The 121,896-nt window shown below is 49.4% G+C and overlaps 1 protein-coding gene across 1 annotated transcript; it reads right to left on the reverse strand.

Annotated features, from left to right (window-relative positions):
• Window positions 1-3,500: 3,500 nt before the first annotated feature.
• Window positions 3,501-121,479, reverse strand: CHST8 (carbohydrate sulfotransferase 8). Its single transcript, XM_081274680.1, has 4 exons — window positions 121,146-121,479; window positions 67,880-68,095; window positions 5,500-5,537; window positions 3,501-4,956 (listed from the first exon to the last, which is right to left on the reverse strand). Exons 2-4 carry the CDS (start codon window positions 68,007-68,009, stop codon window positions 3,850-3,852), a joined length of 1,275 nt encoding a protein of 424 aa, XP_081130806.1. The 5' UTR covers window positions 68,010-68,095; window positions 121,146-121,479; the 3' UTR covers window positions 3,501-3,849.
• Between the last annotated feature and the right edge of the window lie 417 nt (window positions 121,480-121,896).

Below are 121,896 nucleotides of genomic sequence, written 5' to 3' on the forward strand. Positions count from 1 at the left end.
AGAGCACAGCGACCCCATGGTAGGGAGGCTGGAAGTGCTAGGTCCTTCAGGCCTGGGGGATGCTCCATCCTCAGGAGCTGTGCACAATTGGAGTACTGCTGCCACCTCGTGGCCAAGCCAGGGATAGCAAGGTAGCTGCTCAGCCGCACAGTCTTAGCCCCACCTGGTGGTCAAGGATGGTCACTGTGCCTGTGGGGACCACGCAGATGTTACAGGGGTGGGGGTGGGGGAGGGCTCAGCCAGACTGCTGGGGAAGTCCCAGCTCCAATTCCTGAGGCTGCAGTGCAGCTCTGGCCAAGCCTCTGTTGCCTCAGCTTCACATCTGTAAAGGACGGTGTCGCGTGGTTGGACAGGGCCGCTGGATAGGTGAATTAGGCAATGCATGTGAGGGCACAGCATAATACCCACTTGGCACAGTCGTGAGCTCCTGGTTCAGGCCAGCACACCAGACAATGTGGCAGGGCTACCTAAGCCCAAGATTGGGAATGACTCACTGCTGACCTCTGTCCCTTGACCTATCTTTAAGACTTTTCACCTGCTCTATTCCTCACTTCCTCAAGCCAGCCCAAGAGCCAGGGGGGGACAGGTCCATCTGTTCCCAAGTGACCTCAGCCCAGCCCCCTGGCTTCCCTCTGCTTCCACCTCACAGCGGAGCCCCTTGTGCAAAGGGTCCCTCTGGGCAGTGGGAGGAGCCGGGAGCAGCACTGGCCTCTCGGCAAACCAGGGCCAGAAGCAGGAGCTGGCCCCTTCCAGGACTCACAATGTCCTCGCCCCACACCTGGCGGGTGGGGCTCCCCAGGGGATCATCCAGAGCACTGCTTAATCCCCACCCAGGATGCATGGGGTCCCCAGGGATGAGGGCAGTATCTGAGCCCAGACCACACCACCCCCAGCTCCCTGGAGAGGAAAGGGTGGAGATGAGGGCAGGGACAGGAGGTGGCCTTCAGTCCTCAGGGCCGGGTTCACATCCCCAGTGAGGCAGCTCACCCCTAAGGATCAAACTGGCAAACAGCCCTGCCTGAGAGTGGGGGACAGTGCTGGAGGACTGTTCCTCTGTCCACTGCCTGCCTGACCCTGCCCTGGGCCCCTTGGACAGGACTGTAGGGACCACCAAGCCACATGGAGAGGGAAGGGAGGCCGTCTCAGAGGCCAGAGCTGCCTGACTCATACCTGTCCATAGTCTGGGCCTTGAGTCTTATCTCCCCAGGAGACTCAAGGCCCCGGGGCTCTCTGGCCCCAGGAAGGACCCTCGGCTGGGGATGTCTGTTTTCTTCACCTCTCAAAGAGCAAGGCTCACATCCGGGAGGTTTCAGCCAGCCAAGGCCAAAGGCCCAGTGGGAATTTCACTGGGGGCTGTTCCAGAGAAGCCCCAACTGGGAGTTGACAGTTATTCTCCCAAATCAATGGGCCTACTTGACCTCTGGGAGCTGCCTGTGGCCCCTTCTTGGGGACATGGTCAAATGGTGCCCTCCAGACTATAGCCAAGAAGTGGTGAGCAAACGGGTCAGGGTCAGGAAGGGTGAAGGAGACGGTCTCAGAGAGGGACACAGACTGTCCACAGTCCCATCCCCAGTCACATACAGGCTTATACATGTGCATGCAAACCTTCCTCCAGACACAAATACTGCCCGCCCCCCTGACTCCTGTGCTCACACACACCTACTCCCACAGCACAGGACCAGGCACCATGTAAGACACACACACACACACACACACACACACACACACGTCCCTGTGTTGGGGTTGAGTCCACCTTCCCTAATCCCTATGAAGCTTGGGGTGGGTTGGCTCTGGAACTGGATCCAGCACCACTTCAGTGAATTCCAGGTGGAGCCTCAGGGCTGGGCCTCTGGCCTCCAGTAAGAGGTCATGCTAGAGGCCAATAAGTGGTAATTATGGTCATTGTCTGGATCCTGTGCCTGCTGTCATTAAAGAAAGCCCCCTTGATAAATGTGTTGTGTGTCCATCCATCCAGGCTTGGGTGTCTCTGAAAGGTGACCCAATGAGGATGTCTTATCCTGCCCCCAACACACACACACACACACACACACACACACACACAGTGGGGTGAGGGTGGCCCAGGGCAATCCTGATTGTCTCTAAGCAGAAGCATGGGGTAAAGCTGCCTGCAGGCTATCCCAGCTGGGCCTCCAGGTGTCCCCTTGCTGAGCAGATGACATGTGACACTCTGCCTCAGGCTTCACCAAATGCATCCATGACCAAAGACCCTCTTCCTGCATCATGAATTCAGTCCCACTCCGAGCCCCACAGCCCAGGGGCAGCTGTCTCGGGGTCATTGTCAGACGGGGCCCTCCCTGCCTCCTCTCATATGGCCCTGACCAGGTGTGGGCCAGCCTCTGTCTTTCTGAGCCCCTTGGCATCTGCCTTCCTGCCTTCCCTGAGTCCTGAGCCCCTCAAGCCTGAACCGCAGTCTCCTCCCTGCCCCTCTGTTCCAATTGCAGCTGGAGCCAGAGAGGAGGCGCACCCCTGCTTGGGCTCCTGGGTGAACATGGACCTGAGGAGGGAGGCAGGAGGTAGCCTCAGCTCCTGGCTCTGCCCGTGCAAGGTTTCAGAGCCCGTGGGAGAGGTGGGAAGGGAGAAGCCAGGGCGCGCCTGGCTGGAATCCAGCCCCGCCCACGGGTCTGGCTGCAGCTCCACTGGCCAGTGGGAACAGACTGAGAGCCATCTCCTGGAAGAGACAGCAAAGACGCCCACAGAGCGATTCAGAAGGGCAGGCAGGGGCTCCTGGCAGACACAGGCTGACAGAGCGAGACCTCCAGAGGCAGGCAGCACTTCCCTCGGGTGACAAAATCCAAACACAGCACAGTCACACCCACACTCTAAGCCTCAACAAACACTCCCTCGGAGACCTTTCCAGCATCACCCTGGCTTCTGGTCATCTCAGAACCATTTCTGGTGTGAAATGTGTGCGTTGGAAGTAGTTTCTTTTATAGCTTCTCCCGCTTTCCCCCTAGAACTGCTTCAACCAGGCAATCCCAGCAGCCCTCAGGTGGTCTTGTCAGGTGACCAAGTGCCATGGTCAGAGTTGGGGTCTGCAGGTGAAAACCCCTAGGCCAAACCCCCGCCTAGCCCCGAGGTTCAGAAGGCTGGGGTAGCATCCCTCCCCACCTGCAGAACCACACCCAGTGCCCCATGGGCCCCAGGGGTAGGTAGCCCTAATCGGCAGCTGACAGAGGCCTGCCACTGCTCTGGCAGGCCTCAGAGGGCCCATTGCAAGATGCAGTGACAAGGACCTCTGTGGTGACAGGCCTATCTCCTCCCATCTGGGATACTCCTGCCTCAGGCTCCCCTGTACCAGGGCTGCAGCTGCTTGGCTCAGGCCGTCCTAGGGAGGCAGAGAGAACTCCAGAAGGCAAGGGGCAAGGTCCACGTGTTCCCACACCACCACGCACAGGAGACACCGCTGCTCTGAAAACCATGTGCTTTATTCCCCCACCCCCCACCCCCGTCATAGAAAAGCTGCAAACCACGTGGTTTGTACAAGGCAATGGCTAAGGGACTGCAGGAAGTCCCTTACCGCTGGGGCCCTCATCCTCTGGGCCTCAGACTTCCCTGGTCATCGGGACTCTTGACTGAGTCCATGGGGCCTCTCCCTCAGGCAAGAAGTTAGGAAGTGGGTATGGGACAAGGGCCAGGGTCCCCATCCAAGGCCTCAAGCCTCTCTTCTCCACCGGCCTGCTGCCTCCCAGAGACTCAGTCCCTCCCAATCTCGGAGCCCTGGGGCTGAGTAGGTCTCAGCTCCCAGATGAGGAACCACGGAGAGTGGGACGCACCAGGTTCTTCGAGTGGGTGGGACAGGCCCCGCCCCTGGCCAGCCGGCCCCGCCCCTCAGTACAGGTCTGCAAAGGGCTTGGAGTAGTTGAACATCAGGTAGTCCATGTAGTAGAAGTCGTAGGTGCGCTGCCGCTGCAGGGCCGACAGCTGGGCGAAGTACTGGTGCGTGATCCTGGCTGTCGTCCGCGCCTCCTGGGAGTGCCGGTCTTTGAACCGCGGAAAAGTCAGGTTGCGTGGAGCGTGGATGAGACTCAGGAAGAAGTTGGCATCGTCCTCCATGCTCTCGAACTTGCCCACAAAGTCATAGTCGATGAGGCAGGGGCTGCACAGCCGGCTGACGTGGTCCCAGTGGATGTCCATGCCCACGGGTCGGTGCACGTCTAGCAGGTACTGGACGAACTCGGGGAACTGCACACCAGAGCCAGTCCGCAGGGCCTCCCGCGAGGCGTTGGCCCGGTACCGGGCCAGGATGGCCTTGCCAAAGACCGGGTGATAGTAGCTGTTGGGGTGCTCAAACTTGTCTCGGAAAGCTGAGACCAGCCTCTCAAAGGGCTCACGGACAAAGAGCATCTTGGTGTAGGTGCTGAGGCGGTGCAGGATGCCCTGGCGGTCGAAGGTGTCCAGCCGCTTGAGGGCGCTGCCGTAGTGGACCGTGTTGTGCTGAATGTCCGCGGTGGAAGAGGCCAACCCGGCCAGCACCATGAGCACCCGCTTCCAGTTGGAGCAACCCGCCTTGGGCACCTCGCAGTAGAGCACACGGTGGCGGTCCTCCACGAAGATGCGGGACACGTGGCGAGGTGTGACGGCTCTGCGGCTGCTGCTCGCCCGGTACTTGGCACACGCCTCCTGCATCACCCGCTTGCGCTCCTGCTGGCTCCGGTGCAGGCCGACCCAATGGCTGTCCAGGGCCTGGGTCCCCAATCGAATAAAGGTCTCTGATGAGCTGTTGGCTGGGATGGCCACCGCGGCTGGCATTTTTTTGATAAGCAGACGGCGGCGGCGCTGCGGGAGTCGCAGTCGAGCTCCCATCTTGGGGTGCGGTTGAGGCTGGTCAGGCACCCTCACGTTGAGGTCCCTTGGGGTCCGGCTGGACAAGTCCCGGATGACCTTCTCTGTGGATATCTTCAAGTCACCATCCTGGGAACTGCCCGGTGGGTGTGCCTGAGACAAAAAGAGAAATAGTTACCAGGTGGACAGGAAAGTTAAGCGCAAAGGTCATGCATACCATGCCTTCCTCGCAGCAGCGGTTTCTGCCTCTTTGTGGTTAGAGGTATTCTCAGGTGAGGAAGAGGGAGACAGGCTGATACTGCAGGTGTGACCCTCCAGTCTTGAGTCCTGATCCCACACCCAGCTGCCCATAGTAGGGTAGTACGTGAGGTGCCAAGTGTCATATCCACCACTAGATGGCGCAGTCCTCCCATAAACCTTCACCTGACCACAGCGGGCCGTGGAAGTTGATGGCCTGAAGGAGGTGGCTCAGATTTACTGGGTCTATTAGCATCGTCCAAAGGAGCCATCTAACAGGACAGGGAAATTCATGAACTCAGGGCCCAGGGCTTTGTTCCCAAGGCTCCTGGAAAGAACTAGACACATTTTTTCTTTCCAAGAATGGATTTTATATTGGCTCCTAAAAATTGTTTCCCTGCTCTCCCCAACTTTCTCCAGGGTGTGTATGCTGAGATTGATCTGACTCTCAGAACTTACGTTATGGGGCTGCTGTGGTCTGATGTTGAACTTAATTCCTAAAAAGCAAGCAGAGGAGAGGGCAGTATTAGCAGCAGAAGTACCTCATGGTTCCCGGGACCGGCTTACAGTCTGTTGCCCGTGGATGCCCAGGCTGGAGGGAGCTTGGAGTGGGCTCTGGGGAAAGGCAGTTCTGGGGGCAGAGGGCAAGGGCTTGGTTCAGTGCTAGACTCCCTCCACCCTTTACCAATACAGAAAATAGGGGTGCAGCAAAGACATGGTCCCATTGGCTCCCAGCTGATGCTAACTTATCTCATCTCACCTCCTGATAGGACCTAGAAGGAGTGAATAGGGAGCTGCCCAGATGTGCCCACAAACCTGCCCAGTGGAATTCAGGGCTCTCACAGACCACCTTTCACCCCACCCCACCCCACCCTGTTATTTAGTCACAGGAAAAGGACTGTTCATAAAGTTCTGTCCATCTCTCTGCACACCTGTCAGCCATGTCCTGGTCCTAGTTGATGTGGATTCTCTGTAATTGGAATATGACATATTTGCACTCACATCTGGCCCATACCAGGCTTTGGGATGGAACACACTCTTTCTCCTTCTGCTCCAAGAAGTTCTCTGATCTTGGCATTCACTTTGTGATTTTGATCTTCTCAGCTGTGTCAGACTACCATGGGAAGACACCATATCCGGCTCATCTCCAAAGGGCTGCCTGGAGCCCAGAAGTAGAGTAACTGTCTAGCAAGCACTAACTGATGACTTGGGGAAGATGGAGAGAGGTTTTCTCATCACTGACCAAGCACCAGAATGTCCCCTCTGCTCACCAGGGAGACCCCTCACCCGGGCTGAGCCAGAACAGTCCAGGTTGACAAACTCTAATGTGGGGAACCTCTGGCCAGAGAGAGGATTCTGCTCGATGCCATGTTTGGTCTGTTTGGGGTGAAGATATTGGAAGCATAGAATTCCCTTTGGGGGATCCCATGCAGCACTCTGGGTCACCTTTCTAATCCCTGCCTAGCTACTGGGGTGTCAGGGGTTCTGTCCTGCTCCTGTGCCATGTGGGTGGACATTTGTGCCCTGAGGCTTTGCCAAAAGGCACAGTCACAATCAGAAGTTGCCATCCCTTAAGCAAGCAGAGAGGTGGAACTTCTGGAAAGCTCTGTGCCTGGCCACACCTGACCAAGTCCTGGCTGCTGCCTAGGCAAGGAGAAGGTCGTTCTGATGGTCCAGCACTTCCCCAACTGTCTCTGTATACTGGGCAGAAGTCCAATGGCGGGAGCCCAGCTGGCAAGGGGGGCATTTAGGTCTTCCCTGACCTGGAGATTTCCCCACAGGGTCCAGTATTATAACCTTGACCTCATCAGTTTGAGGCTGTGCCCACACACCTTCACGTATTAGCAAACAAGTGTCTATATGAGACAGGGGGGAGGGGGACCACAAAAGCCACTATGGGTGGAAAAAACTAAAATTCTCTGAGCTTTCTGGAACCTTCACCTAGTCCCAAGAGAGGTGGGTACAAAGGCAGAATTTGAGCATCTTCTCTGTCTTCTACTGATCCCCTTTAGGTGGAGAACAGGGGAATGCCTTTCCCAGGGCAAAGGGCAGTCAGTGTTTGCCATCTTCTTGGCCATTCCCTGTATGTATGTGTGTGTGTGTGTGTGTGTGTGTGTGTGTGCATGTGAGTGTGGAACTGGTGTGAGTGGTGGTGCCTGGCCTGAGGAGAGCCTTTTAGATTTAACGCCCCTGTGTGGCCCCGCCAGCCGCAGAGCCTATTTCCCTCCCCACCCGCCGCCCCCCTCTTCCTCATCCATTCTGCAGCTGTCCCCAGCTTGAGCGTCCGGAGCTTGTTTCTCCCCCAGTGTGTGGGGGTTCTCTCCTGCAGCCAACGATGACAGATCTCTTCACCAGGAGGGACCCGCCGCAGCCGCTCGGTTTTCCTCTACACCACCGGGTTTCCTTAATTATTTTCTTCTGGTGACGGCAGCTGGGTCTGTTAAATCACCGCTCCTCCTCGGAGTCTCAGATATGGGAATTTACTCTGCTTGTCACCGCTGTCAACTTGTCAAGGTGTGATGGCGCTTATTTATATTCCTTTTCTGGAGCAAATGAGTCATGCTAGATTTGGCCAAGAGTGGGCCTGAGGAGCCACTTCCAGAGACAGCCTGCCAGTCAGTGAAGCCGGATGGGGATGTCTTTATCAAGGTCGCAGCCCCCATGGCTGTGGGTCCTGTCTGTGTAGGCTGGTCAGAAGGGCGTCTCCTGGACTGCCGGACTCTGAGTCTAAGGTTGGCCCACTCTGAGGCTGGCTAGGGTCCTTGGCATGTGCTGGGGGGGGGGGGGGAAGTTCCTGCTAGACAGAGCCCAGGGCTAGGTGAGTCTCCTGACCCATTGGCCACATCAGCCCGCAAAGCCAGAGCCGATCTTAGGTGGCGCCTGTGAGTGTGCCCTAAGCTGTATGCCCACCTCCCGTTCTGGGCAGGCCAAACCCAGGGACCCTGGTGCCTTGAGTCTGGGGTCTGTGCCTGTTCTGCTGCATTTCAGAACCCTGGACAGCTCTGTAGAAAGCCTGGGAAGGGTGGTTGGTGCCCTGCTGCTCTGAAGCCTCCCTGAGGACTGATGCCAGAGCTATGGGAAACTTAGGTGGACAAGAGGCAGCACTTCCTCCTCCAGTCAATCACCACCAGTCCCTCCCAAGCCCCTAAATGAACACAATCTAGATTTTAATCACCCCCCTCCCAAAACAGTGAGCTTGCTGAGCACCAACACAAGCTCAGCCTCTTCTTCTGCCCAACGCCACCAGTGCTGTCTTGCACCTCTCCTGTCCCCAACCCCACCTAAGAGACAGGAGAACTCCAAGGTCCACCACGGACCTACTCCACTCTCAGGTTCTGGGTTACCTGTCCACATAAGGTTATATCTGTAAGGGAGCTCCATCTCCCTGCACACCAAGAAACAAACAACCACTTTCTCTTTCCAGACAGATGACATTTGCAGCGTGGCTGAAACACAGGCGATAGGTAAGAGTGAGCATCGGTGAGAATAAACGAAGCGTGAGTTATGGGCACTGCCAACTGTGTGCTCCATGCTGTGAACTCTTCATCGGCTGAGGGTTTTCTTCTCCAGGCCGAAGCTTCCTGGTTACCTGCTAAAGTGAGGTGGGGCTGGTGGTGACGGGAAGCCTGGGCCTGGGGCAGAGCTGGGAGGGGCTTCACCTGCACATGGGCTGTTGGAGAGAGGGGTCCCTTGCCTGCTCCTCTCCAGAGACATTGAAAGACCTGCTAGGTACCACAAAGAAGCCTCAATCCCTGATGTGGGGGGTCACTATGGGTGGCAGCAGTGTCCAGCCTTTCGGTCAGATTGCATAGACACACCACACCAACTGGGGTGACAGGGAACCACAGGCTGGAAGTGCCTCATGCACATTCAACCTCCCTCTGCGCCAGGTGGGTCCCATTTGAGAATGGGGACAGTTGCTCTGCTTGCTCAAATCCCAAACTCATGCCCTGATCGGCAGTGGTGAAAGGGTCCTGCCACTCTGAGCACCGTGGTCCGGGTGAAGCTGTCAATCTTTGAGAGGGACAGGAGAGAGAACTTCAGGGGCCAGAAAGAAATGTAGAGGTGTGGGGTGGGTGCCAGTTCCAGGTGCCCGCCTGTGCGGAGTTTGGCTCATGATTTCTGAATCTCTTGGAGTTTCCTGGTTAAGCTGTTTCCCTGGCCACTTTCCATGTCCTGAATCTGGTGGCTGAGCCTGCGTGGCAGGCTGCCCCACATCCATCTGCACTGTGCATTATACGTCCACTCATATTGACCCACAGGCCAGGGAACTTCCAGGCGTTTCTGCTGCTCTCCTTGGCTCAGGCTGGCTCCAGGCCAGGGGAGACCTTGGAGGCGAGGCCCCAACTGCAGCTTGGTTCCCTACATGTGCATGATCCTGGGTCCAAGCCTGGCCCCGACCCAGATCCCCTGTCAGTCGCAGGGCTGGGGCAGAATGCTGGTGCCTGAGCCGGGGAGGGTGTTGGCATCTGCTCTGCCGCTACTGATTCCCAATTAGAAGGCTCCTGCGACTCACACAGCAGTGAGGAGCAGTGGGGCGCCCACCCCAGGTGCAAGATGCTGGCAGCAGAAAGAAAGGCAGCAGGTGGGTGTGCTTGTCCCTGCTCCAGCTCTGGGGAGAAACCCCCGAGGGAACCACCAGGTCCCACTTACAGGAAATGGGGACGGTTTCCGAATGAGGGATGTATTGAATAGGGTTCTGCAGAAAAACAGAACCAAGGGGAGAGAATGTGGAGAGGAGAGGGAGAGGAGAGGAGACCCCTGCTGGGTACCTCACAACAGTCCCAGTCCTTGATGCCAGAGCCCACAAAGGGTGACATCTGGCCAGTAGAAGGGATCACTGGTTCCCGTGCTTGTGGATGGCAGACTGAAATGTGCAGGGCAGGCCAGCAGGCTGAGATGGAGCGAAAATCTGATGCTGGAGTTCAGAATTCCCTTGGGGGAATCCCATGCAGCACAAGGCAGTTTGGAGGCAGAATTCTTTCTTCCTCGGGGAACCTCAATCTTTTTTTTTTTCCTTCAGGACTTCAGCTGATTGGGCGAGGCCCACCCACACTATGGAGGGCTCTCTGCGGTCCTCATAGACCACTGATTTACATGCTAATCACGTTTAAAGATACTTTTACAACAATACTTAGACCTAACAGCTGTGTCTCATGGCTCAGCCACACATACAATTGTGGATCACAGAAGGTGTCTCCCTTTGCTGAGGCTAAAGTAACAAAGTATCACAAACCAGGCGACTCAAATAAAAAAGTATTCTGTCACATTCTCCTTCTGAAGGCTAGGAGTCGGGAGTGTTGGAAGGGCCATGCTCCTTCTGAAGCCTCTAGAAGAAGATCCTTCCCGGCTCCTGCAGCTTCTGCGGCCAGGGGTTCCTTGGCTCTAAGTTCCGTTTCTGCTGCTGCCCCTCCATGCCTCTTCTCATGTTTGTCTCCTCCCCTCTCCTCACCAGCACACCAGTCACCCCAATATACAGCCACACTAATGACCTCATTGTCACTTGATTCCATGGTGCAAAGAACCCGTGAGACCCGTGGTACCGGAACTGGAGGTTGAGACTTCAGCATCACTGTGGTTGTGGGGAGGGACACCATTCAACCCAGAACAGGGGACCTTAGAGAGTTCTGAGGGCAGGGCAGGGACAGCCTGGAGAAGGTGCAGAACGAGTTCCCCTGCTGGGTTGGGTCTCTGGATCAGTGATGATGGATTCTGTCAGTGCCCGTGACCTTTGGGGATGGGCCACTTATCTATGTCATTCTGATGGGGCCTGGCCCGTAGCGGGGGCTCACTAAATACCTCTGGCAAGGCCGATTCTGACCAGATTGACAGCAGCTGCTGGGGGTGGGTGGGTGTTGGGCCTCCCCCTGCAGAAGCTGAGGCTGGGATTCCAGTGGAGTCACCCACCCCTGGCAGCCTGGGAAGGGCCTGCGGGTGTGGGTGGCAGGTGCCAGCCTGGGTGGCCAGATGCAGACAAGAGCAGCCCGAGCTGAGGAATCTGTCTACCCCCACCCCTGGCTGGGTGTCTACGAAGCCCTGGCTCCCCTGGACCTTGGACACCCCCGGCTGGCTGCCTTCTGATGCCCTCTGTGGCATGCCAGGCTGGGGGCCTGCTCCTGGGGTGGGCCTTCTCTTGCAGATGCCCTTCCTTTGGCTATTTTTCCCACCCACCCAGGCCTTGCCATTTTGAGATCTCCGCTGGTCCAGAGGTGAGGGGTGAACTGACCCCATGGGCCTCTGACTGCCTCACAGTGAACAGCTACCTTCCTCTGAGCAAGTTGCTAATGTATGCAGATGAGATGCAAAACTGAAGATCAATACACTCAGCAATTAGAGGGCAGCCTGGACTCCAGGCATAGAATATGGGAGGAAGAGGCTTCACTAAAGGGCCTTCAATTCTCTCTTGTGTTCACAGGAAAATGCAGCTTATTAAATTCTCTGCTAGGTTCCCAGGGTACAGCCTAGAGACTGGCGTCTGTCACAGTCATGCCCACCCTGGCTGCCCTGGACACAGGGATCCTTGTAAATGAGGTTCCAGGAAGCAGGGCTGCTTTGGACACAGGTGTCAGCTGACCTGGATCCTGAAGGTGGCTTTGTGGCCAACGTGTGGACCTTCAGGCCACACATCTCAGGCCAGTGCAGTGGTTGCCCCTGTAACAGCCTCTACCCGGGAGCCTCAAATCTTGGCCTCTTTGGTGGACTTCTTCCAATTGCTCTGTGACAACTCTACTTAGTTATAGTGGCCTTTCTACTATTTTCTGTTGCTATAACTGAATACCGAAGACTAGGAAATTTGTAAGGAATAGAAGCTTATCTGGAGGCTGGAAAATCCAAGAATGTCACTGACATGGATGAGGGCCTCTCTGCTGTGTCAAATGGTGGATGGCATCCCATGGTGAGAGGGAAAGATCTTGAAATTCAGGTCTCTCTTTTTCTTAGAAGCTACTCATCCTGTGAAAGGACCCCAACCTCACGACCTCCTCTAACCCCAAGTATCTCTCCAAACCCCTTCCTCCAAATATCACAAACGTGTGGATTTGGGGAGTACGTTTCCAACACATGAATTTTGGAGGGACACTGTGAAACCTGAGCAGGACCATACACTGATTCCCAAGCTCTGCTTCAGATCAGGGCTGCTTCTTTTTTTACTTGGAGAATCTACACCGAGTCACAGCTTTAATGAGCAGTCAGTATATCTGAGAGACAGAGAGCCAGAGAGCCAGAGAGGGACAGAGAGAGAAAACACTCCTGTGTGACCTTGAACTCACTCTTCAACCTCACTCAGTTTGTTTCCTCATCTGTAAAATGGGCCAAAACATCCATCTTGCAAGTTCACGGAGAAGTCAATGAAATGAGGTACAGCAACGGGCATTGCTGTCCCTGGAAGGAAGCTGCCCATTTCTGGTGTTCTGATGCTCCGGTTCCCTCTGAAGCAGCTGAGTTTCTCTGAGCCCAGCTCCCCCATCCAGTGCAAAGACTCTGGTATGCATCTGCGGGGGAAGGAATCAGGAATATTCCTGTCTCAGGCTGATGGGCAGCTGATGGCTCTGACGGTTACTTGTTTTGTTTAGTGATTCCATTCCCTCGTCTCTGTGATTAGGATCTGTGATTCAACTGGGTAGTTCCCTGTCATCTCAGCCCTGGCTGTGAATTCCCTTGGAGCTGTCAAAGAGTCGAGCATTGGAGCCTCCTGTCAGTCAACCAGCCAGCCGGTTAGCCGGTCTGCGAACCCAACAGCTGTCTCACCCACCCCATACCCACCCACCTGCTCATCACTTGGTGGAGGGAGGGGAGTCCTGAGCATGTCCACGTGTAGCATGGACCCCTGTAGACAGGGAGGGGTCCACAGCTGCTGTTTCAATGTGCTTCTGTCCACGTTCAGGGTACACATAGCCCTAGCGCACACGTGCCATGTGTGTACAATTTGCACACGTGTGTTGGGAGAGTTGGATTTGTGCGTCTTAGGATCTGTTGTACCACAAATGCTGAGGGGATGCATCACCATGCACATCTGTGCTTTGGAGCACATGATTTCTGTTGCATGTGACATGGCATTCGCTAGGTGGGAGGTGTGTGTATGTTCGCATCCCCATATGGTCTCTGAGAGTCCACAGCACGTGGCTTAGAGCAGGCCACGCCTTTTCTTTCCTTCATTTATTCTTCAACATGCTCAGGCCAGGAAGGACAAGAAGGAGTTAGTAAATACTACTGCAGATGAGCAAAAGTGAACTTCGGAAGAAGCTGGCAAAGCTGAGTTGCTGTCTCGCATCTTTGTCTCCCACTCAGTGACTGGCAGCAGGATCAATCAGCTGGCCCACCACCCGAGAGCCCCCAGAGTAGAAAAGTCATGAAGTCTAGAGCCATTGGTTTACCTACTCAACACAGACCGAGCACCTAGAATGGGATGCTCATGACCCCTGGCCTCATGGGATTTACAGCCTGGCCACAAGTGGGCCACTGGCCAGCAACTCCATGCGTGCTGATGTACTGGAGGCCGTAGTGGGCAGTCAGCCAGCCCAGTCCTCAGGTGCTGTCTCTTAAGAGTTGCGACAACAATTGGCACCTAAGGGAAATGAATGAGGACATTTCCGGCAGTTTGGTGGCCTTGCACCATGACGGCAAGGCTCACAGGATGAAGGGATAGATGTAGAGATTGACAGGTATCAGAAAAAGATGGGAAGGAACATGGAGGGACATGGAGGCTGGCGGGCTCGAGAGGAAGGGGCCTTGCGGTCATGGCCAAGGCATTAGACTCATAACCTCAGGCCCGGAGGAGTCTGGAAGGACTTCAAGCTATGGAGTTATTTTGAATTTAAGGTCCATTCTGAGATGAATGGCGGAGAAGATAGGGCAGCAAGATGGGTCAGGTGACGCTGCCATTGTCCAGGCTGCGGTTGGGTTTGGGATGACTTTGATCTGCCAAGTGTAGAGATCCAGAGGACAGCTGCAGGAAGGGGAGCGAGGAGATGAGCCGTGGCTGGTGAGGGCATGGGACCAGCACTTTGAGAGGAAAAGTGGGGTCGAAAAGAGCAATACGAAGGTGTCAGGCCTGGACTCGAGTTCTGCCTTCCTCTGGGGCCCATGGAGAGCCATTGCTTGCTAGCCCTGTGCCAGGTGCATCAAGTGGGAAAGTTGTAACGACTCCTCCTGTCTTGGGGATGGGGCACCTGGTGACTGCTCTCTAGCCAGCACTGCAGGAGCCTAATTTGGTCCAAATAATGGCAATGTCTTGCACTGGGGTGACTAGAAAATAAAAATAAATGAGTCAGAGGGAGCCTGAGGTTGCAGGAGCTCCACAGATAGGCTGCCAGGAAAGTGCCAGCAACACCAAGTAGCCCAGCCCGAGTCAGGCACTCCGGGCGTAGCCACATGCAGCGCATCCTTCACTGGAATGGGGTCAGGCCAAGGAGGCGGCTGGTGGGGCAGCCTCATTACCATGGTGGCCCAACCAAAAGATAATGATCTGTCCAGCTCGAGTGGCCTCAGGATGTGTCATTCTGGCTGCAGCATCAATTACTGAGCTGGCCTGTGGCTGTCAGACCTGTCACAGCTGTTGCCTGTGATACCCTGAAGAGTCATGGAAGTAAATCCGCCTTAGCCGATGCTTCTTTGAAGTGTCCCCCGTTGCAGGCCACTCTATCCTGGGAGAGGCACTTCAGACCCCCCTGTGGAGAGTGGAGTTCCTGCAGGCAAGACTGAAACAGGCTGCCCACAGGCTCAGGGGTGGATGCTCTGATCCTTGGCAGAGCTCCCCAGATGGCCATGTCCTGTCCACTGATTGTATCCAGAGAGGTCTCTGAGTCTAGGCAGCAGCCCCTCCCTCCCAGGCCTCAAGCAAGCACTGGGGATGGGCAGCTGCAGCTCCAACCCTCCCTGTCTCCAGTGTCCTCTCCAGCACTCCAAGAGCATTGAGTGGCAGCTGCATTCCAGGGGTCATCCTCTCTGCCCTGGAACAGAACAGAGCCTCTGGCTAGTGGCAGATGGCAAGGGTAAGGCCAGGTAAGGCCAGATGGCAAGGGAGGGTAGATTTTTGTGGAACCACCAATCAGGAGGGCTTGGTGGGGCGCTTGAGGGGCATTGCAGGAGCTGAGGAGGTGTCCGTCTAGTTATTTCCTACCAAGATTCCAGATGACTACAGTCCAATTTTGAGAGGAGAGGGGACTCTTCCAGGACAAGGCCTTGAACTTGGAGTTGGATCAGTCAAGGGTTGGGGCAACAGCAGCTCAGGAAGCCTATGGTCTGAGAATTTGGCTGGCTTCTCTAGGGGGTGAGACCCTCAAGTACAGATGTTAACCATGGACTTGGCAGTGGCTGCCTATGGGAAGCCACCCTTTCTGGACACTTGGGCAAGAGCCCACTTCTTGTCCCTTCTGAATGGCCAGCCCTGGCTCTGCCCAGCCCAACCTTCCATAACTAGGAGAACTCTTCTAGTCAGCAGCAAAATCCGCCAGGCCAAATGCAGTGGCTCCAGACCTTCATGGGGAGCATCTTCCAATGAGGCTGGGCTACATGCTCCCATCATTCACTCACACCCACAGGCCCATGCACAGTAGCACCCAGCCCAGGAGAGGTGACCCGTCCTGCAGCAAAGACAGCATGCCAAAATAAGGGGGAAGAAGGGTCCTCTAAAGTTCCAAGGTCATTCTGGAAGTGCCTCAGAAACAGCTGGACATGATGGAGGCCCAAAGGAGGTAGGAAAAAGGATTAGGATTGGGACCCATCTTGATGTGAGGAGTGCTGGGGCCTGAACTTGGGAGGGGCTTGGGGAGAAAGGGAGGGTAGATTTTGTGGAACCACCAATCAGGAGGGCTTGGTGAGTCAAGGGTATGAGGGACGAAGGTGAGGGAAATATCTGGGGGACCCCTCCTCAACATGCTGCCAGTATCCTTCACAGAGAAAGGAGGTTTAGGGAGATGGAGGAGCCAATGGAAGAGAAGAGGGACCCTGGGCCATCCTGAACCTGAGACACAGACCCGAGAAACACCTGCAGGTTGAACTCTCAACTGGAAAGAGTACTGAGCCTGGGTGTAAAGTGTTAGCCAGTTCTGGGCCCACATCTCAGCTTTGGAGACTGCATGGACACAAACCGTGTGACCCAGCCTGGGGACTTTCAACATGGCGGCATAATGCTGCCCTCATTAGATCTGAGCCCAAGAACATCAAATAGAACCAAACACTGGAAATGTCATCCAGAATTTTCACACTTGTCATGTGTACTTAGAGTTTGCCAAGGTCTTTCAAGGAAATCCCTCAGCCCAGATCCCTAGTCTTCTCCCCCTCCAGGATTTTAGGGATGTAGTCTCCATCAGGGAGACACACCAATGCCAGAGTGTGCCTGGGTGGGGATAATGGGGCTGATGGGGTCCCTGGAAGACACTGTCCCAAGTCCCTGAATATTTCTTCCAATGTTTAGTGAGTCTCTTCTCAGCCTCTCTCTGCATATCTGGCAAAGCTCTGGAAATTAGACCCGGCTGGCTTTGCAAATAGAATATGCTTCCCGTGTAGTGGCTGTGTGTAAGGTGGCTGGAGTCACCGTGAAAGGAGAGTTAAAGATATTCTGAGCTGTTTTCTTGCTTTCTTTGAAATCCAACCAGTGCAAGCGGATCACAGGCACAGAGCCGGCCCCTCCCGGCTGCCTGCATTTCCAGAGGAATTAAGACCCCAGTCTAGATCACTAGGCTGTGTCTGGGGCATCTCTTCGCAGTCATGAAATGTGCTGTTCCAGGAAACAAAAGCAGTCTGGCTTGCGTCTTTGGCTCTCCATGGCTGTGTGTGGTGGAGGTGAGGAGCTGCCCCTGTAGGTGCGGGTGGGGCCATCCTCTCCAGAATTAATGAATCCAGAGCTGAGACACAGAGTTGCTCAGCCCACTGCAGCGTCTTCTGCAGGATTAAACGTCACTCCTTCTAATGACTTGATTTATGTCTGGAGGTTTACAGCTCCAAACAAAATATTGTGATGATGGCAATGAATCACATGAGGGATGCATAGAATGGCGACTTGCGTGTTTGCCGTCTGAGAGTTGATTGCAGAATGAGGCGCTGCAGGATAATGGCACCTATTGGGGGCAGGGTGAGCACAGGGCACAGGTGGCATCAGGTGGTGGGGAGCTTCAACGGGGGCATCAGAAGGCTTCCAATGCCTAAAGGCTTTGGTGAGGATCGGTGTTTGGAGATGGCAGGGATTTTGCAAAAGCCAGAAGGCCCTATCCTGGGCTCTAAGGGCAGCACCTGGTGACAGATGTCCCAAGAATATAATTTCCAGCTTTCAGCCAATGGACCCTGTTGCATCCCCCAAGTGAGAGATGCAAAGATGAGCCAGGCTAGGAAGGCTCCGTGAGACTGAGCTCCCTGGAAGAATGAGGACAGGCTGCAGACAGGCGTCTCTCATTCAGGTGATTGGCAGACAATGATCCCTGGAAATCAGAACCCTGCCCTCCAGAGGAACAGCTCAGACACAGTAAAATCATTATCAAGGTTTATCTCCATAACAGATTTGGATAGAGCCCAGTCAGCTCTGGCCGGAAGTCTATGAGAGCATGAGTCTCCTCCTTGGTGAAGCTAGTCTGGGCCCTGGCACCGAAACAGAGGGAAAGGGGATAGGAGGAGGTGGGACTGGGGTCAAATTTCAGGCCCAGATCTACTCATCTCAGCAGAACACAGCTGGTGGCAGAGAGATGTATCCTTGGAAGACAGTATGTCCTGAAGAGGTCATGGTTCCAGGTGACTCTAGATGCTAGGTACTGGTGGAAAGTGATCCATTCCCGGGTATGCACTCCCAGCGCGGGCTCAGGGCCCTTTTAACTGGGAAGTATGGTTGGGGTTGGGTTCATATGTCAAGGGATGTTTTTCATGACAGATGCAATGGTACAGCGAGGAGGAGGAGATACACAGGGGTGGCACACTGATGGCAGGTGGGATGTCGGGAGACAGTGCACAGAGGATAGTGGGTGGGATGATACCTGGGTTGTGAGTGGTGGATGCGTGGATGGCTCATGGGTAGGTGTGATAGTACATGGCTGGTGTGTGGATGGTGCACAAAGGGTGGGTGGGTGGCATGTAGATAGTGGGTGCCAGAGATGGACGGTGGGTAATATTTAAGTTTTGTGGAAAGGATTTAGGATAGAGGTCCAACAATGGCTGGGATTGGACAGGCCAGGAGCAGAAAGGGAGATGGAGACGGAGCCTAAATCAGAGATGTGGAAGCCACACAGCCACAGGCAAGCTCCTGTCTAGTCCCACTGGAAGGTGCAGCCTTTGGTTATGCCATCTCCGTGGGCCAGAGTGACAGGAAGCTTGAGCCTCCCTGACCTTTTTCGGATCCTCTGATGCTCAGGGAGGCAGCACACATGACAGTAGCAATGTCAAAGGAAGCAAGCCCCCCCCCCTTCCACAGACCCCCTGAGAGCCCTGAATATATACTCCTAGCTGCCAGGAAGGATATTGCTTCTTTTTCCACCAAATGCTAAAAGCAACCTCCAATGTCAGAAGACAAAGCTTCTACCCATCTTTGATTAAAACAGGGCAGAAAAAAAAAAAGTGTTGTTTGTTTTACAAAGTCTGGCAAATTTTGATAATGAAACCTTTAGAACATATAATTCGGAAACCTTTCTAATTCCGTGGCAGATAAGAAATAATGGTAACGTATTTCAACCTCAGAAGCAAAAATAACCTTTTATCACCTAATTTAACAAGGTTGCTGGCAAAATATGTTAGGGGAATGTAAAATGCTATTTAAATGATAAAATACGCTGTCTTGGATGGCAAGGAATTTAATTGCCACAATCAGAGTCCAAACACACTTCCACGCCAGCCCTGACAGACATCGCTAATGACGCAGTGTCCGTAATGAGCAGCGACAGAAAGGGTCAGCCTCGACTTCTGCCGTCTCCCCTGGGAACTGCCCAAACCCGACAGCTGTCTGGGTTTTGCGGCACTCATCCACACAGTTGCTTTGTGAAGTATGAATTGGCTCTGATATTAATATTAATCGGCCAACACATTAATATTAATCAGTTAATATATACTTCCCATGACAACAAGAGATAAAGGAATCTTATTATGTGGCGGATCAGGGAACACGGAATATCTAAGTAGATTTCCTCGGGATGCACAGCATAAAGAGGACTAAGCCTCTTAGGCATGTCATCTCTGCTGAGAACCAAGCTGAGGCTCCTGCGTGGGCAAAAGAATAAGCAGGGAAAGCCCCAGGGGCAGGACGGTGCTCCTCTCGTAGGTCGGTGGGACTGGGATTGGTGTGGGTGGCCCCCTTTCTCTCAGGGCTCAGGTGGCCACTGTGGAAGCCTCAACCCAAGCCCAGGGCAAGCAGGCGGCAGGGTCAGCAGTCACAGCAGAGGATATGATGATGGCGCTCTCTGCCCCGCCCCTCCTAGCCCTGGTGAAGGGGGAACACGGATTCTGTAATTATTCATTCGGGACCTGGTGCATGCCAGCCTTTGAGCTGAGGACACGGGGTGGATAAATAAAATGGTCCAGGCTCAGGTGGTTGGTCCATCAGCAGGGGAAGTTTTCTGATCCTTGATTGGCAGGGGGACACTGAATCTCAGAGAGGTGAAGCACTTCACCCTTGTGTACACTGCTGGTGTGGTGTGTGGCTCAGCCAAGGTCTAGACCAAACCTGACTCCAATGCCCTGGTTCTAATCATTACTTATCAGTGCCTGTGGACAGGGGGCTGGCTAGGCAGAGGGTAGGACAGGGGTGGGGGCAGGGGAGAGGAGGTCACAGCAGGTCTCCCACTACTATTCCACCAGTGCACACAGTCAGAATGAGCACGGGTCTTGGCCTTGGGTAGCCGACAGTGGAGTTCCTGGGGTGGGGGGCAGCCTGCTTGGTGGGGAAAGGGGGCGGGCGGAGAATCACCTCCGTATCTGCTGGCTTGCAGACTGCCTCCACAGGCAAAGGCACATCTGAGCACAATTAACATTTTAAGCACTAATTATTTGACTTGGATGTCTAAGTCTGAGGATCCTTCAATTTCAGTTTAATTGGAGAAAAATGGTCATCAGTTATTGAACAGTGGGAGGGCGGCTCCATGCTTCCCCAACACCCCGCGGAGCCATGAATCAGCGGAGCATATGGGGCCTGCCGCAGCAGCTGGGCAGCTGGGACGGGCGAGGGCGAGGTGGGGAAGCCTGGGCACCCGGCCCCAGCATCTCAGACATCTTCCTGGGGAGCCTTTCCGGCCAAGTTCCTTAGTCGCCTTTTTGTCGTTTCCATTTTGTTCCGTTTTCCGCAGTAGCATCTGTGGTTAAGGAAACCAAGTGCAAGAGGAAATGGGATTCCTTATTAAATGGAGAGCTTTTGACTTTCCCATCTCTTGTACTTGATAATAATCGGGGCTCATAATGAAATCCTCAGGCCCTCCCCGCCTGACTGATGGGCTGGCAGGGGGTGCACTTGCCTGTTGCCGGGGGACACAGGTGCTATTCTGGGGAAGAGGCTTCGTCTGAGGGGTCCTGGAGGGGTCCCAGCTGAGGGGCTCAGGCAGTGCCTCTCCTCTGCCTTGGGGAAGGGCAGCTGGTGCCTGGCATCTCCTGGGAGCACCGTAGGCTTTGGTATTCATGCTTGTGGAAAGCTAAAAGGAATGTGTTTGCCTGTTTTCCCCCTTTGGTCCCCTATGCACAACCTACTGAAGAGGATGAATCATCTGGATCCCTGATGGAAAGGTGGTCCCCAGGACCTGGCTGCTGGTGGGAGTGTGGCTCTCTTTTCTGGTGGCCTTCCAGGATGGCCTGGCCAGCAGGCTCGGGACGGACAATGCAGATGGGGGTGGCCCAGGACGCCTGGAGAGGCTGCCCTTTGTGGTTCTCCTCCAGATGGCTCTCAGGTCCAGGCCAGAGGGTCCTGGGGTAGCTTCAGAGAGCAATGAACAAGAAACACTGGTCTTGCTCTGTGCTGGCCTTTGCGGGTGACCAGAGGCCCTGAGAGGTCATGGAGTTCTGAGCCCTGGAGAAATGGAACACAGCCATGACCCTACCTGGAACAGCAACAGGCCCCTGCTCAAGATCACATCCTCCCAGCCCCACTGACCAGCTCCAGGAACGCTCCCCTAGTCACACCCCGGTGATCCCTGTGTCATCACTCCCCTGAGACCCCCCACCCCTGTTCTCTCAGGTTCAGGACCTCCTTGCCTCTCCTCCTTGAGGGGGGCCTTTACCTTCTCGAGGTCCGCCCAGGCCTGAGCCTTCTGGGCTTTCTTTGTGCATTTTGATCCCCCAAATGTGCCCGTTTCCTGGTTTGGCCCTAGCCAGGGCTCCAGGCTTAGAGGACCTCATGCCCTTTTGGACACAGTTTGAGGACAGGTGAAAGCAGGCACCATCCAGAGACCCAGAGTGCAGGCCGATGGCTATTGCATGATTCTTGTAATGATGCAGACCCTTCCATGACACAGGTATTTCATGAGCCAGGTGGCACGGCGCCAGGCAGGACCCCAAAGTGACCTGCGGAGTGCCCAGGACGTGGTGGCTCTTGCCTGCTCTTCTTAGAGCACTTGGCCTTCCCTCCACCCCATAGGGTCTCTTGATTTGGGGGTGTCCCTCTGTGACTGCTTCCTGTCAGTCTTCCACCCAGGCCCTGCTCAGCTGCTAGAGCTCCTCTGGTGCCCTCGGGAGGGCACACCATGGGCAGGGGGCTCCAGGAGGCTTCCTTAGACGCTGCTCTCTGCCTTCAGTCCTGGTGTGGGCACCTCCCTCCTCCCAGGGGCCTGCCATTGCCTGTTCCTGGGGTAGGCCCCTCCCTCCTCGATGCACTGCCTTTCAGGTTAGTGAAGATGCTCTGAGTGGCAGGATTTGAGTTGTGAGCTCTCCTAGAAAGCCCACGGCCAGCAGTGTTTCCCCTGCCTCAGTTTCACTCTCTCTACAATGGGGAACCTGGGGCTTGGTATCCAAGGCTGCAAGTGTCTTCTAGAACAAAGGATAACGTGAACAACCTGGCCCACGGCTAGGCGAAGGAGCCCCTGGCTTCCCAGGTCTGAGCCAGACCCGTTTTTTCTCCCTCCCCAGCTGGTACCCCAGCCAAAGCTTCCCTTGGGGAAGGACGGCTCTGGTGAAGGGAACTTGGGCTGTTGGAGGGGAAGGAGCTGCTTAGAGGTGGCAGGAGCTTGGGCTTCAGGACCAAGTCTCTCCACTTCTTGCTAGCTGCAGAGCCCTGGGCAGGTCTAGACTTGATCAGATCCTGCATTTCCTCACATGAAAAATGGAGAAAAATGGATGTCAGAGATTTCGGGGAGAGAATGTGAAGTGGGAAGCAGGGAGTCTGGCCTGGACATATTTAGGAGGTGTGAGTCAGGCCTGGCTTTTGACAAGCACCTCTGGGTCAGAAGAATGGGCTTTAGATAAATGGAGGTGACATTGCCCATTGGTAGTTTGGGTAGTCTGGGGTGGAGGAAGCCCGGGACTGGGCCCTTCTGTTAACAGTCCCCATTCACCTCCCTCCACCTCCTGCCTCACCAGAGGGAACTGGAAATCCCCGTCCACAGGACCTTATTTGTTCTTCCCCAGAACTCATTAGGAGTGAGAGCTCTGTATCATACCCCTGGGCAAGTGCAGGGGAGCCAGGGGACCTGCCTGTGAGCCTCCACCCAAAGCCCTGCCCCATAAGTGTCAGTGAAAACAATCCCAATTAAAAGGTTTCCTTGGAATTGTTTTTGCCGTGAAACATTTTATTCAAGCAAAAGAAAACATGTGCACTATAAGGAATACTAACAGGACTAGGGGAGGAGCTCAGAGGTAGAGCACTTGCTTAGCATATGAGAGACCCTGGATCCCATCCCCAGCTCTGTAAATAGTAATAATAACAATACAAACACCCAAGGGTTCATCACCCAGGTGAAGAAAGATAAGTCCATCAGTATCACTGTAGCTCCCATCTCGGACATCCTCCTGCTCCTGCAGGTGACCACTACCCAGAATTCTGTGGTTATTATACCTTCCCTTCTTAATTGATTTTTTTTCACATATGTTCTATATCCCTAAGCAACTCATTTATTTTTTACATGGCAGTTTAAAATTGGACATGGTGGAAATATTTACACCATAGAAATTGGCAAATGCTACAGTTAGAGGCTTTCTTTTCTTTCCCCCAAGAGAATGAGTTTAAGGGGCTGGGGATGTGGCTCAAGCGGTAGCGCGCTCGCCTGGTATGAGTACAGCCCGGGTTCGATCCTCAGCACCACGTACAAAGATGTTGTGTCCGCCAATAACTAAAAAATAAATTAAAAAAAAAAAAAAAAAAGAATGAGTTTACCCAAGTGTGGATGGAGGCAGGCCACCTGCAGGGGAAAGTGTCACCTTCAACCAATAGAGGTCACTGTCAGCCAAGGTCAAATCTCTGATTATGGAGGGCAGCTGTGAGCCACTGGCAATCCATCCAATTCCCAGGCATGGGGAATGGGCACACCCACATGCTAAATTAGATTTGCATGGGGCACCTACAGTTTCTACTATAATAAGTTACAGTGAGGTCCAGACTAGAAGTGACCCCACAAATCTCCCCCCTCATTTTTTATTCTATGGTACATAATATTTACAGGCCATTCCCTGGAGTCAAACACATGCTTACCAGAGCTCTTCCCAACCTGAAATTATTTATGACTTGGCATTCAGGGAGGAAAAGCAATTTTCTCAACATGTCTGATGTCATGATATATAGTCTGTTTGACATGCATGTGCCAAAACAGATTGCTTTGCAGGTCTGCCCCTCGATTATTATTACCCTGAATTAAAAAAAGGAGAATTAATATTGCTTGTCAGGATGCTAACTGAAGTGGTATCCAAAGAAAATGCCTAGAGCATCTTATGGAAAAATAAACGATTTGGAAGAAATAACAAAGTGTACCAGTTATTTGACCAAATCATTGTTTCCTAAGGTCTGCAGCTACGTGATTCCGAAGTGGAGTCTGCGCTCCTGGTTGATGTGCTCTTAGTTACCTTCTGGATGGGTGGCTGTGTGTACAGGTCACATCTCCTACCTGAACTTCACTAGGGATGACACTGCCTGGATCCAGGCATGCTGTGACAGTAAACGGAGAGAACACGTCCATCGACAGGTGAATGGATAAATGCATTATGTCACATCCATACAATGGGGCACTACTTGTCCATGAAAATAAACAAACTACCAATATGCATGCCAAGGCGGATGAACCTCACAACAGGATACTGAGCAAAATAAGCCAGACGTAAGAGTACGTACTGTAGGATCTTACTTATATAAAATTCTAGAACAGGCAAAACTAATTTCTGTCGACGGAATAAGATCAGTGGTTGCCTAGGGGTGGCTGGCAGGACTTGAGTGAACAGGGGCGTGAAGGCATGTTCTGGAGTGAGGGGATCTTCACTAGGATGATGGGATACATTTGCCAAAACTCACAATGAATGTGTTTTCTTATTTATAAATTAAACCTCAATTAAATTGACAGAAAATCGTGTGAACATATTTTCAAACGCTAAAGTGTCATGTTAAAAAAAAAAAAACCTATTTCAGTTTTGCAAAGATCTTGCTTGTATCTCAGAAACCAAATGGCAACAGTTGGAAAGAAAAGGCTTTTTTTTTTTTTTTTTAGAGAGAGTGAGAGAGGAGAGAGAGAGAGAGAATTTTTTTTAATATTTATTTTTTTTTAGTTTTCGGCGGACACAACATCTTTGTTGGTATGTGGTGCTGAGGATCGAACCCGGGCCGCACGCATGCGAGGCGAGCGCGCTACCGCTTGAGCCACATCCCCAGCCCGAAATAAAAGGCTTTTATAAAACTGAAAAGGGAAGTGGGTTCAATAACATCAGCTACAGTTAATGTTCAATGATCCCTCAGTATGCAAATTTGGAAAAACTGGCACCTTGTGCACAGCATCCCCCCCCCCCCCCTCATGCAAAGCCAGCTTTAGGCAGTTCTTATCCCTCGTGGGTGGTGCTGAGAGCCAGAGGCAAGGGGGCAGGGAGGCTGGGATCAGGTAAGATGTGGAAGCCCAGTCAGGCAGCTCAGAGCTGAGTCTCCCTCCAGAGACCATTCTTTGCTGGAGAAGGTCACCTCACCAAGGTCGCAGTTTTTCCCTGGGGCTGCCTGCATCCTGCAACTGGTTGAAATAATCACATTTCAAAGGCCCAGCCCCCCTTTGCATCAATCCAGCACATCCCTGAAGCCCATCCTGATTTCCTCCCTCTGCCCACTCCTTGCTTCTTCCCTTTCCCAGAACAGGTGTCAATTCAAGAGCACCCCTCACCCCAATGCACTTCCTGCAGATCCTCAGAATCTGCTGTCAGTGGTCTGAGAGGGAAAATGCTATGATGAAATGTTAGGGTTACAGCACCTGCTGATCCAGCCAGCAAAAGGATATCCCCAGAACTGGTGGCAGGTGGAGCACAGGTCGCCCCAACAAGAAGCAAGAAGTAGTAATGCCATTGTTAAAATGTTTACTGCTGGTGAATGAGGCTGGCACACGGTGGAAGGAAATACTCTGGTTTATACAAAAGTGCATCCAAATGTGGAGAAATATGGAAAATAGTAGCTTGGGGACAATGGATTATCTGGCCACTGCCTCTTTGGCAGCTTTTTTTTTTTTTTTTTTTTTTTTTTAGAACTGGGAATGGAACCCAGAGGCATTTCAACATTGAGCCACATCCCCAGCCTTTTTTACTTTTTATTTTGAAACAGGGTCTTGCTAAGTTGCTTAGGACCTTGCTGAGTTGCTAAGGCTGGCCATGAGCTAGCAATCCTTCTGCAGCTAGCAGCCTCCCGGGCTGGGATTTCGGGTATGCACCATTACACCTGGCTTGGCAGCCTATTTTTTAAAAAAAGACCAGAGGACCGACTAGTCCCAGGACTTAATGATAAGAGTAGCTCCAGGTGCGGTGGCACAAGCCTGTAATCCCAGCAGCTCATGATGCTGAGGTAGGAGGATCCTGCGTTCAAAACCAGCCTCAGCAAAAGTGAGGAGCTAAGTAACTCAGTGAGATCCTACAAAATAGGGCTAGGGATGTGGCTCAGTGGTTGAGTGCCCCTGAATTCAATCCCCAGTACCAAAAAAAAAAAAAAGTAGCTTCAGAAGATGAATTCTTGACAATATTAGTCACCTGAATGAGAAGGATGGGACCCTCAGAAATGGAATGGGGACATCTGAATGGATACATGAGTAATCTTGGATTTCCTTATTTTCTTGAATCCTGTGGGCTGCAGAAGCTCCCTGCTCCACAATATAGGCTGGTGGTCACCCTTTCATTGAGAACATTGCAGAGGTCTCTGTTGTAAAAGACAGCAATACCCCCCAGGATCTATTCCCACCTCTTCTTCACTAAACAATTAACTATAGTTAAGTTGTAATATAACCCAGCTGGGGCAGTGTCAGATTTGCTAAGGGAAGAAAGGAATAATACCCTGAGAGAGGCAAAGGACGCAGAAGACAGGTCCTAGGAGGAGCCAGGAGAGTACATGGAGAACCTGGTGCTGAGGGTGCTGGGTAAGAGAGCAGGAAATGAAGTTGGATAAGGGAGCATTCTCCTGGGATGCAGGATTCACAGTCTGGTACGGACCCCAGAAGACAAAGCAGGCATACTACTAAGATGTTTCATAGAAACATGGAGAAAACAATGGCACACACTGAATGAAACAAATAATCAAATTGCTGTGTCAGAAGAGACAAAAGTTTCAGAAAGTCTATCCTGCCATTGAAGACATACTATCCTACAAAAGGCTGGAAACCCCTCCACTGACTGTTTTGTGGGACACTTGGCATTACTCCCTTTTGTAAAGCAATATAGAAAGCCCTGGTGAGAGAGGGGCCCCTGCTCTGCAGGACAGGGCTGAATGCAGGAGATGCTATTATAGACCTAGACTCCCTGTTATTGATGGGGGGTGATAGAATCCTGAAATAATAACAACCAGATGGTGGTGCTTGGCCATCCTAACTAAAGTGTGCGCACTTATCCCAATGAGCAGCAATGTCAGTCAAGAGGGGCTGACCTGCAGAGAGCTAAGGAGATGGTTAATGGAACATGGCATCCCTAAGGGCAAGAGAGATGGGCAGCCAGCAAGGGTAATGACCAACATCTACAACAAAGGGAAATCAAGACAGGATGATCAGGAGGCTGAGGGCAGAGTTTCCAATCAAAAGGCACAACTCCTTGCCTGGTTCTCAGATTCAGAACTCAACAAAGGAGATGTCATGTCCCCAAGCGGAAGAGCTCCATGACGTCATGGTACCTGCACATGGTAATGTTTCCCCAATTCTTCCCCAAGGTGACCTGCAGTCATTAATTTGGGTAGGTATACACTAGGATAAAAGAAGCATTCATGAATTTTTTGATTTTGGTTCAAGTTGACATTTATACCCGGGAACCCATAGTGTCACTGTGGCACCTGAAGGAGAGTGAAGGTATATGGAGGCAGGTACAAAATGGCCCACATCTGGCTCCTCCTGGGTTCATAGACGCCTACCTGGTGATCATTTCTGCAGACCCTGAATAGAAGAGTGCTACAAACTCTGAATGTGAGATCAGAATGGATGTCTGTGATAACTGGCAGAACCCCTTGACCTGTGGGATAAGAAATATCACAGTAAGAAGCACCTAGTGGAAGCCTTGGAAAATGACCCTTTCTCCTGAGTCAAACATTAAACCCAACATATTACTTCTTGGGGCATGGCAGAGATTCATGCCACTTTAAAAGACTGAAAGGATGCAGGGGAAGTGATCACTATCCAACCTCCAGGTAATTCACTCACTTAGTCCCTAAAAAAGACAAATAGGTCCTAGAAGAGTACTACAAACTCTTATCAGGTGGTAGTCGCAACTGCAGCCACAGTGTCACATGTGTTTGTTATCTTTTCTAGGGAAGATTTACGTGCCTGAGGCACACGGCATGCGACCACTGGTCGGAAAAGTGGATTTTTTTTCCTATCCTTGTCAAAAAGAAGTATCTGACATGGTTCACAAGGACTTAGAATGGACAATAGACATAGATAGTTTTGCTCTACAGTTTTTAACTCTTCTGCCTTCTGTCCTAGTACAATCCCAACAAACTTCCTCCACATAGGACTTTGCCTCTACTTTTCCAGAGACCTCAACATGCAATGTATGGTGAGAATATAGCTTTGCAGTCAGAGGCCAAGGCTGGCTGGGGGCTGGCAGGACTAAGGTTATAGACAGAGTCATGATTGACAGCAAAAGACTAGATTCTGGCTGCGGCCTAAGCGGACCAAGAAGCAATAGCAAAGGACAAAACCAGATGAAGGCCTGGTACCACAGTCACCTCTGACCCTCTAGTGGCAGCTCAGCCAACTGGAAGAAGAAAGAAGGCAGCAATCAGGATTGTTTAACACCCCAGATCTAGCCCCAGGTCCTGTTCTCTGAGATAGAAAGGCTCTGGAAGTGAAGATGTGAAATCTATGAACCATGATTAACCCATCTGAGGCTCTGGCCATCGGCATGATTAACTGACTACACTGGCCTCAACACCATGGACAGCTCCTCAGGGTCTACTCATTCGGAAGTCAAGATTTGCAGATGTACCATACATACCACATGATACCAGCGGATATAAAAATAACTTATCTCTAGAGAGGTTCAATCTCTAACTGAGGAAGACAGGTAGTGGACATGTGATGGTCTTTAAGAGTCCAAGTTGTGTGTGTATGTGAGTGTGTGTGTGTGTGTGTGTGTGTGTTTGAGAGAGAGAGAGAGAGAGAAAGTGAAAGACCCCCAAATGTTAAGATCCACTATAAAGCATAAGGATCCATTCTCCTCTCTTTACTTTTGACTGAAGCTCCATGTTGAGGTCTAATCTCGGGGGTGTGCCAATCTGGGTGTTTCAGAGTGATTCTCCTATCCCTGGGAAAGTTGTTTCCACTAATACTCTGAAGTGACCCACTCCAGCAGGGTGTCTCTTTCCCATGTCATAGGACCACACAGGCCATGGGCAAATCCAATGATGTCCTTAGTCTGGCAGGAGGTGATGGGTGTGGTTTGCAAGACAGTTCTGCAAACAGATACTGACAGTCTTGAGAAAGGTTTCTAGTGGTCCTTAGAGAGGTCCCCTGACCCTTGGGTATTAGATATTTCCTCCAAGGAATCCCACAGCCCACTGTGAGGTACTATTGGAGGGTCCTGTTTGAACCAATTAGAGTTTCTCTGCTCAGGGGCCCTAAGGCTTTCTGGATGGTTCACGTACAGTTCATATTTGCATCTCATTCCAGAACAAGTTGTAGGCATCTGTTACAAATTGATTTAGAATATATTTTTAAATAAATCCTTTAAACATTTCTTTTGTGGTGCTAGGGATGGATCCTGGAGCTTTGTGCATGCTAGGCAAGTGCTCCACCCCTGAGCCACTTCCTCAGCACTAATAATTTCTTTGAAAAAGTAACATGATGCTGGGCACAGAGGCTAAGACCTGTAATCCAGCTATCGGGGAGGCTGAGGCAGGAGGATGTCAAGCTTAAGGCTAGCTTGGGCAACTTTGTCTTAAAAAAAAAAGGGGGTTGGCAGGTAGCTCAGTGGTCCAGCATTTGCCTAACATGTCAAAAGCCCAGAGTTCCATCCCCAGCACCAGAAAATAATGTCAACAAAAGTAATGCACAAAGGTTCATTAGGAGAGCAACAGCATTCAGGTCCTTACTCTTGCTTTTGAGAATGCCCTCCTCAACCCCAGCAGTCTGATGCATCTCAGTCTTTAGTAGAGTGTGGCTTGTTTGTTTCTCTATGGAACCTTTGTTAGCTGGGGTCTCTTCTGATACTTTGACCATTTTTTTTGAGAGACACCCAGAGTCTAGATATCAGGAAAGAGAGGTCTCATTTTCAGCTCTTGCCTGGCATTGCGGAGTATTAGAAGAGACCAAAGTTGCTGGGGTTTTTTTTTTTTCCTTTTTGCACAAATCAATAAGTACAGGTGAACCCTTGGGAATGTTGTTTGGGGGCTGATGGAATGAGCCTTGAATTCCATTCAGCACATAAGCAGATACGCGGGTGCACACCTGTGCATTCATAAATGTATGCACCACTCAAGTATCACTCTGTGATCTGAAGCAAAGAGTAAATGGATGACATCATGTCTAATTATTAACCAAGTCTGATCACGTGGGACAAAGCAACAGCGTGATGTGGGATCACGACTGCAAACACTGCAGGATGTGAGGATGATCAGATTCTCGGGGGAGGAAGACAAGCGGTCTCTCAGTCATGATGGAAGGGGAAGGAGGGAGGGAGGGAGGGAGGGAGGGAGGGAGGGATGGTTTCCTGCTTCCATGACTTCTGGGGGGTGGGTGAAGTCAGAAAGGGGAGGGTGGGATTAACCCTTCTCTGCTTGTTAACACCCCATTTGCAGGACTTGGAAGAGTCAACTGGGGCTGGGAGTTGGAAGGGGAAGAGGTTAGGTGGTCTGAGCTAATAGTTGAAAGCAAACTCCAAATCTCCATGAACTTACATTTTTCCTCTCTCTCTGACTCTTCCTCCCTCTCGTCCCCCAAGATAGAAAAGGAACAAAAAGTCAAGGCAAACCCCCTAACTTTCCATGGTCAATGGATTTCTGAAGGAGGGCAAGGTTTGGGTGAGGGACTTTTGTCTGATCTCCAAGGACACAGCCCAGGCCAGGGAGGCCTTCAGGAAGGCGGAGGAGACAGGGCCTTCACAGTCTTAATGAATCCTGGTAATTTCCTCACCTCCTACTCTTTCCTTCTCTAGCTGGGAAACAGTCTGTGCATTTGCTAAAGAAATTGTGCTCTATCTTTCCAGATACCAAAAGAGAGAACTAATATTTACATCAAAATAATAGCATAAGGGCTCCTTACTGGTTTTCTTCTTCATTTAGAATCAGTTACTCTTTTGCTTCTGAGGGGATCTGAAGCTTTGAAGCATTGTAGGAATGTGTCTAATTAATCCTGCTCTACCTAGGGCCACCTGGTTTGGGGCATTTTGCCAAAATCCAGGAATAGGAGTCCTGGATGACTGCAGATCCATGAGTCTTCCTGTTTCTGTTGTTGTTCCGTTTTCTCAATTAATGATGTGATGAAGAGCAGGGATCAGACATCCATATTTTCCAGGCAAATATTTTCAGGGCCTTCTAACTTGGCCAATCCATGACCCCATGCTCTCCTACAGGCTGATGGTGAACGGGAGGGTTGCAGAATCCTCAAATCAGCCCCGGGAAGTTTTGAGCAGTCAGAGATATGATATATTTATCTAGCAGAATGTTCTAGCTGCATGTCATATCCTGATCAAGAATAAGAAAAGGGTAATTGGATTTAAATGTCAAGATGTTCCCAGTGTAGGGTAGAAGGCACATATCTATTTTCTCAGCTACAGTTTTTTTTCCCCCCTTCTTGTCTTAGGATAATGAAAACTGCAACCACTTGTTGCCCAAGATGACAGAAGAAAATTCTCCAGGACTTGGGGATAAATGCTGAGTCATAATCTGGAGGCCAGGAGAGTGGCTCTCTCGAAGGCACAATCAATGCAATGAGTGGGGGTGGGGGGCAGGGGAGAGTGAAAAGCCTGGGACTTGAGGAGGAGTTGGCTGAGCAGAGCACGCGATGGTGGAGGCCCAGGGGGAGCTCAAGGCAAGTGCTGGCTAGCAGGCTCATCCCAGTAGGATGGCTGGAATTTAGAGGAGAGTGACAAGCTCTGGCAGTCCCTGGGAATAATTCTCTTCTGGAAAATCTGTCCTGTGGCTTTTTTCTGGATTTCAAAAAGCTGTCGACTGTCAGCATGAAAGGTGGACACTCTCTTCCCTTTTTTTTTTTGGTTCTGGGGATTGAACCCAGAGGTGCTTAACCACTGAGCCACATCCCCAGCCCCTTTTTGGTATTTTATTTAGAGACAGGGTTGCTTAGGGCCTCACGAAGTTGCCGAGGCTGGCTTTGAACTCACCATCCTCTTGTCTCAGCCTCCCAAGCTGCTGGGATTACAGGCATGCACCACTGCACCTGGACAGCCAAATTCCACCACTGGGGGAGAGGACTTCAAATCCTTGAGCCAGTGGCCCTGCACCTGACTGTGGAATGATAATGTCACCACACACATCCTTTCGGGTATGTTGGGGCCAGGGCCGTGGACTGCATCCAGGATGGCCACAGACCCTCAACTCTCATGGTATAGGGTAGGAGGTAGTGACCAGGACATCTGCAGGTGCTAGAGACTCTCTCCAAGATCAGGATGGGAATTTGGACAGGCTATTTCCCAGCTACCCTGAGGACCTGGGACCTCTCTCAGTACCTGAAAGCACTCAGTCACATTCATCTGCCAAGTAAGTGGTCATCATGGTCGGCCTGGCAGGCTATGCGTCCAGTCTGCATTCAAGTAGACACCCAGAGTGCCTTCTCTGTGGAAGTGAGGTCCCCATCCTACAGGTAGGACGGGGCAGGCCCAAATAAATAGCCAGTGTAAATCACAGGCAGGGAAGCAGGCTGTTACAGTGAGACCAGTACCAGCCAGAGCCTTTCTAAATGCCCACAGGAGGTGCCACCCTGCCCCACCACTCCCCTGATCCGAGGGCCTGGGGGGCCATGTGATCCTGATGTGAGTCCACAGTTCACCCTGGTTAGACCAAGCCCTTCCGCCTTCCATCGATTCTCACAGCTGCTGAGGAGAGGGGGTGCTCCCGGGAGCTGGGGTGGAGTGGAGACAGGCAGAACTCGGGTCAGCACTGGGGCCAGTGTGATCAGCCCCTGTCTAATCCCCACTGCTGATGCCCAAAACCACCCCTCGGATCTGAGGCTTCTCTAGTCTATCCCCAGCCTCCTCTCTTGCCCTTCAATGGTCCCAAGTCGCAGCTCAGAAAGCACAATCGACAGGGACAAGAATGAACACAAACCACTCAGCTTGACAGACGTGGGGTGTGGCTGGGTCCCCAGGGGTTGCCTCCACCAGGACAGTGTCCAAGGAAGGTGGGCTTCTGAGATAGCCCCAGGCTGAGAGTCCATGCCAGGGGAGTGAGGTAAGAGGCCCTTGAAAGAGAGCTGGCTTAGAATCCCAACCCACCTAAGTTCTCAGCTTCTGGGTCTCTCCACAGGGAACAGTTCTCTCAGTAAGGACTTCGCCAGGTGGTGGGAAATGCGGGTCCTTAGAGACATATAAAGGGGACTCCATTTACAGGTGGAAAGCAAGAATCCAGCATCCTGCTGGTGGAAAGCAAGAATGTGATTGTCTCTAACTGATAACCACCAGAGAGAGAGAGAGAGAGAAACACACACACACACACACACACACACACACACACACACACACACACACGACATTCTGTCTGCCAGTGGGGGCAAGAGGTCAGGAGAAGCCCTGTGCCTGGCTGGGGCAGACTTTGCTTCCACTGCAATCCACATTCTGTTGCTGCCAGGGGCTCATTTGACACCTTTCCCCATCAATCTTCGAGTTCTCTTCTGAGCTCAATTGCTCACTGTCTACGAGGTGTTTTAAGCCTTGTCTCCATGGATGTGCCCCCCACCCCCCACCGCTTTGAGGCAAGGTTGGCTCCTGGGTGGGAGGGAGGCTGGGAGCCAGCGGGGGAGGGGGCCTGGAGCAGTCCCCGCCCCTCTCTTCCATCTCTCCCCAGTCAGGCTGTTAGCAAGGATGGTTTTTGTGCCTGCCAAAGGCTGGGATTTTCTGATCCACGGCCAGGCCTGGCACCGCTGCATGCCAACAAGCACAGACTTTTAAAAGGAGGCCTCCTTCTCCCCTGGGCCAGGACTTCCCTGCCTGCCATTTGCTATGCCTCTGGGATCACCCAGGCCGAAGCAGGGAGGACCCTCAGATAGAGACCCCCCAGAGGAGACAGTTGCCAACAGGACCTCACCCTACAGGTCACACCCCCACCCCACATACCAGACCAAGAAGGTAACTTAAGAGCTTCAAATGGGGGTATTTGCTGGGCATGGGGGACAGGGAAAGTGCTGGGAATAGGAAGGTGGGTCCCCATTCCCACAGACCTAGTTGTGGGTGCCCTTTGGCCTGGGTGCTACGCAAGCCACTCTCTTGCTCTCCTGTCCTCTTAGGAGCTCCTAGAGTTGAAGCTACATGGAAGGGCATTCTCCTGGGAGCCTGGGGCATGGTCTCAGTGGCCACCACCAGGTCCCTTCATCTCCAACCTCCCTGAGGGGCTGCAGGTCTTTGTGTGGGTCCCTCAGACTATCCTCTCACCCAAAAAGGACATGTGTCTCGCAGGATCTTTAAAAGTTAGCAAATGAGGTTCATGGGCCTCTTTCTCTGCAGCAGGTTGCAGGTTCGGCATGGAGGGCCTGATGGTGCTGCAGGATGTTCGGTGTGACACACAGAGTAAGTTTCAGCTCTGCTGTTACATGTTCTTTTGGATCTGAAGCTAGACCCAAAAATAACTGATCTGCTACACTCCACCTCGTGCAGACCAGGTTTCCGGTAGCATGTATGAAATGAGAGCATTGGGAGGTGGTGGACATTTTAAGAGGTGGAGTTTAGTGGTCATTTGGGGCATTCCCTAGAAGGGGATTTTGGGACCCCGGTCTCTTCCTCTCTTTTTGCTTCCTAGCCCCCATGATATGGACAGCTTGCTCTACCACACATGCCCAAACATGATGTGCTGTCTTGCCACAGGCCCAAAAGCAATGGGGCCAAGAGAGCATGGACTGAAACCTCTGAAACAGTGAGCCAAAATAAATCTTTCCTCCTTATAATTTGGTAATCCTGGGCATTTTGTTGTCATGGAAAGCTGCCTAATGGAAATGGGTGGTGATATAATAAAGAATTTATCTGGATTTTGTCCTTTGATTCCTGACACAGAGCTGCAAAAACTCTTGGAATTCCCTGAGTGATAAGAGTGTGAGGTTCCGGAGTGTTACGTTAATGAGACGGCTGACTCATGTGGGCTCCAGGATGGGGGCTGATCACCAGAAAATTCAACCACCTGAAGAAGGGTGGGAGCTTTCAGCACTCAATCACAGATGACAGGAGGACTGTGGGGGATTAAGTTCAACTATGTGACCAATGAATAATCAATCCTGATTACTCATAACTAATGAAACCCCAACATATAATAAAACCCCAATAAAAGCTTTAGACAGCAAGGCTCAGGGGGGCCTCTGGTTGAACACACTGATACGCCGGAAGGGAGATATGGGGGAAGGACTGGAAGCTCTGTGTACAGAACCTCCCAGACCTTGTTCCATGGCTCTCCCTTTTTATACGACTGTAATATTAAGTGTTGTACTTTTCTGAAACCTGTAGAACTTTCTAACAAATCCATAAATCTAAAAGGGTCATACGAACTCCAAATTGGTAGACAGCTGGTCATCAGTGTGGGTGGCCTGGGGAATCCTACTTGCAGCTAGTGTCTGAAGTTAAGGTCAGTCTTATGGAGGCCCCTGTCCTTAACTTATGGGGTCTGATGCTAACTCCAGGTGGTCAGTGTCAGCGTTGTATTATAGTATAGCCCAGTTGGGGGTGGAACAGAATATGGGCTCATGCATTAGACATGAGCATCCCAATAGCCCACGTAGAACAAAGACTCTTGGTAGTAAACTAGATAAGAGGATCTTCCAAGTGACAGGGGAATATACTCGAACTTATCCTTAAAGTAAGGTCAGTTCTGAACTGCAGGGGGCTGTTTTTCAGACCCTCAAAAGAAAGACGATGCATCTCAATGGAGCATAATCCAGTTGTCAACTAAACTCACAGAACAAGCTGCTCATGCGGTGGCAGACCTGGCTGGTTTAAATGGAAGCTCAGCTATGGATTGGGGGGGTATGTGGATGATGGGCACCCCTCTCCCTGCACTGTAATCTAAGCCACTAACACAGGCTCTTCTGTGTCCCTGAAGGTGTGAGCAGCTTCAGGTGGAAAACGGTTCTTAGGCATCCTGCAAGGAGAACAGGGCATTTCATGTCTTTTCTCTTTGTTCAGGATCATCTCAGAGACATCCGGAGAATCTAGCCACACCCTCTGAAGAACTTGAACCTTGTCTCCAATCATTGTTTGCACTAAAGGAGCCACAACAAGACAAATCAAGTGAACTGAAGGGGCAGCCAGACCCTAAGGGAAAGCAATGGTGCATCTAAAGGAAAAAGATCACATGTCTGTGATCTGTGTTGAGCCAGGTCTCCATGTTAGCTCAGTTAATTCTCACAATGCTCTCTGAAGTAGGTTCTGTTAAAGATGGTCCTCAACTTACAGGGGTTCAACTTGTGATTTTTTTTTTAACTCTATGACAGACAGAAAGCAAGAGGCATTCAGTAGAAACCATACCTTGAATTTTGAATTTTGATATTTTCCCAAGGTAGTGATAGGTGGTACCACCTTCTCTTGTGAGACTTGAGTAGTGACAGCAAGCTGCAGCTCCTAGACAGCCACACAATCACAACAGGAAATTGCAGGGTACTGTGTGGCTAAGCCATGATGTAGGCTGGATGCAGTAAAAGCATTTTTGACTTAAGATATTCTCAACTTGCCGTGCGTTTATCAGGGCATAACCTCATTTTAAGTTGAGGAGTACCTGGATTGACCTTATACCCACCTTACAGATAGGAAAACCAGATTCAGTGAAGTAAAATTCTTCCCAAACAGACTCCCTGTATCATCCTTGCTCCACCCCAACTGTTCCCACATAGCAGCCACAGCAATCCTTTTACATAGTAAATCAGAACGTACCATCCCTAGGAAAGAACCTCAGTCACATCCCAGCTGTGGTAGGCAGCCTCCAAAATGGCGCCCAATGACTCCCACTGCCCAGTAATCTGACCTTGTCATTCCCTCCCCAGGCATGTGAGCTAGATCTAGAGACCACTTCTAACAAACAGAATACAATGGAAGTGATGGATGTCACTTCTAAAGTTAAGTTACAAAGACAACCATGATTTCTATCCTGCTTCCCTCTCTTGCTTGCTCACTCTGAAAGAAGCCAGCTCCCTGTTGGGAGCTGTCCTACAGAGAGGCCCATGTGGCAAAGAACTGAGGGAGTTCTCTGGCCAACAGCCTGAGGGGGACTAAATCCTGCCAACAGCCACTTGGCTGAGCCTGGAAACAGATCCTCCCTTAGTCGATGAACCTTGAGACGAGAGTGGAGCCTCAGTCACACCTCGATGACAGCCTAATTCTCACTGGGTTTCTACTGGAAAACTTTCCACTGAGGTCTGGAGCTTCAGAGATGCCCAAATCACGGGGAATTCTGGTGCAGACTGGTGGAGAGAGCATCTCCCATCCATTCGATCCTGCTACATGTCAGAGGAGCACTCCTCATGGGAGAGGTCTTTCTGTTTGATAGATGTTCTTGTTTATTCCCAGCCCCTCCCACAGGACTCAGATGTGATCCACAAGGTCTGGGGCCAGTAGTTGGACTATAGCAGCCAACACAATGTGGAAGGTGAGCTCACCTGCCCAAGAGAAAGCTTGCTGTATGATGCATCGCCCCTCCTCTCCCTTTTCCTCTCTCTCTCACTCTCCCTACCTCCTTCTCCCTTTCTCTTTCTCTCTCTCTCTCCAGCTCCCCTTGTCCTGGGCTCCCAGGTCTCCCCTACTTCTCTCTCTCTTTCTCTCTCTCTCTCTCTCACACACACACACACCGCTTGACTCTGAGTGTGCATGATTCCCTTCTCAGTAGGCTGGGAGTCGGTGGAGGGCAGGTGCATGTCTGGGTGCCTATGGCCAGCTCAGGGATGCTGATCAAACCAAACCCAAGTATCAGGGGAATGCAGGAGTGCTCTCCCAGACTGCACGGGGCCTGCAAGGCTTGGTTATATAGGTTCTGCTAATGGGCTTCTTGTTTCTTGCTTAGCACCAGCTGGTACTCCATCCCCCGCCCCTTCCTTTGATCAGGCGGCAACCCTGAAAGACATCCATTGTTGAAGTGTGAGATATTGTTTTAGCCCGTTCTCTTTTGCTATCACAAAAATTCTCAAAGCTGGGTGCATTTAAAGAAAAAGACGCGGGGCTGGGGATGTGGCTCAAGTGGTAGCACGCTCGCCTGGCATGCATGCGGCCCGGGTTCGATCCTCAGCACCACATACAAACAAAGATGTTGTGTCCGCCGAAAACTAAAAAATAAACATTAAAAAAAAAAAAAAGAAAAGAAAAAGACGCTTATTTAGTTTTGGAGGTTTGAGAGTATGGTGGCAACGTCTACTTGAGTCTCACAGGGACACTTTGGCTGTATCACATGGCAGATGGCATTGTGGCAGGAATGTGGGTGAGAAAGAGGTCACAAGGTGAGTTAGGAAGCCATAAGTGGGGAGGGGGTCAGGCTTACTTTTTCCTAACAACTCATTGTCTTGGGAACGAACTGGGGTCCCACAGAAACTACCTTTTGGAGAGAGGCACTCCCAATGACCTAACTACCTTCCGTGAAGACCTCCTGCTATGCCAGAACATGTGTGGCTGCCATAGGTGTGGCTGTGAACCTGCCACGGGAGCTGAGGGGCTTGCCGGGGGCCCCAAGCTCTGCTCACAAGAGCCCCAGGTTGGTGGTCCAGCTACACACAGCCTGCCCTTGGCTCTTTGGCTGGGCTGGAGGAAAGCATCATGGGGTGGGGAGATGTACCAGTGCCCCCCGTCCCTAGATGAACAGCCTGGTCGGGTTTGGGGCTCAGCAAGGTAGTGGGGTCCAGGAAAGAGGGGTGCTGGGTGGGAAGATGCACAGGTTTATGCAAACAGCACACAGACTCTGGAACACTGCCACCAGCCTGCTCCTGCAAGAGGCTTCCCCAGGGAGCAGATCCACTTGGCACCTGGTCACGGTAATTACTGCTGAACTTTAAAACCTAACGCAGCAAAACCGCAAATATTTAACATGTGCTTCTCCTCCTGGCGGGGGTGGGGGTGGGGTGGGGGTGGACAGGAGCAAACGGCCAGATTCACAACATGAACTCCCGAGTCAACTCACAAAACGGATTAATAAAGAGGCCGAGACGAAAGGCACACCCTCCCATCAAGCAGCCCCAGCGCTGCCTGGCTGCTCTGTGGCCCTCTCAGACTTCGTGGCACATATACGGGGACAGACACTCGTGCAGAAAAAGGCCCAGGACATTGGCACTTTGAACACAGACATGGGCCCACAGCCCTGCTCCTCTGGTCACGTGGGCAGTGCCAAGAGCACCACAGGAGCCTCATCCAGCCTTCCAGGTTAGCATAACTCATGGGCCTGCCCTGCCTGTCTGTCCCAAGCCCTCCAGATGGAGGATTTCTGGCAAGGGATGCCCAAGGGACCTGGCAGGAACTTAGGATCAGCATGGCGGCAGTGGTTTGAAGCAAGAGAGGTGGCAGGAGAGGATCCCAATTGTGGAATTCATCTGGGGAGCTGTCTGTGGCTCCCATGTGACTCTGAACGTGTCCTCATTACAGTGAGGGCCCAGGAGGGGGAAAAGCAGACTCAGGATCAAGCCCAGAGAAGGTGAGCTCTAAGGAGCTGGCTCTGAAAAGCAGATGTGATATTAACTCAAGAAGGGGATGGTCAAGTGGACAAACAGGTTGTGCAGGAGCTGGGAGGGACCTGTCATAGAAGTAGCATTCAGGCAGCTTAGCAGGAAGCAGCGGCTGCGTGGGAGGGGGCTGAGCAGAAGGGAGGGCCCCAAAGCCACCTGCAGGCATCCATTGCCTTCTCCTCCTCTCTGTCCCCAGCCCTGGCCTCCTGCTCCCAGCCCCTTGTTCATGGCTGTCAGAAAGAAGAGGCGAACCCAAACCTGCCCTTGCCAAGGTTGGGACCATACCGTCACCCACTGGGAGCATATCTGGTGGCTTTCTTTGCTCTGGGGAATGGACTCAGCTCCATTCTGAGTCCCAACCAGAGGGAAGCTCTGGGATCCATGGCCTTGCTCTACTTCTGGGTTGATGCCTCATATTTAAATGGGTCAGTGCCAGATCCCAGCATGGCCAGGTGCTCACGATCTGGTGTGCTGCTGGCTGGCTCTGGGGCCCACCCTGCCATGGCCACATCTTCTACTCCATCCCAGGAAAGCACAGTCGTTTCATGGGGTCAGTCCCCTCTGCTCAGTTCAAGAGGGCCTCAGGGCAGACCTGGTCAACTCAGATCTCAGCTAATCACCATCCCAGGGAGAAGAGTGGGAGAAGGCCCCCCTACCCCACTACATCAAGCAATGAGTTCATGCCCATCCTGGCGGCCTCTCTCTAGGCCAGAGGACAGAAACACCTCCAGGTAAGAGCCCCAAGTGCCCCTATTCCCCACAGTGTTCAAGCCTGGCTCAGCCCTGGGTCAGCTACCTGGGTCCTATAATCAGGCTCCAGTGCAGGCCCCTCACCTGAACCTCCCCAAAGCATCTATTACAACCCGGCAAGGGACACAGGGCGCAGGGAGTGCTGTGGCCAGGACAAGGGGCCACCTGAGGTTGAACATTCCAGCCCTGTTCTCCAGGCCACCCTCGGCCCCACCTTTCTTTGCTCCCGCCTCAGTGAGGAGACCCCCAGAGTCCCAATCTAGGGAGGACCAGGGGAGGGCCGTGTGGGGGGTGGAGGAGAAGGCAAGGAGGCAACAAGGGATCCCGAGCTCTCGGTGAAGCCCTGGGGACAAAGCCGGCGCAGCTGCCTCCAAGGCCACACATGGGCCCCGTAGGGACCCTGGGCCACTGCAGTGACCAAGAGGCTGTGGCCTTTGGGTTTCAATTTTCAACTTTCTCAAGTTTCACTACCAGGGATTTCAGGTTTAAGGGATTAAGACTTTGGGCTCAGCTCATTTAGGAGGAGCCCAAGACAGGGGCAGGTGGGGAGAGCATGGGGACAGAGTGCTCAAGGAGTGTCCCTGGGAAAGTGTGTGCGGGGGTCAGGTGGCCGTCAAAGAGAGAGAGGTGCCTTTCCTGGCTCTGTGACTCCTAGAGGCAAAGACGTGGGGAGTCGGTGGTGTTCCACCATCACACACAGCCACCCTGCCAGTGCCCAGGGCACAGCTGCTGAGAAGAGGGGCTGCCGGGAACAGCCCATCCTGGCCCTCTCCAAGCAGGCCTCTCTGCCACCCAGCTCGCTGCCGGGCTTGCCATGCCCACCAACTGCAGCAGGCCTTCCTGGCTGACCCTTTCCTGACCTGGGGGCTCCAAGGATGGGAAGAAAAGGGGAGGCTGAAAAAGAGAGGGCAGGGGTCAGGGCCTGGGAGTGGCAGGCTGGTCGAGTCCTGGCCTCCGACTGGCTCCAGGGTCATCCCTGGCAGATGGGGCCCACCCAGCAGCATTGTCTGGGCCTGCTGCTGCGCGCAGTGGGGGAGGGGCGTCCTCCGGGCTGCAGACACACATCTTAAGGTGTCTTCAATTATTCATGGAGACTTGGAAGAGCTGCCTTCCAAGAGCAGCCCCGCAGCAGCCTCGCTTTGCAGGAAGTCTGCTTTCAGCTCCTCTGGCTATCCCCCATCAGGGACAGGCCTGTCCTCATCTAGGAATAAGGGAGCCACTGGGGAGGGGGCCGCCCTCTACACTGTACCTGACCCCATGTGTGGGGGCCTGCCATTCCCTGTCTGGGGCCTCTTAGCAACTTCCCCTTTTACTGAGAACCTGCACAGGATTAGGAGACAGGGGGTACCAGTCCCCTACACCTAAGGCACAGCTGCCGCCTGGGGGCGGGGTCTGTGGGGAGGGAGGGAGGTACAGTGGGAGAGGGTGTTCACCAGCCCAGGCCATGCACACGTTCCTGCTGAGCCATGGAGTCAGGAAGGTGTCTGGGTTGCTAGGACCCACCAGGGAAGACTAGTTGAGAGGGATGTGGCAAGAGACCAGAGCAGCTGCCCTCACTTAGGGCCTGCAGAGTGGCTGGCAGCAGTGAGGAGCCAGGTCCAGTGTCCTGTAGGCTGAGCCTAGGATAAAAGCCTGCACCCCAGGGAGGAAAGTACCCATCTACCTCTTCTACACACGAACCCCTCCAGCCCCATCCACACCACCACTTGCTCTTCCTCAGGAAGAATACAGCGTTGCCTGATGCTGTCACTTGCAATAAAAACGTTCCTGTCCCACCCAGGACTCTTCTTCCTCACACTGCCCTTGGGCACTTGCTTTCTCCAGCAGGAAGAGGGACAACAGGGCTCTGGTCACCATTCCTTCCCAGGCATAAGCCAAGTAGGGAGTGACAGTGAGATGGTCTCAGGTAGGGCAGCCTGCAGGGCATCTGGTTTCTTGGAGACAGGATTCAGGGGTACCCAAAAGGGCTGCAGCCTCTGACATACAGAACAGCTTCTGAGGCTGAACCCAGGCCACAATACACCGTCATGAAGACACACGTAAACACACATGCAGACAGACCGGTGTGTGCATGCACACGCTCACATGAAGACTGCAAGATAATGCACGGTTGTGCACACAGACACCCTCTCAAGACAGCCATGCATATTCTCAAATACCTGGATGTTCAGACACTGACAGGTGGGCTCACAGGGATCCCACAGGCCAGTCATTCAGCCTCTAGGCATGAACACACAGGAATCTGCTCACACTCATATATGAGTGTTCACCAGCCCAGGCCATGCACACGTTCCTGCTGAGCCTCACACCCACCGTGGGACCACATGCCCTGGGCTGGGCAGGCGAGCAGGGCTGAGGAGCCTCTGTTGGTGCCTTCTTGTTTCTAGAAGGCCCCTCCGCAGAGCCATGCTGATCTTTGGAAGGGTGAACGCCAGGTGAAAATGATTAGCTGTCACTCAGCGTGTGATAGATGCAAACCCCTCCTCCCCTGGCTCTTGGCAAAGGGCTGACATGTTATTGATCCACTTAGCGTATTCATATCAGCAGTCACAGAGGCTGAGCCAGATTACCTGAAGAACAGAACAGTAAGGAGAGGAAAGATCTGCATCCAGGTGAGGGCTGCCAGGCTGCTCCAGGTCCCCAGAGCCCTCGTGGGACCAGTGGTTAGGCTCGGGGTGGGCAATATTTGTTTCCCCCTTGAAATCTCGTCTTGGGACACTTTCCCTTCCGGATCGTGTCACTAGTCACAAATGCCCAGATCCAGGTGAAGGAGGGAAGGAGGGCGAGAAAGAGAGAATGAAGTGGTGAGAAAGGCAGGGGGCAGAGGGGCACCTGATGACAAGACCGCAGAAGTGCTGGGTGTGAGAGCCACAGAAGACGTCAGCTCTCAAAGTGCCATTAAGCTTTCTCCCTTTGGTGGGAGAATTTAGTGCCACCACGGGTGTGGCTTCAGTCTATCAATAAACCTTTCTGGAAGTTCCTTTATATACTTTGTTCTTATAGTCTATTTACTTATCTAGTCATCCATCCATCCAGCTATCTGTTCATCCATTTGTCTGTCCATCCATCCATTCACTCATCCTTCTTCTGTCTGCCCATCTGTGCACCCATCCTTCCACTCACCCACATATCCATTCATCTATCTATCCACCTACCCATCTATTGATCCATCCATCCCAACCACCCACCGTCTCACCCATCCACTCACCTAACCACCCACCCATTCGTCTTCCCATCATCCATCCATTCATTCACCCATGCACCCTCCTGCTAACCTATCCATCCATCCATCTACCCATGCACTCTACAAGCATTATCAAGCACACTGCATCTGCTAAATCTCTGCACCAGTTGTGGTAATGGGTGCTGGGAATGTGGCCACGAATGGACAGAGGCAGGAAAAGACCTGGGTGGGCCCTGTCCCCAGGAATGCCCAATGAACAGAGGACTGAAGGGTGGACTAGACTCAGGGTGGACTAGACCACTGTGAGCTGGCTCAGGGTGCCCTCTGCTGGTGTCAAGGCAAACACATCACTGGAGCCAACACCGGCTCTAGGGACCTTAAACAGACCTTCCGGTCTCAGCCCCAGAATGGGTCCCCAGAGACAGCCAGACTCCACACTGGGCCTTCGCCTCCCTCAAAGGTTTCCTTTGTATATATGTGAACTTTGGATTTCCTGTTTCCACAGACCAAGAAAAAATGACCTTGAACCTGGGGACAATTGCAGGTGCAGGCGGTTGGTATCTGTGGTCAGACCAAGTTGCAGCCAGGCTTGGACCAGATCTGAGCACCATCCGCCCTGGTTCCAGATCAGCCAGCAGCCAGTCTGCTCTCAGAAACAATGGGCATGCCCCTCACTCTTGGCCCCAGACCCCAGCCTAGGGGCGGCATTTAGATAGGGGACCAGGGGTCAGTCCCCAGATGCCCCTGACACCATATCTTGATCTGCTTTGCTCCTTGACTCTTGTGTCCTCATGGCTTTGCAGCGGAAAAGGTCCCAAGCTCTCATCAGTGTGCCTTGCCCAAGTCACTGTGGGACTTGGCTGCCCCTCCGCAGTGAGCAGATGCCAGGCTTGGAAGAGGAGCTTTGCCTGGGCAGTACTTTGGCTAGAGAACAGAGGCCAGTGGATGGTGTGTTGTGTATGTGTGTATGGGGTGACATGGTGCGTGTCTATGGGGTATGTGTGTATGTGTGTAGTATACATGGTATACGTGTGTGGTATATGTGTTTTGTATGTGTGGAGTGTATGTGTGTGGTGTGGTGTATACACGGATGTATTATGCAGTGTGTATATGGGTGGGATGTATGTGTGTGTGCTCTGATGTGTGATGTGTGTATGTGTGTGATGCGGTTTATATGTACATGGGTGTGTGTGCATGCACACACTGTGATGCTAGGGTCCAGCCAGTCTCTCTGGGTTCCCTATCCATCCATCCATCTGGTGTTGGGATCCTCCTGTGCCTCTCTGCAGCCTCTGATAGGCAGGCAGTATCTCTAGGGTGGAAGGCCTGCTTGTGGAGTTTGGGGGGGGGGCCCCAGGGGTAATCCTGAGCCTCCTCAGGAGTGAGCCACCCACAGGGATAGCAGGATGGCCCCACATACTGTTGGGCCCCTGCCCATGAAGGAAACCAGTGGTGCCGAAGCCACCCAGCGTAGCCAATAGCACCGCTTCACCTCTTTCAAAGACACTCCTCCCTGCCTTCCCAAGGACAGTCCCTCATGAGCTCAGGCTTTCCAAACAGATGCCAGACATCCTCAGACACAAAGCCACTTCCCTAACAAGGACACAAAGACCTCCGAAGGAAAAAATTTGACAAAGACTAAAACCAAATTACCATCCATATGGTCTATCTCGCCTCGGCTGTACAGCCCCTTCCGGCCTGTCCTTCAGGCCCCCAACGACTTTCAGACACAGGGACAGAGGGACCCGTCTCAGCCCCATCCCCAGGGTCTCTCCTTCTCTCCTGGTGACAACCCAGAAGCCCAGGCTGCTCCAATCCTGCCTCCCCAGAATCAGGGTTCCCCACCCGACCCACCCCCAGCCGACAGAAGGTATTTGCCTTATATCAAGGGAAGTGTAAACGTTTTTTAAAAAACATTTTAGCAGCTTCAGCAACAGTTTTGAAAACACATTTTATTTTGGAGGTGGCAGACACCACCAGCCTGCCCGGTCTCTGGCTGTAGAGAGTCACACCTATGACATCATCACCAGTGGGAGCAGGGAGAGGAGGCTTGGTGGGTCCCAGGTCTGAGGAACTGGAGACCTGGGCAGAGGCAATCAAAGGAATGAGTAAACACACCCCATCCAGGCTCTAGACCCTGCCTTCTGCAGGGCAAGATCTGGGAGCCCCCTAGGATTCCAGAGTCAAAGGGCAGAGGCACAGGCCCCGCCCACGGCCTCTGTCTCTCTGCCTCCTAAGCCCCAGGTGCCCACTGGATCCAGCACAGCCTGGAGAGCTGGCGGCGAGCAGAGGGGGAGCTGCTGCAGCACCTTCCTCTGCAGGCTGTGGTTTCTACCTCTTCTTGGGGAGAAGCCAGGAGGCTTTCGGGTAAACACAGAGAACTGAGCAAATACATTTATCTCAGCTTCCTCCCCAAATCCCAGCATAATGACAGCAAAGAATAAAACAGGTCCATAGTCACAAACAGAACTGGAGGGAACAGCAGCTGATGATGGATTCCAACACATTTTCAGAGATTAAAAGTGGATGGAGGGCTGTGACAGATTACCTGGCGAGAAGGGGACATGTTAGCTAAGGCTTCAGGGGCATGTGTGATGATTTGCCCCATAGAATCCAGGGATCCAGGGAGGTATGGACTTGGAAGTATCAGGGCAGGCAGATGGCAGGGACAAAGGGTGGGCTTGAAAATCCAGCAGCCAGGCATCTTTCTCCCATACCACCCCTGGCAGGAGGCACAAGATTCACCTCTTATCAACCTTCAGAGAACAGGAGGAAGAGCAGGAGAGCCAGAGGATTAATTGGCAAGAGCAAGAGGATTAATTGGGAGCTTGGGTCTTTCCCAAAGCTGGAGACTGTCTCTCTGTTATGGGCTCCGTTGCGCTCCTCTCCACAAATTCCTGTATGGACATCCTAACCCCTAGTACCTTACACTATGACTATTTAGAGACAGAGTCTTTGAAGAGGTGATTAAGTTAAAATGAGGTCATTAGGCTGGCCCTAATCCAATATGACTGGTGTTCTTATAAAAAGAAGAGATTCGGACACAGACACACACAGAGAAGTCCATGTGAAAACCACAGTGGGGAGATGGCACCAACAAGGGGAAAGGCCTCAGAAGAAACTAGCCCTGCCAACACCTTGATCTTAGACTTCTAGCCTCTAAGAATATGAGAAGATAAATTTCTGCTGTTTAAGCCACCCAGCTTGTAGTCTTTTGTTATGGCAGCTATAGCAAACTAATACACTCTCCCTTGGAAATCTCTAGCAAGGTGGATGACTCCTCACACAAACACCTGAGTTAGGCCTCACCTCTTTACTTCACATCAAACAATCAGGTGTTTAGTGCCCCTCTCTCAACTATGAACGGGTCACAAAGTATCACTCAGCATCTGAGGCCAACTCCCAACACCAGAAAGATCAAAAGAAGCAAAAAGAAAAAGATGACCCCAGAGGAAATAGAAACAATGCATAGAATGGTTTAAAAATGCTGGAAACAGATTAAACATAAATCACTAAGGATCTGGTTAAGTAAACCGATGGTATATCTTTATAACGAATACCATAAAGATGCTGAAAGGGGTGATAACAATCCATGTGCATTAATGTGAAAGAGGTCTACCTGGTAGCATTAAAAAAAAGAGAACAAGGTATGTGAAGTGTGACTGTTTATACAAATGACAGGTACATAAGAAGGGTCTGACAGAAGATGGTCAACCCATTTGCAAGATGGTCAACCCATATGGGTTGAAAATATCATCTAAATGGGACCAGGCCCATGCTGCGTGAAAAATCTTTATGGACTTCCTGATTGCCAAGCCTGATTAGGTGCCTCTGGACCCATAGACGTATTCCTGGTTGACCTGGAGGGAGAGGAACTCACATATGTGTCTGAAGAAGCTAAAATGAGGCTAGGAACACAGCAGATGCTCAATGACTGCTTATTGGATAAGTGGATGGATGGTTGGGTGGATGGGAGGGAGGAGGAGGAGCAGGTGGTTGGACATGATTATATTATCATGCAGGCAGCTAGATGACAACCTGGGCCAGCTAACCCAGCAAGGAGGTAAAGATCACTCTGACCTCTAAGTCCTCTGCCCACTGAAGATCCTGCCCACCTCCATGGGTCTTATCACCTTCTGCCTGAGCAGACACCAATGCACCGGATGGATGTTATTCTGTTGAGTTGCCAAGGCAACAGAAACATGCTGGAATGCAGAGGTGACAGTCCCAAGGAAGTCCTGTCTTCTATTTGTTAAATCACTGTCCATTGCCTCTCTCCCTGAAGGCCTGATCCTATCAGTTCAGAAACTGGACTGTTTTTCTTCCCTGACCCCATCTTCCAGGGGACACTGCAGCAGCCCGGCCAAGATCCTTTATGTTGCCCACATGTGAGTCTGAACTCCAGCATGGGCTTAGATTATTTTGGAGACAGCAGGACAAGGACAGTGATGTCATACCCAGAGGGCATTGGGAGATTCCCGCCCTTCACAACCCATGGCCTTGACCAAACTCTAGCCCCAGGTGAGTGGGGAAAGGAAATATGGAAGTGGCCTATCAAGAGCAGGGCCAGAGTTCTTTATGGTTTGGAGAAGGGGACAGCTCAGAAGGCAAAGGCAAGCATCCAAGACAGGTCACCTAAAAGAGGAAGAGAAAATGGAAGAAGTGACAGTAGACTTGGCACTTGGGTCTCTCTGGAGAAAGGGGAGATCAGATCTGTCGGGGTGGACTGGAGTTGGGGGACTGTGCTTGGGGAGACTGCCCTGTGGTCAGTAGGCTGCACTGTTCTCCATGGAGCCCAGTCACTCTGGGTCTGAGCCTCGAGAATGAATGTGCCAAGCCTGGACCCAAGCTTGGAGGACGTGGGGAAATGTGGGGCAGGCCCTGAACTTTAGGAACCCACACCACAGCGGGATGGAGAAGATGGGACGGAGCAGAGCAGACAGGACAGACAGCCCCAGGACAGCGAGAAGAGAAAAGAACTTTCAGGAGCTGGAAGGATGCAAGCCCAGATTTGTCATCTGATGGTGACAAGATTCTTCTGAGACCCTTTCGCTGGCCTCATGAAAGCATAGGCCACCTCTTTTTGGCTGGGGCACTGAAGTCTCCTAAAACCAGTGTTTCTCAAACTCAGAAGTGTATTCAAAACTCCAGGATATCTTGTTAAAATGTAGACTCTACAGTCAGTAGATCTAGGGTCGGCAGTGAGAGTTCACATTTTTAGGATGTGCAGGTATTGCTGATCCTCAAGACCCACAGAACATGCTTTATGCAGAATGATTCTGCATATAAACTCTCCCTGTTAGAGATGCAGACTCCTGGGTCCCATTGCACTGCCCATCAGAACCTGCATATGAACAAGTGCTGTCCAAGTGCTTGATGGTTACATTCAAGTGTGAGAAACTCTATTTTGAAAACAATGGCTTTCAAACTTGCTCATCCAATGGAGGCACTTGGGTGCTTTGAAAATTTCTGATGCCCGATTGGTCTAGGGTGCAGCCTGGATAGTGGGGTTTCTAACATCTCCACAAATGATTCTAACAAGCCACCAAAAGCCTTGGTAGGTTGAGAACTGTGGTTTTAACCAGTGCTGGATCCTCCCGGTGCCAGTGGACAGAAGCCACAGAATTCAGGCTGCTCTTGCCCCTGCCTGCCCTCCTAAGCCAGGCTCTGTCAAGGATTCTGCAGCTCAAAAGAATGGCAGATGCAAAACACCAATCTCAGTCTCTCCAGAGATAACTCAAAAAGCTCAGGCTTTGATGGCCAGCTGCACATTCACAGGAAAGATAAAGACCCTGAAGGAGAAGAGGGAGGTAGGGAGCTGCCTGGACAACTCAATTGCCTGGCCACAGAGAGTGGTGTTACAGGGAGCACCTCCAAATCTGTTGAAGCAGGGGCCAGGCATACCTCCAGCATGCGGGGGCAGGTCCCCAGACACGGAGCCTGGCAAACATTAACCAAGCCTCATTCTCCCACTGAGAGATCACAGACTTTGTCCTCTATACAGACAGCCTCCTTATCAAGGGACCCGGCATAGGGACTCAAAGTCATGGCATCTCCTGGATCCCCAAAGAAGCAAATAGAACCTCCCTGAACTTCAAAGTTCTGGAGAGGGCAACAGGCCCCCTTGCATGGGCCAAGGATGGATGGCCTGTGCCAGCTGAAGCTGAGCTTACCTATGGCAGATAGAATGTGAGTACCGGTCACTCAATGCAGGCTTCAGAGCCTCATCACTGATGCCCAGCTGCTGTCCAGGAGGTGGACCCACCTAAGTGGATCAGTCTCCATCCCATCATTTAAGAAGCCAGGGAAGTGAAACCTGGGGCTATGGGTTTTTACAGCATGATCTTGTAAATGGGGGTGTGCAGATGGTGAAGAGAGAGAGATGTACAGACAGGCAGAATGAGAGGGAAGAAGGTGACTAAGGCGGATGCTGATCTGAGTCCGGGCGCCCTACTGATCCCCATTCAGGTTAAGGTGTTTTTACCATTAGGCTCCTATGGGACATTTTGCCACTGCAGTTTAAGGCCAAAATTAGGGCCCTTAAAGTTATGTGTTACCTTGACATCTGGTGACATCAGGGAGGAACTCAGGTAGCTTAATTCAAAGTCCCCGCCCAACCCCATTTCTAACGCAACAACTTGATTGTGTAGTGTCCTCCTTCCCCAGGCGGTGGGCATATACCGCTGATAAATTCTGTCTGTCTTATCTATTGAGTGTACAGCATTGACCCCAAAACCATCCCCCAAACCACAGGATGATAATTCCCCTCACTAAGAAAAGTCCAGTCCCAGAAGGCTTTGCTAGTAAATTCTACCAAACACTTAAAGAATAAATAACACCAATCCTTCCTAGACTCTTCCAGGAAAATACAGGAAGAGTGAGAAACACTCTCCAACTTATTTTAAGACCGTTAACCTGATATCAAAGCCAGACAGAGACATCATAAGAAAAGTAGACTACAGATACCTATCCCTAAAAAAATCTACAGGTAAAACATTTGGAGAAAGGGGAGATCGGATCTGTCAGGATGGACTGGAGTTGGGGGACTGTGCTTGGGGAGACTGCCCTGTGGTCAGTAGGCTGCACTGTTCTCCATGGAGCCCAGTCACTCTGGGCCTGAGCCTCGAGAATGAATGTGCCAAGCCTGGACCCATGCTTGGAGGACTAGTTTGATCCCCAGTATCCTCACACACAAAAACCCACAACCTAATCCTAGTAAATTGAATCTAGTAACATATAACCATGATCAAGTGGGTTTTATCCCAAGAATGCAAGGTTGATGTGTTAATATAATACCAAGTTAACAGAACAAAGAATAAAACCACATAATCATTCAAATAAATGTAGAACAAGCATTTTCTAAGTTTTTTTTAATAAACAAAAAAGGAATAGAAGAGAACTTCTTCAAACTAATAAAGATCATACATAAAAATCCTTATAGCTATTACTGGTGAGAGACTGGGAATAAGGCAGGGATTCTCACTCTCACTACTTCTATTTCATATTGTGCTAGAGTGTCTAGCCAGTTCAATGAGACAAGAGAAAGAAATAAAACATATTCATACTGGAAACAAGGAAGTAAAAGTATATTTGCAGACAACTTGACTCCATTTGTAAAAAGTCCTAGGGAATTCATGAAAAGTGCCTGAAAAGAATTAGTAAAATTAATCAACAAATTGCAAGGTAATAAATCAACATGTGAATATCAATTATATTTCTATAAACTAGTAATGGACAACTCAGAAATGAAATTAAGAAAACAATTCCACTTACTACAGCATCAAAAAGGAAAAAAAAGGCTTCAAAATAAATTTAACAAAAGAAGGGTAAGAAATGTATACTGGAAGTTACAACATACTGCTAAGAGGAATTAAGATCTAAATAAATAACTGGAGACACCCATTTTCATGGATTGGAAAACCCAGTATTATGAGGACAATTTTCCCCATGTTTACTATTGGTTTTAGTGAAAATTTTAGCAGACTTCTGTTGGCAGAGATTGACAAGCTGATCCTAAAATTTATGTGGACATGAAAAATACTCATAATAGCTAAAAAAATAGCTAAAATTTTGAAAAAGATAAACAAATCTGAAGGTCTCAGACTTCCCAATTTCACAACCTTAAATAATAAAAATATAAAAGAAAATTTTGACTTCATGTTAGGCAAAGATTGCTTAGATGTGTGACCCATAACATGAAAAAAAATGACCTGAAAATTTAAAAAATGATGAATCATATTTCTTCAAATATGAAAACTTTTGCACTTCAAAAGACACCACTAAGAAAATGAAAGGACACATCACAGTCGGGAGAAATCATGTGCAAACCTAACATTAGTTGTGCGCAGAAAATGAAGAATTACAACTCAATAAAATAGACATTTATTATTTTTTTAATGGGTAAAGGATTAAATAAATATTTCACTAAAGAAGATATTCGGATGGCTGATAAGCACAAGAAAATATGCTCCATATCATTAGTCATTAGAGGAATACAAATTAAAACCAAAATGAGATACCACTTCACACCCACTAGAATGGCCATAATAATTAAAAAGATAGATAATAACAAGTGTTGATGAGGTCGTAGAGAAATTAGAACCCTCTTCCATTGTGAGTGGGAATGTAGATGATGTAGGCATTTTAGCCAACAGTCTGGCAATTTGTTTTAAATTTAATATGAATTTATTATACAACCTAGCAATTCCACTCCTAAGTATCTACCCCAGAAAAATGAAAAGATGTTCACACAAAGACTTACATGTGAACGTTCATAGCAGCACAATTCATAATAAATTAGGAACAATCCAAATAGCTATCAACTGGTGAGCAGATGACACACAATCCCATGTAATGGAATACTATTCAGCAATAAAGAGAAACAAACTCCTGATATGAGCTAATACATGATCAATCTCTAAAATATTATTCTAGCTGGATGCAGTGGCACACACTGTTATGGTTTAGATGTGGTGTCCCCCAAAAGCTTACGTGTGAGACAATGCAAGAAGGAGAAATGATTGGGTCACAGGTTTATTGGAGAGCTCATAGTTTCAGATGTATCAGTCTATGGAAGGCTGGCTCCATTTCTCGGGGCTCCAGGTGAGGCTGAACATCATGGTGGGAGAGTGTGGTGGAAGGAAGCAGACAGAAACTCTACTTTCCAGATATAAACTATATATTTCACTAAAGAAGATATTCGGATGTCTGATAAGCACAAGAAAATATGCTCAATACAAATTACAACCAAAATGAGATACCACTTCACACCCACTAGCATGGCCACACCCCCCTATGAACCACTTCCTTCAGCCACACCTGCCTCCAGCTACCACCCAGTTAATTCCATCAGGGATTAAGTCACTGATTAGGTTAAGACTATGACCCAATTTTTTCTCCTTCTTGCATTGTCTCACATGTAAGTGTTTGGGGGACACCACATCTAAACCATAACAGTGTGTGCCACCATGTCTGGCTAGCATAATGCTTTTGAGATTGATCATGTATTAGCTCATATCAGTAGTTTGTTTCTCTTTATTGCTGAATAGAATCCCGGTAGATGGAACTTGGTGTTACCTGCTCACCAGTTGATGGCCATTTGAATTGTTCCTACTTTTGTTATTATGAATTGTGCTGCTATGAACGTTCATATGTAAGTCTTTGTGTGAAAATCTTTTCATTTTTCTGGGGTAGATGATTAGAAGTAGAATTGCTAGGTTGTATAGCAAATTTACGTTAAATTTCTTCTCCTCTACAATTGTGCTGATTGGGTCCTTTAGTCACAGCAGCGAAAAAGCGGACTAAAACACATGCCTATAATCGCAGAGACTTGGGGGTGGGGGCACTGAGGTAGGAGGATTGCAAGTTCAAGGCCAACTTCAGCACCTTAGCAGGAGCCTATCTCAAAATAAAAAGGGCTGGAGATGTGGCTCAGTGGTTAAGTACCCCTAGGTTCAATCCCTGGTACCAAGAAAACAAACAAAAAAAAAACATTATGCTAAAGTGAAAGAGTCTGGATGCGAAAGGATCACATATCACATGATTACACTGATATGAAATGTTCAGGAAAGGCAAATCAATAGAGACAGAATATAGATTTGTGGTTGCCTGGGCTAAGGGTGGGAATGGAGAGTGACTACAAATGAGCAAGAGAGTTTTTGGGGAGACAATGGAAATGTCCTAAAATTGGATTGTGGTGATGGTTGCACAGCTCTGTAAATTTACTAAAAATCATTGAAGTGTATGTGTAAAAATAGGTGAATTTTATGGTATGTAAATCATACAGTCAGCTCTCTGTATGTGGGCTCTGCATTCTCAGATTCAATTGACCGCAGAAGAAAATATTTGGGAAAAAAAAATCGCAGCCATACTGAACATGCACAGACTTTTTCTTGTCTTTATTCCCTAAGCAATACACTATAACAACAATTTACATAGCATTTACATTGTATTGGATATTGTAAGGAATCTAGAGATGCTTTAAAGTCAACAGGAGGATGTGCCTAGATTATATGCAAACATTACATCATTTTACATAAGGAACTTGAGCATCCTGGGGTGGGGGTGGGGTCCTGGAACCAATCCTGATGATGTGTGCCTGAATAAAGCTCTCTATAAGTCCTAGCTCGCATGCGGGAGGCGAAGCTCAGTGGAAGAGAGCTTGCCTAGCACGTACACAACCCTGGGTTCCATCCTCAGCGCACGCGCACACACGTACACACATACACAACCCGAATGGGGAGACTCTCTAGGCATCCCTTGGAACTCATTGCTTCCCTCCAGTGCCGCTCGTTTTCTGGCTCCCAAGATTTCTCTTCCCTTCTGGAGTTTTAAGGAAATTTTAGGTTCTGTTACCCAGGGGCGGGGTGGGCACAACGGCTCAGTGGGCCCTATTGCTGGGTCTGGCCACACTGCAGGTTATTTGCTCTCATGTGATTCTGTTTTTTTGCACCTACGTATGAGACAGTTCCCAGAGGAAGGCCGCCTCCCCACGAGTGAAGCAAATTAGAGAAATTAGAAACAGCTCTGGGTAGAGAGAGGTCCTGGCCAGGGTGTGAAGCTCCAGGCAGACTCTTCCACCACTGAGCAGGGCTCTCTCCCTTCTCTCTAGTGGATAGGCCTGGTCAGATGGGACCTGCTGTGGTTTGAATATATGCCTCAAATTTCATGTGTTGGCAACCTACTCCTTGGTGTATACCCAAAGAATTTAAAATCAGCATTCTTCTTCTTCTTTAAAAAAATAATAAATAAATAAATAAAAATGAATAAAATCAGCATTCTACAGTATGCAGCCACATCAGTGCTCACAGCAGCTCAATTCACAATAGCTAAGCTATGGAACCAATTTAGATGCCCTTCAACATTGAATGGTCTAAGAAAACATCACACACACACACACACACACACACACACACAGTGGAATATTAGCCATAAAGAAGAATGAAATTATGGCATTTGTCAATCAGTGTATGGAATTGGAGACTCTCATGATAAGTGAAATAAGCCAGTCCCCTCAAAACCAAAGGTCAAATGTTCTCTCTGATATGTGGATGCTGACAAACAATAAATCGAGGGAAGGGAAGAACAGAAGTTCATTGGATTAGGCAAAGGAGAATGAAGGGAAGGGAGATGGGAATGGCAGTAGGAAAAGACAGTAGAATAAATCAGATAGAACCTTCCTATGTTCGTATGTGACTACGTGACCTGTGAAACTCCACACCATGTACAACTGCAAGAACGGGATCCTACACAGAGTGAGGTATACTCCAGATATGTATAATATGTCAAAATACACTCTACCGTTGTGTGGTATCTAAAGAGAACAAATAAAAGATTCATCTGTGAATGATATTCGGAGGTGGGACCTTTGGGTATTTGTTACAGGAGTCGCACCATGCCACTGGTCCTGGCCCTTCTTCTCCTTCTCTGACCAGTGGGAAGTCCATTTGTACCATCTTAGCTTCATATTCTAACTTATGGGCCCCTAAGTGGATGGAGGAGGCAACATCATCAGTCCCCTCGCCTGGGTCATTGCTGGATACCTGTGTGGGAAGAGATGGGGTGGGACAGGAATTCCCCAGCACTTTACCCACTGTGGACTCCATCAGACCAGGGACCGCTCAGTAAACATGGGTACAATAAGTGAGTGAAAATGGAGAAGTTCCCCAGCAGTAAAACCCCATCCCCCCTTGCCTGTGGTCCTGCCCTGCCGACTGTCCTTCCCATTCCCCAGGGAGGGGATGAAGCCCTCAAAAACTCTGCAAGTCCTATATACTGTACATGCTTGATGAGACCTGATTTCATCCAGGAAAACCCTTTAATTACGCCGTTACTTCTGAATGGGTTCTGGGAAGGAAGTAATTCAAGCAGGGATCACTCGACCTGCGATATTATGAATGTCATTTCATTATTTGGCCTGTCCAGGTCACGGGCGAGGGGTTACCATAACCATTTTTGCTAAGTCCCTGAGGGAATGGCAATTCCTCAGTCACTTCTGAGGCTGGCAAGTCACAGATAACTCATCCTCTGGTCCCCAAGTCGCCTGCCCCTGCTTGGGCTATGACTGTGTGTCTTCTCCCTGTGTGTGACTGGTGAAAACATCAGGGGATGCTCAGAACAGCCAAACTTCACTGTGAACTTTTTTTTTTTTCAGGAGGTGCAACCCCACTTCCATGGTTTGCAGTAATACTGAGGGGAGAGCATATACAGGATCATGGATGAGAGCCAGAAGCACACATTTTCAGGACTACCTGAGCCTCACCAACCCACGAAAGTGTGCATAAGAATCACAGCACGTTTGCAACATGCAGAAGCAAAACATCAGTGGGACAGTCATGTGCAGGCCCCCTAGGCTGACCTTCCAATGCCCTGTGTCTTAGAGTGGGGTGTTCCCAATCCCCAGTCGCTGTCAGGGTCATCAATAAGACTTCACAGATCTTTGGAATCTGGGGACCCAGATTCTAGTTCAAGTACGGCCACTTCCCCGCTGTGCGAACTTGGGCAAGTGACTTCACCTCTGTGTGCTTCAGTTTCTCCATCTGTAGAACAGGTGGGTGCTGAGGCTCCAGTGTGAGATATTTACCAAGTACCATAAAGTATAGTGCCTGGTATACAGTAGGCACTCAGGACCGTCATCACTTCCCAACCTTCTTACCTTCTTGAAAGCTATGAGGACTCTCTAGTCCCACTCACAGCCCCAGTGACATTGCCACTCACATGGAGGCAGCAGAGAAGAATCTGCAAAATACCCCCTATCCTTCCTCCCTCCAATGATGAGCACCAGGAGCAGCCCTCCCAGGACTGGATCCGTACAGACACACCCAAATGCAAACGCAACCGGGGGCTACAGGCCACCCTCCTCAGGACAACCTTAGTGAGAACCGTTGGCTAGAGGCTGGACCCTCTGGCCTTGGGGACAACCAAACAACTTCACTGGGAGTTTGGACAGGGCCAGCTACTCTAACAGTGGCCTTCAGGCCTTCCCAGGGAGCTAAAAAGTGCCCTGACAAATCCTCAGGGCAAGGCAAGAGCCAGTCCCCAATATCCCTATTGGACGGAGACGATGAGAATGAGGAGAAGCCCCCAGGGTCCTTCTGGCCCCGCCATCAGGGCCTCCCAAGTGACAGCAGCAGGGGCAACAGAATTGATGTCAGCTTGGCGATGTCCCCCATATAAATAAATAAACGAATAAAAATAAATAACCTTTTAAAATGGGAGAATCTTCCAAGGAGCTCCTCTAGGACTCAAATTAACACAGCAGAACCTCAAACCCTGTAAAATGAGCTTTATAACGAAGACGTCCGTGGGTACGTCATGGTGAACTTTGGGCTTCAATGGGATCTTTCCCGCCACGGCTCTTGGCTTCCTGCAAATACCGTGAGAAGGAGAAGAGCTGCGTTGGCCCTAAAGGCACAGGAATGGTGGCCGCAGGGGCACAGGGCCAGCTTACCACCACCGTGGGCAGCTGGCCCCAGGGCATCATCCTTGTCCCACGACCAGGCCCTCCCTGGCGGATCCACTCCATCTTGGACAGGCATCAGCTTCAGGGCCCTCAGGACTTCTGTTGTTATGACTACCACCATGACCTTTTCTGGGTTTTCCACAACCAAGACTCACCCAGAGGCTATGGAGAAGGACAACCGCAGCCCAGCCGTGACAACAGCCCTGTCCGGGGAGCGATGGCAGCCTCAGAGCCACTTTCTCACTATTCATGTTAGGAACAGAGACTCCCGTCAGTAGGATTGGCAGGGGTTAGGATCCCGCTGGATCTGCCCCACCCTGGCAGTGGGTGCCCTGCTCCCATTCACTGTGTGCCCTGGGGCCCTCCCAGTTTGACCCTGAGGCTCCAGGCCAGGTGTGGTGAAGGAGGGGGAGGTGGGGAGCCAGGCTGCTCACCTACCACCTCTCAGCCTTCTCCGACCTCCTGCTGCACTCTGCCCTTCCCCTCTCCTGGCACACCTCCCCTTCTGAGTGCGAGGCTTGCCCAGTCAGTGAGCGAGGACACAGGCCGGGAGGTATGGGGCACCTGTGGAGAGACGGGAAATTCAGCCCCACATGGATCCCTCCCAACACCCAGCCTGGAGTCCCCATGGAGTCCTCATAGGGCACCATGCCTGGCCTTGGTGCGGTCATGGGACATTCTGGGACGTCTCACACACAGATCTTGACCTCCGTCTCCTCCTCCCTCAGTTCCTCCAATTCAGTCTGAGCCAGATAGAGAAAGGGGCCAGAAAGGGGCCACCCCACACCTGAGACCCATTCTGGACCCACCCAGCAGTGATTCATGTCTCAGGTGAACAGAGCCTGATTCATCCCCTGCATGGGGGTCCTCTGGGGGAACAATGGCCTGCTGTGGAGGCACAACTTAAAACCGGGGCTACCTGGGGACGGAGTGGGCATCGGAACCGCCAGCCCTGCTCTACCAGTGGCCGGGCCCACGCACAATGGGAGACCCAGTTTCCAGCTGAACTGTAATTTCAGAAGGTGGCTTTGTTGTGAGCTGTTTAACCGAAACAGTGGAGGAGCCTTGGGGCCTGGGATCAGGGAATTGGGCTCTTACCAAAATCGGCCAGGTGTCAGCAAGAAATACCCTCTGAGGAGATGGTAGAATAAAATCGAAAAATAAAATAAAGAACTTGATATTAACTAGTAGCAACAGGCAAGGGGGACAGAGTGGGTTAGACACAGTGTGGGGAGCCACTCTGAATGACCTACACCTTCCATCCTGAAGCAAGAGGATCTGACAGAGGTGACTTGGGCGTTGTCCCAGCCTAGGAAGTAGAAGGCATGTCTTTAGGAGCTACACTCACCTATTCCTTTGTAATACTACCCCTTGGCCCTGTTTGGGTTCGAATGTTCCATGGAAATGCCCTTTGTGTGTCCCCTTCTCTTGCTCTGCCTATGGGTGTGGCCTTCCTAGCTGTCAGTCAACCTGCTGACAACAGACATCAGGAAGCTAGACTCAACCCCTGAAACCTGACCCCTTGCCTCATTTGAATGGCTTCTCCCAATAAAAGGGTCAGTGTGCGCCCACGCTCATGCTCTCTCTCTCTCTCTCTCTCTCTCTCTCTCTCTCTCTCTCTCTCTCTCTCTTTCTGCAGACCCTTAAGTTCAGAGGAGCTGTCACAGGACCCACAGAGAAAGGTATCTCTGTCTCTTGTGTGGTTATTTCGTGCAGCCCAGTTCACCTGGAGTGACCCTGAGTGTTTTAGTCGTGAGAAACGCGACAACACGGGTTTTGGAATAAGCCAAATCTGGGTTTGATCCTGGCTCAGCCACTTCAGGACTTTGAACAACTGACTTAACCTAAGTTGAAGGGAATGGCATTGTAGGGAGAAGGGAGAGTAGATGAGGGCACTTGGGGACAGTGCCAGGCACCCAATTCACAAGAACCCTGACTTCCAATCCCGCACACTGAAGCTTAATTACATTGTCTCCTTTTAGAAATGAACAGCATGCAAGAGTATGGATTTCTGTGGTTTTTCAAGGCCACTTTTATCCGTGAATTCATTAGACCTATAGAGTGATCCTGTCTTCTGTTTCTAGCATTTTACTATGTAATTCCTTTAGAACATAAATTTCACTCTTATTGGATCTGATTGTCCCAATTTTCTGTTCTGTTCTCCTTTCTAATTCCGCCCCCCACCCCACAGAGGAACTTTTAACATAACAATTCTGGGACCATTTTCTATTAATATCAATTTTCAGATTACAGCAATATGATGTCTGTTTCCTAATTTAATTAGGTGATTCCTGTTATTAGTTCCTACATGCTCATTATTTTTCATTTAGCATATTTTAATGCACCAAAGGAAAGTGAGGATCCAACTGGAGACACCCCCCTCCACCCAAGGCATCTTTTGTAGGAGGAAGTGAGTGTTCCCCCCACCCACAGGAGGGTGGAGGAACCCAGGAAATGGGGCCCCATGGAGGATGGAGATGCTGGGGAGCTGAGGGCTAGGGCTGCTATAAAGAATGATCCAGGCTCAGGTGAGAGGGGGTGGTGACAGACCAACTCCCGCTGCAGAGTCAGGGTTCCAGGTGGGTACTGCCACCGTCTAAGGAGTATGGGAGTAACGATCACTTCCACGACCCCCTCCCAACATACAGCAGCATCCGATGATGGTTCCAAAGTCAGCACCACTAGAACACACCAGGCACACTGGGCTTAGAGTTCCAACCCTGGTGCCTCCCTCTGGCACCTGTTGATCATCACATGGGTGCTCCATGTCTGTCCCTTCGCCAGCACTGGCCTCTGCACAGCTGCAGGGGTACCCTTCACACTGCAGTCTAAATGGACACTGAACACAGAGCAAAGAGCCATCTGTGTCCCTTGGCCGTGTCCAACCTCTAGTCCCCTCCCCATCTGCATCCTTTTAACGGTGCACGCAGAGCCCACCAGCCTCCTTCCTTTGCTGGCACAGTGATGGCTGGGCTGGCTCAGAAAGAACCCCCACGAGGATGCTCTGGAGTCTACAGGAGAAAAGGGGGGGCAGGAAGTCCAGGGCACGTCTGGAAGCGCGCTTTTACAAGCACCTCCAGGAAAGCCCGGTGCAATTATGTGACGAGTTGGGGACACTCCAGGAGAATTGAAAACCCAGTGGGTGGCTCTCCCCCAGAGTGAAATTATCTCTGCTGTGGCCCCAAAGAGGGGAGTGGAGGCCGGGGAGGGTGCGGCAGCCCTGGTGAGCTCTGGGTGGGGTTTTGGCGAGAGTTGGAAGACGCTGCAGGTGCATTGTTTAGAAACATTGGGTTCCGAGAGTCCCAGCCCTGCTGATTTTGCAATGATATATTGCCAGCTACTTAACAGGATGGATCACTGCAATTACATGTCACTTCTGATATTCACAGTCACAACAAGGATGTGTCAGCCTCGCAAGGTTTGTAGGAAATATATATGATGTTCCGCAATGCCGTTAGAAAACCGTTTCAGGAAACAGACTCGAGAGGATTCCAATAAAACCCACCTGCCTGGGGAAAGCAGCGGCTCCATGGAAACGGGAGGGGCTGGCTCCCCGGCTCTGGGGGGAGCGTGGGCTTAGGCAACCCAGTTCTAAGAGGATAGGGCTCGCTGCCAGGGAGGGGGCGGCTCACACTTTGCTTGGGTGAGCTCTTGAGAGCTCTTTGGCATTTGCCCCTGTGGTCCTGGTCCACCCAAAGCTCTTGGCCTGAAGCTGTGGTCTTAGAATCTCCAGAGCAACACATCTGGATAAAGACAGTCACTGTAGGGTCCAGACAAACCTTTTGACATTGCAATGTGGCCCTCAGCACTGTGTTGGTAAAACTGTGGGCGCTGGGACTTCGGCTCTGTGGATTTCTAGCTGAGATGTGCGGCAAGATGCTCAGCAGGGTGTACTCCAGGGAGAGATCCCTGCTCCACAAGTCTCCCCCAAGCCCACTTTGCTGCTTCCACTGGAGGTCATCGCTGCTTGAGGACTGGAGAGGGAAGACACTGCGTCCCTCCTGCAGGAAGCCCTCCTAATTCTCCAGATCTCTCCTCCAATGCCTCCAAATTAGAGCCCCTCTACGAAAAAGTCCCTGACCCCAAAGATTGTGAACGCCTAAGAGCAGACCTCACCTAATCGTCCCCAACCTGTTTTCACTCTTCCTTGCACCCCTCAACCAACCCAGACAGCTGAGTAGCTGGATCATGGCAGTCTCTGCACAGATGGGCACACACAGTGCTCTCCACCCTGCTGCCAAGCCCAGTGACCCAGCCACAGAGGCTCCATCCCGGGACAAGGTGAGCAGCTCTGGCAGAAGCCTGATTGTCAGCTCTGGCCTCCAGCCCAACCAGGAGTGGGCAGCTTCCAGGGAAGACTCCAGTTTCCTGGCCTAGAAAAGTGGAGCAGATGCAAGACTATAGAGACGCCAGCCCCCCTCCCAGGGCAGGGTCTCCATCAGCCCTTTCCAACCCGTGTGACCTGGCACCTGCCCCTGAGTGTGTGAAAGTGAAGAAGGTGAAGGAGCGGGGGGGGGGGGGGGGGGCGGGAGGGGGCAGGTGTGCTTCCTGCGTCTCATGCCTGGTTCCACGGCCCGTGGTGCTAGAGCCCCTTGGACAGGAGTTATAGGGAAACACCCACATCCTGCCAAGCACGTCAGATGCCATAGTCCAAAAGGAAACACGTGGCCAGGCCTCTCCTGAAGACCACTCCCATCTGTCGTATCTGCTTTGGTGAATGGCACTTCTGACTCCCATCTGCCAGAGTCCCCCTAAACTGAGACCACTGCCCTCCTCACTCTTTATATCCTCCCACCCACCAGCTGGCCAGCTCTGCAGCCAGCCACTTTGGTGGTCCTGAATCCAGACCTCTCCCATCCCCATCTGCCCTGGGCTTTGTCACCCCTCTGCATCACTGAAACCCCTCCCAGCTGGTCACTTGGGGTTGTTCCCCCACTCTCTGCCCACACTGCACGCCATGCTGCCACTCCTTCCCACCCCAGCATCTCCAGAGCTGCCCATTCCCTGGGCAAAGGCTGGCTCCTCTACCACGCACCCCGGGCTCGCTGGGTCTGGGCCCGGCTGTGTCCTCAGCCACTAGTCATATTCCAGCCCCTGAACCACTTGGAGTTCTTCAGGGGCCACACTCTCTCCTGCTCCAAACTTTTGTCCACACATTCTTTCCACCCAGGCTCTGTCCCTGGTCTGGGGCATGGCAATGCCAGGTGCCTCCAGTTCTGGGGAGACAGATGGATAGTGTGGTTACTGCCAGTTGCTTAAAGACACATCCCAGCTCTGAAAGCCAGAAGCTGTGTGGCTTGAGTACCATTCTTAACCTCTCTGACCTTAGTAGTTTCATCTGTTAAATGACATAATAGTAATTAAGTTATGAGGGGTTTAAAGTATTAAATGGTATTAAATACATGTAAAGCGCTTGTGATGGTGCCGAGCACATGGTGAGGGTCTGAGGGCCTTTGTGTTGACATGGCTTCTATGTCTGACCTAGTCAGCTCTCAGCACACTGTAAGCAGAAATCGAGTACAAGAATCATATGCATTGAAACCTGTATAGTGCTCAGCACAAGAAAGACCTGGCACATGGTAAATGTTCCATCAATGTAGTTGTTATTATTATGATCTGAGAATGCTCTTGTGCCCTGCAAGGAATGTCCCAGGGGCAGGCTTCAGACAGAGGTGTCCTCAGGGGCTGTCCATTCCCTTTGTCTGCACCAGGAGTCCCCGAGAGGGAGCCTTACTATTACCAGGGCCGACATCTCAGCACCCGCCCTTAGTTCCTCGACTCTGAGAAAGAGTAAAGAGCCCTGAAACCTGGGTGGCCCCACCCTAAGAAAACTCACACCGAAAAATCCAAAACTTAAGGGGAAGAGGAAGAAGAAGGAGGAGGAGGAGGAGAGGAGAAAAAGAAGAAATATATTTATAGTGTGTGCAACCAACAGAAGCTGTACCAGAAGGTGCTATTGTTTTATGTATCAATCAACCAATCAATCCACCATTCACTTTGGTTTCATGGGTCACTAACAATGATTCGCCTGGCCCCATTAAAATAAAATCCATTCCACTTAAAAGAATGAAGAAGAATGATAAAGTGAGAACCCAGGCCTCTGGAAAGCCTGAAGAGTGGGCGGACCTAGGACGGACCATCAGTGGCTCTTGGACAGCACAAGAGAACCTGGCAGGTGTAAACCTCCTGATAGAGGAACACAGACGCACGTGTAAATATTGGCCAAAAACCAAACAAACAAAACTCAAACCCCAAACCTACATGAGATCCGTTCGCAAGATTTGTCTAATTTGTAGAGACTATCAAAAATAATGGGCTGGGCTTGGTGGTGTACACCTGTGATCCCAGTGACTCAGGAGGCTAGGGCAGGAGGATTGCAAGCTTGAGACCAACTTTGGCAACTTAGTGAGGCCCTGAGGACTTAGTGAGACCCTGTTTCAAAGCAAAACATTAAAAAAGGGCTTGGGGATTGGCTAAGTGGTTAAGTGACCCTGGGCTCAATCCCTAGCACAACCAAAGAAAAAGACGAGACGTAAAGACTCATTGATCAACTGTCATGTGTGGCCTTATCTGGATTCTGGATAAAACAAAATGGAAAAAAGCGGATTTATATTTCTGAGATGATTAGAAATTTGTTGTTATTAAGGAATCATTGGATGGTTTAGTGGTAAAGCTAAAAAAAAAAAAAGGAGTTCTTTTCTTTTGAACTTAGAAACATTGAAATATTTATGAATGAACTGATCTGCTTTCTGTTTATAAGTTTAAAAATCAGATAGAAGGAGGAATACAGATAGAGCAGTGGCCCAGCCAGGTTGGGAGGGCTGGGTGACACATACATGGGATTTACTGTACTATTCTAATCTATTACCATTCTACTCAAACCCTCTGCAGAAAAAGTTCACGGAGAAAGGTGGTTCATAAAATTCAGTTTGCCCAAGTGAATGTGAAAGGACTCTGCCTTCTGCAGTCCCCAGAGTCAGAGGGCTGGCTCCCAGTTCTGGCCTGAGTCTTTTCTCTGGAAAAAGGGATGAGCCTTATCTCTTGGGACAAGAAATGAACTTCCTGAGGGCAGAAGCCCTGAACTCAGTAACTGGCAATATTGAAAACTGGAAAATATCTGTACTGGGATAAGTAAAATTCTCTGATAGGTAAGACAATCTTAGAATGCAGGTTGGTTAAGAGATAGCTATCCCTGTTTCAAATATACTGATGGCAAATATAGCAGCTGGGCATGGTGGCGTATGCCTGTAATCCCCATCCTGGGAGACTGAGATGGGAGGATTGAGGGTTCAAAGCCAGCTTCAGCAAAAGTGAGACACTAAGCAACTCAGTGAGACCCTGTCTCTAGATACAATACAACATAGGGCTGGAGACGTGGCTCAGTGGTTGCATGCCCCTGTGTTCAATCCCTGTTACTAACCCCCCAAAAAGAAAGAAAATATAGCAAAAAATGAGTTTTTTTTTTTTAAAGAGAGAGTGAGAGAGGGGAGAGAGAGAGAGAGAGAGAGAGAGAGAGAGAGAGAGAGAGAGAGAGAGAGATTTTTTTAATATTTATTTTTTAGTTCTCGGTGGACACAACATCTTTGTTGGTATGTGGTGCTGAGAATTGAATCCGGGCCGCACTCATGCCAGGCGAGCGCACTACCGCTTGAGCCACATCCCCAGCCCAAAAAATGAGTTTTTTAAAAACATAACTTACAAAAGTTGGCAACTGTGTATGATATGCATTACCCAGGTGAGGTGAGCTAGCCCATAAGAAGTTTAGGAGCTACTTACTAACATCTGGTAGCTGCACTGGTGGAAATCTGACTGGTGCCAGACCCTGAGGGATTGTAAGCAACACAGAATGCCCATCATCTTCTCAAGCTGGTTCCTGGATTTTCACTTGCCCACCCTCCTCCTCCCACCTTCATGACATAACCAATGATAGATTTCAGAGAACACCATCCATTCACAAGAAAATTTATGACGCCACGTGGATTTTCCTCTGTAGACCGGGGCTCCCCACGTGGCCTTGCCAATCCCGACGGCAGGGCAGCCTCCCTAGTCTGCACCTCCCTTGGACAAAAGCCCATGGGAAGAAGGCTTGTCAGGGGCCCCTGGGGCCACCCAGCCATGCAACTGGACATATACACTTTGTAAGCACTGTTTTCCAACAGATAAATGTAATCAAGGTTTATATGCTCAGAGAAGCCAACAGGATGGGATTGTTTCACTTGAAAGATCAGAAGAAAATTGTAACTAATGTTGTGGAAAATTACTTTGATATTGCTTTCTTGGTACCGAATCACAATTAGGCTGCTGTGAGAAGTACAGGGAAAGAATAAATGAATAGTAACAAATCAACACAAACAGCTTGTGTCAGGAGCACTTTGCTCGGGGAAAGTAACGTAAGCATTACTTAAAGTTTTATGACTGTGTTTGGTGTGATTTACCTAGAACGTCAAAGTTGCCCATCACATGGCCCTTGGTGAGAGTGGTCCACCTGCATTTACCAACAGAAGAACATGGCTCAGGACCCAAGCGTGTTCCTTGCCTGACTCTGCCGACTGCAGGGGATGCTCACCTCAGCTTCACGCCATCCTACGTGTCCTGCCTGCCTGGGGCTCCAAGCTCCTCTCTGAGCATGCTGCCCCGTGGGCCCTTACCCACCCGTAATCCACACATATGTGTACTTGCACAGCTGTGCAGGGCACACCGGCAACTGTCACGAGGGACAAGAATCCACTGCCTGTAGAAGTGAGTGCTCTGCTTTGCCAGCTGTCTGCACCACAGTAGGGCAAATGTTGGGGCCACCAAGGCACAAAACAAATGGGAATATACCACCTGTCCCAGAAGTGGACCGCTGATCCATGCCCCTGTCCCAGGGGAATGCCACAGATAACACTCAGCCATTCTCTTCCTGGCTCCTCCCACAGAATGCAGGACATTGGGCATCTGGAACCTCTGCCCATGTGTGCATCCCCAAACATGCACACCAGGGCATGCACCAAGGATGCATGGTGCCCTTTATCCCAAGCAGTATTCAAGTGCCCTTCCCCCCTCACCAGTTTGCTTTGGCACAGATAATACAAAAACCACTGAACCAACTCAGTCTGCCCTGATGGCACCATCCTATGGCGCCCTGCTTCACCGACAGTCATCCACTATTATAGGGCTCCTGAGAGGCTGCAAAGTCCCCAGAGGAGCCAGATTGGTCAGGCACACTTGCTTCCTCACAAGACAGGGAACAGACAGACAGACTTGAGACAGCCCCCGGCTAAGGGGGTCAGCACTGTGGCCCCTTGGCTGTCTCCTGCCTCTCCTTCTTTCTCGTGTGAAAAGGTGCTGCTCATTGTGTCTGGTTCACTCTGTCAGCAGCTTCTGGGCCTGAGTGAGCTCTGGCCTCCTTCCTGGTGCCCACGGTCTTCAATCTGTTCGTAGAAGTGAAACAATGGGGACATGCACAGAGGAAGGGGTGCAGTTCTGCTCAGAGAGCCTGAGTCTAGAGAGCAGATGGTGAAACGGCAGAGGTGGCCTGGAGACAGGGTACCCCAGCTCTCGCCAAGAACAGGCAATCCTAGGCCAAGCACCCCCATCCCATGCTACAGGTCGCAGGCAGGGGGTGGCACAGGAAACCTAAACCTCTGGCTTCCACAATTCTTCCATCCTGTCCCTGGTTCAGAGCCCTGATCAAGTGGGGGTACATGCACAGGTCTCCTGGAAGGAGGGTTATCTGGGGGTGCATCAGTGTGCCCATGTCATGGAGCATGTGAACTGGGAGTTGGGTTCTTCATGGACCCTCTTCTAACAGGAGCTGCTGCTGAGACACGCTGATGCTGATGCCTGGAGCCCTGTCTTCCTCTCACTCCAAAGCAGAGCAGCCTCTGGCCTTGGTCCTATGCCCGTGACCTGCAACCCTGCCATGTGCAGAAGTGGGGGGACCTTGCAGAGCTCTGACTCCACATTTGGTCACCCTGAGATGCCAGAACCACCCTCAGGCTCTCACCATGCCACTTGTCCCCAGAAGACCTCAGGAAGGGTGCCTCAGGAAGGGCACCATCCTCCTCAGTGGGTCACAAGGCCCAGCAGGGATAGGAGGCAGGCAGCATGGGTGGGTTTCGGCCTCACAAAGCCAGGTGTTCTGAAAGCCATAGGGGCCAGATTCACAGGATCTACAGGGAAAGTGACTAGTGTCACTTGGCAGTATGGATGGGTTCAAGGAGATGTTTTTCAACCTCCAATGTCCTAGATAATATGGAAGAGGCCCCAAGAGGTGGCAGAATCATCCTTAAATCCAAGTTTCACCAAAGGCAACACCTGGCTGAAAAGATGGGTACCTCACCATCATCCCCAAGAGGGGACACCTTGTTGCTATGGATGCCAGAGGCCAGAGCCCTGAGGTTGGTGACTGGGCCTCAGACAGAGTGTTCCCATATTGACACAGATGCCCACTAGAGGGAGGACAGGACCCCTCCTCTGCCTGCTGGGACTCTCGTCCCCCAACCCAGCACACCAGGGCAGCCATGGAGGCCTGCACCCCGGGTGGGAAAGCAGAGGCCAGTGACAGTGGGGACAAATGCAAGGGCTCACCTGGCACCTGCTGGGGGGCGAGCTCCGTGGGGTCCTGCAGGCTGATAAAGAGCAGGAGGCCTGCAGCTCCGAACAGCAGGATGGATGAGAACATGCAGGCCAGCCGCATTGTGCCAGGTCGCAGGGTCATCCAGGGCACACTCAGGGCTCACCTCTTGGGTGTGGGAGGCACTTTCTTCCCTCATCGTCCAAATCCGGCATCCATCAGGCTGAGGTCTACAGGGCAGAGGGGGAGAAAGAATCACCTCTGAGTTGCAGGATATTGAGGTCCTAGTCACTGCAGTAACCCCGTGTAACCAGATCCCCCGCTCGACCCCAGGAACTGAGGTGTGCCCCTTGCATCTGTTCAAGCTGACGGAGGCTGAAGAAAGTTCTATTGCCATGTGTGGTCAGGACATTGGCTCCTATCAGGGTCTCCTGTACTCTCAGCAAGCATATGGAGCATATGGAGAGAGACATTCTCCCACTGAAGCCTGGGAATTCAGAGGAGAGCCTGCAGACCCACAGCTGAGGACCAGTGGACACCCTCTGGCACCGTCCAAAACTTCCTTGAGCCTCCCAATGAGTATGTGTGCTCCCCTGCAGGGGTCTAGGTACAGGCAGGAATATGGGGCCTTATCCCTGGCAACTGGTCCAGTGCATAGATCTGCCTATACTCTGGCCCCTCTCTACAGGATGTTGGGACACGGGTCTCATGAAGCAGGAGGCTCCAGAGCCAGGGGATGCTCAGACATAGATCAATTCCCCCACATCAGGCAGAGCTGTCCTCACAGCTGACAGACAGACAAATGGCCTGGCAGGATCCAGGCCCTGCTGGATAGTCACACCAGCAGGAGCTGAAGCTCTGGCCAGTCCTTGGTTGTCTCAACACTCAAGGAAACTGGCGTGGAGCTGAGGTCGGGCAATCAGATCTACCACCTTCAGATTCCAGACTTAAGATCAGAGGCTGGGTGTAACGGCTCTTCTCTTCCTGCCTGCTTTTCTGGCCCCTGCTGACTCAAATCAGGTTCATGTCACTTGCCCCTCACTCTGGTTTCTCCTAAAAAGCAGAAGAAATGCCCAATATCCCACATATCAATCTGTGATCCCCAGCTGGGTCAGGCTATGGGTCAAGATAGAAGCACCCTAAGGCCATTTGCCCAAAGGAGGGGTAGGCATGGTGCAGTGGGATGCGCTGAGGAACAGGTGTACAGATGGCCAGGCTAGACAGGAGGCAGGTGTCCTGGGCACCTCCCCTTAGAAAGACCCTATGTCCCCTTACCTTCATCCAGTTCTACTGGCCTGAGCCTAGGGATTCCACCTGCCTTCCACCCAAAGAGCCTGCAGGGGAACTTCCCCATCTTAGCACAGGGCAGTGCCCACGGGAAGCTGAGGGACATGGGCAGCACCCAGCAGCCTCCAGGACCACAGTTAGGTAGCTGGTCTGGCCCCAAACCAGATGAGCTCCTTGACCAAGGAGGTTTCCCTACCCAGGCCCTGAGATGGGGAAAACAGCCCCCACCACCGTCTGTGTGTCCAGCCTCTGGAGGGTGAGGCAGAAAGTGTTAGAAGGAGGCCCTCCCTTCTCCCCTGCCCCCCCCAAAAAACGCTCCCAAGGACGAGAATGCTTCTCAGGAAAGTTCAGGGGCTGAGGAGTATAGACTGCAGGTTTGGGTTTCCTCCCTCTGCAGTCTCTGTAATTATTTTTTCACTCAGTTAACTTTAATTAACCCGCCTTAGGCCTCTACGCGCCTGGCGCAGGGCTCCCTGGACTGTGCTGAGCAGGTGCTCCCCACGATCTCCCAGCTTTTATGTTGCACTGAGCTGGGCTCGTTTTGTCTCCGGAGCTGGCTCTGGAGTTTCGTGCAGGCCCTGACCTCAGTGGGGAAAAATAAAGGACTGCCACTTCCTGCCATCAACCAGGGCCAACCCTGCCCTGCTTGCAGTGGGTAAAAATGGAGAGCCATATGTCCCCAAAAGTTCAGACCCAGAAACTCCTCGTGTGGAGCCAGGGCCTCGGCTCCTCCATGATGGCCCTGGACGGAACCCTACCGGGGGTCTGACTCATCATCCTGCAGAGACACAGGTGCACAGTGCAGGTTTCTGATGTCACTGAAAGACAAGGCCATTCATCGCAGCCCCCTGCCAGTCTCCAGCTCCTGGAGGAACATGGGCGACTAAGGCAGAGGTGATTCTCCTCTCTCCCTCCCTGGCTCTGCCTGCCACAAGCAGTTGGCTGAGCCCCTCAGGATGCCCAGGCAACCTTGGAAAGGAGATAGAGGGTAGAAATGACATTTCACACTGATGCAGTGGAGGTCAGATCCTCAGGCAGGGAACAGGAAAGGCAGTTCAAGGCCTCTATGGACTTATTTATATACGCACCCAGCCCTGGGCATGAGCAGGCACATGCACACTAACACGTATACACACTCGCCTTGGTGTGTGCTGGCAAGTGCCTGAACATGTGCGTACACACACACACACACACACACACACACACCATCAATGGTCCCCAGCAAGGCCCCAGCTGGCCATAGTGTTGACAAACTTTGTGCAGCCACACTGGCCTCCTGAGCCAGACAGCAGGCAGCCAATTTGATTGAGAATGGGTAACCGTGGACATCAAGACCTTTTGTAAGGAAGGAGAGAGGGATGGAGACAAGAAGGACAGAAGAAATGATAAATGATAGCTAGCATACTGAGCTGCCTGGCAAAATAGCTAATAACGTGACCCCCAATATCTGCCCCAAGACTCCATATGATGAACAAAGGTGTCTCAGAAGCATGTATGATCGTCATCGTGTTTGTTTAATAGCTGGTGCTACAGATGTGGCTACAGGAAGCTGGTCGGCCCTCCCCTCCCCAATCTTCTGTCACACTGTCACCATTTGAGCTGATACAGACTTCCCCTGTCGATGACTAATGGGTCCCTGTGACCTATCTTAGCTTTCTGAACCTTATTCACATCAAACCCACCACACGGAGCCAGGCTCCAACCACCCACATGCCTGGTAGCTAGGACAAGGATCACATCCCTGCCCCCAGATCTGGTGAGGAAGAGAACACTGTACCCTGCCCCGCCCCTTCACTGCAACAGGAGAATCAACTGTGCACCTCTGTCACTTCCGAGAACCTCCAGAGAACACAAGCACCTTGGCCACAGTCAGGAAGCTGGGGGTGAGAGCACCCTGTGACTTCTCTGTCCAAGCCCCTAAGCCCCAGACCCCAGACTTTCCCTTGGGAACCCTCTTCTCTGTGTCTGCTCTCACTGGGGACCACATGACCAGCTCACTCCTCAAAAGATCAGCCCGCCTCTCCTGGATAACCAGCTTGCAAGCCTGGCTGGGTCTGTCATGCCTTAGGAGGGGGCAAAAATTCTAGAATCTGCAGAAGACTCCTCGTCCCAAAGGTGAGGAGTGGATGGAAAGTCCCTGACAGGCCAGAGACTCATACTGCAGGTGTCGTGGGCCTCACCCCCCCATTGTTCCCTTGAGGGTTCTTTTCTCAAAGTCACAAGATATTTTCAAGACAATGGGGAGATGCCAGTTCAAAGCCATTTTCTCCACCTCTTTCAATCAAGCTGTTGCCTGGGGTTAGATGCTGTAATCTGTCACAGACCAAGGCTTGGCTGTCCCAGCACCCTATCAGGACTCAGCTCCCACTTGGGACTGTCCCATCCTCACCACACATGACATCGTATCAGCTCCAGTGACAAGTGCAACCCCCCCTCACCTCCCTTCATCCTTTCTGAGACTGAAAAACAATAAGAAAATTCAAATGATTAGGGGTAGAGAAGGAGGAGGCTTAAGGCAGGAAAAACACACAGTCCTTTTGAGTTTCCAGAGCCTCTTGCCCTTCTCAAAATTCCTAGTCCTCCCAGCAGCTTCTCTCCCCAAGGCCTGGGTGGCATCGCCAATTTTTACTTTAAGAAGGAAAAAAGATCCAATTAATCTTGTAAACACCTCCTGGGACACAGGGCCGGGCCAATGATTCCTCCCATTTCCTTATTTATCTGATTTAAATTTTTTGTCATTTCGAAGACACTGACTTCAGGGCACAAGCAAGGACTTGGGAATCGGGCCAAAATACACGCACCTCCAGTGGCGACAGCCGGACACTCGGACGGCTCCAAGGACACGCTTGGCTGCAGCTGCTCCAAGGCCTGGACACTGGCCACCGTCACCCAGAGGACCCTCTGGCTAGGGGAAGCCACCCCAGCATCCCGCTCTGGACAGCCTGCGTGCACCCACGTGGTCAGTGGGCCCCAGGCCCAGGAAAGTTCTCTGTCCGTCTTTCTCGTCACACGGGCAGGAGCGAACAATGACGTCCCTCCCGGCTGAGGGCTCCAGGAGAAGCTGCTCGTTGGGAGAGAGGCTGCTATGGCAACTTGAGGAGAATGGAGCCAGGCACTGCCGTCACCTTGAATCCGGCACCGTGCCTTCTGCTGCGGCAGCCTAGGGGACCTGGCGCCCAGCTCTTCCCCTCCCTCGCCGGAGCTGGGCACGGGCAGCTGACCCCTGGCTTCCCTCCTCAGCCTCCTGGCCTCAGAAACTCATCTGCTCCTCGCTGATCGTAGTACACAGCCCGGTCCCCCGAGAGTACCACCTCCATCTGTTTTGTCAGACTAGTTCTTCCATGTGTGCGGCTCCAGCTTACTTCTGAGATGGGGCTCTTCTTGATTTCAGCTCATTAAAATCCTGCAGCTAATTAAAACTGCTCTAACGGCGGCGGCAGCAGCCGCAAACTCTGGGACAAGTCCCTCCAGTTTTTATGTGTAGGCATAAAGTTGCGATGCTCTCCCAGGATGACGGATGGCTGCAAGCGCTAGGATTCCAAGGCGGGGCTGCAGACTCAGAATTGCTCCTGCCCCGCCCGCCACTCGCTGAGTCTGGGGGACACTGGCCTGGGTCCTGAAATCCTCAGGGTCCAGCCATGCACACCTGGGCCTGTCCAGCTGCACCCAGTCCTGGGGGAACAGTAATTCACCTGCCATCCACTCTACTACCACAGCACAGGATCCCCTTCAATTCCTAAAGATTTCTGTGGGGCAGAACAAGGGTATCCTAGGGTATATATAAATCAGGCTCAAATACCCCCCAAACCTTGCTCTGGGACCCCCAATCCCCTGCCGCCAAGGAACACCGCAGCCCAGCCTCCCACTATCACGTACACAAAGAAGAGCTACGTGAAGGCTAAGGATGAAAATGTGCAGCTGCAATGAGAGGTCCTGAGGGCCTGACCAAGGAGCCACAGGACACAAGACCATCGATTGCTGCCAGAGACAGAACGAGACCATGGATACCATCTCTGCCTAGGACTTACATGCTTAGGCATTTTACAGCAATGGGACAGAGTAGGGGATAGCAATTTTCCAGGAAGAGAAACTGAGTACCTCTTCACCCCCACCCTAGCAGCTTGGAATGCCCACTCAGCACCCCAAATCCCCTAAGCCTGGGGGCCTCGGCGCTGGCCCCTCTCCCCCACGTGCTTATCACCAGGCTCAGACTCAGAGCCATGGGAGCTGCTTCTGAGCCTTTCCTCATCTTTGTATTCCCAGCACTTAGCACAGAGCCTGGCACAAGGAAAGTGATCGATAACCTGTGCCGCATGTGGAATGAGCACGAGTTAATAGATGGAAGTGTTGGGGGCCATCGGGAGAGAGGCACTCCATGAACTTGGAATTTTAAAAAGGTCATTTATGTTTCAGGGAGCTGTGTGTTTGTTTTGATCAAGTTTGGGATGGAATCAGGTCCAAGGAGTAGCCCAACCCAATGATGGGAGGAGAGGCAGGAAGTAAGCTCCACCTCACCCCATTCCTGCCCCAGGAACCTGATGGAGCCTGACAGCTCAAACCTACTCAAGGCACCGTCTCCACCCAAACCCCACTTTTGAATCCTCATGTTGGGGATGAGAGATTGCTGATCACGAGGCTTGAAGACTAATATATGTCTCTCTCTATATGTGTATATTAACATGCTTAATACTTGCAGAAACACACGCACAAGTCATTTGGATGCTGGAAAACTGATTCTCTCCAAACCTTTCCAATACTGCGTGATGATAGGAAACCTCCAAACAAAATTACGGTTTTCCTGGGTTGACCGAAAGTTGGTGAAAGCAACACATGCTTTCATCAACGTGTCTTACCCCTGGAAGACAGGCTGAGTAAGACAAGCCAATTGCAATATATATATAAAACGATTCCATTTATATGAGGTACCAAGAGTTGTCAAATTCATAGAGACAGCAAGTAGAATAGAGGCTACCAGGGGCCAGGAGGTGAGACAGGTAGCTATTATTTAATGGGTACACAGTTTCAGTTTGGAAAGACAAAAGTTTTAGAGATGAAAAAATGGTGAGGACATACTAAAGGCTACTGATCTGTACACTGATAAATGGTTAAAATTGGTAAATTTTATACTTTTTAGAAAGAAATAAATGAGCATCTTGAGTATCATGGGAGGGACACCAGGCTCAGAGCAGGGAGCCCTGCTTCTGGGCCTAGCTCCCCCTCCTACCAACCGCACGAGCCCCATGACTTGATTCCCCTTATCTTGGACTCAGTCCTCCTTCATAATATCTACTGCAGAGGACCTTCCAACTGCCTTGAAGCTCTGCTGTGAGACAAATGTCTTAGAAAACAGAAAGGCACCTTGCACATTTCATTTATGTGATGCTACTTTCAGGCAGAGCAGGTGGTCCTGTGGAGAATGTCCCTCATCCACACCTGTCACCTGTTTCTCACCATGGATCTGGGCCACTGCCACACCATGGTCTCAGGAAGACTGCCAGGGGGCATATCCCAGTGTCCTACACCCTGAGAGGCGCTGTTCCAGAGATAACAGGTTCCCTATGGACCAAACAAACCTGCCAAGCTGTCCCCCTTCATGACAACTCTGTCCTTGCTCGAGGGATCAAAGGCCCTGATACAGGAATTGTATTCTCGGGTTCTTTCTGGTCTGCAAAGCCTCCAACTCAGGCTAGCCTGGCTAAGATGAATCGCACCTGGGGCTATGCCCTACCTAGGGGACCATTCCTCTGTGTGGGAACTTCTATGCTGGGTCTGCTGAGGCAGTATCCCATATAATGATAGAAAATATTTAGAGGCAGAAATCTACAACAGGGCTAATGATATGGATCCTGTGATTTCTAGAGCCACTCTTTCCATTTAAAAGTCTTTAATTTTTAAAGAACTTAAAAGGACAACCTAGGGACCCATGTGGTGGTGGAAAGGTTCTCCCTCTCAACTGTATCAATGTCAATATCCTGGTTGTGATATTGTACCATAGTTTTGCACAATGTTGCAAAAGGGGGAAACCGTGTAAAGACTTCACCCCATTACCCTGCACTCTTTCTTACAACTGTATGTGAACACGTAACTATCTCAAAATAAAAAGTTTTAAAGAATCAAGAAACTTAAAAATAAAAATCACTGGCCTTTCAGCTCATGCATAATGGAAGCAGATTCTAATGTTGTACACGTAAATAATAGATAACCATTTTCATGGATCAGTGCCATCCCCTGTTGTATAAGAAACATTTTAAAGTTAAGGGACTATGCCTTTAATAAGAAAATTTGATGTGTTAGCAACTACTGGTTGATCTTTGTGCATTTTTCAATTGCAAAATTGCACTTTAAAAATGCAAACAATTATTAATATTGATTTGGACTAAAACAATATTGAAATTCAATATATTTCCAGCTCTTTTATGAATTACCCTGTGGATACGGGGTGATTATGATAGAAGAGTATTTGCATGCTCAATTTCTTTTTCAGTGAGGATCCTTGAAGAGGGCTGATGTGATCCATAGATAATGAACTTCACAGGGACAAGACTGGCTCTGGAGTCCTCGGCCCAGGATCTCTGATTTAGACACTGCACAGTCTTTGAGCTACCACTTTCTTTGCTGGGATTTTCCCAAATCAGTCTTAGAGAACACGGGTACTAAACACCTGCTCATGGCCTAGAATAGGATTTCAGTTTTTAGAGGCAGGCTCAGGAAAGGAACAGATATTTATCGTGCTCCACCCATGTTTCAGGATACACAGGATACGACAGAAACATCTCATTTAACTTTCACACAATAACCTCTTGAAGTGAAAGTCATTATCCTTATTTATCACAGGTTTGGTTCTCTGTAAGGAGATGCTGAGATGGAGTTTGGGGGTGCAAGGTGCTTATTAAGAATCAACACCTGTGAAGGGAAAAGAAGAAAAAGTAGACAGGAGAAGCTCTGGAGTGAGAAGAGCCTTCAGAGTATCTGGCAGCAGGCAGAAATGGCCATATCTTTAGATCTCCAGAATCTTCCATAGCTAGACGTGGGCTGACCAGGGCAAAGTATGACCATGGATGAGGCAGTTTGCCACAGCTGAGGCATGTCCTGAAGGAGCTGACAGCTGAGTCTGACTGCTGACCACATGGCCTGTGGGTGGTCAGTAAGTTCTCCTGGAAGGGAATCTAGGCAGCGTGTGTCAAAGCCCACCTCTGTTTCACAGCTGACAAAATTAAGACCCAAGGAGACTAAACACGCCAAGGTTACAAAGTAAATAAGAGCCATCCCCCATCTGTCTGACTCAAATCCTGTCTCTCTCTATTCCAGCCACTGCTTTTCCCAAACAAAAGCTTAGATTGGACGGTCCTGACCTTCAGTTACTGAGACATGAAGGTTTGGAAGTCTCTAGAGGAATATGCTGAAAGTAAGCAAATAAACTCACCTCAACATCCTGCCAACACAAAGGCATACGTGCGCTCTGTGTACACGCAGTCACGCACGGACCCACGTCTGCTTCTTGACAATTATCTCAAGAAGGTGGGGACATGGATTATTTGGGTTAAGATCTCCCCTGACAGCACAGTCTGGAGAACATCTCCCCCAGTAGGGCCCTCGGATCCTGCCAAGAGCAGCCAAGGATGCTTCATGCTGCATGGCCGGCCTCCTTTTCCTTTTCGAAAGCACTGAGCTATTCACATTTTCCAGCTGCTCTGATATCCACAGCCTCAGCAGGGAAAATTATAGGGAAGAAAAAAAAATTGCATATTTACTTCTCAAAATTGAAAGTTGGGGTATAATATGGCTAGAAAGGAGTTAGTGTAGTAAACCCCAAGTGCCCTGGCCCCTGGCAGGGTGCAGCTTCCTCCAAGCTGCCAATAGCAATCCAGAGACTCCAGAGGGGGAGAAAAGGGCAAGGAGATTGGCTTCTTTCCAGGGAATCCCTTTCCCTGTGGTTGGCATCAGGAGGGCCCAGAGGACTTGCCTTTGTGTTTCCAGTTCCAGCCGGGCCTGGCACAGAGCAGGTGCTTGGGCAATGTGTGATGAGCAGAGAGACCTAGAGGAGGGTGAAGGTGAAGAGCAGCTCCTATAATCGAGAATGTTCCATGGGCCTGTATCCATGCATGATCATCCCCTTTGCAGGCTGGCTGACCTAAGCTGTCTCTGGTAGTGACCACTGCATTCTCGATCCCTAACCACTCCTGAATGATTTTTCGATGGAGCTCACCTCTGAACAGGCTGTTCTCTCTCAATCTGAGGGACTCAAGTACTAAGAAGATGGCAGAACAATCAAACCTCCTGGCCCTCCCCTGGTTGCTCTGTGGCCACAGGATGGGGTCAGGTTTCAGTGACCTGGAAATTCTAATGCATGGGTAGCCATGAGAAAGAAGCCTGCCTCTTCCATGAGGCTCTGCCCCATGTCATCCTCCAGCTGATATCTTCTTTTCCAAGTCCTCTTCAGCCCAACGGATCCCTTGGTGGCCCCTTCTTTCTCCAGGGGATATTGAAAAGATAGAAATTTGGGCCTTCCTTACCCTCCTCCCTTCCTCCCTCCATTCAGCCACAGACTCTCTTTTTCTACTCCTTGGTGCTACACAGATTCAGCACCTAGAGCCTGGACAGCTCCCGGCCTTTGTATAGATCCTGCAGTACATTTGTGGTCCATCTGGTCAAACTATCTGAGGGCTCCATTCGACCAATGTCCTGAGTTCTTCAAACATCCCTGGTTGACCCACAGGCTAGGTGAGGATCAACTCTCTGCTAACCTCTCACCCCCAGTCTCATCTCTCACCATTTCCTAGTAGCCCCCAGGCCACCTCCACGGATCCCTGAGCTTTCCTCCAACACAGGTAATGGTAAGAGGATAGTGTAGAGAAGACAGCCCCAGGCTCCAAGGGTCTGATACTGAGCACTACATTTTCTCACTGAGTGACTTGGAGCATCATCTTGTCACACTTCTGAGCTTCAGTTTTCCCAACCAGTAATTAGATCCTTTGTGGACTGGCACCATGGGGCTACTGGGTAAGATTCCTGCTGTGGTGGGTGGCTGTCCTGGAGTTAAGGAAAGAGGCTCAGGTCAGGCAGATGTGCTGCGGGGACCCAGGGCGCTCTCTGCAGCTCCTCCACAGCTGGTCTTGCCTTCTTTACAAATGGCTTTGCTGATTCTTTGCTTATCCTGAACAATACAAAAGGGGGTCTAGCCTTCTCTCTCCCTGAGCCTGCAACCTCTTTCCTACTGTCTTTTTTTTTTTTTAAAGAGAGTGAGACAGAGAGAGAGAGAGAGAGAGAGAGAGAGAGAGAGAGAGAATTTTAATATTTATTTATTTATTTTTTAGTTTTCGGCGGACACAACATCTTTGTATGTGGTGCTGAGGATCGAACCCGGGCCGCACGCATGTGAGGCGAGCGTGCTACCGCTTGAGCCACATCCCCAGCCCCTTTCCTACTGTCTTGAGTGCTGGACATGCTTACCACTCAGCCTTAAGGACACAGGTAGAAAAGATCCTGGGTTTGGAACCCCATGGTATCTGTTTGCCAGGCCAGGGTGGTGGGACAAGGCAGCCCTGAACTGACTGGAGCATTTCAAAATACAATGGCACCCACACAGGCCCCATGCTTGTGCCCTGTACCACCCTGTCATCTGATCACCTATGGGGCTGCGTGAGCCCTGACTTCATTGCCAAAAGGAGGAAGGCAGACAGGTAGAAGCATGCATTTTTATAAAGGGAACCAAAGTGGTCAATTGCTGATCTTTAGTGAGCACCTGTGTGAAGAAGCCCATTTCCAGTAATAACCATATGACCCTTTTATAATGAAAATTATTTTTAAAGTAACACATCCAATAACCATCTACAGCAGATCCAGAACTTCAGATCTCCAATTTGGAAACCTGGATTTTTAACTTAAAGTTTCTGATTCTCAAATTGGCTTGTAATGCACATTTTAAAAACCTACTCAAGGGGCTGGGAGCATAGCTCAGTGGTAAAGCACATGCTTAGCATGCACAATCCCAAACAGAAAGAGAGGATGAAAGACAGACGGATGGAGGAGGGAGGAAGAATAACCTACTTCAGCCAATCAAAATCTATGTCCAGGCTCTGTCTGGGGTCCCCCCAATGCCACCTTTGCTATGAAAAACAAGGTAGCCTGGATTGTGAAATGGCGAGTAATCCCTGAGTTTCAAACTGGTTCAAAGACTCTGGTGCAAAATTAGCTGAGCAGAGGCAAAGCTAACTTTGCCTCCCTGACCTGTGAGCTGATCGTGTGAGGAAAAGCTGCAGTGGCATTGCTGGTCAGCAGCTGGCTCCTACGGCTCTGTAATCCAACGGCACTGTACAGAAACGTGGGCTTCAGCACAAAGCAGGAGCCCCTGCCTGGAGGACAGTCATGGGCAGGGGCAGGGGAATGGGGTACAGTCCAGCTCTGCCTCTTTCTCCCCACCTGTGTCATGTGTGTGTGTGTGTGTGTGTGTGTGTGTGTGTGTGTGCGCGCGCGCGCACACGCACACACATTTGCACTTGTTATGGGTTGAATTGCATTGACCCTCCCCCCATGCAAAATTCTTATGTTGAAATCCTAACCCTCAGCACCTCAGAATCTGACCTTCCTTGAAAAAAAAAAAAAAGATCATCATAGAATATTAGTTAAGATGAGGTCATCCTGGAGTACAGTGAGCCCCTAATCCTATAGGACTGGTAACCTTACCAAAGGGAAACTCTGAACACGGATGCACACAGATGCATGGATAAAGAGAGAATCTTTTATGCCCCCATGGCTCTGTGCTGTGTATCTGTGTGCCGGGGTGAGCACTGGGCAGAGTGGACACAGGTGCACACACATGGTTTCAGAACCTCTCGTTCCTGTCTGTGGCCACCAGCTAGGAGCAATCCATTGGCAGCCAGGCCCAACCCTGTTCCTGGCCACAGGAGAATGGGCCCTCAACTGCCCTCACCCCATCTCAGCGATGTCACCCTCCATTCCGGTGGCTGCTCGAGGTCAGGCTCCTTCCTGGCAGAGGACAGTGAGGCTTTCTTCTTCACGCAGCTTGGAGGGAGGGTGGCAGGAGGGTGGCCTGGGTTGGGAGGGCTCGAGAGTGGCAGCTCAGCAGGGCCATCTGCCATCTGTGCCTCCACTCCACTCTCTGCTCTGTCCCCTCTCTGCCTCAGGGTGCATCACTCTGGCGACCCCTGGGAATTGGAAGCTAATTTTCCACGATCATTAGTGATGGAAAGACCTCAGGTTCTGCCTTTAATTAAAGTCAAACACAGGGCCGAGGAGAAGCGCTGCATGCAGACATCCTCGTCTCACTTGTAAAAGCCATATGCAAATAATTAAGCAAGGCATGGAAGCCATAATTAAAAATTTCACAAACCCCCTCATTAGCTGAACAGTCTGCACTGAGAAGCAGGACCGAGTTCCTCCCCCATGCCGATGGCAGCTCCTGCAGATGGTTAATTGGGGCTGGGGGGAGCAGTAGGCCACACCTAGGTGACAGTGCACCTGGCAACGAGCTGGTGGGGCTCCTGGCCTCCTAGGCCAGCAGCTATGACTGTCACCTCCATCTAGGAAGCCTCTTAGCCAGAGTCAGGGCTCCCACGGCAAATTGAGTGAATCCATCCCTTCATCGCAAAGCAAGGAGCCACCACTATACAGGACCCCGTCACAAATTTCTCTGGCCCTCTGGCCCCAGCCCTGATTTATGCACAGTTGGGATGCAATAATAGAAGTGAGAAGGGTCATGGCTAAAGACTAGAGACCCCACCAGGTGTGGTGGTGCACAACTGTAATCCCAGCAGCTCCAGAGGCAGAGACAGGAGCATCACAAGTTCAAAGCCAGCCTCAGTAACTTAGCAAGCCCATACCTCAAAATAAAAAATAAAAAGAGCTGGGGATGTGGCTCAGTGGTTCAGCACCCCTGCATTCAATTCCTGGTACCAAGAAAAAGAAAAATGGAAATTCCTCCAGCTGAACTCCCCCCAGTGTGCCCAGGAGGGAGGCAGGCTCAGCAGACCCCTTCTCTCTGCTGGTAATTATGTGTCCTGAGACCTTTCAACCCCTTCCACAAGGGCAGATGCCCGTAGGGCCCGTGGTCGCTGTACACAGTGACCCACCTCAAGACAAAGACCCTGGGCAGGACACACCCACACACCCCAAAGCACCCTGGGCTCAGGTCTAATCAGCATGGCCACAACTAGGGGAAGGTGGGAAATGTGTTGGACATTCCTGTTCCCGATTTCTCTGGTCCCTTCTCTCCGCCTACCAAGGGGCACTGGCTGTTGCCCTCAGCCCCCACAGTCATGTGGTTCACCTCATGTCAGCCATCGATCCAGCCAGGCCAGTCCCCGCAGGCACAGTCTCCACTGGCTCATTGACATTTCCAAATGAATATTCACTCCTCCCAATCTCGGCCACTTGTTTTTCATCTGGTCTGATCAATGGCACTCCTCGAAAGGAAACACGTCCAGAGGCAATATTGACATCCGGGAAGCTGCCTGGCTTGTGCAGGGACCAGATGTGTCCTCCCAGGCATGAGACTTGGATGTTGGTCGATTCACCTCAACCACAGACAGCCCTGCCCTGGGTGGGACCAGAGCTACCAGGCAGCCAAGACCGTAGCTGTGAACTGGAAGTGATTACCAGCAAGTCCAGAAAGAGGATCTTATGGGACTGCAGGGAGTCTCGAGCTGAGTTTGTCCTGCCTGGGTGCCTCCAGGCCCCGAGGACTCCTCTGTGTGACATCTTCACCAGGTCCTTGAATTCACCCCCTTGTGGTTCAGGCCCCACCCTTCCTGGTGGCTCACAAGACATCATTTCTCTTTTCTCTCTCTTCTCTGCCAGACACCACCCTAGGCATCCTGCTCGTAGAAGCTGGCCCAGCGCAGTCTCCATGCTGGCTGACGGACCTCTACGTTTCTCACCCTCCCCAGCACGGATGCGACAATCGGCACGAACCCCAAAACTTCTTGGGTGTCGACCCGATGTCACGAGTGGGAAATTCCACACCAGGAAACTTTGCTTCACACACAAAATTCATCAAAATATTGTATAAGAATACTTTCAGCCTATGGGTATAAAGTGTATATGAAATAAATGAATTTTGTGTTTAGACATGGGTCTCATCCCCAAGATATCTCATTGTATAAATGCAAATATTCCAAAATCTGAAAAATTTAGAAATCTAAAACACTTCTGGTTACAAGCATTTTACATAAGGGATATTTATCTCATACTACACAAACAAAGCGATACATTTGGATGAGGAAGTGGATTATCCCACTCGTACAAATCAAGCATAAAATTTGCTTTCTGTGCTTCTTGATTTCTTTCTTTTTTTTTTTTTATGATGCTGAAGATTGAACCCTAGGCCTCACATGTGGTAGGAAAACACTAATGAAATATTTCGAATATACAAAATATTCAGATTTTTGTGTACACACACACAAGCAGTGCATTCAGCACCCAGCTTAAAAAATAAAACAATTACCAATATTTGGAGTCGCCTTGGATTCCTTCTAGTACATCTCTATTTCTTACTTCTAGAGGTAACCCATCCATATAATAAATATTTAGTGAACACCTACTACATGCCTGGCATTAATAGAGGCAACTAGGATCCATCAGTGAAAGATCCTGCCCTCACAGAACTCTATTTCAATCAGGAGAGAGACAGACACTGTAATAAACATAATAAACTAGTAAATTATATATATATATATATATATATATATATATATATATATATATATATCACTAGAAGGTGATCAATACTATAGAGAAAAGAAAACCAGAGCAGAGTGAGGGGGTGGGGAAGGCTTGAGGCTATAGGTAGGGTCTCAGGACCTAAGTATGTGGGAGTCCCCATTGAGAAGATGCCATTTGAGCCATGTGGATACATAGGGAATAGTCTGTGCAAAGGCCCTGGGGTGGGGGCCTTCCTAATATCTAGTATGTCTAGAGAGTCAAAGGTGACATGATATAAGGGGGAAAGGGGCCAATCCCATGGGCCATTGCAAACACTCTGGCTTTGTCTCTGAGTGACACAAGAGTAGAGGAAGGACATGTTCTAGCTTGGATTTTGGCAGGATCCCTCTAGCCATTCAGGTATGCAAGGGCAGAAGCAGGGAGGCCGGTTGAGAGACCCAATCATGACATGGAAAGCTGTACCTGCCGTTCTTACGTGAGCACTGGTACTTTTAGTGGAGGACTTTATTTTGATGTTGGAGCGCACAGGCTGTTTACTGTGATGCTGTGATATCCATGGGTATCTTGGGTCTACTTTGCTGGCCAGGAGCTTTTTCTGGAATGGATATTCTGGATCCTGTAAAAACTACAAGTCACTCTTATCATCAAACCTGGCCCTCCCTGCTATTTTTCCCAGTCAGAAGCTTAGGAGCCCCAGTTGCCCAGTATATGCCTGTGAAATGGGACCGCAGGACAGACAGGGATGACCAGAGGTGGGGCGGGGGCTTGGAGCTGCCGGGCTACCTGGATCCAAACTCTGGCCCCCACCACTTAGCAGCTACGTTACTCACCCTGGGCAAGTTACTTAACCTCTCTGTGCCTGTTTCTGCAAAACGAGCACAACAGTGGCTTCCGGCTGCCTTGCAAGACTGTCATAAGGACTACAGGGACAGGAAGGGTGCTGTCCCTGGGGCATTGTGTGGCTCCTAGGGAGTGCTTGACCATGTGGGCGATTATGCTACGGAAGACGAACAGAGCTCCCCTGAGTGCTTCTCTCTCAGGCAACCCCATCATCCTGGAGTTGGCAAGTTCTGAATGCCTGCAAGAAACAGGAGCTGTGGATGCTTCCAAGGAGGTCTCCAGGAAATGTCCCATGAGCCCAGAAAAATGTGACATTCCTGGAAAGGGCTTCCAGGAAACTGGCCCTGGAGCACTTCATCAAGACAGGAGGGGGAGCTGCCCATTCTTGGCACGATGCTCTGCAGCGAGCGCTGGCCTCGGGCTACCTCTACTGGCGTGTGTCCTGACGAGCCATGGGGTTGGTATTTATTTGTAAGTTCTGTGTTCACAAAGCTATTTCAATCACATCTGCTGAGTGTGCCAAGCGCCATGCAGAATGATCCATTTGGAAAGTCTGACACAGCTACTTTTCCCCCCAGATGATTAAACTCATGGTAACCCTCAGCCCATGCATGCACCCCTCACCTTTGACAATTTAAGTTCAGACCAGAAGAACCCAGTGGTGCAATTTGAATTCATTGGCCTTCAACTTCCCAGCATCAGGAAGATAGCACAGCACCTGGGGAGTTTTGTTTGGTGGGTTTTTTGATGTTTTGGATTTTTTTTTCTTCTTTTCTTCTTACATAATTAATTATTTTGTTCACAAGGTTGAAGTCTCCTAAAAGAAATATGGCAAAATGCTAGAAGCTGACACTTGGCAGGGAATGACAGAGTATATTTTAAAAATACTTGTAAAGTTTTTTTTTTTTTTTCTCCTGTGTTCACACACAGGGACACATACAACATCGTTGTCTTGAGTTCAGCTTTGCTGGAAAAGGCATGGAAGTCTAATATTATTTTCTAATTCAGCTCATTTACTTCGAAGAAATCTGACTCCAGTCCAGAGACATAATCAATTCTATTGGCTGTCCCCAAGGCTTAAGAAAACAAGATTTTTCTCTTTTTTTTTAAAGATATTTTTAATTGACATATTGTGCGTGTTCATGGGGTACAGCGTGACATTTCAATACATGTATACAATGTGTAATGATCAGACCTGGGTAACTGGCACATCCATTGACTCAGACATTCATCATTTCTTTGTGTTAGGACTCAAAAATTCTCTCCATTAGCTATTTTGAAATAGATAATTAATTGTTGTCATCCATTATTATCTTACTGTGCAACAGAACATTAGAAGTTATTCTTTCTACCCAGATGTACCCCAATACCCCAGCATTTTCTTAATGATATCTTTTTGTTGTTGTTGTTGTACCAGGGATTGAACCCAGGGGCACTTAACCACTGAGCTACATCCCCAGCCTTTTTCATGTTTTATTTTGAGACAGAATTTTGCTAAGTTGCCCAGAGTCTCGCCAAATTGCTGAGACTGGCAATTGAGTCACTAGGATTATAGGTGTGCACCACCACTCCCGGCAATGATAGTGCCTTTAACCACATAGCACGTACACCTGGGCACTTGCATGCGGTCTCCCTCCCATCCATTCATCACAGATAACAGGAAATGTAGGTTTACCCCTCTGCAAAACTTGAAGTTCTCACTAAGTCACATTTGGTGAGATGTTTCTCAAAGAAGTCTTCGGGGCTGCCTTCTGAGTTTCTTGGCCAAATCAAGGTCCAGTTGCCCTCAATGAGGGTTTCATGGGAATTTCCCAAGAAGGTGAGGATTTATGTGTTTTAGGATTGTGAGGGTTTTGTACAGATGGATGATGGGCATTTGGGATCCCTGGGAGGTGTCCCATTGCAAATTTCTCTCAGGTAAAGCAGAGAAAGAACTTCTCAGAAAGAAACCAAAAATACTTAGGTTTGGGAATCAATTTCACATGATCTCAGTCTAAGGTTATTGAAGTCATGAGAGTGGTGCAGTATCCAGAATTTTCCAGCATCTCCAAAGAAAGTAAGCTCCAGCTTTGCAAGAGACATCCATCCATCCTTGAGAGGTGCTTCAGGCACCATTGTCAGCTTCCCCAAAAGGGACAAAGAAAGGAAAAGCAAGAGTCCTGATGCTTGTGCCTATTTTTGGATGACCACTGGGACCTCGGTGGCCTGCAGCCAGAAGCAGGGGGTGTGGCGGGCCAGGCATCCACCATATTGGTGCTCTAAGATGCAGGCAAGTGTTGGTGTGTCTGTGGGTTTGTCTAGCACACAGAGTCAGGTGCCAGCACAGCATACAGGTGCCCATGGCTGATGGAAATGATCCTACCCTGGAGGCCTTTGGGACTCCTTGTCATAGTGTCAGGACCAACTTCCACGCTTGTAAAAGATAACACTAAAAATGTAACACAAACAAGTTTTCCAAGTCCGTTTTTGAGCTCTACTGTTGTGAATGTAAAAACAAAAAACTTTTCCTCAGAGCATGTATTCATCGCCAAACAAAAAAACACTTACATTTATGACACATAATGGGAACTACAGTATAAATGGTAACATAAACACACAACGACAGTCCAGAATGAACCTAGCACAAGGGCTATAGAACCAAATCTCTTCCTCAAAATTCTGCAGAGCCCTACTTACCAGAAAAATGATGAAAAGCTTTACCTTCTATAGTTTGATTATAAAAACATAATTTTCTATTTTGAACTCCTCCAACAAAACCTCTCCAGTTATTAAATATTCTTTTTCAAGCTTTACAAATCCGCCTTTCCCTCCCCAGAGATTCTGATACACCGAAGTTCCCCTGATCTGTTTCTCCTCTCCTCCATCTCTGGGGAGAGCTACTGCACTTCTCAACCACCTCTGGGGAGAGAATGTTCAGACAATTCCACTTGTTTTTCCAAAGACTAATTGCTTGAAGGCTACCCTTCCCTGCTCACAAGCCATGGCACTCACCTCTTTCCACTTCAGACATCTGTGGACCAAGCCCCAACATCCAATATGGCAGAGACTGTGGGTTCTCCCAGCCCAGTGATGAGGAAGGCTGGTGAAGGCTCCCCAAAAGAAAGCAGGATTTTAAGCACCATGCATACAGCATGGAAAACCCAGGGTCCCTGAGCGATCAGCCTCCATCCCTTGGCAACAGTCACTCAGATGCAGTTTAGTTTAATTCCTTTCCACACCATCTCAGCATGCATGGCCGCCTTCCTGCATATAATACCAGAAGGGGCAGAGTCATGGGGATGAAGGGACCTCAGAATTGTCCTTTCTCAAGCAGCGACAAGATCGGAAAGCAAATGTTAGGTTTGCTCCCTGACACATGTGGGGTCATGCCCACTCTTCCCCACAGGTGCTGTTGTTTTAGGATGATATGAAGCGACTTTAAAAATGGCCCACATTTCTCCCCCGACACAAGAGCATAAATCACTACATCTTTGGTGCTTTCTTTGTGGTATTGATTTTTTTCCGAGAATGAAGGCAGATGGTTCCGATATGGCATCATCTAATATTCCCCCAGCTTGATTTATAGATTTCTTTGTGCATTACCTGAACATAAACGAGTCTTGCATTATTTCCTGCACACTTGTCAAATTAAGGTAAGATATTCTTGTTGACCTTTAAGCCTAAAAATAAATAAATAAATAAACGTGTCAGAGACATTTTCCAGCAAGCATTAAAACCGAGCTGGGTCCTCGGATGCCAATTAAGAGGATGCAATTATGAAGGGGTATTGTCATCTGTGCTGCGGGTAATGATTTAATTTTAGTTTTAATGCGTTCACTCAATGGAGGAAAAGAAAATAAGCTGGTTACGAATCATCTTGTGAAAGAGACGAGAACAACTTGGCACCATTTGCTCCCTAATTTACCAAAACGGGAAGGAGCTGGGGGTGCTTGGCACCCGGGCTTTCCAGAAGGAAAGAACGTTTCTCAGAAGGTGCAGAAGGAAGAGGCACTGGCAGGAACCAAAATAGACACAAGGTGGCCGTTTGCTGTGATGTTACCAAACAGAGCCCGCGCCAGGCAGCGCGCTGGGCTGCGAGAGGGTGTGAATTGGATCTGACTTTGGGCAGCGAGGATTCCACTCAGGGCCTGCACCAAGCCTTTCCCCCATGCAGTTTCTACCACTGCTCTTCCCGTGGCCAGGCTTAGACCCAGGGAAAGGGTCCCTGAGTAACCGTGCCTGCTGGGACACAAAGGGATGCAACCTCCCAGCACCTATAGTTACTAAAGGTGAGACCATGCTGGCTGCACCCACCTGGGCTAGTGTCAGTGTGTCCAAACCTAGGCACATGCATGTATGTGCACACCCATGCACACACACACATGCTTGTGACCACATAAAGCCTGGCCCACCAGGCTGGCTTTGGCATCCCCAGGGTCCTTTTTAGAAAAAGACCACTTAACAATCAACCTCTAATAAAGTCTGTCTTCAAGCTAAAGACACAAAAGAAATTGCTCATGTCAGGCCAGCTGCTCTACAGACCCTCCTGTCTCCACTCTGTCCTGGTATCTCTGCTGTCCCTCTCCCTCCTCTCCAAACTCCATCAGTGCCCTCTCCCCTCAAAGCCTCCAACCTCTCCAGCCTCCTGTCCAGGCCCTGTCCCTTCTCACTTTCCGGGACCTTCTTTTCTCTGCTCTTTTCCACGTAACCCTGTTCCCTCTTCCTTCCTGGGCCACTGGGATCTGTCTTCTTCCTTCACACCATGTGGACTCAGGAGACACCAGGCACACAGCATTCTCCTCTGGAGACTGGGGAGACACTGGAGTCCTCTTCTCTTAGGGATTGTTCTCTGTAACACCCATTTGCAGGTACACACACACACACACACACACACACACACACACACGAGCACACGCATATCCTGGAGGGCTTTGGTGGGTGTAGAGGAAAAACACCCTCCTTCTGGGTACCCCAGTCACATGGGGCATGAGGTACTCAGTTTCAGCCACAACTGATCCATCTCCAGCCATATGACTCATAGCCATGTGAGCTCATGGGCTCTTCCTGTCCTGCAGCCCAAGTTGCTCCAACGTCAACCCCAGGCCACCTGCTGAGATGTGATCCACCAGAAAGCTGGTGAGACACAGACCCTGGAGCCGCAGGTCTGCCTTTCCGAATCCAGTGTGGGGATGCCACAGGTCTCTTACCAAACCTGAGGATACCATTTGTCTGCTCCAGTCTGCCCACATCAGGGGCCTTCCTGGGACTGGGCAGGCCCCTCAAGGGCCTGTTCACTTTCCCAAGCACTTACCAAGTACCCACCATGTGCAAGCTCAGGCCCCCTCCAGCTTGCACAGGATCTGGGATCCACTGGTGCATCCTAGAGGGCCTGCTGCCCCCTAAAGAACCAGAGGGTACCATTTTGGCACAGCCTTGCTCCTGGGCTCTGGCAGCCCTATCCTCACCCTAGTCCAGCTGGAAGAGGCTCAGGACAGTGCTCAAGAAAAGCAATCCCTCCCACCCCCAGTTTTGCAGGTTCTCAAACAATCCTTTGAACACGACAGTTCTGATTAAATGCCCTTCTGTGACTTAAGATCAATTAAACCAGGGTTGAGCAAACCGTGGGCCCTCCAGGCCAAACCTGACAACTACATATTTCTGTAAATAAAGATTTATTGGAACACGGCCATGCCCATTCATTCTCACAGAGTCTACACTATAATGGCAGAGTTGAATGATTTCAGCCAAGACATTTTGGCCCAAAGTCTAAAATATTTACTACCTAGCCCTTTAAGGAAGAACTTTCTGACTTCTGACCTAAACTTTACATACAATTTATTTATAAATTATCTGTCAAGTAACCTTTTGGGATGTCCAATAAACTCTGGGTAAGCTGTTCAACAAGGAAGTAAAAATGAAAATTCCAGAAATTCAGAGTGAACAATATAGATTCCCAATGCTATATCCATACACACGCACACAGGAATACACTCTCACAGAGGGGGAAAAAAACACTTCAGACATTACAATTAAAGTGAAGATTCTTTTGAAAGTCACCCCAGGTAGATAGAGCACACTCCTGTAATCCCAGCTACTCAGGAGTTTGAGGCAGGAGGATCCCAAGTTCAAGGCCAGCCTGGATAACTTAGTGAGACTTTGTCTCAAAAAATAAAAAGGGCTGGGGATGTAGCTCATTGGTAAAGTGTTCCCTGGGTTCAATACCCATTACCCCCCACCCCCGCCAAAAAAAAGTCACCTGAATTCAGTCCACTCTGCACTTGGGATCATCAGTGGAATTCCTTCCAGACGTCCTTCTAGATATGTATTTACGAATATGTAAATAGAAGATGTTGTGACTTTTTGGGTGTCTGAGTTTTTGTCATAAATGATGCAGATGCAATATTTTCCTACAGTTTGCTTTTTTGACTTAACAACGCCTTTTGGACATCTCTCCCAAGCAGTACAAACAGACCTACCTCATGCTTTCTAACTGTCCAGAATATTCCACGGTGTGGGTGTTGCAGAGATGAATCTCAGTGCACACAGGCATTGGGACTGGACCCTGTGCTAGCACAACCTTTTTCCTCTAACCTTGTTAAGCTCTCCTTTTCCCCAGGTAAAGGGATCCACTGTCCACAGGTCCCTTTGGAAATTGGCCTGGCAGGTCCCTTGCCCCACGTCCCACACCCCACACATTTGGGGACACCCCCTTTCCCACTTCCTGCCCACTCTGGGAATCCCTGAATCCTTATCTACAAAATGAGCACCATCAAGGTGTCGCTGCATGACCCTCAGCCTCTCCTAGCATGGTCCCTCAGATCCACGACTCCAAATACCCCATTCAAAGAAGCTATTTGAAAAGAGAATCACTGTGAATATAAATGACTTTCTCAGAAGCTTGACTTTTAAAAAAGGAAGATGGATCTGGCCCTCGCAAATAAAAAACAGATTGAGAAGCTGAGCTTCGTGGAGTGACTTAAACAGGCATTCAGAGTTGGCACCCGCTGGGAACAGTGCGGCAAAAGCGGGTGATCGGAACAGGCAGAGCCTGGAGCCTGGCTCAGCAGCAGCCCTCCCGCCCCTGTTCATCTCCTCCTCCTCCCCTCCTGCCTCCACCGCTTCCTCCCTCTCTCCCACCCCTGCACCTTCGTCTCATCCCTTTGTTCCACAGACCCTCTCTGAACACCTACTATGTGGCAGTCTGTGTGCTGTGCAGCACCTGGAGCCCTGCAGAGTTCCCAGTGATACAGTCAGTCCCTGAGCAAGGGACCACGGCACGCAGCCCTGGTCTGCATGAGAGAAGGCCTCAGTGCTAGGATGACATGCGTGGTGAGACCTGAAGGAGGGGTGGGGGCAGGGAGGGTGGGAAGAACATGCCCAAGAAAGGTCTGGTGGGAAGGATTTGACCAGGAGGGTGAAGCATGTCACTTTCTTTTTTAAAAAAGACCACTGTGGCTTCGGGTGGAGAACGGGTTGGTGGGGGGAGCTCCTCTGCCCCATTCAATCTGCCCATAAGGGGGGCAGACAAAGAAGCAGGAGCCCCACATACAGCCTGGGCAGGGGCTGTGCAGGCTGCAGGGCAGACCGTGGCTGGGTAGTGAGCACTACCTTTCTTTGAATAGCCCAGCTGTGGGATTGTCCCTTGGGCAAAGACAGAGTGGGTCCAGGGGTTACTGAGCTTTGGAGGAGGCCAGGAACAAAGGACCTGGATGAAAATCCCACCAGGCTGCCGAGCAGCTAGATGTCGACACACCTGGTGTTTAAACTTGAGTTCCCCTCGTGGGCTGTTTTCAGGGGTCTGTTGTGAGAACTCTATGTGAAAACACAGTAGTGTGCTGGGTCCCATCCTGGGCACAATGAAGGTGCTCCACAGACACCATAGATGGCCACACCCTCACATCCAGTCAGCAGAAGAACAAGTTCCTGTACTCCTGGTGACAAGAGCAAAGTACAATGGTCCCCCTTAACCATGGTTTCCATTTTCCCTGGTCCACCATGTCTGAATAAGCATGATATATAATTAACAATAAAATAGGACAATTATAATAACATCCCCCATCCATGATTTCAGGTGTCCCCAAGCCAACATGTAGCTCTGTGTCCCCAGGTAGAGGGTCAGGGGTGCTAGATACAGTCCTTCCTGACCCAAACGCATGTATGAATGGACCACATTCACCTACAGAGAGTGGGGAACCGGGCTGAGGGAGGTGGTGAGGCTGAGTCAGGAGGGAAGGAACTTTCATGTTTCAAAAATAGCAGCAGAAGGAAAGGGGCTCTGGGCTAAGGATGGTAACAAGTACCACTTGTTTAGTTCCTTTCCTTCCAAATTCCCACTGGAAGGATCAAAGAAGTATAAAAATGGGAGTGAGGGGGTGGGGCCTGCATCCACAGAGGAAAACTAGTGTGTCAGCCAGCTTTCTGTCACTGTGACAAAATAACTGAGATAATCAACCCCAAAAGAGGAAAGATTTAGTTTGACTCCAGTTGCAGAGGTTTCTGCCCACCATCACTTGGCCCCGTTGCCTTTAGGCATGTGGTGGAGCAGTACATCATGGCAGAAGCAGGTGGAGAAGGAGGCCTGTACACATCAGGGCAGCCAGGAAGCAAAGAGAGTAATCAGAAAGGGCCAGGGCTCAATATCTCCTTCAAGGCCACGCCCACAATGACCTCACTTCCTTCCACTAGGCCACACCTCTTAAAGGATCCACCACCTCCCAATTGCATTCCAAACAAGGGGCCTATCCTTGAACTCATGGGCCTTTAGGGAACATCCCATATCCAAACCTTAGCAGTTGGTTAGGGTGTGGCAGCAAGTCAGACACAGAGAGGAATCCCTGCAAGCCACAGTGTAGGTGGCACACGGGAAAGGCTGGACAGTCTCTCAGAGGTCAAGGAGCCAGGCAGAGCCCAAGGAACCAACGCAGATTCATGAAGACTTTGAGAGATGCCAGGAATTATCCCCCTGAGGGATCTGCCATGGACAGGCATGGATACCAACACAGCTGCCAAGTCGACAAAGCCAAGGACTGGGGCCAAAGAAGGAGACCTGACAAATCCCCAGTCATCTCAAGGCTTTAACACATTTGAAATGAACAATTTACACGATCAAAATTAAATGAAGAAAATTAAGGATCTGACTACTAAAATCTGGTGTTCCTTCTCACACCTTTGTGTTCAGCAACGAGAATATGGTTTTCTCAATCACTCCCAGATTACATAGAAAAATGGGCATGTATTAAGCTAGTGAAAAGAAATCTCAATGGAAATCATTAACTAACCACAATACGATAAAAAATAGACTCTAACGAAAATTAGAGAAAAAATGTTGGTTTCAGCATTGTTTTGTTTTGTTTTGTTTTTTAAAAAATATTTTTTTTAGATGTTGAGGAACCTTTATTTTATTCATTTATTTATATGCAGCACTGAGAATCGAAACTAGTGCCTCACACATCCCAGGCAAGCGCTCTACCACTAAACCACAACCCCAGTCCTACAGCATTGTTTTTATTGAAAAACACTAGAAAAGTATACATTTCCCTTAGTAAAAAAAAAATGTTTAAATAAAATATTAAATAAATGCTAAAGTGAATAAATCTGAACTCCAGAATCCTATACAATTGTTGAAAAGAATCATCTTGTTCACCTGATAGGGAGGCTCTAGAAAAAGAACAGGGTACTGGCTTAAAAAAAGGGGGGGAGGGGGAATAAATTGAGGGGATAATGGCTGATTATGTTCCAGAGTTAAACAAATATAATTTATTTTACTGAAAATATATACAAAGTACATGGTAGAAATCAATAAAGACACTTATCTTGGTAAAACTCCAGAATACTAAAAACAAAGAAAAATATCTTTAAAATTTTATCAGGAATAAAAGATACTGTAGTTCCCCCTTATTAGCAGAGGATCTGTTCCAGGGCCCCAAGTTTCAGTGCATGCCTGAAACTGATAATACTGAACCCTACTATATACTACATTTTTTCCTGCACATACATACCTACCACAAAATTTAATATATAAATTAGGCACAGCAAGAGATTGAAAATAATAATTAACAATAAAATAGGACAATTATAATAACATCCTATAATAGAATTGTAATCATCACTACAGTTGTGCTTTAGGGCCATCATTAAATAAAATAAGGGTTACTTTGAACACAAGCACTGTGATACCACAATAGTCAATCTGATGGCTACTACGTGATTAACAGGCAAGTAGCATATACAGCTTGGATACACTGGACAAAAGGAAGAGTCACATTTCAGGTGGGGCAGGCAGAACTGTACGAGATTTTATCATGCTACTCAACAGTGTGTAACTTAAAACTTAGGAATTGTTTACTCCTAGAATTTTCCATTTAATATTTAATATTTTCAAATTGTACTTTACCATAGGTAACTGCAGAACAAGGTTAGGGGAGACTACTATACCTACCAATAGTTAGACTGACAGCAGACATCTTAGGTATCAAGAGATGCCAAGAAGACAATGCAGTAAGGCAATTTTTTTTCCTGGTACTGGAATTGAACCCAGGAGCACTCTCCCACTGAGCTACACCCCCAGCCCTTTTTATTTTTTATTTGAGACAGGGTCTCACTAAATTTCCCAGGTTGTCCTTGAACTTGTGATCCTCCTGCCTCAGCCTTTCAAGTAGCTGGGGTTACAGGCATGCATCACAGTGACCAGCAGTAAAAATATATTTTTAAAGTGCAGTATTGAATCCTATTTAATTATTGAATAAGAGCAAAATAAAGACATTCTTAGACATCCAAAACTTAGTTTGTCACCTAAATTGAAAGAATGACTAACAGATATGTTTCAGCACAAAGGAAAAATGAACCCAGAGAGAAGGAGGAAGATTTGCAAAACAGAATGTTAATACAATTCATTAGTAAATTTAATTCACTACAACTGTAAATATTAATTCTATTTTGTATCCTAGTGGAAAAAAATCTCAACTATCACAATAAGGCATAGGGAAGAATGCTCACTCAGTGCATATTGTGCTGTGTGAAGGTCCTTGCCTGTTTGGGTGGGGAACAGATAACTTTATACTTGCTAAAAAATTTATAGTTAAATCACAGGTTAACATTTTAAGGGTACTAAATCAAATGATAGAAACAATCTATAGCTTTCAAACCAAAAGAGGGGGAAAAAGGAAGAATATTGCATTAATTGAACAAGAAAGAAGTGTGATAAACAGAAACAACAAATAAGGAGATTGAAATACAAGTGGTCAGCAAATATATGAAAAAATGTTCATCATCCCTAGCAATTAGAGAAATGCAGAATGGCAGTTATCAAGAATACAAGTAACAATAAATGTTGGCGAGGATGTGGGGGAAAAGGTACACTCATACATTGCTGGTGGGACTGCAAGTTGGTGCAGCCAATCTGGAAAGCAGTATGGAGATTCCTCAGAAAAGTTGGAATGGACCTACCATTTGCCCCATTACCCACTCCTCAATATATACCAAAGGACTTAAAAGGACTTAAAATCAGCATACCACAGTGATGCAGCCACATCAGTGATTATAGCAGCTCAATTCACAATAGCCAAGGTATGGAACCTGCCCTTTGACAGATGAATGGATAAAGAAAATCACACCCACACCCACACACCCCCCCCACACACACACACACATTGGAATATTACTCAGCCATAAAGAAGAATGAAATTATGGCATTTGTCAGTAAATGGATGGAACTGGAGACAATCATGCTAAGTAAAATAAGCCAATCCCAAAAAACCAAAGGCTGAATTTTTTCTCTGATATGTGGATGTTAACACACAATAAGTGGTGTGTGTGTGAGAATAGAATTCATTGGATTAGACCAAGGGGAATGAAGGGAAAGAAGGGGGATAGGAACAGGAAAGACAGTAGAATGAATCAGACACAACTTTCCTATGTTCAAATATGAATATACAACCACTGGAACTCCACATGAACAACCACAAGAATGGGTAGTTATACTCGATGTATGTATGATAGGTCAAAATACACTCTACTGTTATGTATATCTAAAAAGAATAAATAAAATAAGAAACCAGTTTACACACGCACAGCATCCACTGTTGGTCATGCACCAAGAGACGAAGATCATATTCTGGGTGGAAAACTTTAAAAAAGCAACACAGCCGGAAAATGGACAGGAAGTGAGATATCAGGAAGTAGTAACCCAAGAAAAGCTGACACCAATGTTGCATAAAATTGAACTCAAGGAAAACATCATTAACAGGGTTAAAGAAGAGGCACCATAGGGTATGCAGACAACAATCTAAAAAGAAAGTGTAACCATTAGGAACCTTAGGCCTCTAGCAACAGAGCCTCAAAAGATACAAAGCAAAATGTGGCAATCTGAAAATGGAGAGGAAAAAGCCCAAACTCAGGCTCAGTTTCTCCTGCTCTGTGCTCATGACACAGGTGGTTATTTCTGTGACCCAGAAAAGTGTGGGTCTTTCTCCCCAACAGGAAGCAATTACTTCTGCAGCAGACACCAACCCGGTGTCCTCTAATTTGATTCAATTCTTACGCTGTCTACCTGGAGATAGCATCAGATCTCACAGCTTGAGGGCTCAGTCCCCAGAGCCACCCACCTCCGCATTAGATGACAGTCAATAAGGCCCAGGTTGGTTTCCCTGGGCTTTGGACTCATCAGTCACAAATCAAGGTGCCCACAACCCCTTTCTTTGTTTCAATTAAGTGGCTGAAGCAGCTCACAGGACTTAGGGGAACCCTTATTTACATGGATGGGTTTATTCCTGGTAAAGGATGTTACAAATGATACCAATGAAGAGATGCCTAGGGCAAGGAATAGGAAAGAGGTAGAGAGCGTCAACTCTCCCTGGGCATGCTACCCCTCAGGAACCTGCTCGGCTCTCTGGATGCTCTCTGAAACTCTGTTATTTTGCATTTTTTAGAGCTACACACTACACTGGCATGATTTAAGGAAGCATGAATAATAGTGTAGATATGTGACTGGACAGAAGGAATGTGACCTAATGCTAACAGACTGGGTGGGGAGACCCAGCCAGGCCTCTCTGTTCAGATTCTTTTTGGCTTCTCTGGGCAGCCTGCCTTCCTCTCAGATACGAGGCAGGACCTCTTCTGAAATGGAGGTCTGATGACAAGGGAGGTCAGAGAATGTCTTTATGACCAGCAAAAAAATCAGAGGAGATAATAGAGTCTTTGACCTGCCCTGGGAAAGAGAAATTGTTTCCATGGCCTGCCCAAGCTATGAGCCAGGAATTGCAGATGAAAACCCAAATATCATAATCTCACAGACCATCACAGGGAAAATTAACAAATCCACTACCACAGTGGAAAATTTTCACAGGTTTCGGCCAGGAGTAGGGAAAGATTGAGAATTAAAAAAAAAAATTTAACAAGAATATAGATTTGAAAAGCACAATATCAACATTCATTTTATATGTCCATATGAGTATATGCATACATAATGTATAAAATGCATGGAAATTATATATATATATATATATATATATATATATATATATATTCCTATAACCAGCAAATAGGAAAAAATACATATTTTCTAGTATATGTAGAACATTTATAAAAAATGACCACACACCACATGACAGGTTATAATATATTGCAAAGAACTAATACACTATATATCACATTCTCTGGCTACAATACACTTAAATTTATGGACAAATAAACTCCATATTTTATACATTCTAAGATGTACTTTATTTTTTAACATCATCTGGAAACCAGGATGCTTCGAACAATTGATGAGATGTTAGAGTTTAAGTAGCAATGGTTTTTTTTCCCCCTTTTTAGTGACACCTAAAATAATGGAATGCATTATAATCAGCAGCATTTTAGATTTCATGAAAGTAAGGCAGTGTTTTTTTTTTTTTTAATGTACAGGATATGTTGCTATCTAGCTAGAAATTAATAATAAAAGGAAAATGCTCTAAAGTACACTCCTGAATATCTCTCTTGTATCAAATAAGAATATAAAAATGTCAATTTTAAACTATGAAAAATTATAATGACAATTTATGCATATCAAAATTTATGGAATACGGCCAGAACTAGGCTCAGAGGAAACTGTGAGTTTAAGTGTTTCGTTCTTAAAGAAAAAAAAAAGACAATAAATGACCTGGATATTGAACTTTATAAACTCGAAAAACGAGGAAGAAAATAAGTCTTGATGGATATTAAAGATAATCAGAAGTGCCAATTTTTAAAATAGCTCAATAGTAACTCAAATAAATTCAACAGCTGTTTTTAAGAACAGGCCAATAAAATAGACCCATCTCTGGTAAAGTCTAATCGGAAAAGAAAGAAAAATGTTAATGAGAAACAGATGCCAAAAAAGTCATTAAAATGGAGGAATCCCACTTAGGACTCTAGGCTAATAAATTTTAAAATCTTGATTAAATATATGAGAGTCCAGGGAAGCAAAAATGATACAAACTGATTTAAGAAGTGGAAAAGTTGAATAGAAAATAATTATGCCCCGCTCCCCGGCAAAAAAAGCACTGTCCTCAATTTCAAGCCTTTAAGTAACACAAAATATTCCATGCTATTTAAAATATTCTAGAGGATAAGAAAGGAAGAAAAAAACTACTTAATTTTTATGAATAACTCATAACCCTGGTACTAAAACCTGTCAAAAATGAAAGAAAAATAAAATCACTGACTAATCTTGCTTGTCACTATAGATGCGAAAATCCTCAATAAAAAAATCATGGCACACAGCTCTCATTGTCACCACCACCCCCAGGAACCAAACTGGTGCATTTCTACGATGGTACAATAGAATATAAAATAATTAAATATATGTAGTTGAGCTTGAAAGAGAGCAAAATAAATCCTCAAGATTTCTTCATAGGAGAAGGAAGATGAAGAGGAGGAGGAGGAGGAAGAGAAGAAGGAGAAGAAGAATTAGATGCAAGAATTAGAGCAATAAACTGTTAGCTGGGTGTCTCAGGAGTCCTGAGTGACAGATGATAAAACCTCAGAAGTCAGATATCTTGGGCCCTTAGTGCCCACAAAGGGAGAAGAGATGCAGCCTGATTCCTTGTAAGAGGAGGAACCGGAACCTAGCTCTTATACAAAGCTCAACTTCTACTGAGGGAAAGTAAAAAGATATCCTGGGGAAGAAGGGACTCTCCAAGAAAAGAGTCTGCACCAGTCCCAAGCCTGCATCATAGCTGTGGAATCCAAATTTATACTACCTCTCTGGTGCTAGATACCCCAAATAAAGAGATAATGGGAAAAACAGGTCCCAAACCGATGTATTCATGGGCGCTCCCAGCAGAAACAATTTCTGAAATGTTCTGAAACAACACTTTGACAGCCCAGGAAGCACAGGACGATCATAAAAAAAATCATCGATCTTAAATTAGTTTGGATAATTTTTGCTTCCCTAGAATATTATATAGAAACTATAATCCACCAAAGGAAATGATTCATCATGAGGGAAAAATCAGCTGAGACACTAACAGGAAGGCTAGAACCTGAGATAAAGGCAAAACCTGATTTATGTCAATTTACTTATGGTCTATATTAACATTGATGTTTTAAATTTTAAGTGAGTAAAAGAAAGAACAAAAGCAATAAAGAAAGAATTGGAAACTACAAAAGCAAGCATGAAAGATTTTGGAGATCTCCATGGAATTTCTAGAAATGAAAACCACAGTGACTGAAACGAAAAACACATTTCTAGAGTGTAGGAAGAGATTAATTAGTAAACTAGGAGATGTAGGGATTCGGGAGATGAATCTGACATAATCACCCAGAAGGTCCAAATTAATGTTATTAATCATGGCAACTCTGACAGAAATGCATCCTCAGAAACTAAAGTGGAATCAGGGTGCATTTCAAATACTTTACAATAACCACCTTTAGGCAAATGTGTCAATGTCTGCACAAGGACTCTGGTACATTCCACGATACAATAAGAACTAAGGCTTACATAAAGCTGACCATGTGCCAGGAGTTATTTTAAGTACTTCACATATATTAACTCATTTATTTCTCACAATCAATTAAGACTTTGGTAATAGCCCCAATATATAGGCAAGCAAACAGAGGAACAGAAAGTTGAAGTAATTTCCCCTAGCTTTTAAGCATTGGAGGGGAAGTCAAAGCCAAGTGGATATCTCTGGAGCCCATGTTCTTAACCACCATGCTATACTGTCCTTTAAACAAGGGACTGGGATTTTCAAAGAACAGGTGACAATAACTTGAAGAGATGAAGACTGAAAAAAAAAAATTGCCAGACCTAAGAAAGCCACTAATTCTAAGGCTAAATAAGTGCTTCAACTTACAAGAAGGAATTATATACCTAGATCTAGCTCAATAAAGGTGAGGAATATCAAAACAAGAAAAATCACAAAAACACCCTTAGAGAAAGACATTATTTTGATTGAATACCAGAAAATATGCAAAAGGTCTTCAAAGGGCTAAAAAAATAATGACTACCAAAGAAAAAGGGAATAACTCCTCAGGAAGATACAATAACCTTGAAATATTGTGTGCCTAATAACATCACCTTACAAAAATACAGAGTCAAAGTTGAAAAGTTACAAAGACAAATTCAAAACCACATTGGGAGATTTTTTTTTTTAACACATCTCACTCTAATGCTGATTTAAAAAAAAAAAAAACAGCCAAAAAAATTAAAGAGCCTATTGTGGTGACACATACTTGTAATCCCAGCTAATTGAGAAGCTGAAGCAAGAGGCTCCCAAGTTCAAGGTCAGACTGGGCAATTTAGTGAGATCCTATCTAAAAAAAAAAAAAAAATGATTTTTTTAAAGGTAGGGGATATGGCTCAGTGATAGAGTGCTTATCTAGCATGTGGGGCCTTAGGTTCAATCCCTAGTATTGCAAGTAAGTAAATAAACAAAAATACAGAAGATGCAAACAATATGATTAACAAGACTAAGTTAAAGCATGTATACAGATACAGATATAATCTAACAAGTAATGCATTCTTTCAAACATAATGAAACAAAAATGACCATATCCTAACCAGGACCCAAAGCAATTCTCAACTAAAGTTAAACAATCAATATCATGCAAACCACAGTCTGATTTCAACACAATGAAATTGGAAATTGATTTTTACAAAAGCAGAAAAGAAAAAATTGCCCTTGAAATGGATGAGTCTAAATAATTCATGAGTCAAAGAATCACAAGGAAATTATGAAACTTATGGCTGTTGAACAAGCAGTATAATAAAATAATTATGTATACCAACAAATTAAGAATTAATTTAGAAACGCATTAAAAATGGCCCAATATTCAAATATCTACTAATACAATTAATTGCATCAATAGATCTAAATAGAAAAACTATGTTTATCTCCACAGATTAAAATACATGGGGGGGGGGATCCTTGATAATTTATAAACATTATTAATATAAAATACATTTTTAAAATTTAAAAAAATCTTATTCTGTAAAAAAAAATCATGATTAATGGCAAAATATAGAACAAGAGAGGCCCACTACTACTCAACATTGTCCTGAGAATACTTGTCAATACTAGAAATAAAAATTAAATAAAAAGTATAACTATATAAAAAAGCAGAATAAAGCAAATCATGTCCATATTGTGTCTAAGAAGGCAAGACCCTCTTAGACACAATATCAGAAGAAACAAAAGAAAATGATAGATAAATTGGACTATAACAAAATTTAAAACTTTTGTGCTATAAAAGATACCATCAAGAGGGGCTGGGGATATAGCTCAGTTGATAGAAAGCTTGCCTCAAATGCACAAGGCCCTGGGTTCAATCCCCAGCACCACCAATTAAGCTAGGAGTAGTGGTGCACACCTAGAATCCCAGCAACTCCAGAGGCTGAGACAGGAGGATCACAAGTTCAAAGCCAGCCTCAGCAACTTAGTGAAGCCCTAAGCAACTCAGTGAGACCCTGTCTCTAAATAAATTACAAAAAAGGTCTGGGGATGTGGCTCAGTGGTTAAGTGACCCTCGGTTCAATCCCTAATACCAGAATAATAATAACAACAACAACTCACAGAATTGTGTAAAATATTTGAAAATCATATATCTAATAAGGAATTTGCATCTAGAACACATAAAGAATTCTTACAACTATTTAATTAAAAAATTCAACAACTCAATTAATTATAGGTAAAGAATCTAACCAGACATTCTCCAAAGATATACAAGTAGCCAATAAGCATATGAAGGTATGCTTGACATCATTAGTCATTAGAGAAGTGCAAATCAAAATTACAATGAGATACTACTTCACCCCCAGCAGGACAACTATAAGAAATAAAAGGGCAGATAACAAGCATTAACAAGGAGGTGGAGAAACTGGAACCGTCACACATTACTGGTGACAATGTCAAATGGTACAGCCACTTTGGAAAACAGTTGGTGATTCTTCTAGGCATACATTTATCAAATGACCCAGCAACTCCACTCCTAGGCATATACCAAGAAAAACCAAAAGATATATCCACAATAACACGTGTCGATGAATGTGTACAGAGAAGTTTAGTTAATAATAGCCAAAAGATAAAAACCCAAATATCCATCAACAGATGAATGGACAAATTAATGAATGTGATACAGTCAAACCATGGGATTGTGTTCAGCTATAAAAAGAAATGAAGGACTGGACAAGTAGGAGCAGGGAGAGACTGTGGATAGTGGGCTTTCTTTTGGGGGTGATGAAGATGTTCTGGCATGGACTGGGGGGGAGGGTCGTGCAACTCTGTGAACATACTGAAAGCCAGTGGGTAAATGGTATGACAGTGGTTCTGTCTCAATAGAGCTGTTGACCCAGAGAGCTCCAGATCCCAAGCACCACCTTGGCACCCACGATTCTGCATTTCTACATTTACCATAGATAAACTGTCTGCGCTCCTGCCTGGAGCCAGTCCCTCCACCTCCTCCGGCTCCAGTGCTCTCCAACCCTCCCAAAGACTTGGCTTGGGCAATGCTCCTCCTCCTTCCTGTTTTCCACCTTCAGTTTGGTCAGGGTCATTAACATACGATGTGCTGGGATTTCTCCCATCCTAAAACAAACAAAACCTCTCAACCCCACCCTTTCTCTCCACCTCAAGTCATCCATATTCACATTCTACAGGGGATCTCCTCCCATTCGCTCACAGAAATAAGACCTCAGTGCCCACCCCTCCACCCAACCTGCTCTGGCCTAGAGCTCCTGGCTGAAGCCATTGTTGAAGCCCTGGTCCTCATCCTGTCTTCTCTCCTGCCGGTGCTGGGCAGAAGTGACCACTCAGCCCTCCACGATGCACTGTCCTCCTTGTCTCCCAGGACATGAACTCTCCTGGCTTCTTCTGGCCTCTCTGGTCACTGGTCTTGAACTTTTTTTTTCCTTGGTGGTGGGGGTCGCTTCTTACTGCCCTGACTTCTCTTCTGTCCTTCCCTTTCCTATCAAGTCTTTTAGCTTTAAAAACCATCTCCACGTTGAAGACTCCAAATTAGACCTGAGGGTTACCTCCTCTCCCCAGCTTCACACTTCATAGATCCCCCAGATACTCGGCATGTCATTGGATGTCAATCGGGCATCTCTGATACTGGCTGTCCTTAACCACACTCCAGTCAAAGCCCTCCAGCTGTCCTTCCCCTCTCTGGTGTGGGTGACTCCATCCTTCTAGATGCGCAGACCCTGGGTCTTCTTTGCCTCACCCCCCGTCTAACCCATCAGGAAGTTTGACGGGCTCTACTTCTAACAGACCTGGAATTCAGCCCACTCCCTCACCCCCACTGCCACCACGTTGTCCCAGGCTGTTGTGGCCGCCTGCCAACCTCCTTGGCCCCTCGTCATGGCAGCAGTCGGAGAGGTCCTCTCCAGCTGGGGTTTCAACCATAGCGCTTCTCTGTCCATACCCTGCAGTTGCTCCCCAGCTCACTCAGACCAAAGTCGAATTCCTTACCCTCCCCCACAAGGCCCCCTCCTCTGCCCTCTGCCTTTCTCCCTCCCCCACTGACCTCAGCTCCACTGTCCTCTTGGTTTCTCGACTTTGGCACTATCAACATTTGAACCTGGGCAATGCTTTGCTTGGGGGGGGGGGGGGTGCTATCTGTGCACTGGAGGATGTTCTGCAATAGCATCTATTACATGCCTCTATTCACTGGATGCCAGGAACACCCCCTCAAGTCAGGACAACCAAAAATCTCTCCAGACACTACCAGATTCCCCCTGAAGGGCACGATCACCCCAAGGAGGGAACCACTGGCCGAGATCATCTGTACGCTCTCACATCCTTCACATTTCACTTTTATTTGAGTGTCACCCTGACCATCTGTATTAGTCCATTTTTTGTGGCTATACCAAAATACCTGAGACCGGGTATTTTATAAAGAAAAGAGGTTTATTTAGCTTGGTTTGGGAAGCTAAAAGTCCAAGATTGAGCCACCCCATCTGTTTGGCCTCTGCTGAAGGCAAGAACATTCAGTTTATATCACAATGCAGTGTATGGCATCACAGTGGAAATAAGTATGAGAAGGGAGGTGGACTCTAATGGTCAGAAGAGAAGCCAGAGAGACCAGGGTCCATGCTTGCTCTGTTTATAACTCACTCTCTCAGGCACTTAACCAGGCCCACGGAGAACTACATTAATCCAAGGACAGAGCCCCCAATGCCTACCTTCCCGCTGGCCTGCCTCTGGAAGGTTCCATCAGCTCTCACATCATCTTGGGGACCAAGGGTCCAGAACATGAACCTTGGGGGGACACACTCAAACCACACCAAAACGTAACACCACCCTCAGAGTTCTTTGGCCTGTCCTCCCCTCCCCTCCCCCATACTTCTAATCTCTACCCTGCTTGGCTTTTCCAAGCAACTCCCCTGCTCTGAGACTACATGGCTTCTAAGTCCACTTAGAATCCATTGTCTGTTCCTGTGCTAAAAGGCCAGCACCACAGAGGCTGGGATTCCCCCTTGGCTTGGGTTCCTAATGTATTTTTCAATGCCTAAAACAGTACCTGGATCACAGTTGTTTCTCCATCTTTGAGTCATTGGATCCGATAGAAGACTCAATAAGTAATAAATATAGCCACCAGGAGTGGTGGTGCACGCCTATAATCCCAGCAACTCAGGAGGCTGAGGCAGGAGGATCACCAGCCTCCATGAATTAGGGAGACTCTGTCTCAAAAATAAAATGTAAAAAGAGCCAGGGATGTGGCTTAGTGGTAGAGTGCCCCTGAGTTCAAGTGCCAGTATGGGGGTGCGGGGTGGGGGAACACACACATAATAAATGTAGCACAGTCCCATTTATCTGTAAATTTATCCTATATTTCTCTCCACACTGAAACACAATCCCAACACAAATCTTCACTGGATATTGTTGGAAACTTGACTCCATACTTCCAAAGGGCCCCTAAAAGAAGAAAAACGTGATGCGACTCAAGAATCATATAATGAGAGGAGACTTGCTCTCTAAGATATTAAAAACGTGTTCATAAGCGACAATAATTAAAATAGTGGATTCTGGCATGAGAATAGATGGACTAGAACAGAAGAGTCCAGAAGCAACCGGAGTTAAACACAAGCATGAAGCAAATGACAGAGCTGCCACTTATAAATCAGGAAGCAAAAAGTGAATGTTCAATAAATGACGTGGGGACAAAGTGGCTGGCCATCTTATACCTGCAGTATACGCATGTTATTCCAGAAATATAGAGTTGGTAATGCACGGTAGGACGTGGCTGCAGGAGTCATAGGTGGCTGCCTCTGGAGCATGGTGGGGGGGAGGGAGAGGGCTGCTGAGTCCATTATGAGCATTTTATTATTTATGCCTTTTCAACTACATACATATATTACTTTGCTAAAAATCAGAGTCATGTTTAAAAAGCAATAATCGTGCTCCTCTTTGCCCTGTCAAATTGACACAGATTTTTAAAAAATGAAGATTCCCAGTGCTGGTTGTGATTATGAGAAAAAATAGGCATGCTCCACGCACCAGTGGGTCTTTCTAGAAGGTGATTTGTCGGGAAGTATTAAAAGTCTTAAAATCGTACCTCCCCTTTGAGGCAACGTTTTTCCACTTCCAGGAATTTATCCTGAAGTGACACAAAGGTATACAGCAAGAACGTTCACTTCAACATTCTTTAAAATTGAAAAACAAAAATGAAAACCACCAAAATGTCCAACAGGGAACTGGTTATATAAATTATGATAAATTCATGCAAAAGAATACAGCGCAGGTGTCAAAAGCAGAATAGAAATAGATCCATTACCGGAGAAAGGTGTTCGTGATATATAAAGTGATTAAACAGGTTATGTGCAGTAGGCATAAAGATTATTGCATTTTTATAAAATGAATGTGACTTATGAGTTTATAAATATGGAGTGATATAAGAGACCCTCTCTCTGTAACGATAGATTGAGAGCACGGCATCCAGGAGGATGTTCTGGATGGTGAGACTTTTATTTTCTTCTTTTTTGCTCTTATGAAAGCATTTCTGCAGGGTGAAAGTGGAGGCAGGTAAAACCCTTCAGAAGTAGAGTAGGGGTCTCTGATAGGCTCCTCTGTTGCCCACTCATCCTCAGAGCCCCGGGAAGAGTTGTCCACTGGAGGGCTGGGCTTGCCAAGATCCAGGGACACTCAGGGCCCAGCCAGCAGCTCACATGCCCTAAGGTCCAGAGGCCAGGACTTCGATCCTCTTCCTGGCAGGTGGAGACATCCCAAGGCAGAGGCCCTACTGACCAGTGCCGAGCCAAGCAGCTCTAAAGCCTTGGCCTGAGGTCTTGGTGGTTAAGGTCCCTTTCCATAGCTCTGGCTAGGCACTGTGCACGAGGCCCTCACCTCCAGGTGGGGAATTACCTACCTTGCCAAAGAAGCTCTGGGATCCCAGTGGGTCATTTCCAGAAGCCAAATGCAATTCACAGCCATTATTTGGTCAAAGTAGGACTGTGGTTTTAAACTGTCCAGATTTTAGAGGAGAAGAGATACACATAAAAACCTATCTGTTCATCTCACTCCAGTCAGAATGGCGGCTATCAAGAATACAACAATAAGTGTTGGCGAGGATGTGGGGGAAAAGGTGCATTCATACATTGCTGGTGGGACTGCAAATTGGTGCAGCCACACTGGAAAGCAATATGGAGATTTCTTGGAAAATTGGAAATGGAATCACCGTTTGGCCCAGCTATCCCTCTCATCAATCTATACTCCAAAAAACTAAAAACAGCATACTACAGGGACACAGCCACATCAATGTTTATAGCAGCACAATTCATAATAGCTTAACTGTGGAACCAACCTAGATGCCCTTCAATAGATGAATGGATTAAAAAAATGTGACATATATACACAATGGAATATTACTCAGCAACAAAAGAGAATAAAATCATGGCATTTGAGGTAAATGGACGAAATTAGAGAAGATAATGCTAAGTGAAGTTAGCCAATCACAAAAAAACCAAATGCCGAATGTTTTCTCTGATATAAGGAGGCTGATTCATAGTGGGGTGGGGAGGGGGAGCATGGGAGGAATAGAGGAACTCTAGATAGGGCAGAGGGGTGGGAGGGGAAGGGAGGGGGCAGGGGATTAGCAAGGATGGTGGAATGTGATGGACATCATTATCCAAAGAACATGTATGAAGACATGAATTGGTGTGAACATACTTTGTATACAACCAGAGATATGAAAAAATGTGCTCTATATGTGGAATATGAATTGTAATGCATTCTGCTGTCATATATAAATTTAAAAACTTAAAAATCTGTCTGTTCCTGAATATCTGACTATCTGGCCACCCTGGACTCCCATCCCTTCATCCAATGACAGCTGAACTGAGTCCCATTGTCTCCTTCCCAAGTAGCAGGTGTACCCAGGCATCCCAGAGCCCGTCACTCCCTTACCCTGAGGACCTCAGGGCAGCTGACATTTTTACCCTGGGCTGTCCCAGCCTCCTAGTTTCTGGGCTGCCTGATGCTCCCTCTCCTCCACTTTGCCAGGTCCCCCTTACCTCCCACCCACAGTGTGGGAACCAGAGCTGACCCTCCACTGCCCCAGCCCCTGTCTCGATATGCCCCCTTAGGACATGGAGATTTCCTATTTAAAAAATTCTTCCAATTCTGATCCTCACTCAGAGCTGGGGGTCTGGTCCACCCGAGGCTGACAACTTAGATCCGGGGGAATCTGGCTGTCCTACCACTGCTCAAGTCCTGCCCAGGGAGACCTGGACTGAAGCCAAGCATTGGTCAGTACCTCACCCCCCAAGACCTGGGCTCCAGAAGAAAACCCAGAGTGGAAGGAAAAATCCTGATCCTTGGGGACTTTGATCCCAGACTAAGAGGACTCACCTGACAGGTTCAGGAAAAGGGAAATCCCTGCGCCCAGGAGCATGGGCTCAGTTCCCTGGACATCCTGGGATGGAGAATCCAGACAGCTGACTCGGGGAGGGGTGGGTCAAGGGAGGAGCCCCTGCCAGTGCCTTACCACTGTCCCTCGGACACTCTGCAGCTGGGAGGGACCTTCAGCGCAGTCCCAGACAGAGGCATGGGGGCTGGGCCTTGGTACCCCCACATCAGTCAGTCACTGAATGCAGAGTAAGGCGTGACCTTGGGCAAGGAACTAACTCCCTGAGGTCCAGGGCAATTCTCCCTGGGGGACACCCCTCGGAGCATCAGCAGAAGATTTTCCCAGTGGCCTTAGCCTGAAGAGGGTCTCAGCAGAGCAGCACCATGTCTGGGACCCAGGTTCAGCAGAGAAGCATCCTGAGAAACCATAGCAGGCGGGAAGCAAGGAAGCCGCCTCAGAGCTGCCCAGCTGGAAGGACCGAGTCCCCTCCTTAGGCAAGGCCACATAGGGAGGTCTCAAGAAGAGTGCACTGGAAATTCAGTCACATCCCGGGCATTTATTTGAAACAGAACATTAATTCTGACTGTCCATTAGAGTCCATTTCAATTTTGTAATAACATAAAAAGTTAAGAGTCTAATTTATTCATACAAATCTTGTTAGCATCCAATTTCCACATAATGTAACATATTCCTTAAAAAGCTGACAAAGCAGGAGAAATTAAACACACACACACACACACACACACACACACACACACACACACACAAAGACATTCAAGGGCTCTCACTGACAGAGCCAAAGGTGAGGAGGGGGAGACCAGGGCAGCTCCAGAAATCTCTGGAAACTTGGAACAAAAAGAAGCAAGACTTGGGAGAGGCAGGCTGAGCCTGGCTCCCGTCACAGAGCCACCTGAAGGAGCCCTGGCTCCCATTACAGACCCCCCCCCCCCAGGGGAATCCTTACCACCTCCTTGGCCTCAGGGCTGTCCCAACAGCAGGTCCCCACCCTGGGGTTCCACAGACAGCTCCCTAGCACTTCCCTCAGCAAATTCATCCTCGAGAGCCTGTAACTCCTCTTAATTACACGTCTGCGGTGTTTGCATTAGATAGCTGTCACCCTGTAATTTACCCGGACACGGGTTTTAATTGTACATTAATCTTTCCTACACGCCACTCCCCTGCTAGAATCTGTAAGAGTAGCAGTTTGGGCCATTTTGTTTATTTCTCAACCAAAAATAGCTGATGAGTGTAATTGTACATTGTCCCTCCCCCGCCACCCCCCTCCCTCCCTTTTCCAAGATTACCTGCCGTATGCCAGGGCTGGAGAGAAGCTCCTGTCACCTGCAAGCCACCTTTTAAACACAATATTTGACTGTTTGGTGGCTGACATCAATTTGAGAGGAAAGGTCAGTGGCAACAAACAATCTTCCCATCACCTGCCAAGTGCTTTCTGGGTGCCCCTCTTCGCATCCATTCTCTAAGCTCCTACCTGATGAGTCCCCGGGAGCCCTCACTCCCGGGGACAGAGGGCAACGTGGGAACCTAAGGAATCCACCAGCTTGCAGAGGTTCCAAGGTCACTCCGAGAACCACGAAGGAGAACTATAAATTACAAAGGGCTGGATGGCTGCCAGGGCCCCAGGAAGCTACATTTAGCATATCATTCTCCCAGCAGTGGAATGAAGCCTTAACTCCCTTTCTGAGGAATTTGAATGGAATTTGTTACAAGAACATTGTGATTGAAATATCACCAATTGGCTTTTCATGACAACTCAGCAATAGATTGCAATTGCGATGGGGAGCCAGGGTAGGTGTATGGAGGGGGGTGACTGTTGTGTTCAGCTTGCCAAGGTGGCGGTGAGGGAGCCCCATACAATATTTATGAAATCCAGATGAAGCCCTATGCTGGCAATGAGCTGATATCATAACACAGATTTCAAAAAAAACGCCTTGACATTTGCCCAAGATCAAATTTCCCCTTGTGAAAACCCAGAGGCTTTGTGCTGACGGCGGTCGGTGTGCTCCCCCCCCCCCCTTCCATGCACACACCTGCAACCTTCTTCATTTCAGCCCAGGTAATTAACACTGGGATGGGAGGCGGCCAGGGACGGGCACGGAGGAGAGAGTAGGACAATGGGTGCAAGGCCACTGCGTCTTCTTTGTGGAAAACATTAGCAGTGGTTTTCAATGATGAAAGACAGGAGTTTTGATAATTTTTATTGCTAAACACTTTCTGATGTGCCAAACAAAGCTGAGGTGATCTCCTTACACCGATGAGGCTCTGACAGCATATTCAGGCAAAGAGAGATGGCGAGGCTGAGATCTGTCACACAGTAGCCTGGGAAACAAAAAGGAAAGCAAGAAATATATATCTCTGGGGCCAAAAATCTGCCCCTCCTCACCTTTGGCTCCGTGGCAGTGAGAGCCCTTGAATGTCTTTTTATGTGATTCCTTCTAGGATACCCTTAGAGATGGAGGAGCAGTTAGGAAGGGGACATTTCAGTCATCCCAGAGGAGGGACCATGCTGCAGGTCCTGAGCCTTTCCAGAGCCTGGGTTCCTTTATGTCACCTTACACCACCCCACCAGGGAATCCTTCCGTGGCTAACTCTGTGGCTTTTGGAGACAAAGACTCCCAGTACATGTATCAGGACCCCAAGAGGTGACACATGAAATACTGCACGGGATTCAGGGCTGAAGTCCCCAGATTGTTTACGAGTCCAAGGCAAGGACGATTTAGGTGGTTTTTGATAAACACTTCATATTCCACATCCTAAGAGAAGCAGAATACTTGTCAAGCATGCATCTTTATGAGCTGTCTGCCTATAAAACTTGCACGAAAGGTCCGTGTTTAATGTTGGTTTGGCAGTAAATTGGCGCAATGCACGGGTTGGCTGCATCAAATTAGCATCGACCCGTAAAACGTTACTGAATGATTCCTCAAATCTGCCAAGTCTTCAAATCAATTTTGCAAAAAGCGTCAAGATTTTTTTTTAACTTTGATAAACCTTTCATATTAGTTATCACAGAAGAGCATAAACCTCTCTAATCTGTCTTCCCACCAAAAAAAAAAAAAAAGGTGTTGTTTTTCCCAAACTGCTTTTAGCTCTTCCATCTTTGCACACCCGCCTACACATCACATAAACAATGTGTGTGTCATGGATTCATTTGTTGTCCTATTTTAAAGTGACGGGTATTTGGTTCACACTGCCCGTGCCCTGTGGACCCAAAGCTTGGAAAAAATTTCCACCAGTGCCAGGATGGAGTTCTGGCCCCTCCTGGATTTGGCGATGTGCTGTCCCATGCTGGCCTCTTCTAGGAAGCTTCTGAAGAGCTGTCCAGTGAACTGGATCATTGTTCCATGGCCTGGGGTGTCAGGTTAACAAGACCACCACCTCCTGGGAGCTCAGCATCCTTCCTTCCCTGTGGACCCCCTGTGCTGCTGACCCTCCAGGGCAGGGCTCATACTGAACATCCCATGAGATGTGGCCTTCAGGAGGGTCAGCTCAGGCTTCCCTCCTCCATATGCCCCAGCCAGAATCCCTGGCCCTCTGTCCCCAGTTTCAGAGATCTCAGCCAACCCCAGTCTTCCCACAATTGCATCAGAGTTCCGTATGGATCTGCCTCCCGGCCGGGGTCTCAAAACCACATAAAGGACAGAATTGTCCACCTGAACCCAAGGACTCGAACCCAGAGCTCTCATCCCCCAACCATGCTGCTTTCCAAGTAATTCTGTTCGACTGGAGGAGAAAAAGGGACCCATCACAATCAAATAAAAGAAGGGTTTTATTATGGGCAAGAGTGGGTGGGGACAGTGTCAAACATGGCCTTTTGCCTCCATTGGACTGGAGTGTATGTCAGCTATGAAAAGGTGGCACTGAAAAAGCTGAGATGTGTAGCACAGGGTTGGGAGGCTGCGTTCAGGGGGTGCTTCCAGGCTTCTGCAGAAGGACCCAACCACAGGCACACCCAGTGGAGAAGTCACCTAAGAGATGCTCTTAGATGTTCACTTCCTGGAGCACGGGTGGGGAGGGGAGTGAGCATGGTCGCTGGCGGAGTGGCTGCTGCTCAGTGGGCAGCTCTGCGGAGGGGAAGCTTGTTGAGAGCAACAGGCTCCAGCTCAGGAGACCCTTTAGGGACGGAGAACTGACTCTCAGAGCCCTCTCCATGGTACCCAGTTTACTAACAAATCCCCATCAAGCGAGGCTGGGGTGGAAGAGGCCAAGGAGGCCAGCGGGCAGACCTCCATCCTTGTGGGCCTCCATCCAGTGGGTTTTCATGGGGCCCCACTCTCTGCCAGGACTGTGTTCACTCAGCAGTGAACACAACCCACAGGGTGGTCTCAAGGCTCAGGGCATCTGATAGAGAAAGAGACAAGTCCCAGACAGACTAAGGGATCAAAACTCTCTAGTGATTCTGGGGCTGGGTGAGACCAGCTCTGACCAGTGCCCCAGGTGATTCTGGGGCAGGTGACTGGTTTCCCAGTCTTGCACAAAGAAACCTCTGTCCACTTCATCCCCTGCCTTCCAGCATGGTAAATTCAAACTCACCCAGCAAAAGGAATCACAAGCACCCCTAGACATTTAAGGACCCTACAATTTGGGGATGGATGGAAGTGAATTTTCAGATTTGTCGAATAAGGTTTTCATGTTCAAAATATCCTTGGCAAAAAATAAGCTGCATTAATCATCTGAGAAATGATGTTAAAACCATAGTGTGATATTCATAGAATGGCTAAAATGAAAAAGACCAACACCACAAAGTGTTGGGAAGGATTGGAGCAACTGGAACTCTCAGGCTTAACTGGAGAAGAGAAGGCTAAATATCTACAACCGTTTTAGAAAACTGTTTGATGGTTCCCACAAAAAGACGCACAGCCTGAGAACCAGCAATTCTCTTTTAAGACCATGCTTATCAGAAATGTGTATATGTACCCGAGAAACACATGCAAGAATGTCTGTAGCAACACTATTCTAAAGAGCTAAAAACTCTAAACACCCAAATGTCAATCAACAGGAGAATCAGAAAATAAATTAGGTTATATTCAAACAATGGAATTGTATTAGTCAGCTTACTGTTGCTATAACAAAGTATCTAAGGCAATTCACTTATAAAGAGAAAATGACTTATTTAGCTCAAGATTCTAGAGATTTCAATCCAAGTTGGGATGGCCCCATTGCTTTGGGCCTCTGCTGAGGGCTCCCGATGGCATGTATTAAAACAGACTACTCACATCACAGTCCAGAAAGAAGAGAGAGAGGACCAGCAGGTTCCTATAATCCCTTTTGGGGCATTTCCTCCAGTGACCTAAAGACCTTCCACAATGCCCCACCTCTTAAAGCTCCACAGCACCTCCCTGTAGCACCATCCTGGGGACCAAGCCTTTAACACATGCACCTTTGAAAGACACTCATCCAAAGCAGGAATCCTATAGGGTAATAAGAACTAACACACCGCAGTGAAGCACATCGGAGAAGAGTCTCACAAACGTGATGCTGATGCCAACAGAAGAGTGTATATACCGTATAACTCCACTCTTATCATGTTTAAAATCAAGGAACGCTAGAAGCAAGGGGTGGAGAGGAAGTGACTAGAACAGGTCACAAGAGGGTTCTGGGGTGCCAGTCACATCCTGATTCCTGCTCCGCTGCTGGGATCTAGGCGTGTTAGGTCGTCAGATATTAATTGCATGGTACACATGTGATCTGCCATCTTTTCTGTATGCACACGACACTTGGAATAAAAAGCTTAAAAATGAACTGCAGGGAATGCCTCTCTACAGGGAAAAGTATCATCAGGAAACTACTCAGAAAAGGTAGGACTTGAGGGGACACTAGCCCATGTGGCCACATGCCCCATAAGCCTTTGTGACATCACCAGTTTAGACCCTGGACTGATATGCTTCCTGGTACCCAAGATGGAAAGGGACTGAGCCTTGGCGGAGAGACCCAAGACAGGGGATAATGGTAATAATAATAATAGCAGCTGTCATTTACTGTGGGATGACAGCTGGGTACACCGGCTCCGGGAAGTGGGTTCCACTGTTATTCCCATTTTAGACATGAAGAACCTGAGTCCCTAGGCCATACGAGGACCAAGTGGTAAAGCTGGACTTGAACCCGTGCAGTCTGACTCCAGGTGCTGGCTTCAGTCACAAACCAGAGGTGGCTGGCTGGAGCCGAGCACGGTGTAGGTGGTTGCCATGGCTATCCATTGACATTTTAATTCATGGAAAAGGGAATTGAGAAGACTTAAATAATAGGCATAGACTGTGCTTTCACGGGGATGAATGGTCATGAAATTAAATTTGCAGATGAAGCCAAACCTCATGAGACCCAAAAATCTAAGCAGGAAACAGCAAAATGGGCCAACCAGAGAAATGTCATTTACCATGTACCAAGCAGTCATCCACGCTCAGTGACTTTCCTGAGAAAAGGGCGTGTGAGGGGCCGCCGCAGGGGATGGGGGGTGGGGATGACCACTGAGAGCAGACAGCTTCTGCACCAGCAGAGGCAACGGGGAGGGGACATCCAGGTGAGATCACAAAGCCACAGCGAAGACTTGAGAACTGTCAAGGGGAAGTAGGTCTCAAATTAGAACCAGATGTGCAGAAGGGGAAAAGGACAAGGAAAGGTATTCCCGGAAAAGAGACCCACGCACAAAGGGCAAAAGTGACTAAGGGAACACAGAACAATGGCCTCAGTGAGCCACACTAGCTGCACAACCCCCCACCCCACCCCGGGCTCAACTAGTATAGACAGACTACCTGCATCACATGCTGAGTTCAACCAGTATAGACAAATGACTTCTTTGAGCACTGGCACAACCAGTTTGGATAGAATGGCTCTAAAAATGCACTGGTTTGACCAGTGTAGACAGACTATAAGAATCGTAAATGGGCCTGTATCTTGAATTAGGGGCTCAGCCAGTGTAGACAGAAAGAGTGCTTGCATTTGTGCATGGGCTCAGCCAGTGTAGACAGACTACATTGCACATTAGGCTCAATCACCCAGACTCTGGGAAAGGAGACCTGCTGGAGCAGGCCAAGGTCTGAGGGGAAACTGGTGCCTGAGAAGGGCTTAGTTACAGGGAAAGTGACTAAAGCTAGAAAGAGCTTAAGAGCTCTGAACCTCGTGCAAAGACCCTTCAGAGAGGCGGGCAGACAGAGATTAAATGGAAGTTTCTAGAGCTCACGCCCCAGACTGAACCAGTGTGGACAGACAGCCTGAATCACACTAGTTTAGTTAGCAGAGACTGCACACGTCAGGCACTGGCTCAGTGTAGACAGACTGCGTAGTTGAGCTCTCCCCGCCTCCCAAGAAGCAAAAGCTGAGGACTTTCTCTGGGTGGCACCCCTCATGGCCAGTACCGCTGGACAGAGCGGCATTTGCATTAGCATCGTAGTGGGCTGGTGTCCACACAGCTTCCTCAGTGCCAGGAACAGCATTCTGCACATGGAGGACCATAGTCAGCATTTTCTGGGTACCTGGATGCTCCCTTCAGGCACTGTCCCCCCAACCCCCATCCTGAGGCACAGGAAGCCAGCCACCACACCCCACCCAAGGCTGAGAGGGGTCTCGGTGCTCACAAGCCTGGGTGGATGAGTCTTGTCCAGAGAAATGAGTCAGCCCCCCAAAAAGAGGCAGCCTCAAAGCTGGAGATGACTTATCTGCCAAGCATGAGTCAGTCTGGGGACTGATGGCATTGGGGCTCTCCTGAGTTACCTCCCCACTGATAAGCATCTGGGCGTGACTCATGGCCCAAGATCAGCAGTCAGAAGAGATGAGAGGGCCAGGCCAGCCCAGGAAGCCAGAACCAGAACGAAGGAGAACCACCCCCCAGGCAAAGAGCCCAAGGACTGAAAGAATCAGCCCCAGAGAGGCCAAGGGAACCATCCCCTGAATCTGTACCTCCCAAGGTCTTCTTATCACTCCCATCCCCAAGACTGGCCCAGCCAGGGAGCAGCTGGCTTAGGCCCAGGCAGAGAGAGGACAAGGTGACAGCGACCTGGGTTGATGCCTGCAGCTCGGCAGCCACCCAGCTCAGGGCCCACTGCCAGCAGCGTGGGCACCACGGGAAGCGGGGTGACTCACAGGCCTGCTCCCTGTACCCCAGCACTCCAGAGCCTGGGGGAACCAGCTGAAGGCTGTGGGGAACCCGGGGCCTGAGCAAAGCTGCAGCCAGCTACAGGAAACTCACCAACCCTCCAGAGGAGAGACGCAGGCACAGACCAACTCCATAGGAGGAGCTGTCTAGGAGGAGGGAAGGGTGCAAGGGAGTTCTTTCTGGGGCAAGCATCAGACAGACATCAGTACAGATCAAGTGGGTGGCAGGTGAAGGACCTACTAGGGGACCAGAAAGCTAAGTGGATGAAGCATAGGCCAGGGCCACCTCTGGCCAGCAGGCCTGAAGACAGGCGACTCCAGAGGAAGGTGGGCATCAGGGCCAGGGCCAAAGTAGAGCAGGCAGAGGGTAGCAGCCTCGCTCCACTCCCCAGGGGGAGGTGAGTGCTGAGTAAGTTGGTCCAGCAGGGAGGTAAGAACAAAAGGAAGGAAGGCCCATACCCTGGCCTCCAGCAGCTGTCTCCACTATAGAGCCCAGGCACGGGTTGTCACTTACTGAGCGCCCGAGACATGCATGCTAGTGCTGAAATAGTGAGTACAGAGAGGAGGTGGCAAAGGCTTTGAGGATAGCCAGAAGGAGGTGAACTGGGGCAGGGTGGGGGCAGAGGCAGGGCAGCACAACCAGCCACCTAATCGCCCAGTCCTGGGAGGACAGAACCCACCGGGACAGGAGAGGAGCTTTGCACCCCAGTGGAGCGCTGCCTCAAGAAACCAACCATTCCCACTAGTGTCCCACAGGTCACACCCCAATCACCTACCAGCTCTCTCCAGCACCTCACCCAGCTCCAGTGCCTGTGGGATTCGTGCCTCCACTCTTCTTTGGGGTATTGGTCATCCTTCCCCACAATCTCTGCAGCTGCCTCCTCACTGGTCTCCCCTACTCTGCAGCAATTTGTAGAATAAAATCCCCAATCCCAATGCACCCGGCCTCGAAGGCCCCACATGGCCAGGTTTGCAAATGCATCTTTTCCCCTTTCCTTCTTCCTGCCTGCCACAAGGGCCTTCCCACTGCTCCTGCATGGAGCTCCATGCTTTCTCAGACATTCCCTTGATAGGGACTTCTGTGCAAACTCTTTTCAGTGCCCAGAGCTCTCTTTCCCGACTACATCCTTCCCGCCTCCTACCAACAACTTCATCAGATCTCAGCTGAAAAGCCAGCATCACCTCCTCAGTCCTCCCAACCCCTCAGTCTAGTTCTTAGGTTTTACAACAACCTGGACATTCTCTTTTATCTTTGTCAAGCTTAGAATCACACATGCATCGATTATTGTTTTTATTAATGTCTTTGGCAGAGAAAGAACTAGTGAGTGATAAATGAATGATGGGGAAATCTCTGTCCCACTAGATCTACAAACCCCACAAGGGCAGGGACCACCCTTATTTTGCTCACCCTTATTTTTATATCCGCTGTGTCTCCAGGGCCTGGCACAGTGATGGGCGCCTAATACATGCTCCATAAATATTAATTGATGGCAGAATAGAGAATGACAACAGGGCTGGCCTTGGGAGTGTGGCATGGAGAGTCATTTGGCTCCAGGTTTCAGTGTTGACGATTCCAATTTAGTTCAAATAAATGTCACTTCCAGGGCCAGTTCTGACCATGGTTTGCAGGAAAAGGGTGCCTTAAGCTCAGTCACCAGCCCTAGAGAGCACTAATTTCCCAGAAATGCATGACATTCCAAGTGGGGAGAGACCCAGGATGGCCAGCCTGCATGTAGACAGACATTCTATGACTTCCCCAAAGATGGTTTTGGAGGTAGGACCAGTGCTATTTCTTAGAGTCAGCCCACCCAGACACAGCCTTCCCCAGTCTCTTGGTAGCCCCAGCTGCGCTTTCAAATTTCTAACCACAAGTCCAGCAGATATAGCTAGAGTGCCAGATCACAAATGACAGGTAGTTTTGTACAGGGTAAAAGTCACAACTTTTTATTCCACGACCAATTTGTAAGTTTCATCTTCTGCCACAGTGATTTACCGACCAGAGGGTCACACATTCTTCAGCTGATAAGAAATGAGCCAATGACGACCGCTGCCTCTGCCACCTGAGCTAATGTAGCTGTCCCCAGGTTGTCTGAGCCCCTGGGTATCCTTGCCTTTGGGCAGCCTTTTCCTAGGAGGGAGGGGGACACAGCTGCTGTGGAGTCAGATAAATCCTGACAGTGACTCCAAAGCACCAGGAAGCCTACTGTCACCACACTGTCACCAATGCAGCCTGCCCATGCAGCAAACTTCCTGAGGCTCCAGGATGCCCTTTATACATCCAGAAATCATCCTTGATCTTTTGTTATTTTTTTTTATGTGGGGCTCTTCCTCAGCAGGGCCACAATGACCTCTTCAAGCCAACAATATATAAATCCCCTTTTATAACTCATTATCTTCTGATTAGCTGAAAGTACGGTCACTTGTTTGTCACAGCGTATTCTGACTCTAATTGCCACGATCGCTTCATTAAGGAGCTTCCATAATCCTCTGTCCATTTTCCTGCCTCTAGTTTCCTCCTCTGCCCCAAAATTCTCCTATGTAGCTGTCATACATGGTAAGTCAGAGAGGTGAGATTTTTCCAAACTGGAAGCAGCAGGCGAGCGGTGTTAAGGCAGAGGTCTCACACTCTAAGGCAGGCAGCGGAAGGAGCCCTGGGAAGTCAGCTGGAACCACATCTTCCCCACCGGCCCCCACCAGCAAGCCAGTTCCATTCACCAGATGCACTAGCAAACAATAAAAAGCTCTGAGCACCCACCCTCTTTGATCAATCAAACCACAAAAAGCCTATCAGGCAGCCACTGGCACAAACTCAGAGTAAAGAGAACAGGGAAGCCGACTGTGCCATGTTTCCAATCAGGAAAATCTGACTCTTCTTATAAGTGAAAGGAAGGCAAATTCTGAGATGAGCCTGCCAGACACACTTGCCGAACAACCATACGGCAAAAAAAGTAGTTACTGAACTTTCCCAGACTTAGCTTACATAAACAGATATTTGAATAAATGTTTTAAAAATGAAATTCCCTTGATACTCTGTAATCAGTAAATGTTCATTACGGAAACACAGCAAATATGCATGAAATTTCCCAAGTGATATTCCAACTACAAGATGAAAAAAAAAAGCATCTCAAAAAAGCAGAATGAGTTACAAAGCATCCTCTTCTTGTCACAGACCAGCAATTCTTTGCCAAGCACAGGAGGTCAAACAAGCCAGCTCTCCTCTCCAGACTGGAGCCAGGGAAAAGCAGATCTTATTTTGCACTCTCAGGCAATTTATAAATGAACGCCCCCCCCTCCCTGCTGATTGATGTCTCTCTATAAATAATTAATCCTTGACCTTGCTTTAAGAAAGCCTTGACTTTTTAATTGGGGGTCTTTTAAAAAAATCAATACCCCAGGAACATAATTCACTCTTGCAGAGTTTGACTCCTGGTAAATAAATAAAATAAATAAGTTTTACCATCTGCCTGTCCCAGGCAACTGTATCAGGCAATGAGATGGAATCAGACTTTTAGGTTTTCTGCATTCAAATGATAATTATTGGTCATCCCAATGGCAGCTCAGTCGCTTCAGGGTCTGAATGCTATTCCTTCTGTGTCACTTCACAAGAGGCAAATCTGTTGAAGGCACCCGGGAATGCTTCTGCTCCCACAAGGGGTCCCCAGGTCCTATCTGGCCATAGATGGTGGGATGCCTTGATTTTAAAAGGATCCCCTATGGGGACCAGTGTCACTCTTTCCTGTGGCCTGTCTTGCCTTTGGGACAAGAACTGGTCAGGACAGATCATAAAGGGGGCTCTAACACTTGATCCAGGGCAAGACCTAATTAGGAAAAGCCTGGGTAAGGGTCAAGGTGAACTAGGAAGTGAACCTAAAGAAACTGGCCATATATAGTGTAGCCTATGAGCAACAGGGGGATGGGGAAGAAGTTAATATAATCTGCCTCTTACCCCATTACCCCTCCCATCCACTCTAGAGGTGCTGTGTCCTTGCATGCAACGGCCTCTCCCACGTGCTCTGCCAGGCAGATCCTGAGTTCTGGCAGCCAATCACCGCTCAGGATCCAGCTGGGAGGCAATTCAGAGACACAGGAATCCACTTTGACACCTGAGAGGGATGCGGGATTGACCCCTACTTCTGGATTGGTACCGACAGCCAGGCAACTAGTGGCGCTGCGCAGGGGCTGTGCCAGTTCCGGGTCGGGGTCTCCGGGCCCAGACACAAGGTGTACTACGAAAGTTAAGGTGGCGAGAGTCCTGCGCCGTTAAAGGGACAGGGGTCACTTCATGCCCAAAAGCCAACAGTGAACTGCCAAAACCCGCGAACCGCGCCTTCGCCCAGCCGGGCCGGCCTCGGGCGAGGCCAGAGCTTATGTGCAGAGAAGCAGCCTGCTTCGCAGCTAGTTGCAGTAGCCGCCAGAGCTCAGCTGGGTCCCGCAGCAAAACGGATTGTTTCACCGCCTACCTAAGCTGCCCGAGGCTCCGACTCCCGCACTCTGGGACACTGAAGCGCACACAGTTTCCGGGAACACAAAACAGGCCGATGACCCGGAGAGTCGCGGGGTTGGGAGGCGCGCGACGGCGCGCGAGGGTACCTTTCGCCACTTGGTAGGGGAAGCCAAGGCCTCCACCAACTTTCCCCCTTTGCCTCTGGCCACCATCACACGCCCCTGAGTCCCAGCGCACGGGAAAGCCCCGTGGCCTTGGGCGCTCCAACCCGGCCCTCTGCGCTCGCAGCTAGGCGCCGGATACTGCCTCTGTGCGCCACCCAGGGCTAGGAGGAGGAGCGGAGGGTCCGCAGAGACCGCGCAAGCCGGAGGGAAGGCAGATCACAGACGCGCGGCGGCGAGTGAAATTCAAGGAGCGAAAGTCTAATTAAAGTTCCCGCTACTGGGGCTAGTCCCCAAAGTGCGGTCAGACCCGAGCCCCGCACAGCCCATTAGCACCCACGACTTTGGATTCCTATCCACGTCGGGTCACCAGGTTGGCGCGCAGTGCAGTCCCCGGACGGCGCAGGAACCCTTGCTGCATCCCTTCAGGCCAGCAGCCAGTGTAGGGCGGGAACCGGGTGGGGTAAGGGTGCAGCCACTCACCTGGCGCAGCCGGAGCTCCCGAGGCCGCGCGTTCCTCTAGAACGGGCGCGGTCCTAGGCGGCGGGCAAATCCTCGGCTCGGGGCGCCCAGGCGGCTGGGAGAACCTCCGCCCCAGCTCGGGCCCGATGCCTTCTCTCGCTCTGTGCGGAACCTGGTGCGGTCGGCGGGCGAGCGTTGTGGGGACTGCGATCGGAGCGCGTGGGAGGGAGAGGGCAAGGTAGGGCGCGTTCCTCCTTGGCCCCTAGCCCGGGTCCGTCCCCCGCCTCCGCCGCCACCGCCTTGTCTTCCCTCCTTCGCGCAGCGCCACCGGATCCTGCTCACGCGCCGGGTAAGCTCCCAGCGAAGTGCGAGCGAAGCCTCCGGCGAGGCTGGAAATAGCGCCGCGCCCGCCCGGCGCCCCGCCCCCGGCCCGGGCCCCGCCCCGCGGTGGTGGAGGCGACGGCGGTGGCCGGGCCGGGAAGGGATCTCTCCCGCGATCGCCCGGCCCTCCTGGGAGCTCACGGGCGCAGCGCCTACGCGCGCTCTGCGGTTCCCGCGGCCCCGCTGGCCGCGCGCTCCTAAGGAGCCGCCGCTGGGTGCGGTCCGGCAGCCGCGGGGGTGGGGCGGCCATGGCCAGGGCTGTGCGGGTCTCCCGAATCTCTGAGAGCTTGCACTCTTGTCTGGCTCTTGGCTCCACTCCAGCCAGAGCACTTCTCCCGCTGCGTTAGTGCTGCCACTGAGCACTCGGTGCTGACCTGGGGAAAGGACAAGG

Source organism: Spermophilus citellus, assembly GCF_964194105.1.
Source record: "Spermophilus citellus genome assembly, chromosome: 18".
Classification (NCBI taxonomy): domain Eukaryota; kingdom Metazoa; phylum Chordata; class Mammalia; order Rodentia; family Sciuridae; genus Spermophilus; species Spermophilus citellus.

Bases quoted from the DNA above. Each gene is read 5' to 3' on its own strand.
- CHST8 (XM_081274680.1), bottom strand. From the start codon at position 68,009: ATGACCCTGCGACCTGGCACAATGCGGCTGGCCTGCATGTTCTCATCC. The intron at 5,538-67,879 runs GTGAGCCCTTGC...CTTGCTTTTTAG, and splicing joins CGCCCCCCAGCAGGTGCCAG to GAATTAAGTTCAACATCAGA. The intron at 4,957-5,499 runs GTAAGTTCTGAG...TTTTTGTCTCAG, and splicing joins GACCACAGCAGCCCCATAAC to GCACACCCACCGGGCAGTTC.